At 40.1% G+C, this 144,179-nt stretch overlaps 2 protein-coding genes across 10 annotated transcripts; one reads left to right on the top strand and one right to left on the bottom strand.

The window, feature by feature from the left end:
- Positions 6,716-19,206, bottom strand: DBR1 (debranching RNA lariats 1). The gene is made up of 8 exons (XM_005675520.3): positions 18,869-19,206; positions 17,897-18,021; positions 15,523-15,603; positions 13,420-13,505; positions 12,106-12,330; positions 8,477-8,557; positions 8,078-8,223; positions 6,716-7,606 (listed from the first exon to the last, which is right to left on the bottom strand). Exons 1-8 carry the CDS (start codon positions 19,063-19,065, stop codon positions 6,913-6,915), a joined length of 1,635 nt encoding a protein of 544 aa, XP_005675577.2. The 5' UTR covers positions 19,066-19,206; the 3' UTR covers positions 6,716-6,912.
- Positions 33,285-139,531, top strand: ARMC8 (armadillo repeat containing 8). Of its 9 annotated transcripts, XM_018049950.1 has the most exons (23): positions 33,287-34,172; positions 61,210-61,286; positions 73,990-74,061; positions 75,390-75,532; positions 75,637-75,734; positions 78,995-79,087; positions 82,658-82,738; positions 85,344-85,419; positions 85,516-85,606; positions 87,222-87,282; positions 89,678-89,878; positions 92,991-93,086; positions 112,074-112,156; positions 112,468-112,549; positions 117,180-117,266; positions 119,508-119,600; positions 121,910-122,059; positions 123,466-123,561; positions 127,305-127,456; positions 131,576-131,648; positions 131,839-131,947; positions 132,974-133,067; positions 136,964-139,515. In XM_018049950.1, the coding sequence occupies exons 1-23, from the start codon at positions 34,128-34,130 to the stop codon at positions 136,995-136,997; spliced, it is 2,187 nt and encodes a 728-aa protein (XP_017905439.1). In that variant the 5' UTR covers positions 33,287-34,127; the 3' UTR covers positions 136,998-139,515. The 9 variants fall into 9 exon arrangements, 8 of the variants coding, with proteins under 8 accessions (XP_017905450.1, XP_017905439.1, XP_017905442.1 ...); XM_018049961.1 differs by lacking the exon at positions 89,678-89,878 and having other exon boundaries at positions 33,285-34,172; XM_018049953.1 differs by lacking the exon at positions 61,210-61,286.

Genomic DNA, 144,179 nt, shown 5'->3' with positions numbered 1-144,179 from the left:
GGGATAAATTAAGAGTATAGGATTAACAGTTACACATGACTATATGTAAAATAAATAACAAGGATTTACTGTATAGTACAGGAAACTATATTCAGGAAACTATAACCTACAATGGAAAATAATCTGAAAATATATATATATATACAAATCACTTTGCTATACACCTGAAACTAACACAATATTGTAAATCAACTACATTTCAATTTAAAAAAAAAAGTTTTGACTTTTGAGACATGTAAATGTTTTACAAATTCAAACCTAAAAGAGAAACAAGAAAGCAAGGGAGTGAAATTTTCCTTCTCATACAGAAAATATACACTGCTCTCTACACTGATTTTTTTTAACTTAATCTAACCTAAAATTTACTCTGTATCAGTTCATGAATCTCCTTTTTTTCAGTGTACAATTCAATTGTTTTTATATTCACAGTATATTCACAGAGTTGTGTAACTGTTACCATAATCTAATTTTAGAACACTTCTGTCACCCCAGAAAGAAATCATATATCCATTAGCAGTTATTCCTCATTATTACAGACTCCATTCCCCAAGTACTGCTGCTGCTGCTAAGTCACTTCAGTCATGTCCGACCCTGTGTGACCCCATAGACGGCAGCCACCAGGCTCCCCCATCCCTGGGATTCTCCAGGCAAGAACACTGGAGTGGGTTGCCATTTCCTTGTCCAATGCATGAAAGTGAAAGTGAAGTCGCTCAGTCATGTCTGACTCTTAGCAACCGCATGGACCGCAGCCTACCAGACTCCTCCTTCCATGGGATTTTCCAGGCAAGAGTACTGGAGTGGGATGCCGTTGCCTTCTCTGCCCCAAGTACTAGGCAACCAATAATCTACTTTCTGTTTCTACGGATTTGTCTATTGAGGGCATCTCATATAAATGGAAATCAATTAACAAACAATTCTCTTTGTATCTGGTTTCTTTCATTTATCACAATGTTTTCAAGTTTCACCCATGTTGTAACATATGTCAGTACTTCATTCCTCTTTATTGGTGAATAATATTCCATTGTGTCAATGTGTACTTTCTGTATTCATTCATCAGTTGATGGACATTTGGGTGATCTCTACTTCTGGCTATCATGAATAATGTTGCTATAAACATTTGTGTACATGTTTTTGTATTCCACATTTTTTGTACTACTCTCTCAAACTTTTATTAGTGAAACAGATTTTTTAAACTTTTTATTTTACATTGAAGAATAGTTGATTAACAATGTTGTGTTAGTTTCAGGTGTACAGCAAACTGATTCAGTTATACATATACATGTATCTACTTTTCAAATTCTCTTCCCATTTAGGTTGTTATATAATATGGAGCAGAGTCCCCTGTGCTATACAGTAGATCTTTGTTGGTTATTTATTTTAAATACAACAGTGTGTATATGTCAGTCTCAGGCTTCCCTGGTAGATCAGTGGTAAAAAACTCGCCTGCCAATGCAGGAGATGTGGGTTTGATCCCTGCATCAGCAAGATCCTCTGGAGAAGGAAATGGCAACCTGCTCCAGTATTCTTGCTGTGAAAACTTTATGGACAGAGGAGCCTGGTGGGATACAGTTCAAGGAGTCACAATGAGTCGGACACAACTTTAGTGACTAAGCACACACAGAATGACATGTCAATCTCAAACTCCCTAATTACTATCCCCTCCCTCCAACCATAAATTCATTCTCTAAGTCTGTGAGTCTGTTTCTGTTTTGTAAATAAGTTCATTTATATCATTATTTTACCTTTTCTATATAAGCGATGCAATATTTCTCTTTGGCTTATTTCACTTAGTGGGGCTTCCCTGTAGCTCAGCTGGTAAACAATCCACTTGCAATTCAGGAGACCCTGGTTAGATTCCTGGGTAGGGAAGATCCTCTGGAGAAGGGATAGGCTACCTACTCCAGTATTCTTGGGCTTCCCTGGTGGCTCAGTTGGTAAAGAATCTGCCTGCAGTGCAGAAGGCCTGGTTTCGATCCCTGGGTTGGGAAGATCTCCTGGAGAAGGGAACAACCTACTCCAGTATTCTGGCCTGGAGAATTCCATGGATGAACGTGACTGAGCAACTTTCACTTTTCACTTCATTCAGTATGCCAGTCTCTAAGTCCATCCATGTTGGTGCAAATGGCATTATTTCATTCCTTTTAATGGCTGAGTAATACTTTACTGTATGTGTACCACATTGATTCTTTACCATCTGAGCCACCAGGGAAGCCTCTGTATCTATTATATAGATGCAAAAATCCTCAACAAAATACTAGCAAACCGAATCCAACAACACATTAAAAGGATCATACACCATGATGAAGTGAGATTCATCCCCAGGGATGCAAAGATTTTTCAGTATTTGCAAATCAGTGTGTAATACAGTATATCAACAAGTTGAAGAATAAAAACCATATGATCATCTCAATAGAGTCACATTCTTTTTTAAACCTGTGTATTACTCCATTGGGTATTTGTTCAATCAGTCCTCTCCTGGTGAACATTTAGACTGTTTCCAATAGTTTGTTATTACAAATAATGCTACAATGAATACTCCTGTGCTTATGCTTCCTTTTATTTTGAAGACAGAATGGCAACCCACTCAAGTATTCTTGTCTGGGAAGCCCATGGACAAAGGAGCATGGTGGGTTACAGTTCACGGGGTCACAGAGTCAGACACAACTTAGCGACTGAACTACATCTTTAGGCTGACCTATCCTACAAGTGTAATTACTGGGTCTATAGAGAGTTCTTTGTACTTTGCAAAGATGAGCCCTTTATCTGTGCTATGAGCTGTAAATATGTTCTTCCATTCTTGTCATTTACCATTGTTTATGGTGTTTTGTTTGCCATGAGAAAGGTGTCTATTTTTGTATATAGTCACATCTGTCAGTCTTTGTTTCTGGATTCAGAGTTACAAAGGTTTTCCTCAGTTCCAGACTTTAAGAAATTGTACCCATGTTTTCATCTGATATTTTTATGGTTTGATTCTTTACATTTCTCTCTCATATTTTGGGATTGAATTTTGCTATATTAAAAAAAAAATGTTTCTTTCCAAGTGGATATCCAGAGATCCAATCTTACTTATTTAAAATGTCATCTTTTTCCTCACTGATTTGAGATGCCACTTGAATAATATATTAAACTCTTATATATGTTTGGGCCTATTTCTTGTCTTTCTGTTCCACTGGCCTGTCCATTAAGGGAATAGCACCATGTTGTTTAATTAATATAGAGGCTTTATGGTATGTTTTAATAACTGATGTGGGCAGGATAGGTCCATTACTCTTTGAGGGGTGGGATTTTGCTATTTTAACTTATTTATCCATATGCACTTTAAATTCAACTTGTCTAGCTCCACAAAAGCCAACAAAAAAGCATGTATTGATTTCTAACTAATGCTAAATTTATGTATTGAGAATTGTCATCTTTATAGTATTATCTATCCAAGAATAAGAGATGGTTTTGTATTCAAGTCAACTTTTGCATTTTGGGGGTACATTTTAAGTGTTTCATTGTAGGCTTTGCACATTTCTCATTAAGTGTTTCTTTTTATTGTTTTGCTTATACCATGCCACTCATTAGTAATTTCGTATGTGAAAACCGTTGATTTGCATGTTAATTTTATCTTATTACTTTGCTGTACTGCTTTATTTACATATTACTTTAGTGATGTTGATATATTTAGTTTTGATATTCTGATGTTTTGCTATTCCATGGAAAGTCAGGTCATCCATATAAAGATGTTTCCGCCTTTGCAATTCTGATTCCCCTCATTGTTCTATCTGTTTTGCTCTTTTCACAAATATTATAATGTAATGGAGATAGTAGGTATCTTATTCCTTGATTTTGTTACTTTCCTTTGATGGGAATGCTTATAGTATTTCCTTGTTAAACAAGATGCTAGATTTTACTTTTTAAAAAATCAGTGTTCACCTTTGTCAAAGGCCTTTTCATCATCCATGATCATATTTGTCCTTAGATCTCAATATTATTGTGTAAATCTGTGAACAGACTTCCTAATATTGAACCATCTTTGTATCAGTCATGCTGTATCTTAAAAATGTGCTATAGATTCTGTTTATTAATATTTTATTTAGGACTTTACTTAGGATTCGATATTCATATGTAAGATTGGTTTGTAGTATTTTTGTGCAATCTTTGTCAGATTTAGGTATCAATGTTATATTAGCTTCATGAAAAGAAACTGAATTTTCTTTCATTTTCTATATTTTGGAACATTTTACATAATGTTAGGGATTTCCCAATCTTTAAAAGATTTGGTAGTTTCTCCTGAAACCATATAACAAGTAGTCCCTTGATAACTCTATTCCTTCTCCAGAAATTATTCACTTTCTGCCTTTACTAGGATTTCAGTAAATTCTATTTTCCTACAAAATTAATCATTTACTTATCAAATTCACTTGTACCAAGCTGTGTAGAGTAATCCTATTAGTTTGAGTATCCTGTTTCAGTGGCCATTTCTCCCTTTTATTTATTCTTTTGGTATGTGTGCTTACTCTTTCTTGATTGGGTAAACTAGGGATTATCTTTTTTTTTTCTTGAGAAAGAGCACTTATCAACTCTATTATTTATTTTACATCTAATTACTTTCTGCTTTAAACTTTATTAAAAATTTCTGAAAAAGAATAATTGTCAGTTTATGGAAATTCAATTAAATCAGTGATGGGGAAAATCCATAGTTTTTAAATATTTTATGTGATAATTAAAATCAGTGAATTATTCAACTCAAAAAAGAAAGTAAACAAGAAGATGGAAAGCAATAAAGATAAAACCCCCAAAGTCTAAGACATTTTTCAAGTCAGATGTTAACAAGACGGAAGCCAAATGCCAGCACATTCTCCTAGATTAGCTCCTGAATTTCAACTGCTGTGGGAGGATGGGATCCTGGAACAGCCTTTGGGTTCCATGAGTTCTGACCCAAGGGCTGGGTGACGATATCCTCTAACCAGAACAGAATGCGGCTTCTCCACATGGATCTTTATACACTCTTTAATATTAGTAACCTGTTATGTAGCATGAGAGGCAGCACTGATGCAACTTGATCCCTACTAATAACTTTTGTCTTTTTAAATGTGGTGTTAGATCATACATTTTTCAATTTTTTAAATTCAAGTAGTTGATTTACAATGTCATGTTAGTTTCAGGTATACAACACAGTGATTCAGTTTTGCATATATATATGTTTCCCTTGTGGTTCAGCTGGTAAAGAATCTGTCTGCAATGCAGGAGACCTGGGTTTGATCCCTGGGTTGGGAAGATCCCCTGGAGAAGGGCAAAGCTATCAACTCCAGTATTCTGGCCTGGAGAATTCCATGGACTGTAGAGTCCATGGGGTCACAAAGAGTCGGACACAACTGAGTGATTTTCATTTCACTTCATGTATGTACATACATATACATATATATTCTATTTAAAATTCCTTTATAGGTTATTACAAAAATGTTTTCTCAATAATTTTATTTTTGGCTGTGAGATCTTTGTTGGGCCGGCTTTTTTCTCTAGTTGTGGAGAGTGGGAGCTACTCTATAGTTACAGTGCAAGGGCTTCTCAGTGTGGTGGCTTCTCTTGTTGCAGAGCATGGGCTCTAGGACACACAGGCTTCAGTAGTTGCGGCTCCCAGGCTCTAAAGCATAAGCTCAATAGTTGTAGCACATGAGCTTAGTTACATTAAAATTAAAGTTAAATATAATATGTAAATGTCAACAGGTTTAATCTCAACAAATAAGTATACGATTTTATGTTTGCCAATGTTGAATACTTACTTCCTGAAATCTTATCTACCCTCTTCATTTTCAATTATATTTGAGACATTAATGGGGAAACAGTGGAAGACTTTATTTTGGGGGGCTCCAAAATCACTGCAGATGGTGACTGCAGCCATGAAATTAAAAGACGCTTACTCCTTGGAAGAAAAGTTATTACCAACCTAGACAGCATATTAAAAAGCAGAGACATTACTTTGCTAACAAAAGTCCATCTAGTCAAAGCTATGGTTTTTCCAGTAGTCATGTATGGATGTGAGAGTTGGACTATAAAGAAAGCTGAGTGCCAATGAATTGATGCTTTTGAAGTGTGGTGTTGGAGAAGACTCTTGAGAGTCCCTTGGACTACAAGAAGATCCAACCAGTCCATCCTTAAGCAAATCGGTCCTGAGTGTTCATTGGGAAGGACTGATGTTGAAGCTGAAACTCCAATACTTTGGCCACCTGATGTGAAGAACTGACTCACTGGAAAAGACCCTGATGCTGGGAAAGACGGAAAGCAGAAAGAGAAAGGGATGACAGAGAATGAGATGGTTGGATGGCATCATCGACTTAATGGACATGAGTTTGAGTAAACTCCGGGAGTTGGTGATGGAGAAGGAGGCCTGGCGTGCTGCAGTTCATGGGGTCGCAAACAGTCAGACACGACTGAGTGACTGAACTGAACTGAAGAGCTGACCAGAGAAAATATTTATAACAAATGAAAAGAGAGCACATATAAATATAGATACAATAATGACAACTCTGTAAAAAAATATATAAATATGCCATATTTTATACACCAAAATACTTATAGTGGTAGTAACTCTCTGAAGGCAAGAATCCTTGTCTTACTCATCCTTGTAGTGCCATCTTATAGAACAGTACCTGGTACAAAGTATGTGTTCAGTAAGTGCTTGCTCAAAAAAAATTAAAGTGAATAAGTTCTCAGAAAAAGGGGTACTCAATCAAGTAAATATATGAAATTTTAATATCTTTTTCATCTGAAATATACAAAGTTCTAAAGATAAAGTCTATACCTAACTAAAATCGTCTTATGTAACTTCATTATTACAAACAAGTCTGGAGTCAAAGATCCAATTCTAAAAATATAGTCTTAAAAATCATGTATCTACACATATAATACTAAGACGAGTAAACTGTCTCAGGCTGTATCATTATCGTCCACTGCGGCATAGATGGCTTGATTCCTTCTCTTGATTTTCTTTCTTTGTTCAGGTTCATGTTCATCACTCAGCCTCTTCAATGGCACCGTGGTTAAGTCCTTTCCATCCCCCACCTCCACAGGGTCACCAGAATTCCCCTCCTTGCACACTGGGGAACCTGAAGTATCGTCAGAAGATACAGTCATGGAACTTGGCAAGATCCTGATGTCAGAGAAGCTTGCAGAAAAGTCAGAAGCTTGATCAGAAGACGGTTCTACAGACGGTGTATTCACGTCACTGTGTGCACTTACAATACTATCATCATACTCCTCTTCTTCATCTAACATGATCTCATCTGGATTAATAGAGGACAGGGCAGATGTGTCTGTGTTATATTCACTAGGGTCTTCTCCAGAGTCATTACCCTCCACGTCATCCAGCCCTTCATAGTCACCACACAAGTGCTGGTCTTCCTTGGCCTTCTGAAGCCTGACATTAATGTCTGTGATGCCAAGTTGGGCACAAAATTCAGTCGTCTGAGGATTGATCCTATGAACCAACTGCATCTGTGTCTGCGGCTTGCTAGGGTCATAACAAGCAGCTGTTATACTAAAGTTATTTGGAACTTTGAGGTCATGATTCAATCTCTCCAGTACTTCGTTAATAGCTTCTTTTGTCGCACTGTAATCCCATCTAAAAAGTCCAAAACAATAGCTTTTTACATTTTATCGACCTCAGCAATAAATAATGAGATCTAACTATGGACTGCAGGTGAAATAATTAAAAAATTAACCACATTTCAAAATTAATAAAATTATAGTTAACTTAGCAAAGGGCCATTTTTGAAATTAAAACAATTTTTAGAAAAAGCTGACCTTAACTCATGCCCTAAAACAAGTACAAATTATTTTAATGTGCAAACCAAATCTCCACCATCTTACAGTTTGATCCACTTATACACTTATTAGAGCTGGTGCTCAGCAGTCCATTTTCTTGGATTTCTTAGATGGAAAACATGCAGTTTTCATACCAGTCGGTAAACTCTGAATTGTTCTGATAGTCATTGAACAATAACTCCTTGGATTAAAAAATTATAACAAGGTGGAGGGGACAAAAACTGTGCATACATTGGAGACAGCAAATCCTAAATAAGGCCAGACCTACCTTGTATGCAGGCCATTATTCTCAGGCATATTCCACAGGCGCTCAGTCACATTAATAAGATCATCAGTAGCCCTGAGAACAGTGAGCCATTCAGCATCATATTCCAAGGAATCAGGAGCACTGGGGTCATGTTCTACTTCTATTACCTACAGGAAGAAATTGGTAATTTTAAGAAATACATATCTATTCTTATATTCTAGGAATGTCAATATAACCATACAGTTTAGGAATTTAATTTAGTAGTGTAAAAACATTAACGTAACTTAAACATTCCCAGAGAAATCTCAGAATATATAAATTACAAAAAGCAACAATAAATTCTGAAAGAATAGTTAGTAATTTTTTTTTAATCATTGGAAGAGCAAACTACATGGCAAAGTTATTTCATTTTCTCTTTACCTGAAGAAAGTCTCTGTGTGGTAAGCACTTGTCCAAGGCTAGAAATTTGGTTGCTTTGGTTGACTGTCCTTTATCCATGGTCTAGAAAATATGAACCATGATTTAATAAAGAATGTTAAAACATCACCTCAGGTGGGTGGGGTGGGGAGGGAGAGGTCATATGTATACCTATGGCTGATTCATGTTCATTATGGCAGAAACCAACACAACATTGTAAAGCAATTATCCTCCAATTAAAAAATTTTTTTAAAAATCATCTCAGGCAAGTCATACATTGAATAGGATAGAAATAATCTTATTACCCATACCTCTAAGTTGTGTGCTAAAGGAACAACTGTTACTTTTCCAAAACAAGTTAGCTCTATTTCTACTTGTACAATGGTAAGCAAGGCACTTAAATTCTCTGGGTTTCAATTTCTTTACAAGAGGACTTCCCTGGTGGTCCAGTGGTTAAGAGTCTGCCTGTCAGTGCCGGGGACACAGATTTGATTCCTGGTCCAGGAAGATCCCAGATGCCACAGAGCAGCTAAGCCGGGGTGCTACAATTACTGAGCCCACACACTGCAACTAAAGCTGTGCACCGCAATTAGAGAAGTCCAGGCAAAGCAACAAGGAGAAGGCAATGGCACCCCACTCCAGCACTCTTGCCTGGAAAATCCCATGGACGGAGGAGCCTGGTAGGCTGCAGTCCATGGGGTCGCTAGGAGTCAGACATGACTGAGTGACTTCACTTTCACTTTTCATTTTCCTGCATTGGAGAAGGAAATGGCAACCCACTCCAGTGTTCTTGCCTGGAGAATCCCAGGGACGGGGGAGCCTGGTGGGCTGCTATCTCTGGGGTCGCACAGAGTCGGTCACGACTGAAGCGATTTAGCAGCAGCAGCAGCAGGCAAAGCAACGAAGACCCAGCACAGCCAAAAGGAAAAAAAGTCCTTATAGTAGTCACAGCAGAAAGTAATGGTGGTAATGATAATGTTAAAGCAAATAATACACACAAACCAAAGCATATAACACAAAGGTTAAAGACCAGACAAGAGATGAGTTTAAAAGTAAATTGGCAGAGCTAAAACCATAAAACTTGTAGAATAGGAAAAAATTTTTCTTGCCCTGGGTTAGGCAAAGATTCTTAGATATAACACCAAAGTGGATATTCACCAATAAAAATGAAAGAAATAGTGACACACGCTACAAGAATGATCCTCAAAGCAAGTAAAAGAGAGAAATCAGAAACCAAAGACTATTTATTTTATGATTCCACTTATATGAAATGTTCAGAAAAGGTAAATCCACAGAGATAAAAAGCAGTGGTTGGCTGGGGCTGAGGGCAGGAACACAGATTGACATGAAAGAGGCATAAAGGATCTTTTGGGGTGATGGAAATGTTCTAAAATTGGATTATATATGATGTTTGCACAACTCTGGAAATTTACTAAGAATCACTGAATTCTACACTTAAAACAGGTGAATTTTTTGATATGGAAATAAAAATCCAATAAAGCTCTTTTTAAAAAGTGAACTGGCAGAAAGCAACATCGGGGATCACAAAGATGAAAGTCACACTGGAAGAAGTAAAAAGTGACTCACTAAGAACAGCAGTGAAGCAAGCTCTTGGACGCCCTGCTGAGAGTTTTGATTCCGTGGTGGGAGGCACAGAGACTACCGGCAGATCGGGAAGCAGGGCGGTTCTAAGGAAAGGTGATCTCTGGTGTTGGTTAAAGAGCTCAAACAGAAGACTGGTGAAGTCAGAGATGCCAAGAAAAAGGGGATCAAACATAGCTTTAATTCAGAGACCCAAGCTCCTGAGGTTGATACCAGAAGACTGAGTTGGGCAGGTGGGGGCGGGGGTGGAGTATCAAGTCAGGTACTTCAGTAACAGTCCAAGAAAGTCACAAGCCCAGAAGAGATTAACAGCGATGCGGGGCAGGTGACTGACAGAAACAGAAGACTTGGAGGTGAGGATAATCACGCTGGCAACAGCCCAAAGGAAAACGAAAGAGGTCACCTCGCCTCCTTCCCCCAGTGAAGCTGGAGTGTGAGAATCAGAGAGGGCCCACAGGCATGTTTTCAAACAGAACCTTCCAGACTGTGTTTGAGGAGCATCACTGAAGTACACCTCTACCACTGAAGAGGATTTGGTCCAGTAAGTTCAAGAAGTGCTGCACACCCCCATCCCTGATCCTGGAGAAAGGTGATGCCCATTAGGACATTAAAGACTCTCAGGTTGACTTCCCAGGTGGTCCAGTGGTTAAAAAATCCACCTTCCAATGCAGGGGACACAGGGGTTAGGGTTAGGGCAATAAGCTCCCACATGCATGGGGCAACTAAGCCCACGCTGCAACTACTGAGCCTGAGAGCACGCTCTGGGGCCCATGCACCATAGCTAGAGAGATGCCCAAGTGCCACGCACAATCCCACATGTTGCAACTAAGACCCAGTGCAGCCACAGAAATAACAAAGATGCTCAGAAATTCTAGAGAAGCTTCTGACAAGGTATCTCTGTTAACCCAGCATTTTCTAAACATTTTCCCTAGGGAATACTTTATGGGAAAGTCAGAATTAAGTCAGAACTGGAGGTGAAAGGAAGAACCATGTATTTCCATAATAGCCTAGCAACAGCACCCCACTCCAGTACTCTTGCCTAGAAAATCCCATGGACGGAGGAGCCTGGTGGGCTGCAGTCCATGGGGTCGCTAGGAGTCAGACACAACTGAGCGACTTCACTTTCACTTTTCACTTTCATGCCTTGGAGAAGGAAATGGCAACCCACTCCAGTGCTCTTGCCTAGAGAATCCCAGGGACAGGGGAGCCTGGTGGGCTGCCGTCTATGGGGTCGCACAGGGTCGGACACAACTGAAGTGACTTAGCAGCAACAAAGTCTATATTATCTACCTGCCATTAAGCACAATCAGCTATGCAGCTACTCAAGGAGCACTCCGGGAGTTTTCCTCCCTCTGTCGCTAAATCCTGATGATTACGCTTCCAAAATCTCTCTGGAGTCTGCTTCGTTCTGTGTTCCCTCTTTGCCATAGGTTAGAACCTCATCTTTTACTTACATAGCCCCCTCTGTCTCCCACTTTACATTACTCCAACCCACACACAAAACTGTTGCCAAACTGATCCTTCTGAAATGAAACTCTGATGTCATTATCTCCCAACTTTCCCAAACTCCAGAGCATGGCTGGAAGGCAGCTATGATCTTTCTCCAGCTTTCTCTCTCCCTGTGCCTCAGCCCCAGAGACCAACTACGCTTCCCCAAAGACGCCACACTCTCAGACTTACAGCCTGTGCACACACTGGCCCCTTGGCCTATATTACCCTGATAACCTGCTTCTTCCTGGCAACATCAATTCCTTTAGAAAACCTCCTCTATCCCTTCATCTCTCTGTCCACATCCCCATCTCACCATGGCCTGGTTTAGGTGTTCCCACAGTACACTAGCACTTTTGTCACAGACTTACTACACTATTCAATAATTGACTGCTTGTCCCTTCTCCCGATTGGATGCTGAGTTACTCACAAAAGGAAACTTATCTTTGATTTCTTTCGCTAACTTCCCAACTGTGCCCATGGTGCCCACAGATGTTCAGTAAGCGTTTATTAAATCAAAGAATAAACATTTTGGTTCCTACCTGGTGCTGCATCAAGGCTGCAAACTTTACGTGGAGGTGGGCGGAAAACCAGTAAGTAGGTTTTAAGTGCTCTAAAAGCTCGGAGGCAGCGGGACTTCCTAGTGTGTTATTTTCCACTTCTTGTCGGAAAAAAGATTTAGTCTTAAGAAGTTGCTTCTTGTTTCCATAATGATAGATACTTCTTGGCCAATCATGAGATAAGAATATGTCCATAGGCTGCTTCAGCTTTAACAGAAAAAGAAAAGAAAGCAAGCTATTAAAAAGAGATTAAACAAAAGGAATTCCCTGCCTTCCTTCGGCTACCACACCACTTACCCACGGAGTTCTCTAGATTTCAGTGTAATTCATCCTAGGGACACTTTGTTTAATGAAGTTACAGAAATACTGAGCTATTCACTCATTAAAGCAAAGAGAAATAACTTTCTCTCTACCTCATAAATGATCCTTATTTTCTATGGCAAAGCAGCTCAGTAGAGACACACTTTGATTAGACTGCCAGGCTCAGTTCAGCCTGGCAGACTCTACCACTGAACAGTGCGGGAAGTCTCCGGCAGGTGACTTTACCTAACTGAGCCTTGGCCTCTCACCCTTAGTGTGACAAAGTTGAGTAATATCTATCTCACAGAATCTGAGTGACATTTATATGAACTGTCACAGATGAAAATTGCTAGCCCAGTTAAGCACTGAAAAGTGAAAGTGAAAATCGCTCAGTCATGTCCAACTCTGTGACCCCATGGGCTACACATTCCATGGAATTCTCCAGGCCAGAATACTGGAGTGGGTAGCCTTTCCCTTCTCCAGGGGATCCTCCCAACCCAGGTCTCCCGAATTGCAGGCAGATTCTTTACCAGCTGAGCCACAGGGGAAGCCCAGGCACTGAATGGGATCACAAACAAAAACCTAGTTTCACCCACTCTCCACTTAAGCCAGTGTTTCAATATCACCTTCATGATTTTCCCATATCCTCTATTATCACTATTATTTTCTATTTAATATCACTATTTAAAATAAACAAGTAATACTTTCTGTAAACTATCACTTTTTTCCAATATGTATTCTTTAGCTTTACCTTAAGAAATAGTAGCTGAAATCATGGATCAAATATTTTATTATTAATCACTAAAATAAATGTATAGCCATTAAAAATTTATAAATGTTCATCTGGAAACCTCCTAAAACCAACTCAAGATCCAAATTTTAGAAATATAGAATTAAGCTCTTCTTAGAAGTAGTAGACTAAACTGATCAAAATACATTCTGGTACACAATTTCTTTACATTTTTTCAAGTCTGCCATAGTATAGTTTTTACATACCTGTTTTAATTTGTAGACTTCAATATTTCTCACATGATATATACTCCTTATTGTAGCTGCATTATAAGGGGGGCACTCAAAATGACCTTAAAGAAGAGAAGTTGTATTCAACTCCTTTAAATACTGAAAATATAAATACATACATATACTTCTCCAAAACTGACGTTTGTCAATACTTTTGGTTCTTAAAAATTTTATTTGAAAAACCCTGCTCTCAAAATGCTGGTATTTTCTAATAAGTAATTACAAAGTATAAATCTAAATGACTAGAGGGGCTTCTGATTTTTAAAATTAAATTATATTTAATTTTGGAATACACTGCTTATTCACATAGTGTAAGATTTGAAAGACACCATCTGAAAGGTATAAGGGAAGGCGAAAGAGTGAGGGAAGGATGGATGGGGAATTTGGCATATGGCATGTGGGATCTTAGTTCCCTGACCAGGGATTAAACCTAAGCCCCCTGCAGTGGAAGCTTGGAGTCTTAACTACTGGATCGCCAAATAAGTCCCTATATTCATGATATACTTAACCAGTTCCCATCTTTTGCTATTACAAAGAAGACTGAAATAAATAAATTTGTTTATATCATTTTGTACTTGTGGACTATATCTGTAGATAAATTCCTAGAAGTAGAATTCCTTAGTCAAAATACTTGTATAATTTCCACAGATATTACCAATTATCCTCCAAAGAGTGGTTTCTATTTGCATCTACACCTGCTACATATGAGGTGGCCTATTTTTGTAGACCTGTTCCAACAGTTTACAACAAGGAGCAGGGCAGCAAGGAACAGACTTGAATTTAACAGTTATACTGAGGATAACTGCCAATTTAATTCATGAAAGTTTAAAATCAATGGGAATCCAAGCTATTTCTTTAAAATCAAGGTATGATTCATTCAGATTCAGTGTGGTATACTTATACAATGGAATACTATTCACAAGTTAAAATGAATACAGTTATATGTATCAACATGGATTTCAAAAACATATAAACAAACGTGGCAGAAAAATATATGTAAAATGATACACTTATAATGAAGTTTAAAGCATTCTATATAATACAATGTTTAAAGCTATTAACTGATATGGTAATGACATAAAATAGTCAAGTGAATGATAAAAAACAAATTCAGAATAGTGACTGCCTGGTGAAGTAAGAAAGGAAAAAAAGGGAGAGATGGGATTGAGGACAGACAAACAATGAATTTTGATTGTATCTGCACTTTTATCAAAACTAAAAATGGCAAAATACCAAATAAAACTAAATGGTGGATACACAGAAGATACATTCTAATGTTCTGTATGTTTTCATATGTATATAATATTTTATAAATTTAACAAATCTATTCATAGAAGACGGAGAAGGCAATGGCAACCCACTCCAGTACTCTTGCCTGGAAAATCCCATGGGCGGAGGAGCCTGGTAGGCTGCAGTCCACGGGGTCGCTAAGAGTCGGACACGACTGAGCGACTTCACTTTCACTTTTCACTTTCATACATTAGAGAAGGAAATGGAAACCCACTCCAGTGTTCTTGCCTGGAGAATCCCAGGGATGGGGGAGCCTGGTGGGCTGCCATCTATGGAGTCGCACAGAGTCGGACACAACTGAAGCGACTTAGCAGCAGATTCATAGAAGAAATTCAATGAAAAAGTCAAACTATATACTCTGTTTAAGTTACTCTGTGGCATATAAGTTCTAAAGTTTAAAAACAATTCTCAGGGGACCACCCTAGCGGTCCAGTGGTTAAGAATCCACCTTCCAAAGCAGGAGACATAGGTTTGATCCCTGGTTGGGGAACTAAGACCTCACAGCCATGAGGACACTAAGCCGACAAGCCACAACTAGAGAAGCCCCCACAATGAAACTAGAGACATCCTCCCACCACAACAAAGACTAGCGCAGCCAAAAATAAAATTAAAACTTTAAAATAATACTAAAAATAAATAGGAAGAAATTAAAACAATTTTCAGAATAACAATACCCATTTTGCTGTACACCTGAAATTAATGTAACAATGTAAGTCAAGTATACCTCAATTTTTTAAAAAAGAATATAACATCTTTTGTTGTGTTTTTTTTAAAAAAGGATAATATTACCTTTTCGATAGTCATGAGATTTAAAGATACCAGAGATTCCACCAATCCTTACTCCTCGGTATTTTACTACTCCTGCCAAACCTGAAAAATTACACAATTAAATAAAATTACTGTAGGAAAAAGCAATCTCATTGCTAACTTAACAGTTTAGAAGTCAAGAATACCACTCAGTCCTAAAATTATGTGAAAATTAAGTATCATGATGAGGTTACCCTTTTGCATAGAAATATGCCAACAATATATAAGGTGGTGCTCGCTTCGGCAGCACATATACTAAAAATGGAACGATACAGAGAAGATTAGCATGGCCCCTGCACAAGGATGACACACAATTCGTGAAGCGTTCCATATTTTTAATGGAGTATTACTCAGCCATTAAAAAGAATACATTTGAATCAGTTTTAATGAGGTGGATGAAACTGGAGCTGATTATAGAGAGTGAAGTAAGCCAGAAAGAAAGACACCAATACAGTATATTAACACATATATATGGAATTTAGAAAGATGGCAATGATGACCCCGTATGCGAGACAGCAAAAGAGACACAAATGTAAAGAACAGACTTTTGGACTCTGTGGGAGAGGTAGAGGGTGGGATGATTTGGGAGAATGGCATTGAAACATGTATACTATCATGTAAGAAATGAATCGCTAGTCTAGGTTCGATACAGGATACAGGATGCTTGGGGCTGGTGCACTGGGATGACCCAGAGAGATGATATGGGGAGGGTGTTGGGAGGGGGGTTCAGGGTTGGGAATTCATGTACACCTGTGGCAGATTCATGTCAATGGAGGGCAAAACCAATACAGTATTGTAAAAAAATAAAATTTAAAAATATATATATATATAAGGTAGACTAGGGAGAGGGGACTAGAAGCAAATCAGGCAAGAGACTGAGCGGAGAGGGAGGAACAAATGAGACAGGATGTGTGAAGAGGGAAATTGTTTTGTTGTGTAGTCACTCCAGGACTCTTGCCTGGAAAATCCCATGGACGGAGGAGCCTGGTAGGCTGCAGTCCACGGGGTCTCGAAGAGTCGGACATTACTGAGCAACTTCACTTTCATGCATTGGAGAAGGAAATGGCAATCCACTCCAGTATTGTTGCCTGGAGAATTCCAGGGACAGAGCAGCCCGGTGGGCTGCCATCTATGGAATCGCACAGAGTCGGACACAACTGAAGCAACTTAGCAGCAGCAGCAGTCATTAAGCCCTGTTCAACTGTTTTGTGACCCCATGGACTGTGTAGACTTCCAGGCTCCTCTGTCCATATGATTTTCCAGGCAAGAATACTGGAGTGGGTTGTCATCTCCTTCTCCAAGGGGTCTTTCCTACCCAGGGATCAAATTCGTGTCTCCTGCATTGGCAGGCAGATTCTTTACCACTGAGTCACCTGGGAAGCTTGGTACCTAATGGAATATGGGGAGAGGGTGGGGGAAATAGGGAAAAATGTTCTATGATGGATTTATATGTTATAAACCTGAAACAAATTACAGGGAACACACAGGATAAAAGAAGTGCTAAACAACACGAGGGAATCCAGTCAGCTAAACCTAGAAAGCAGGAAAGTCTTACTGCCAGATAAATTCCCCATTTTCTTCAACAAATAAATAGCATGGGGCAGCCGGGGGGGGGGGGGGGGGTAACGGGGGGGGGCGGCGGAAAGTGACAAGGGACAGTTATGAGATTTCAGAATCATGACAATCAAATAAAATGCACAGACCTTGTTTGGATCCTATGTGAATAAGTCAGCTGTAAAACAGACTTCTTTGTGATAATCAGGGAAATATGAACATAAACTAGGTAACAGATAATAATAGATAATTGGTAAAATCCTGGTACTGTAGTAGTGGTATTTTTAAGTCTTCATCACTTAAAAATATGTGCTAAAGTATTTACAGGTGAAATAATCTGATGGCTAAGATTTGCTTTAAAATACTACAATCACCTCCTCCCACAAAAGAGTTTAGTGGGGAGTGGGTTAAAAGAAGGAACACAGTATGATAATCGTTGTTAAAGTGGTTAATAGGTACAGAGATTCACTATACTATTCTCTATTTTATGAATGTTTAATAATTTCCATTATTAAAAGTTTATTTCTTTAATAAGAGGAATAGGCAAAAATAAAAAGAATGCAAATAGTGTGGAAGCTCTTTGCAGTTACATTAAGTATTGCTTAAAGCACTAAATGATGCATGGGCATATTCTCAAGATTGCCTACTTATGTGAATTATTTTAGTTAAATTTTCATAATTAACTACTTAAATCAAGAGAGTCCCCAAACACCACACATCTCAAGATGCTAATCAACTGATATACAAATCCTGGCAGGCTCTTCCATGCCATCAGACCAAGAAATTAACCATAAACACATACCTAAATAATAAATGTTTGGTGCTACCCAGCCACCGTAGGGTAACTCTTGCAAATGATTTGAGGCTTCATGGTTTCCCCCAATGAAAATCGTGAGAACTGGGGCCTTTTTCTCCCCAGAGTAATACCTAGAACATAAGGTTAAAAGTTGTCAACTGGTATTGCAGAAAAGAGACACAGAGAAAAGCAAGTGGGCACGCCTATACAATTAGTCACAGCAGAAAAGCAAAATGATCTCAAGGAAAAAAATCTGAGCTCATCATAAAAACTTTAAAAGCTCTTTCTAAACGAATTCGCCATCCTTTTCCTTAAGAATGAAGAGCTGCCACTTTGGGTTTCAAGCCAAAGTATGTTCAGTGAGGTCAAAAACTTTTGTCGGTTCACTGTTAAAACCTTAGTTTCTAGAATGAGGACTGCGCTGTGCGTGCTGTGTTTAGTCCTCAGTCGTGTCCGACTCTTTGTGACCCCATGGACTGTAGCCCGCCAGGATCCTCTGTCCACGGAATTCTCCAGGCAATAAAGGAGTGAACTGCCATGTCCTCCTCCAAGAGATCTTCCCAACCCAGAGATCGAACCCAGGTCTCCTGCATTGCGAGCGGATTCTTTACCGTCTGAGCCATCGGACAAGCCCTGAACGAGGACTAGCACACAGCAAGGATCCAATAAAAACTCTTGGATCATTAAATGAACAAGTCTCAGAGTCTTATCAAGCAGTGAGGTAGAAGAACCTGTCAGTTTCTTTCTCCAGGTGTCCCTCTCAGGCTAAGATCCCTTTCGAAACAAATAAAACAGAAGAATGGAAAGAAGAAAAGTGACATTTACTAAGCGCCAGTTCATAGATACACAGCGTGAACAAAGGCGAGAAACGAGAACTAAGAGAGACAGCTGGTCAGTGGTAGGCAGACGGGCTTGGAACCCAGCCCCCACCGCTGGCTGCCCCACACCTCGTACCGCGGGCAGGGCCGCGTCCCTCACCTGTAGAAGGTTTGCATGTGGCGGTACTTGGGCGGCACGGCCATGCAGCGCAGGTCGGCCTCGTTGCGCACTGCCTGGAAGTCGCCGCAGCAGAGCAGAATGTCTATCCGCCCCGGGCCACGCCGCTCCGCCAGCGCCAGCGTCTCATAGATCTTGTCCAGCTCGCCGTGGCAGCAGCCGGCCACAGCCAAGCGCATCCTGCCGGTCCGTAAAGGGGAGCGCTGCCCGCCACCCCTTAACCAGAACCAGCCCAGGACAGACAGCGAAGACCAGAGTGAGATCAGCAGCCGGCCGCCTTTCCTGACATGCCGCCTCCTGCAATTGACTCTCCAGTAATATAATTCACTTCCGGTTTTCAAATCTCGCGAGAAAGGGACCGGACGGGCAAGATCCACTCAGGGATTCCAGGGAACTTTCAAATAGACTCGGATTTTGCTTGTCTCGGCGGGTTTTTGAGTCCAAACAGATTGACAGATGCTAGAAATTAAAACCAGAATAGTAAAATAAACATTCCCGAAAATAGTGTAGTTTGATAATATGAAACCAAACTTAGGGTGTACCCCTCACGGCAAAGATAATTGCCTGAAAATGTTTAGAAATTAAAAGGTTTCTAAAAGACACTACAAAATAAAAACAAATTTAAAATAAAACTTAAAAACCCACTGACGATTTTGAAATTATCTCTTCGAAGAGTTTCTAAAATTATCAGGTTTTTGGTTTGTTTTTTTTTTAAAGGGTTCCGGGGACTCTTCATTTTCCTACCAGTTGTTTGCATAACTAGACAGCAAACTCAATGAAAGCGAAGAATGTCTCGAAAACATCCAGGAGGGAAAAGGACCAGACTGACAACTGATGAATTAGTGGCCAAGGCAGAAACAGGTAAACAAATAAAACCCTTATGGCAAATTTAATCAAGAAAAGAATCGAACTTCCTGAGATCAAACCCGGGTTTTCTTGCATTGCCAGGCGGATTCTTTACCGTCTGAGCCACCAGGGAAGCCCAAGAATACTGGAGTGGGTAGCCTATCCCTTTTCCAGGGGATCTTCCCAAGGCAGAGACAAGTAAACAAATAAAGCCCTTATGACAAATTTAATCAAGAAATTAATCTAATCGAACTTCTCTGGTGATCCAGTAGTTAAGACTCTATTCTAACCTCTAACATGATGCATCAGCTTTACTTGTTTTTAAATTTCATAGAAATGTCAGTGTATATTATGTATTCTTTTAAGTCTGGCTTCTTTCACTTAGTATCTGTGAAATTCGTTCATGAATCTTATATAACCGAGCAGGAGGACACTATGGGGTCTTCCTAGGGCAGAGGACCACACCACCACCCCACCACCCCCAACCCCCATAATGTCCTCCACCCACACCTTGTTTGTAGAGAGGCTAGCCTCCTAGGTCTACCCCAAAATCCAAAGAATAAATTTAATTAAAGTGAGAAAATGTGGAAGCAAAGGGAAGCAATCAAACAAGACAAAATAATAATTGTTTAGCTGTTAAACAAAGTCAAGGACCTTTAGTTCCCCAAGAACTATTATAGATACTATCTTGAGCCATATCCTTTGAACTGTTTTACAGATACTGAAACCCTGGGTGGAAGAAGTTAACTGTATGCTGTCCACTAGCACAGAGACCTCAGGCTGGTTGGAACCAGAAGGTTGATGATATGTCTCTTGATTGCTTCACCACCAACCAGTCAGAATGTCCACGAGCTAATCATGCACCCCACAACCCTTTCCCTCATCCTGTCTTTAAAAATCTTTCCCTGAAAGCCATCAGGGAGTTCAGATTTTTTGAGCACTAGCTATCTGGACTCCCAGCTTGGTGTCCTGCAATAATTGCTGCTCTTTCCTTCATCACAACCAATAGATTTGGCTTGACTAGAAATGGGCAAGCAGACCCAAGTTTGGTTTGGTATCATCTTTACTATGGATAGATATAGCCGTAGTATGCTGTTTCATATTGCTGTGTAGCATTCCATTGTGTGAACATACCACAGCTCATGGATCTGTTTTTCTGTTGAAGGACATTTGGATTGTTTCTAACTTGGGCTGTTATGAATAAAGCCACCATGCACAGTTTTGTAAAATCTTTTGGTGGACATAGCACTTTTTCTCCTTGGATTATGGCCAGGAATGGAATCTCTGGGTAATGTGGCAGATATATATTAGTCCCTCAGTTGTGTCCGACTCTTTGTGACACCATGGACTGTAGCCGACCAGGAGAATTCTCCAGTCAAGAATACTGATTCTGTTAGAGTAAAGACAATATCTAGACAGAGGTACTCATTTTGTTTAGTCACTAAGTCATGTCCATTCTTTTGTGACTCAGTGGACTGTAGCCCACCAGGCTTCTCTGTTGATGGCATTTCCCAGGCAAGAACTGGAGTGGGTTGTCATTTCCTTCTCCAGGGGATCTTCCTGGCTCAAGGATTGAACCTGTGTCCCCTGCTTGGCAGGTATATTCTTTGCCTCTGAGCCACCAGGGAAGCCGATACTCAGTGATGAGCAAGACGAAAAAAGAAACCACATGTGAACTATGGAAGCATGCTAAAAAAAAAAAAAAAAAAGCCTAATCTAGGGTAAAGCTGAGCAGATATTAATTAAAAACTTTGTAGATACAATCAGACCTTTCTCCTCTAAATCAAGCCTGCTTGTTGAAGTGGTTGATTCCAAGGCAGGGAAAGTACAACATGAGCCTATATCATCTTGTGCCATAAAACAAAGGTGTGCTCCTTGAAAATATGTGAGTTATTTTCAAATATCTTTTGATATTAATTTCTAACATAATTCCACAGTGATAAGAGAACAGACTCTAGGATTTCAATACCTTTAAACCATGAAATTTTTGCACCTTGTTTTATGTCCCTGGATATGTCCCCTATTTTATAGTCTATGGGAACTTGAATAGAATTTGTATCCTACTGTTGTATGAAAATTGTATTTTCACCTAATTGTGCTTTTTAGGCCTACTGTATCCTTCTACTTTTCTTTATATTCATTCTATTAGTTTTTAAGAGTTTGATAGTGAAATTCTGACTAAAAGTCTTAATTTATCTACTTAAAAAATAATTGTAATATATAGTGGAACTGTATGTAACTCTGTTCTGTATTTTCCAAGTCTCCTATAAATGTGTTATCATACTTTCATAATTTAAAAAATAAAGAGACAAATAGAAAATGAAAACAGGAAGTATTCAAAGAATCTGAAACACCAAAATGTCGTTGACTGAAGGTTTTCTTACAAGCCAAATCTGAAACAATTTCAACAACAGAATGCATAATTGTAGTAACAGACATTAGCCTGTTGAATAAAGTAAGAATACACTATTTCATCCTGGCAGAAGTAAGTGAATAAACAAGTAAGTAGGAAAAGAGAGCTCACATTTACATAAGCATGCTGATTGATAAGTATAGAAGGAAAGTTGGAGTTAAAAATTACCATTTACCATCATCATCATCACTGTTTCAAGTAAGAATTTTCAGTTCAGTTCAGTTCAGTTCAGTTCAGTCGCTCAGTCGTATCCGACTCTTTGCGACCCCATGAATCACAGCACGCCAGGCCTCCCTGTCCATCACCAACTCCCGGAGTTCACTCAGACTCACGTCCATCGAGTCAGTGATGCCATCCAGCCATCTCATCCTCGGTCGTCCCCTTCTCCTCCTGCCCCCAGTCCCTCCCAGCATCAGAGTCTTTTCCAATGAGTCAACTTTTCTCATGAGGTGGCCAAAGTACTGGAGTTTCAGCTTTAGCATCATTCCTTCCAAAGAAATCCCAGGGCTGATCTCCTTCAGAATGGACTGGTTGGATCTCCTTGCAGTCCAAGGGATTCTCAAGAGTCTTTTCCAACACCACAGTTCAAAAGCATCAATTCTTTGGCGCTCAGCTTTCTTCACAGTCCAACTCTCACATGAATGTTAAAACAACTGGGAAAAACTCTGAAGAGTAATAGGATATTTATAGGGCTTCCCTGGTAACTCAGTGGTAAAGAATCCACCTGCAATCCAGGATACACAGGAGACCTGGGTTCAATGCCTAGGTTGGGAAGATCCCCTGGAGGAGGACATGGCAACCCACTCCAGTATTCTTGCCTGGAGGATTCCATGGACAGAGGAGCCTGGGGCGCTACCATCCATGAGGTCGCAAAGAGTCAGACACGACTGAAGTGACTGCACACACACGCACATACTCACACACAAAGGATACTTATACAGTCTCAACACAGCTATTATTTGAAGCTATTTATATGATCTCAATTATTGGAGAAGGAAATGAAACCCACTCATTTATTCTTGGCTGGAGAATTCCATTGACAGAGAAGCCTGACAGGTTGCAATCCATGGGGTCACAAAGAATCAGACAGGACTGAGCACGACTTTCACTTCACTTACATGATCTCAAAGTAGCTTTCCAAAAGATACCTTTTTTTTTCTTTTAAACAAAGAGACAAATAGGGATTTTGCACTAGAGAAAACTTGCAAACACCACTTAATAGAGTGATCAAAGTTAATCTCACTAGGAATGGACAAATCCACATCATGTGCCTCCTGAGATGACTTATGTTATTTCTGTGGTATTCCTGAAAAAAATGCATAACCTGAATCTAATCTTGAAAGAAAGGAGATAAATTGAAATTGACAAAAAATATTAAACTACCTGGCCTGTCTTTTATTTTTAATATGATTGTTGTGAAATACAAGGACAGACTGAGAAAGATTAAAAACTAAAGGATACTGAAGATTTGTGAGAACTGAATGCTATGTGCTGCTATAAAAATGCATTATTAGGATAATTGCAAAATCTGAATAAAATCGGTAAATTAGATAGCACTGTATCAGTGTTAATTTCCTGCTCTTGATCATTTTACTATGGGTACATAAAGGATTCCCTTGTTTTTAGAAAACACACACTGAAATATTTAGAAATATATGTATCTGCCCATTCATGTGTTGCAGGGGCTAGAAGCTAAGAAACTACATTTCTTACAGTCCCTTGCCAGCTGAAGTCTGGATTAGGTTTTGCAAATGAGAAACATTTGTGTAAAGTTAGAAAGTAGAAAAGTAAAAACCATTTCTTTTCTCTTCTGGCTCTGGCAACAGTTGTGGCAGCTCAGCACCCTGAGCTCATTTAGTGATGGTAAACTTCTTGCTGTTCCTGATCTGGAGTAAACTATTCCCTCCCTGTTAACCCAATAATTTTGTAATCCTTTTGCTTAAAATCCCTAAAATGGGTTCTGTATTCTTGTATGCTATACCAGCCTAGCTATCATTCAAGTAAAAGGCAACAAGCAAGATATTTTCAGCCATGAAAGGCCTCCAAGGAGACAATACCCATGAGCCCCTCTTGAAAAAATATGACTTGACAATGAAATCCAGCCAAATAAGAGTTGAATAAAAACAAATGACGCAGGAAAGAACTGCATTTAAAAGATGGATGATTTAGAACAGAGTGAGGGAATCGGAAATGCTATGGTAGGGGTAGGGCACTTAATGAATATAGGGTGGTTCGGCAAGACTATATTGATAGGGTGAAATTGAGCTTCATGAAATAAGGGAATGAGCTCTGGAGCTATCTGGGCAATGAGTCTTCTAGTCAGTTTATAAATAAAATGTTATACATCAAGATAAAACATCCATCCCTGCTATCTGTATCTTGTAATTGAACTAGGTGGGTGTTGCACCTACTACACCTGATGGCAGTACGCTAACTGCAAGAAACAAGTGAGCAAGTCTGCGGTGGGAAAACTAGAGAGGCAAGCATCACATAGATATATTAATAAAAAGAGTTCTGTGGCGGCTCTAGGCTCTGCATTTTTAACCTGTCAGACATTCCATCAGACTTCCTGATTTCATCAGACTTTTTTATTTAAAGCTAGCAATATCTCCTGTTTATAGGTTTGATGACTTCCAGATTCCATTCCCGTCTTGTAAATGGTGAAGATTGGATTTACTTTGCCTAACTTGTCACCTTTACATCTCCATTTTCAAACTCATTTGCCTACTATGGTCATTATTGCTTGGGGTGGGGGTGTAGGTGTCTTTTCGTTTCAGTTCAGTCACTTAGTCATGTCCGACTCTTTGCAACCCCATGAACCTCAGTACACCAGGCCTCCCTGTCCACCACCAACTCCCAGAGTCCACCCAAACCCATGTCCATTGTGTTGGTGATGCCATCCAACCATCTCATCCTCTGTCGTCCCCTTCTCCTCCTGCCCTCAATCTTTCTCAGCATCAGGGTCTTTTCAAATGAGTCAGCTCTTCGCATCAGGTGGCCAAAGTATTGGAGTTTCAGCTTCAACATTAGTCCTTCCAATGAACACCCAGGACTAATCTCCTTTAGGATGGACTGGTTGGATCTCCTTGCAGTCCAAGGGACTCTCAAGAGTCTTCTCCAACACCACAGTTCAAAAGCATTCATTCTTCTGTGCTCAGCTTTCTTGACAGTCCAACTCTCACATCCATACATGACCACAGGAAAAACCATAGCCTTGACTAGACAGACCTTTGTTGGCAAAGTAATGTCTCTGCTTTTAATATGCTGTTTAGGTTGGTCATAACTTTCCTTCCAAGGAGCAAGTGTCTTTTAATTTCATGGCTGCAATCACCAACCCAGTGATTTTGGAGCCCAGAAAAATAAAGTCAGCCACTGTGTCCCCATCTTTTTGCCATGAAGTGATGGGACTGGATGCCATGATCTTAGTTTTCTGAATGTTGAGCTTTAAGTCAACTTTTTCACTCTCCTCTTTCACTTTCATCAAGAGGCTCTTTAGTTCTTCTTCACTTTCTGCCATAAGGGTGGTGTCATCTGCATATCTGAGGTTATTGATATTTCTCCCAGCAATCTTGATTCCAGCTTGTGCTTCCTCCAGCCCAGCGTTTCTCATGATGTATTCTGCATAGAAGTTAAATAAGCAGGGTGACAATATACAGCCTTGACATACTCCTTTTCCTATTTGGAACCAGTCTGTTGTTCCATGTCCAGTTCTAACTGTTACTTCCTGACCTGTATACAGGTTTCTCAAGAAGCAGGTCAGGCAGTCTGGTATTCCCATCTCTTTCAGAATTATCCACAGTTTATTGTGATCCACACAGTCAAAGGCTTTGGCATAGTCAATAAAGCAGAAATAGATGTTTTTCTGGAACTCTCTTGCTTCTTCCATGATCCATCGGATGTTGGCAATTTGATCTCTGGTTCCTCTGCCTTTTCTAAAACCAGCTTGAACATCTGGAAGTTCACGGTTCACGTATTGCTGAAGCCTGGCTTGGAGAATTTTGAGCATTACTTTACTAGCATGTGAGATGAGTGCAATTGTGCAATAGTTTGAGCATTCTTTGGCATTGCCTTTCTTTGGGATTGGAATGAAAACTGACCTTTTCCAGTCCTGTGGCCACTGCTGAGTTTTCCAAATGTGCTGGCATATTGAGTGCAGCACTTTCACAGCATCATCCTTTAGGATTTGAAATAGCTCAACTGGAATTCCATCACCTCCACTAGCTTTGTTCGTAGTGATACTTCCTAAGGCCCACTTGACTTCACATTCCAGGATGTCTGGCTCTAGGTAAGTGATCACACCATCATGATTATCTGGGTCATGAAGATCTTTTTTGTATAGTTCTGTGTATTCTTGCCACCTCTTCTTAATATCTTCTGCTTCTGTTAAGTCCATACCATTTCTGTCCTTTATTGAGCCCATCTTTGCATGAAATGTTCCCTTGGTATCTCTAATTTTCTTGAAGAGATCTCTAGTATTTCCCATTCTGTTGTTTTCCTCTATTTCTTTGCATTGATCTCTGAGGAAGGCTTTCTTATCTCTCCTTGCTATTTTTTGGAACTCTGCATTCAAATGGGTATATCGTTCCTTTTCTCCTTTGTTTTTCGCTTCTCTTCTTCTCACAGCTATTTGTAAGGCCTCCTCACACAGCCATTTTGCTTTTTTGCATTTCTTTTTCTTCGGGATGGTCTTGCTCCCTGTCTCCTGTACAATGTCACGAACCTCCGTCCATAGTTCATCAGGCACTCTATCAGATCTAGTCCCTTAAATCTATTTCTCACTTCCACTGTGTAGTCATAAGGGATTTGATTTAGGTCATACCTGAATGGTCTAATAGTTTTCCCCACTTTCTTAAATTTAAGTCTGAATTTGGAGTCCCCAGTAATCCAGAAGATGGTAAGCCATCTGAAGCCCTGTTGGTTTTATAGTGTCTCTTTTCCTATAAATAATTGAGGTCCTCATCCTACCATTGATCTTGGAAGATCTGTCAGTGTTTCCACAGCTAAATGCAGAGAAGTGGTGTCTTAATTGTTTCATTAGACAAATATTTATGGAAAAGCCAAGCTCTGTGTGGAGCAGCACCCAGAGCTTTGCCTGGTCTGTTTCTGTTGACCCTTTAGGTCAGAGCTTGGGAGCCACCTCTACCAGAAGGACTTCTTATGACTTTAGTCCTGATGAGGTTTCCTCGTAGACCCTCTCTTAGCCCCACACCCTTTCACTAGTCATCCTACATTCTACATTCTAATGACTTGTCTTTCTTCTTCCCCACCCCCCCCACCCACCCCAGACAGTGCCACAAGTGTGATATTAGTTCCGTAAGATTGAACTCATGTCCCCTGCAGTGGAAAGTGGAAGCAGAGTCCTAACCACTAGACCGCCAGGGAAGTTCCTCTCTTTCCCCTTTTGAAAGCTCTGGGATAACAGGGAATATGCTTCTCTTGTTAATTGTATTACCACCCCTGACCACAGTTCCTGACACATAGTAGGTACCTAGTAAGTACATTTTGTTGATTGAATTAATTTCCAGGATCCTTGGTCTTCTGATTATTATTCTCTAAATGAGTTCTTTTCTCATTATTAAAGAAAAAACAGTTGCTTAACCCACAGTGACTCCGTTTTTACACTTAAATTCTTCACTCTGCGTTTCCTAAGAACAAAGATATTTTCTTCATAACAGTACAGTTATCAAAATCAGTACATTAACAATGATACCTCATCCACAGAATTTGTTCCCACTTAGCCAGTGTCCCAGTTTATGTGCTATGTAGCAAGAGAGGAATTTTATTTTTTCAGGATTCAATCCTAGAACACAAATTACGTTTAGTAAGTGTCATGTCACTTTAGTTTCCTTTAACCTATAACAGTTTTTCAGCTTTTCTTGTCTTTCCTGACAGTTTTGAAGCATATAGATGTGTTATTTTATTGTATGTCCCTCAAGGTTTGTCTGATGTTGGCAGGAATATCACAGAACTGATGTTATATCCCTTTCAGTGAATAATACCATGGGATGTCTATTTATCCCACTAGTGGTATTATTAATTATAATCACTATAATAAAGTGGTATCTATCAAGTTTGAAAGTGAAGTTGCTCAGTCGTGTCCGACTCTTTGCAACCCCACGGACGGTAGCCTACCAGGCTCCTCAGTCCATGGAACTTTCCAGGCAAGAGTACTGGAGTAGGTTGCCATCTCCCTCTCCAGGGGATCTTCCCAACCCAGCGATCGAGCCCAGGTCTCCCGCACTGCAGGCAGACGCTTTACCATCTGAGCCACCAGGGAAGCCCATCCATCAGGTTTACCTAATATCATTAGGAACTTGTGGGGAGGTTCTGTTTTTCATCATATTTCTCCCAATTAGTCTGAGCATTCATTGTTGATTCTTGCCTCAATTATAACTCCTATGGTTGTCAAAAGAGTGGTTTTCAAATTCATCATTTCTTCTATATTTGTAAGTTGAAATTCAGCCATAGCAGTTACCTAGTTATAAAAAGTGCATTTTGTGGACTTCCCTGATTGTCCGGTGGCTAAGACTGCGCTCCCAGTGCAGGGGGCCTGCGTTCAATCTGTGGCTAGGGCACAAGATCCCACAGGCCAGACCTAAAAGATTCCACATGCCACAACTAAGACCCGGCACAACCAAATACATAAAAAACAAAAAGTGTACTTTCTTTTTTTTTCTACTGTTGTTTCTATTAAGAGACTTTTTGAATATCGTACTAATTCTGCTTTATGTGTATACATACCTTACATCCTCCAAGCACCTGAATTATGGATGCATTATTTCTCATTGCAAAGCTCTTGTAGATTTTCTTTAATTGGTTGCTTCCTTAACTGCTCTGTAATCCCATGTGGGAGAGTCCTATTGGGTCCCAGAGGACTATGTATTAGAGAGCAAAGTATTGAACCTCTCAGAGACTCACTCTTTTTCCTGTCTGCTTGAAGGCAGGAGCCACATCTTTATTCACTTTGAATCCCTAGGGCAATGTGTGCAAAGTAAACCCACAGTTAGTGTCCGTTGAACCAAACTATATCTCCTCTGTACCACTGTTAGTCCATTTTTTTCTTTTTAATTGATTTAAGAAAGAGCTTCTATTTTAAAATCTTTTAAAGGGTCCTCTAAATTCCTTTTGGGATCATTCCTTTTTTGTTTAGTCGCTAAGTCATGTCCAACTCTTGCAGCCCATTGACTGTAGCCTGCCAGGCTCCTCTGTCCATGGGATTCTCCAGGTAAGAATACCGGAGTCGGTTGCCATTTCCTTCTCCAGGGGATCTTCCCAACCCAGGAATTGAACCCAGGTCTCCTGGATTGCAGGCAGATTCTTTACCAGCTGAGCTATGAGGAAAGCTCTTTCTACACCGTAAGCTTTCCTTATTTTTCTTTTTCTTTCACATTGGTTTGCTTCTACTTTCAAAAGTATGGTTTTGTTTCTCTACCCTGGCAATTCCCTTTAGACGTTTATAAATACTTTTCAGATTTCTTTCCTGCTGTGCTGTTCTTAGTTACTCAGTCATGTCCAACTCTTTCTGACCCCGTGGACTGTAGCCCACCAAGTTTCTCTGTCCCTGGGGGATTCTCCAGGCAAGAATACTGGAGTGCATTGCCATGCCCTCCTCCAGGGTATCTTCCCAACCCAAAATCAAACCACATTGCAAGCAGATTCTTTACCATCTGAGTCACCCGGGAAACCCAAGAATACTGGAGTGGGTAGCCTATCCCTTCTCCAGGGGAACTTCCTGACCCAGGAATTGAACCAGGGTTTCCTGCATTGCAGGAGGATGCTTTACCAGTTGAGCCTCCCTTATTTTCTGTTGTGTATTCCTACTTTTTCTTTATTAAACTCATACTTTGTTGTGATTTTTTTGATAAATTAATACTGCTCTGAGAAAGGGAAGGATGGGGTGAAATTTCATTCCTGTTTGTTGAAGAGTCTGTGTTTTGTTGTTGCTGTTCCATGGATGCTGAAACAAATTTTTTAAATTACCCCTCAATTTCTACTCATTATTTAGGTTTGAAGGATGTACTTAAAATTCAGTTCAGCTCAGTTCAATTGCTTAGTCATGTCTGACTATGACCCCGCAGACTGCAGCATGCCAGGCTTCCCTGTCCATCACCAATTCCCAGAGCTTACTCAAACTCATGTCCATTGAGTCGGTGATGCCATCCAACCATCTCATCCTCTGTCATCTCCTTCTCCTCTCGCTGAAGATTATTTATTAGCAAAATTTGGACTAGAAATGGGATGCCTGATCCCAGAGCTTAGGGCTTTGCTAATCAATACTTTCTTCCTGTAAAACAGCAGTGTCATATTCTGGAAATAAAACAAAAAAGCCTGGATGCTTTGATTTTAGCCACAGCTGTAATGAGGGTTCTATTGCAAGTTTAGATGCATGCTATCTAAATGCATGCATGCTCAGTTGCTTCAGTCATGTCCAACTCTTTGTGACTATAGCCTACTAGCCTCCTCTGTCCGTGGGATTCTCCAGGCAAGAATACTGGAGTGGGTTGTCAGGCCCTCCTCCAGAGGAACTTCCTGATCAAACCTATAACTCCTTCATCTCCTGCACTGCAGGTGGATTCTTTATGGCTGACCCACCAGGGAGATGTTCTCTGCATTCTACCCCAAATGTAAGCCTGCACATTCTGCTTTTCTACATCAGGTTAGGGAAGCCCTTTCTGTTCTCTGCAGAAGTACAATCCAGGAGGGTAGAGAATTAAAAGCTGTGGGAAACCCTCAACCAATACAGGATGGGAGTGGTGAATTAATGCTCCAACCTCACAATGGCTATCCAGGATTGGGGGCATGCTGTGTGTTTCTCAGGGGTCCTTAAGGAATAAGCAGAGACTTCAACAATGGACCCTTATACCGACTTTTTCTTCTTTCTTGTCTCACTCTTGCTGATCCATCAATTCTGTTCCACGGAAACACTTTCTAAATAAACTAGCTGCACCCAAATCATTGTCCCCAAGATCTACCTTTGGGAGTGCCCAAACTAAGCCACCTGGAGGAGGAGGGCATGGCAACCCACTCCAGTTTTCTTGCCTGGAGAATTCCATGGACAGAGGAACCTGGTGGCTACAGTCCATGGGTTCACAAAGAGTTGGATATAATATGAATGCAAACTAAGCCAACAATTCATTCAACAAACATTTACTAAATGACTTTGTTGTTGTTTAATCACTCAGTCGTGCCTGACTCTTTTGCCACCCCACGGGCTATAGCCCACCAGGCTCCTCTGTCCACAGGATTTCCCAGCATAGAATACTAGAGTGGGTTGCCATTCTCATCCCCAGGATATCTTCCCAACCCAGGAATCCAACCCACGTCTCTTGCATTACAGGCAGATTATTTACCACTGAGCCACCAGGGAAGCCACTAAATGACTAGTCTATGATAAAATTCCTAGTGCCTGCTCTGAAGTGTATAACGGGGAGACTGAAAAGTAGAACATTACCTCAAAGTTACAGTCTGTTGTTGGAGATGCTATGTTAGAGGCAAGAACAGGATTATGCATCAGGACATGGGGTAGTTTATTTGGAAAGTGTTTCCACAGAACAGAATTGATGGGTCAGCAAGAGTGAGACAAGAAGGAAGACAGAGTCAGTATAATTAACATATGAGCTAATTAATGAAATGTGAATCAAATATACAGCAACAGCTGTATACCATGCAAATGACAACTAAAATTTGAGTTGATACCTTTGTATGCTCTGTATAGGGCTTCCCAGGTGTTGCTAGTGGTAAAGAACCTGCCTGCCAATGCAGGAGGTGCAGGAGACACTGGTTGAATCCCTGGGTCGGGAAGATCTCCTGCGGGAGGACATGGCAACCCATTCCAGTATTATTGCCTGGAGAATCCTGTGGACAGAGGAGCCTGGTGGCTTACAGTCCATAGGGTCGCAAACAGTCGGACACAACTGAAGTAGCTTAGTAGGCATGCTCTGTACAAGGGCTATGCTCTGCTCTTTTGTGGTTTGTAGTGGTATATGATATGATCCTAGGTGATACATGGATGGACATTTAAACATTTTTGTAGTTATTATGTTAATGTGTTCAGTTCAGTTCAGTCGCTCAGTCGTGCCCGACTCTTTGCGACCCCGTGAATCGCAGCATGCCAGGCCTCCCTGTCCATCACCATCTCCCGGAGTTCACTCAGACTCATGTCCATCAAGTCTGTGATGCCATCCAGCCATCTCATCCTCGGTCGTCCCCTTCTCCTCCTGCCCCCAATCCTTCCCAGCATGTTAATGTGTACTAGACTAAAAATATACTTGACTTTTCAGAGCTTTATGGTTTAGGATGAGGCTGAAATTAATGAGTTGAAATGGGTTTTAAAGAAAAACATTGAGGGAATAATACCTGGGTGCAGATTGGCAAACATTGTGTGGGTGGTATGCAGGGTAATGAAATTTGGGGAATAGTGTTGCTGTAGGAAGAAAACCTAAAATGAAATCCCTGCTTTCTAGAAGATCAACAGTGAGAGAACACTGGCCCACAAGCAAGAATTCACCACAATAAATTTGGAAACCAAACACAGGGAGAAGATAGGAAAACAGTGAGGAGCAAAGTGAAATCTACGCTAGAGCTACCACCTCCATCGGAAGGCTATTAGCCTAGCCCAGGGGAGAGGTAATATCAGCCTGCATTAGGGAGTGTCTTCAGCAATGGCATCAGTTCAGTTCAGTTCAGTCGCTCAGTCGTGTCCGACTCTTTGCGACCCCATGAATCTCAGCACGCCAGGCCTCCCTGTCCATCACCATCTCCCGGAGTTCACTCAGACTCACATCCATCGAGTCGGTGATGCCATCCAGCCATCTCATCCTCTGTCGTCCCCTTTTCCTCCTGCCCCTAATCCCTCCCAGCATCAGAGTCTTTTCCAGTGAGTCAACTCTTCGCATGAGGTGGCCAATGGCATGAGGACGAGTAATATATAATAGGTTCATTGCAATCATCCTATGAAAACCTCGCTGGTTGCGAACAGCATGAAGTTGAAACCTGTTCAGCCAAATCCAGAGCAGCTTTGTTCACATATATACACAACCACCCAAAGGAATGAGAGAGCTGAACTCGTCAGTCAGAAATTAGAATTAGAAGCATATTTTTATTTAGCTTCAACGATCAGAGCAGTAGTGTGAATTAATCAGATTCTTGCCCCCATTTTTTTTCTACTTGACTCAGCGGCTCGAGAAACGCTAACACATATACAGCGCTTTCTATGTCTCAGGCATGTTATAAGAGCTTTACATTTTCCATCCTTCTAACCCTTTATTTGACACAGGAGGAAACTGAAGCATAGGAGATGCCCAGGTAATGCAGCTCTGTGAAACAGCAAGGATTAAACTCAGGCGTTCTGGCTCTAGAGTATCTATTCTTTACATTAGAATAAAAGAGTCGGATAATGCTGAAACAGCATCGGATCGTGAAACACTCTTACTGGTGGCAAAACACTTGGCTCTGGGATCACAGTTTCTCCTTCTGTAAGACGGAGATAATAACGACGCTAGGAGTTTGGTGCAAAGAAGGAGTGAGATAATGAATGCGAAAGCGAACTTCAAATTATGTAGGTGAGTCCACACACCAGTCTTTTGGAATAATAAGAACGGGAACTCAAGAAATTGTAACGAATCAGTCTAAGAAGCTTGTAGCGAGACTCCGCCCCTGACGCTCCTCCCTCCGCGAGCCGCAGGTGGGGCCGGCAGATCGTCTTTGCGCATGCGGGAACTGCTGCCCGCTCCCACCTCTAACCCAGGCTGAGAGTAGCTGCCGTTTCTGAGAGGACGATTCGTAAGGAGGCCCCTGGCGCGGTTTCCCATTGCTCGTCCCTCTGCGGGCTTTGGCCATAGTTCAGCAGTGTCTAGAGGGTGGTCTGTTCTCGTCTACCTGCCTGACTTTCTGGAGAGGTACCTGTGGTTGGCCCAGTAGTCGGCTGTCGAAAGTGCCGGCCCCCGCGCCGGCGCCGGCTGCAGCCGGGTGGGAAGGCTCAAGATGGCGTGCCTGTTGGAGACCCCAATCCGCATGAGCGTCCTCTCGGTGAGTGACCCGCCGCAGCCGCTCGCTTGCCTGCGCGGGAGCTCGGGCCCAGCCCGCTCCATTCACCACCACCGCCGTCTGCCTTCTTGGGCACCACCCCTTGGGGTGGCCTCTGGCTCAGCTCTGGGCCGGGGAGTGAGAGAGGGTGGTGGCGGGCGGGATAGACTGGATCCCAGCCGAGCCCGAGACGTCTCCAACTGCCGGAGCGCTCACCGGTGCCGGTTCTCAGGACGGCGTCCGGCGGGCGGGCTGGTTGGGCATACGGGCAGCTGGCCCAGCGGCGCGGCTTGGGCTTTGCCAGTTTCACCGAGCCCTCCTCTTAGCGATGCCGGTTCCCCGGGGCCGAGCACTCTGCTCCGTGAGGCGCCGGGCTTGCCGCTGAGCTGGGGATGAGTGCCCACTTAGCCACCCCTCCCCCCGGCCGCTGTGGCAAAAAGAGATAGAGGGTCCTTGGCCCCCACAGACTTGGGGCTACCACGCCAGATCTGTGTGGCTTCTATCGCTTCCCAGCACCCGGTCACGGGCTGGAGCTGCTTGCTTCTTGGCAACGGGTATTTCATATCAGTTGCAACGTCTCCTAGTGTGTGTAGTTATTTAAGCTCCCTTTCTCCGCTCTGCTGTGGAGGTCTCAGCCCTGCGAGTCTGAAGGAACTGTGCTTGGCATTCCTCTTTCCTTCAAGGGGAGTCAAACGTTAAAAAAAAAAAAAAAAAAAAGGAATGTATTGACATGCCAGAAAGCAAACCTAGTTTGCTTGTTGAAGTTTAAAAATAAAGCCAGGACGCGACTTTCACCGTTTACTGTGTTGCTCTTGAGAGAACCAGGACCAGGGGTGAAAGTTACTAAAAGGTACCTTAGAAGGGTTTTGCAACAAATGAAAGCTGTGCAACTGAGAAAAGTCAGTTTACCAGAGGCCCATTTGTTGTAGTTGGAAACCAGCCGGCAAAGACTGGTTGACCATCTTTTAGACTTGTCGTGGAAGTCAGTCCGATGTTGAGAGGGTGGCTCGATTGTAGGTGACTTGTCAGGTTCGGTGAGTCTGTGGCTTCAACTGGTTTCTTTTCTCTTCCGTGACTTCTCCCACAAACACACTCACCTATCTTAGCAGTTAGCACTTAGCACATTTGCAACAATTCGCGTTTAGAGCATTGTTGCAGTTGCAGAATTGTGGTATATTCCACCTTGATAATCTTTTTGGAGGGAGGGGAGCCTGATCTATTTTAGTAATCCTTTTTTAAAATTTTTAAACTGTGACTGGGGAAATAATATTCACCTAAGCATTGAATTTAGATTCAGTTACCACACCTCTGACTGACACCTAGGAACATTTTATGGGAGAACAGGCCAATGACTTTTCCATCATTATGCTGTTGTTTTTAAGTCGCTTTTCTCAATTCCCTTTAATTATTCTCGTTTATCCTTAACTTCGCTTGAAGCGTCTTTATTTTTGTTCATTGTCAACTCGTATAGGGTACAGTTGATTTTTTTTTTTGTTTTCACTCCCTTAGTAATATTTCCTATTAAACTTTGTGCAAAAACTTCTTGAAGAGTGTTCTGTACTTCTAGTGGGGATTTGCTTTAGCCCCAGTCTCATTGGGCCTTTCTTCCCCTCCACCTCCAACCACCTGTTTTTTTTTTTTTTTTAAGGTTTTCAGAGTCTCAGTGTCTGGTCTTTCAGTTCATCAGTTCTGGAGCCTTGGGAAATCAGAGCTTTGGATAAATGATTTAAACTGTCAAGCCTTATTGATTATAATAATTTCAACTGAAGCCTGGATCTTTCAAAGTTCTACCCAGGGCACCACTTTTTGAAATACAAAATGCAGATGGAACAGGAATTAATAATCAAAAATTATCTTGAAAATAATTGACCCCTTTAATAGGCTACTTATTTTGTACCAGCTGTGTACAACACTCTTTAACGTATGCTTTAACGTATGCTTTAACGTATGCACGATTGAGCTCAGCATACCCTCAGGGAACTCACTGGTCTGAATGACTCCATAGCTTGTTTTCACTTTTTTTTTTTTAAATTTTAAAATCTTTAATTCTTACAGGCGTTCCCAAACATCAACCCGCCTCCCACCTCCCTCCCCATTACATCTCTGTGGGTCATCCCCATGCACCAGCCCCAAGCATGCTGTATCCTGCGTCAGACATAGACTGGCGATTCAATTCTTACATGATAGTATACATGTTAGAATGCCATTCTCCCAAAACATCCCACCCTCTCCCTCTGAGTCCAAAAGTCCGTTATACACATCTGTGTGAATGACTCCATAGCTTGAAAAACATAATTCACACCAGGGGCAGATCAAATGGTTTAGAGAATTTCCATTCAAGGCCCTTTATATCTTCTCTCTGGTGGCTCAAATGGTAAAGAAATCTACCTGCAATGCGTGAGACCCGGGTTCAATCCCTGGGTTGGAAAGATCCCCTGGAGGAGGGAATGGCAACCCACTGCAATATTCTTGCCTGGAGAATTCCATAGACAGAGGAGCCTGGGGTCACAAAGAGTCAGACATAACTGAGCGACTAACCACAACCTCTCTGAGAGATTTCATACATTCTAAAACGTTAACTGTAGTCGAGTCACACATCTGCATGGTAAGCCTTGACTGTTCTCCATCTGGTCTCATGTCTTCAGTTGTGTGGGTGTTAGCCATCACTTCCAACAAAGCACATTCCTTCTTCTAAGAGAACTTGGTCCTGACTTCCCTTTTCTGTTAATGGTACTGTCTTTCATGGATCACCCACCATTAAACCACTTGAATCATCTTTGACTCTTAGCTCTTTCATGCCCCTGGAACTAATCAGTCCTTAAGTTCTTTTGGCTCTTCATTCTCAGTGTTTCTCACATCTGTCTGTTCCTATGACCGTCTGCTTTTTCAGGACCTTATCATTTTATGCCTGCATCACCACAGTTCCTTGCAGTTTATTTTACTGCCTCTAATAGTTTTTACTGCCCCTAGTAGTCCAGTTCTCCACACTAATTTTCCTATACAGCACACAGGACACACGGTTTCCTTGTTTCAATTCTTCACTGGATTCCTGTTGATGAAAGAATGCATTCCTATTCAGCTTTGGATGTAAGATTCTTTACCCTCTGCACGAACCTCTTATCCTATATAAACTGGCTTTCTCAAGTTAGAGTGATCTCGGATTCTTACAAACCCCAGTAGCCCTTGTCTGCCTGCTCATTTGCACACATGAATTCTAGCTTCATATGTAACATATTTTGAGCTTCTGTCATTTGCCAAGCATGGCATTGGGTTTGAGAATACAGCGGTGAACTGCACAGATTGTCTCTGCCTTCTTGGAGATTAGTCTAGTGGGGGAAAGAGATGTCACAGATTAAAATGTCACAGAGGTCTTTGTGAACGATGATTAGTGTTACGAATGAAAAATGTAGGATGCTGTACCAGCATGTAATAGAGGAATGTGTTCAAATATAGAGGTCAGTGAGCTAGGAAAGGTTTCCCTGAAGAAGTGACAATGAGCTAATAGTTCAAGGACAAGTAAGAACTAACTAGAAAAACAAGAGCATTCCAGGCAAGCTGGAATCCAGCTGAAATCAAGATTGAAATCAAGCTGGAATCAAGATTGCCAGGAGAAATATCAATAACCTCAGATACGTAGATGACATCATCTCCCTGATAGCTCAGTTGGTAAAGAATCTGCCTGCAATGCAGGAGACCCCGGTTCAATTCCCGGTGGGTTGGGAAGATCTGCTGGAGAAGGGATAGGCTACCCACTCCAGTATCCTTGGGCTTCCTTTGTGGCTCAGCTGGTAAAAAATCCACCTGCAATGCTGGAGACCTGGGTTCGATCCCTGGGTTGGGAAGATCCCCTGGAGAAGGGAAAGAGTACCCACTCCAGTATTCTGGCCTGGAGAATACCATAGGCTGTATAGTCCATGGAGTCATAAAATGTCAGACACAACTGAGTGAGTTTCATTTTATGGCAGAAAGCACAGAAGAGCTAGAGTGTCTTGATGAAAGTGAAAGAGGAGAGTGAAAAAGTTGGCTTAAAACTCAACATTCAAAAAACTAAGATCATGGCATCTGGTCCCACCACTTCATGACAAATAGATGGGGAAACAGTGGAAACGGTGACAAATTTTATTTTCTTGGGCTCCAAAATCACTGCAGATGGTGACTGCAGCCATGAAATTAAAAGACACTTTTTTCTTGGAAGAAAAGCTATGACCAACCGAGACAGCATATTAAAAAGCACAGACATTACTTTGCCAACAAAGGTCATCTAGTCAAAGCTATGGTTTTTCCAGTAGTCATGTATGGGTGTGCGAGTTGGACTATAAAGAAAGCTGAGTGCCGAAGAATTGATGCTTTTGAACTGTGGTGTTGGAGAAACTCTTGAGAGTCCCTTGGACAACAAGGAGATCAAACCAGTCGACCCTAAAGGAAATGAGTCCTGAATATTCATTGGAAGGACTGATGCTGAAGCTGAAACTCCAGTACTTTGGCCACGTGATGCAAATAACTGACCCATTAGAAAAGACCCTGATGCTCAGAAAGAGTGAAGGCAGGAAGAGAAGAGGGTGACAGAGGATGAGATGGTTGGATGGCATCACCCACTCGGTGGACATGAGTTTGAGTAAGCTCCAGGAGTTGGTGATGGACAGGGAGGCCTGGTGTGCTGCAGTCCACAGGGTTGTAAAAAGTCGGACATGACTAAGCAACTGAACTGAACTGATTCCAGGCAAAGGAAACTTGTGTTGCAGAGGCCCTGAGGCTTTTAGTAATTATTCTGTTTTCTCTTCTTAGAGAGTAAAGTAATTCAGAGGTAAATGCTGGACCTTTCCTTCTTTTTAATCTAGCTACTCTTTATAGAGCTTCCCTGGTGTCTCAGACGGTGAAGAATCTGACGGCAGTGCCGGACACCCAGGTTCGATCCCTGGGTAGGGAAGATACCCTGGAGGAGGGCATGGCTCTCCAGTATTCTTGCCTGGAGAACCTGGACAGAGGAACCTGGCGGGCTACAGTCAATGTGGTGGGAGAGTTGGACACAACTGAGCCACTAACACACTTTCAGTCTTTATAACACTGTGTTTTTTGTATGCTAGATTCTCAATAAATATTTGATTGAGCTGTGTATTTGGAGGAATTGGAGGAAATCTCCAGGTGTCTTTCTTGGTCATAGCCATGATCACCCTATCCGTCTTTGGTTTGCATTTAGCATTACAACATCACTGTTTTCAACACATTTATACATTTTCCCAAACTTTGGGGTGATTTTACATTGATTGCATTTTTTTTTAAGTTTTTATTTTGAGATAGCTATGGATTCACAGGAAGTTGTGAAGGTAGTACAAAGAAATTGTTATGTATACTATGCCCAGTTCCCCCTTTTGGTCATGTTTTATTTAACTGTTGTATAATATCAAAACCACATAACTTATTGGTATAAATATGTATGTACCTATCATATCACATGTGTATATTTGTGTAACAACACAGTCAAGATCTCCCTCATGCTACTTTTTTACAGTCACACCTGGCATCTCTAACCCTGGGCAACAATTATTAATCTCTTCTCCATTTCTATGATTTTGTCATTTTGAGATTCGTGATTTTGTGATTTTGACCTTTTGAGATTGGCTTTTGTCATTCAGGGTAATGCCCTGGAGATCCATCTAAGCTGTTGTAGATGTGTCAATAGCTTCTTCCTTTTAATTGCTGAGTAGTATCCCATGATACAGAGAAGGCAATGGCACCCTACTCCAGGACTCTTGCCTGGAAAATCCCATGATGGAGGAGCTTGGTAGGCTGCAGTCCACAGGGTCGCAAAGAGTCGGACACTGCTGAGCGACTTCACTTTCACTTTTCACTCTCATGCATTGGAGAAGGAAATGGCAACCCACTCCAGTATTCTTGCCTGGAGAATCCCAGGGACGGGGGAGCCTGGTGGGCTGCCGTCTATGGGGTCGCACAGAGTCAGACATGACTGAAGCGACTTAGCAACAGCAGCAGCAGCAGCATCCCATGATATGGAGTTATAATATGGATGTCTGAAAGATAGTTTGCTTAACTGTTTTCCTATTAGAAATTTCAGTTGTTTGTAGTTTTTGGCTGTTAAAGCCTGCTATGAACAAACAGGTACAGGCTTTTCTGTGGACATAACTTTTTGTATCTCTGAGATAAATGCCCAGTAGTGCAATTTTAGGTTCTGTGATCAATGTATGTTTAGTTCTTAAAGAAACTGACAAACTTTTCCAGAGTGACTGTACTATTTTACATTCCCACCAGTAATATAGGAAAGATATGGTTTCTTTATCATTAGCTTTTATTTTAGCTGTTCTGATAGACGTATAGTGATATCTCATCATGGTCTTAATATACATTTCCGTAACAGTAATGTCAAAATGTTTTCATTACTTGCCATTCATATTTTATTGAAATATGAATAAAATATTTTAGTGAAGTATTTTTTCATGTCCTTTTGCCCACTTTCTAATTGGACTGTTTGGTTTTTGACTGTAAGGTTTTGAAAGTTCTTTTTATATTCTAGATATGAGTCCTTGGTCAGATAGGTACTTCAAAAATATTTTCTCCCAGTGTGTAGCTTGTCTTTTCATCCTCTTAAACATAGTTTAGAAAATGAACTTTTATCTCAATTTCACACCAGAATTTAATTAAAAATGGATCATAGATTTAATTGTAAAATATAAAACTTCTAGAATAAAGAGAAAATTTCCAGAACCTTGGGTTTGGTAACAAATTCTTAGATATAACATCAAAAGCATGATCCGTTTTTTTTTAAATTGATAACTGGACTTAAAATGAAAATTTATGCTTTTTGAAAGACCCTGTCAAGAGGATGATTACACTTTGGTCACTTTGTAGTGGTTTGAGAGATAAAATGATAAAATACCTTTGAATCATACTGCAGGCTGCAGAGACAGCTAAGGCCTTCCTTACATTCTTTTTCCAGTGCCATTATGCCTATTTGACAAGCAGCTATTTGAACGGTGTAGGATATTCCAAGTCTGGATATTCCTTGATTTTGTTCTGTTCTTGACGATTATAAACATTTGTTGGTCTTAAAGTGCATAGTGATTTACTTTCTTACATGGACAACTGACAAGAGTTTTAAAAAGTTGTTCTTTTCTGTGAAGATCTTCGCTGGTGGCTCAGACGGTAAAGCGTCTGCCTATGATGTGGGAGACTTGGATTCAATCCCTGGGTCGGGAAGATCTCCTGGAGAAGGAAATGGCAACCCACTCCAGTATTCTTACCTGGAAAATCCCATGGACGGAGGAACCTGATTAGGCTGCAGTCCATGGGGTCGCAAAGAGTCGGACACGACTGAGCGACTTCACTCACATCCTATAAGTATGAATTTGGTCTCTCTTGGTTTTTAGTAGTAAATGCAAAGTAAAATCTCACAAGTGCATTTTAAAGTTTTCTCTTTGTTTACAAAACACCAGTGAACACAAGGTATGTTAGGAGTTGGTGCTAAAAGAAAATCAGTATAAACTTCCTAATCTTTAATGGGAATGTGTGACGAACAGAAGATGCTCATTGCATGTTTCTGGACATCTTGCTATCTTTTTAAGGAAAGATTGCCACCTGAATTCAGACATCAAATGGTCAAGAAGTCATTTATGCTTTACCAAGAATTAGGAAGGGTCTTCCAGTTTCACTTGGAGATCTACTCTTATTTCCTCCCATTCTCATCAAGAATTTTTAAAGTAGTGCCAAGAGCCAGGAATTTCAGTTACTTTGATTTTTAGTTTTTTGATTTTGACAGTTGTTTTGCAGTGCTGTGTATCGTGTTGGCTTCTAAGTAAAGGTATGGAATTATTGACAAAGGAGAATTTCTGTTATTTTCTGGAGATTGGAGAACAGCTACCCTCACTGAGCAATAGTGCTGTGATCCTTAGGACTGTTTAGATAGGAATGAAAAGTATTCCAAATAAGAGCTGTTTTGCAGAAACAGCTCCCACTTGTCACTTCGGTAAAAGAAAACTGTTTTGATCTCATTTCATAAACTCAGAAGAATAAAGAATTATCTGCATTCTCTGGTATAGTCATAAAGTTATTGCAGGAGGGGAATGATGAGACAGAGTTGTGCTTTCTATTAAAAATGAAAAGTTCAGATTCCAGTCTGTAGAATCTATTAACATTTGGAAGTCTTTACCACGTGCAAAATGATTACAGAATACACGATTCTTTTGTTTCAGGAAGAATTTATTAAGCTCTCAATAAGTTGTAAGACATGACTGATTGAATAAGGGGAATGAAGAAAAGGAAAGAGTCATAATCATGATCAAGTATGACTGGCAAGATTTTTAGCTTTATATCTAGGTGGTATCCTCTACCGAGATGGTGAGGATTAGAAGCAGAACATGTTAGAGGAAAGTGAAACTCTCTCAGTCTGGTCCGACTCTTTGTGACCCCATAGACTATACAGTCCATGGAATTCTCCAGGCCAGAATACTGGAGTAGATTGTTCCCTTCTCCAGGGAATCTTCCCAACCCAGAGATCAAACCAGGTCTCCCACATTGCAGGCAAATTCTTTGCCAGCTGAGTCACCAGGGAAGCCCAAGAATACTGGAGTGAGTAGCCTATCCCTTTTCCAGCGGATCCTCCCAACCCAGGAAATCGAACCAGGGTCTCCTGCATTGTAGGCAGATTCATTACCAGCTGAGCCACCAGGGAAGCCTGTGTTAGAGGAATAAGGAAGAAAAATGAGTTTTATTTTGGACATGCTGCATGAAGTGTTTTCTGGAAATTCATTTAGAGGCGTCCAATAGGCAGTTGGATATTCTGGAGCGTTTTCCACAGCACCAAGCAGTTTTCTCCAGTCCTCTGTGGATATCAGCTGGGTGCCCTACAGTTTAGCCCAATTCTGATACTGTTTACTTGGAAATAGTATCAGATTCCACAGGTTAAGTCCTGCAAGACTGTCCCTGCTTCAGACAGCAGTTCCAAGTCCACATTGTTCTCCTGTCCTCTGACTGACCAGATATAAATCAAGGGATTGTACTACTCCCTTCTTGGATTCAGTTATTTGTCAGAATGGTTCACAAAACTCAGCAAAACATTTACTTATGTTTACCAGTTTATTATAAAGGATAGATGAATAGCCAGGTGAAGAGGTACATAGGTCAAGATCTAGAAAGGTCTCAAGTTCAGAAACTTCTGTCCCTGTGGAACTGGGGTGCAAAATCTTCCTGGCCTGTGGATCCATTCACCTACCTGGAAACTCATCACATTTTATTCAGGAATGTATATAGAGCTTTAATCTCCAGCCTCCCTCTCTTCCATTTTCCAGAGGTTGGTGGCTGGGACTGAAAGTTCCAGCCCTCTAATCACTTGGTATTTGTGGTAACCAGTCCCAACTTGAGGCTATCTAGGGCCCCAGCCTGATCATTGGTTAGCATAAGCTCTTGAAAAGTATTCCTTATGAATAAGTAAAGATACTCATATAATGCAGGAAAATTTTCAAGAGTTTCAGGAGCTTTTTGCCAGGAACTGGAAGAAAGAATGGATTGGATATACTAGGCTGACCAAAAAGTTCACTCAGGAATGGAAAATCTGAATGAGCTTTTTGGCTAACCCATTATTTATTAAACTGCAGATATAAAGGTCTAATGGGCTTTCCAGGTGGCACGTTGGTAAAGAATCTGCCTGCCAGTGCAGGCGATGCAGGAGACACGGGTTTGATCCCTGGGTTGAAAAGATTCCCTGGAGAAGAACGTGGCAACAAAGTCCAGTATTCTTTCTGGGAAAATCTCGTGGACAGATGAGCTTGTCAGGCTACAGCTCATGGGGTCATGAAGAGTTGGACATGATTGAGTGATTGAGCATACATAGGAGTCTAATGCTTAAACCTGGGGAGATGATTATTATTGGGAATCATCAGTACATTGATCTGTTGATCTTAGCCTTTTCAGTTTAAGAGGCTCAACACCATCTTCCCCAGAAAAACATGCATCTGCCTAAAGAATCACATAATTTCAAGAGGCTCATTAATTCCCTGAAACCCACACATAAATCTTGAGTTAACAGTTCCTATTCTTTATTCATTCCAGTCAGTCAGAAAAACATATCACAAAATTTAAAACTCATTTAAAATAATTTTAGAATGGTAACAAATTATAACACAAGGTTTTAAAAGTCATGTAAGGTACCATGTGGGAGACTTCGCTCTGAAGAACTATAATCTTTTTCCCAGAATATACCAGTGATCTTCCCCAAAGTGTACTGTATCTACAGAAAGGACTTTGTTGTAGCAGATGGTATAGCAGACCTGGGAGACAGAGCTAGGTGAGAAATTTCAGTAGGACAAAGTAACATCTGGACACAGGCAAAGTGGAATAGATTGAAATTACAAGTGGCCCATGATATTGGCATAATAGTCACAGACCTCAGTGTGGATGATGGTCAGGCAGATCCTGAGTGGTACTATGATCAAAAAGTTAACGCACCAGTTGCTGGAAGAGACAGACTGAGTATGGGTCAAGCACCATGGATAGCTCCGGGGCAAGGGTATTTACTGCCTCTAAAACTCTGAAACAAATAAAGCCTTTTTTTTCCCCCTTCTTTTTTGAATAAGGAGGCAGGTAGCCTATCTGGACTGTGTCACCTCTGAGGTGTACCATGAAAGATGGTACCTTGGATTTCTAAGTCATTACATGACTGCAGTTTTGAAGAATAATTCAAACTATTATTATGGTCAAGGACAATATCACATCCATGTCTGAGTAGCCTCACTCTGTTATGTCAGGATTGAGAAGTAGGCATTTCAGTGCACCCTAGTGGATTTCCTGGGCTATGTTAACATTTTAGAAGGCATCTAAATAAACCTTTGCCAACCCAGAGGATATCTCAGTCTCTGTAAAACTCCTCACAACCTTTGTCACTCCAATGAGAAGGTTCTTGCTCCCTTGGACTTCCAGATTCTCCTGTTTGGAACCATAAATCCTTACATGATTCATGTATTCTATATAGAGAGATCTCTTCTTGGCCCTCAGTCTTCAGACATTTTTGTCTACATTGAAGAGTAAATGAATACAATTTAATAGTGAGAAGGAGTCTTAAAAATCATCTAGACTCAAATATATAAAGAAAGCTGAGTGCTGAAGAATTGATGCTTTTGAACTGTGGTGTTGGAGAAGACTCTTGAGAGTCCCTTGGACTGCATAGAGATCCAACCAGTTCATCCTAAGGAAATCAGTCCTGAATATTCATTGGAAGGACTGATGCTGAAGCTGAAACTCCAGTACTTTGGCCACCTGATGCAAAGAACTGACTCACTAGAAAAGACCCTGATGCTGGGAAAGATTGAAGGTGGGAGGAGAAGGAGACAACAGAGGATGAGATGGTTGGGTGGCATCACAGACTCAATGCACATGAGTTTGAGTAAGCTCTAGGAGTTGGTGATAGATAGGGAAGCCTGGTGTGCTGCAGTCCATGGGGTCACAGAGTCGGACACGACTGAGCAACTGAACTGAACTGAGACTCAAATAGCTGTTTGTGATTTGTACCGTACTTTAAAAAGATAAACATTGCAGTGTGCATATTAAATTGCTTCCAGTTCTTCAGACCACCTAAGCATACTTAAAACATTTTTATACTATATGCAAGAGCTGTAATAATATTTTATAATATTAGAAACTCACTACAGAAAAAGTAGAGGCTTTTTCTTCATATTTCTTTTAAACTGTCCTCGATCTTTCTGTTGTGAAAAAAGTCCTCTTTGTGTGAGTAAAATTATGGAGTCTTGGTGTGAAAGAAGCTTGCAGACAGTCTTTAGTTTGTCCTAGTCACTTTCTTATTGGGAAAACTGAAAACCAGAGAGGTTGACCTGTCCACTGTCAGGCAATGGCACCCCACTCCAGTACTCTTGCCTGGAAAGTCCCATGGATGGAGGAGCCTGGTGGGCTGCAGTCCATGGGGTCGCGAAGAGTCAGACAGGACTGAGCAACTTCCCTTTCACTTTTCACTTTCATGCACTGGAGAAGGAAATGGCAACCCACTCCAGTGTTCTTGCCTGGAGAATCCCAGGGACAGGGGAGCCTGGTGGGCTGCCATCTATGGGGTCGCACAGAGTCGGACACGACTGTCAGGTTTCCAAACACGTAATTAGAAAAGTATTTTGTGTGCACTACCTTACATTTTAGTATTTTATTTTCAGACTTTCTGTGAGTACTGACTTATTTGCTACTTATTTTCAGTCTTAATCATTTACTAAGAGGTCAGGCTGCCTCTTATCCAAGTAGGTTAAGTTAACGATTACATATTTAAGTATTTTCATGATTGCGTTTATGAGATTGAAACAGATTATATTCTAGGAATTTTGGCTGTCATACGTATGTTATATTCTATGCAGATGGGATCTGGCCAGACTCAAGTGCCAGTTTATAGACTTTGGAAGTTGCTAGAGACTGCAGAAAAGAAGGCCTTTGGTGAATTTTGGGAGGGAGGATGCTTCAAACCTCTAGAATCACCAAAGAATGAAATCCATGATTTTTTAAAAAGTAAAGATAAAAGTAGTTTAAAAAATACTATGTGATAGGTCTGCAAAAATTGAATGTGAATCTGATGGAGTTCTAATCAGGCTAAAAGTTTACTAGAATACAGAAAAGTAAAAGAAAAACCAAATATCTACGAAATTTTGAGTTTGCTTAGGCATTTTCTTCTAATTTTTCCTCCTTTTGGAAGCAGGTGGGAATTTTTTAATACGCAGGAGGGTATGATAGCTGGAAAAGCTCAGTCTTTATTGATTGGAGCTGAAACTCCAATACTTTGGCCACCTGATTCGAAGAACTGACTCATTTGAAAAGATCCTGATGCTGGGAAAGATTGAAGAGGGGAGAAGGGGACAACAGAGGATGAAATGGCTGGATGGCATCATCGACTCGATGGACATGAGTTTGAGTAAACTCTGGGAGTTGGTGAAAGACAGGGAGGCCTGGTGTGCTGCAGTCCATGGGGTCGCAAAGAGTTGTACACGACTGAGCGACTGAACTGAACTGAACTGTTGATATTATCCTTTTTTGTATCATTCCAGAGGGAGGTAGATTTTATCCCGTCAATATTAGGGAAAAAAATTCTCCAGCAGATAGTTTTCTTTAATGGTGAAATTAACTCTATGGCAGAGAAATATAGTCTCACTAGAACTCTTCAAGTAGCATTGAGGCAGTATTTAGGATATTGTGACTTTATTGTCACCAGAACACAGTTAGAACATGGGGAAGGGGCGACGTATGATTTGACAGTAAAGCACAGTTGAGTAAAATTTCAAAGTGTCAGATTTCTGATATTCTGGGTTGTGACAGCCCGAATCTCTTTAGTGACAATATACAAACACATCAGGGACTTCCCTGGTGGTGCTAGTGGTAAAGAACCCACTTGCCAGTGCAGGAGACCTAAGAGACACTGGTTCGATCCCTGGGTCAAGAAGATCCCCCGAAAGAGGACATGGCAACCCACTCCAGGATTCTTCCCTGGAGAATCCCATGGACAGACGAGCCTGGCCGGCTACAGTCCATAGGGTCGCAAAGAGTCGGACAAGAGTGAAGGGACTTAGCACACATGATTGCACAAACACGTCAAGTGTTCTTGGACTTTAAAATGAGTAATTGTGAATCTGTGACTGATCTAAGCTGTGTACAGTTATTTGGGAGTTCAGAAAATTGGGAAGCATTTGTTTGGACTGAGAGTTTTGGAGACATCAGAAAATCAAATCTTGGTTTTGAATTGGGATGGAGAAGACGTTCTGAAGCTCACAGTTGACTGGAATTTTAAGAGCTGTTTCATTTAGTGGTTCTCAACTCTACCAGACTCCACAACCTGTTCTTAAAACATATTTGTGAAAGTGAAGTCGCTCAGTCGTGTCCGACTCTTAGCGACCCCATGGACTGCAGCCTACCAGGCTCCTCTGTCCCTGGGATTTTCCAGGCAAGAACACTGGAGTGGTTTGCCATTTCCTTCTCCAATGTATGAAAATGAAAAGTGAAAGTGAAGTCGCTCAGTCATGTCCAACTCTTAGCGACCCGATGGATGGTAGCCTACCAGGCTTCTCCATCCATGGGATTCTCCAGGCAAAAGTACTGGAGTGGGGTACCATTGGCTTCTTTAGAAGCACCTCTTTGGCTCTCCTGAAGTGAAATTCACTGGTAACTGTTCTTACATGTAAATTTTTAAGGGTTGGCATGATGCCTCAGCTGTGTTAAGGGAGAAAGAGTAGGAAACTATGCCATTTAAGTGAGTAAATACTCAGGTACTGGAGAGAAGTAATAAAGTAGTGCTGTGCTGTTCTCAGTCATGTCTGACTCTTTGTGACCCCATGGACTGTAGCTCACCAGTCTCCTCTGTCCATGGGATTCTCCAGGCAAGAATACTGGAGTGGGTTGCCATGTCCTCCTTCGGGGGATCTTCCCGACCCAGGGATTGAACCCAGGTCTCCCGCATTGCAGGTGGATTCTTTACTGTCTGAACCACCAGGGAAGCCCAAGAACACTGGAGTGGGTAGCCTATCCCTTCTCTAGAATTTCCTGACCTGGGAATCTAGCTGGGGTCTCCTGCATTGCAGGTGGATTCTTTACGAGCTGAGCTACCCAGGAAGCCGAATAAAGAGGTGATATATTTGCAAGTAAGGTTAGTTTAGCTATAAATATGACTGTTGTAGGACAGATTGATATAGGTATGATGTGATGGTTACTTAAATATAATAAGTGATATTGATTTTGATGTGACTTTCTGAAACAAAAGGTACTTTTGGTAAAGTACCTAACAAGACAGAGTTCAAGTCCAACCTCTTCTGTATTCTTTTGGGAATTGCATTTTTGGAAAATGTTATAATAAAATGATGCTGAACATATATTGTGCTTGTATGTAAAATGGAGTTAGAGTCTAGGCTCAGGATATTAAAATAAAGTTTATTTTGCTGCATGACTCTATAATGGAAAGTCTTTTGGAATGTGGGCCTATTGTCCACTCACAGGACATGTAGCATTCTTGGTCCTTGCCCACTAGATATTAGTAGCATCTACTGTCGTTTTGACAGTCCCAAAACACTTCCATAAATTTACAGAACGTATTTTAGGCAGTAGTGCTGTCCGTGTTGAGAACCACTGAGATGCTGAGGATATGGGGTTCTCTGGTGATGTGTGTGTATGCCTCCCTCTTTCTCCTCTGCACTCCTCCCTTCCCCCAGCTTATGCAGTGTATAGTATAAGGAGATGGAAATAAAATGTGCTGTTAAACACTTCCCCCATAGCATGTATAGCCCTCTAATATCCGGCATCATTTATTTATTATATTTATTGCTTTTTATCATGCTCTCCTTGCTGAAATGTCAATTCTGCAAAGGTGGGCTTTTTTTTGTCATTGCCTAGGCTGTGTAGTTGTTTAACTGTTGACTGAATTTAAGAGTACAACTTAGGCTTTTCTTTTGTAGTCCCGAGTGTATACTGTAATCATGGTAGTACTAAATTGCGTTTCTCAAACACACCACGTTGCTTCAGAACTCTTTTGCATGTGCTGTGCTCTCTACCTCGAGTCCTTGTCTTTTTTGCTTTCGTTTTCACCTAACAATAATATTAGTCTTTCAGATTAATCATCCTGCTGCTTAGATACCATCTCCCATTCCACCTCGAACTTCTGTATTTCAGTTAATTATATCTTCAACTTTCTTTTTATTTTGTGTTCATTTTTATGGTTATACTTATCCTCTGGTAGAAATAACAACTGTAACTTACTTACCTGTTTCCTTTCTGTGTTGAATGCCTTGAGGGTAAGGGACTGTATCTAATCTCTGTTACCAGCACCTAGTAAATTAAAGATACTCACATGTTGAATTTCAGCATGAAATAGGTTTTAAGTGAATCTTTGTAGAGCTCAGACATTCTATTTTTGGGGTTGTGTTCCTTTCATCTCTCCCCTAAACCAGGGTTTTCCCTGACAATGCTGAATGATCAACATTATGAATAATTTATCTTGAAGTTCCTAGTAGTTTTTGGAATAATTGACATATTAAAGTTTGATTGGCAATAACCAGTTTAAAATTCATTTCTTAGGGGTCAGAATTCCCCATTGAGAGTTAGAATATTTTAGTTTCTAAAGAACACATGAATTAAATGAGAAAATAGATATGAAAATGCTTTGTAAACTATAACTTGCTAAACAAGTGTCAGGTATTATAAAAATATTTGTATTCTGTCTACCTTTTCTTTCTGGGTTGGTTGTGTGGGAACAAGAACACTAGGAAGATTACTCCTTGGAACTTCCCCAGTGGTTAAGACTCTGCACTGCACTGCAGCGCGTGTGGGTTTGATTTCTGTTTGGGGAACTAAGATCCTGCATGCTGTGCACCATGGCCAAAAAAAAAAAAAAGATTACTCCTTGACCTATGTGATCAAATATTTTCTGAGTCTGTTGTTATACCTGCACTTATAATGAAAGTTAGTAATAAAAAGTGCACTAATGATTGCTTTTAATGATTCTTTTCTACATTTTTAAGTTTTTAAAAAATCTCAAGTAATGAAAGATTAGAGTTTTAAGTTCAGCGCTCAAATGCATATTTATTTCTCGCTAAGTGCTTAGTTTGCTCTAAGAATAAGGCCGTCATCAGGTGAAGACAGGTATCTGTCTGAATGTGCTGTGCTTGGTCACTCAGTCGTGTCTCACTTTTTGAGAGCCCATGGATTGTAGCCTGCCAGGCTCCTCTGTCCATGGGGATTCTCCAGGCAAGAAGACTGAAGTGGGTTACCATGCCCTCCTGCAGGGGATTTTCCCAACCCAGAAATTGAATCCAGGTCTCCCACTTTGCAGGCAGATTCTTTACCATCTGAGCCACCAGGGAAGCTGATCTGTCTGAATAAGCTTTAACCATTAATATGAATATCAATACCCGAGAAGAGCATTTGTTACACTTTAAAAAGATATATTTTTTAATTCAAAAATATAATTTTCCTGAAATCAGTATTTGTATGGATCATTTACAGGGGTTTTTCCTGTAATACCTGCAAATGTATTATCTCATTTGCTCCATACTCTGAACTATGTGGTGACATCACCATTTTATGCTTGAAGACAGCAGTCTCAAAATTTTGTTTTTGCCCTGAGTCATGAAGTAGTAGAACTAGGTTTCAAACCCATCTTCTAATGCCAGATCATGTTTTCTTTTCTACCACTCAATGCCTGAATATGGTAGAAATAAAGAACATACTATTTTAATGAAATATACATAGAGCAAGATTTTAATGAAATGAAATTGATAACTTTCTAATTAACACTTAAATTCTCACTGTTCATTGTCTAATAAACCCATTGTTTCATTTCAGGTTTTAAAACTTCAGTTGAACACATTTACTTCTAATCTTTGAGTTAAATCCCATTCAAGTGTAGGACTTAGTAGTTTAGTATTCAAGACCTTTCCCAAAGAAATTTTTTTTCCCCCTAAAGTTAGGGTTTTATTCACCCCAGCCATGGGTAGTTTATTCAGAAGGGCAAGTAGAGAATGTTCTAGTGGGCCTTTTCAGCATGTCTGACCAGTTTTCTGAGCTATCATTAAGATTTTCCTCTTTTGTGCTACTAAAGAGGAGTAAAAGGTAGGGGGAGCATATAGCCTGGTTTGTCTCCAAAACTCTTCATTTATGTGTGTTATCTGTGACAAGTGTTAATAGTGCTGTCTTTCAGTCCTAAAATTATCCTGGTGTGGATGGTAAATTTGAAGGTCTATTCATTGTCTATTCATTTATTGTTATGTAACAAAATACCCCAAAACTTATCTGCTTAAAACATTTGTTATCTCAGTTTCTGTAGGTCAGGATTCAGATGTGGCTTAGCTGGTGCCTCTGCCCCAGAGTTCCTTGTGAGGCTGCAGTCAGGGTGTCAACAGGAGCACCTCTTCTCACCTGAAGACTGAATTGAGGGGGCATGCACTTCCAAGCTCACTCACAGGGTTTTTGGCAGGATTTAGTTCCACATGGGCTGTGGAACTGAGGGCCTCAGTTCCTTGCTGGCTCTTGGCCAGGTGCTCCCCTTAGTTCCATGCCATGTGGACCTCTCCATGGGGCAGCTTGCAACAAGGCAGCTGGCTTTTGACAGAGGGAGGGACAGACAGACACAGACATGGACACACAGAGAGGGAGAGCTCTGCAATGACATTATATCACTTGCGCTGCTTTCTTACTAGAATCAAGTCACTATGACCAGTCTTCACTCAAGGGGAGACATCACACAGGACTTGAATTTGAGAAGGTGGGATCACTGGGGCTATCTCGGAGACTGCCTATCACCTAATAAAAGGGAAATTGCTTCCACATAGTAGTTCTCCACAGTGGAATACAACTTATTTGTTTCTGTCTTCCTTCAAAAAGAAATTTGCTTCAAGTGTCTCATCTTTCTTTAATGTTTAGTACCTGTTCATACATATATACATTCAGCTCTACTTAGAATTAACACTAATTCACAGATTTGGCATATATAAACTTTCCACTTGAAGGGATCTGTATACATATTCACATAATCTGGTGGGGTGCTATTAAGCATAGAAATGGAACAGATTTTTAATACATTTGCGGTGGCTTCTGGAGCTTTGAATGGGTAAAAGGAGTTTAGAGCTAGGTTTTGAGGGCTTACTAGGTCATTTGTTTGAAGCCTTGTGCCAAAAGGCAGAGGTCATAGTGTGACCCTGGCTAGCATTGCTCTCCTTCATGGGCACAGACTGTACCCTGAGCTTCAGCTGGCTCCTTGGCACCTCTGCTCTCTTGGTGGGGAGGATGGAGCATCACTGTGTATAATCCCTTCCAGCTCCTGAAAGCTATAACTACAGTTGAAAGGGTATTGGTGTTTTGAAGTGAGGATGAAGCCACTTTTTGAAAGGACAGATCATCAGAAACTCTCCTGGCCTTTTGGCCTCTATGGGCAGGAGGGAGGAGGAACTCTAGTGCTTTTCATATTTCAGAAGTAAATAAGTGCCCAGATGAAACTGTCCCTCACCAAAATCCATGCTGTTGTTGGCAAGAATGAAAGAGCCCCCAAGTTCTCTTCACCCCGCCTAACCCAGTATCACAGCCTCACTCATCCTTCCCTCCAGGTTGTCAAGATTAAACTCTTATTCTCTGTTTACATTAACCTCCACAAGAAGCCCAGGACTCTAGGGTCCTTCCTCTTGCCCGTGTATCTCTGTCCATTTACTTTTCTAGCCAGATTCCTTGCCTCTCTCCTTCTTTCATGGGATTTCCCTTATCCTCAGCCTCTTCTCCAAACATTTCCCTCATCTTTCTGTTTAGATTGAAACTGAACTTTTCACTTGTTGACATCCCTTTCCTCAGTTTTCTCCTGCAGTCTTCTCAGCTGGTGGCTCTTTTCCTTCCCATGTCCCTCATACCTCTAGGAGGTACAGGAGAGAATTGTTCTCATGGATCTTTTCAGACCCCTCTCTTCCCTTTTTCTGAACGTTCAGCTCTGCATCTCATCAGACTCTACCTTGTAGTCATCGATAGATCCCCCGGCTTCCCGGGTGGCACAGTGCTAAAGAATCCTCCTGCCCATGTAGGAGACACAGGAGATGTGGGTTTCATCCCTGGGTTGGGAAGATCCGTTGGAGAAGGGAATGGTTACCCCCTCCAGTATTCTTGCCTAGAAAATTCCATGGACAGAGGAGGCTGGTGGGCTACAGGCCATGGGGTTGCAAAGAGTCAGACACAGCTGAGTGACTGAATATGAGCATAGATCTTCTGGATCATTCCCCCTCCTTTCTTTTAAGATTTGAGCTCCTAGCTCGTGTAATTTATGCAAATTCCACTACCTGTATAGACAATTTTTCTAAAATTCTAGACTTGTCCAGTGATCATATCCTCTGTCCTGCTTTGAGGTATTTGTCCTCATGGTTTTTTCCTAGACCTTGACCTTCATGTAATAACTAAATCCCTTCACTAACTAAAATCCCTTCATAATCTCAATTTTTCACATCCTGGCCACCACCTTCTGTCCTCCCTAACCATTCCTCCTACTACCCGAACACCTGCAGCCCTTCTTCAATTCCCTTGTTACCTGCATTCTAGTAATTCTACCACTCTTTCACTGGTCTTCAGTAGGCCTGCCATCATCACAACCTGGCATATATACTCTCAACTCAGCCGACCTCTTCCTCTGGCTTTATCATCCTTGCCTGGTGAAATTCCAGCTCTGGTTAAACCCAGCTCTCTTATTCATGCCTACTTCTGTATATTTAAATGTAGTTGGAGAAAAACACAGCCATGCTGACTGGTCTCACTTTAAATTCATAATCATGAGCCTCAGGAAGGTTAAGTGCTGCCTGGCAGCGCTGATATATTTTCTGGCCCATACAGTGTCTTATTCTCGTCTTTTTCTTCACCCACCCTCACATCCATCCCCACCATTTTAACTTTAAAAAAGTAGAGATAATTGGAGAGAATGTCCACAAGCTTTCACCACCATATCCACCTGATTAATTGCCTCTGGCTATTGTACTTTCCATGCTCTACTTGGTCAGTAAATCCACTTTCTTCTCAATTATTCATGAACATTGTTCCAGAAGTTCTTCCCGTACCGCAATGCAGCATGTTTTTCTTTATATGAAAACAATTCCCTCAATAAATAAATATGCTTTAATTTATTCCATCTTAAAAAAAAAAAACCAACTTCTTACTTCACCTCTCTCTCTAACTACTTCTCTCTTCTCTTTCCTTTACAGTGAAACTCCTTGAAAGAGTTGTCTGTATTTACTTTCTCTAATTCCTCTTTACCCATTCTCTCAACCCTCCCCAAGCAAGCTTTGGCCCCACCACTCGCACATACTGTTGTTGTCAAGATCACTGATGATCTCCACGTTCCTGAATCCAACTTTTGTTATTGTTGTTCAGTTGCCCAGTCGTGTCTGACTCTTTGCTACCCCAAGGACTGCAGCATGCCAGGTCTCCCTGTCCCTCACCATTTCCTAAAGTTTGCCCAAGTTCATGTCCATTGCATCAGTGATGCCATCCAGCCATCTCATCCTCTGATGCCCTCTTCTTCTTCTGCCATCAGTCTTTCCCAGGGTCAGGGACTTTTCCAGTGAGTCAGCTGTTTGCATCAGGTGACCAGAATACTGGAGCTTCAGCTCCAGCATCAGTCCTTCCAATGAGTACTCAGGGTTGATTTCCCTTAAGATTGACCTGGTTTGATCTCCTTCTTGTCCAGGGGACTCTCAGGAGTCTTCTCTAGCACCAGAGTTTGAATTCATCAATTCTTTGGCGCTCTGCCTTCTTCACAGTCCAGTTCTCACAACCGTGTGTGACCACTGGGAAGACCATAGCCTTGATTATATGGGCCTTTGTCAGCAGAGTAATGTCTCTTTTTCAATACACTGTCTGGGTTTGTCATAACTTTCCTGCTGAGAAGCAATCATCTCTAATTTCATGGCTGCAGTCACGATTTGCAGTGATTTTAGAGCCCAAAAGAGGAAATCTGTCACTGCTTTCTACCTTTTCCCCTTCTTTTTGCCATGAAGTAATGGGGCCAGATGCCATGATCTTAGTTTTTTTAATATTTGGTTTTAAGCAGACTCTTTCACTCTCCTCCTTCACCCTCATCAAGAGGCTCTTTAGTTCCTCTTCGCCTTCTGCCATTTAGAGTTGTATTATCTGCATATCTGAGGTTATTGATGTTTCTCCCACGTATCTCGATTCCAGCTGGTAACTCATCCAGCCTGGCATATCTCATGATGTATTCAGCATATAGGTTAAATAAACAGGATGACAGTGGACAGCCTTGTTGTACTCCTTTCTCAGTCCTGAACCAGTCAGTTGTTGTGTTCAGAGTTCTAACTGTTGCTTCTTGATGCACTTACAGGTTTCTCAGGAGACAGGTAAGGTGGTCTGGTATTCCCATCTCTTTAAGAGCTTTCTGAAGTTGTTATCATCGACACAGTCAAAGGCTTTAGCATCATTGATGAAACAAGTAGATGGTTTTCTGGAATTCCCTAGCTTTCTCTGTGATCCAGTGAATGTTGGCAATTGATCTCTGGTTCCTCTTCCTATTTTAAACCCAGTTTGGGCATCTGGAAGTTCTTGGTTCACATAGTGCTGAAGCCTAGGATGCAGGATTTTCAGCATGACCTTACTGGCATGGGAGATGAGTGCAATTGCTTGATGGTTAGCACATTCTTTAGGGCTACTCTTCTTGGGAATTTGGGTGATGATTGACCTTTTCCAGTCCTGTGACCACTGTTGGGTCTTCCAGATTCGCTGACATATTGAGTGCAGCGCTTTGATAACATCATCCTGTAGGGTTTTGAATAGCTCCATTGGAATTCCATCACATCCACTAGCTTTATTAACAGCAGTGCTTCCGAAGGCCCATTTGACTTCACACTCCTGGATGTCTGGCTCTGGGTGACTAACCACACCATCATAGTTATCTGGCTCAGTAAGATTTTTTTTTGTACAGTTCTGTGTATTCTTACCATCTCTTCTTGATCTCGTCAGCGTCTACTAGATCTCTACTGTTTCTGTCCTTTATTGTGCCCATCTCTGGGCAAGGTGTTCCCTTGATATCTCCAGTTTTCCTGCAGAGACCTCTAGTCTCCCCGTTTCCGTTGTTTCCCTCTGTTTTTATGCGCTGTTCGTTGAAGAAGGCCTTCTTGTCTCTCCTTGCTGTTCTTTGGAACTCTGCGTTTAGTTGGGTGTACCTTTCCCTTCCTCCCTTGCTCTTTGCTTCTCCTCCTCCTTCAGCTATCTGTAAGGCCTCCTCAGATGACCACTTTGCCTTGCCTTTCTTTTTTCTTTGGGATGGTTTTGCTGGCTGCCTCCTGTACAGTGTTATGGACCTCCATCCACAGTTCTTCAGGCACCCTGTTTACTCTCATCCCTTGAGTCTACTTGTCTCCTCCACTGCATATTCATAGGGGACTTGATTTAAGTTGTATCTGACTGGCCTAGTGCTTTCCCCCACTCTCCTTAGTTTAAGCCTGAGTCTTGCTATGAGAAGCTGATGATCTGAGCCACAGTCAGCTCATCAACCCAACATTTAGGTCTTAGTTATTATCTTGTGCTACACATCCATAGCATTTGGCATAGTTGATTACTCCCTTCTTAAAACATTACCTTATCTGGCTTCTTAGGCTTCTTCCCATCCCACTGGCTGCTTGTTCAGGTGCTTCAGAGTTCAGTCTTCGGGCTCTGCTTTATCCTAAGTGAATTTATCCTGTTTATACTGCTCCTGTTTATACTCATCTCCCTAATTTGTATCTCCCACTCAATAGGTCTCTCCTAACCTCTCGACATATATTCACCTGTAACTTGACATTCTCACTTGGAAGGCTAATAAAATTTTCAGTTCTAACAAAAACTGAACTTTGATCTTCTCACTCAGAGTTGCATCTCCCACAGTCTTCCCCATCTCAGTAACTGGCAGCTCAGTCTTTCTGGATGCTCAGGCAGAAACTTTAAGTATTATCCTTAGCTCCTCTATTCTTTCACATCCCTCATCTATTCCAACAGCATATCCAATTTGATAGTCATTTCAACTTTAACATTTATCTGGAATCTGAGTGACTCTTACTACCTCCAAAACTCTTGCCCTAGTCCAGGCTTCCTTCATCTCTCTGAAAGAATAGCACTTCTGGTTACTGAAATAGCCTCCTACCTAGTCTCCCTGCTTTGTTCCCTAGCCCAGTCCACATATTTGTCCGTTTCTATAGTTGCAACTAGAGCAGTCCTTTTAAAGCAAGTCAGTTCATGTCTAATGGCTTCCCAAATCATACTATAAAAATAAAAATTCTTACAATGACCAACCAGATTCTAGACCAATGTTGTCCAGTGGAAAAATAATGCAAGCCACATACATAATTTTAAATTTTCTAGCAACCATGCTGTAAAAATAAAAAGAAAACAGATGAAGTTAATTTAAATGTTAAATCTAATTTAAACCTATATACAGAATATTATTTGAACATACAGTTAATGTAGGAAATTGTTAATGAAATTGTTTTACTTTTTTATATCAAGTCTTCAAAAATCTGGTATGTATTGTACACAATTTTGATGCCAAAGTTTGGTTGGAAATACTTGATTTGTATTTTGCTTGGAAATACTTGATTGGTATTTAGGTTTCATGAAATACAGTTGAAAGTAGATTTACATACCCAAGTATTTCTAAACAGTCTTAAAAGTTTTCTAATAATTGAATCTAGCATTGGTTTTTAAATATTTAATTTTAATTAATTAAAATTTAAAAATTTTAAATTCAACTTCTAGCCACATTTCAAATGTCCAATAGCCATATGAGGCCAGCGGCTATCATATTGGACACCGCAGCTCTTTACCATCTGGCCCCTCTTCTCTGAACTCATCTCCTACTGTTTTCTCCTTTGCTCATTCTGCCCCAGCTGTCACAGCCTCCTGTTCTTTGATCCCCTCAGACGCTTCCCATTTCAGAGCCTTTGCATTTGTTGTTCTCTTTGCTTAACAAGCTTGGCTCCAAGATAGCTGCATGACTTACTCCTTGACCTTTTTCACCTCTTTTCTCAAGTGTCAGTTTTTCTCTGAGCACCTATTTAGTATCTGTACCAATCGCCTTCTCTCTCAAAGTCTTTTATTTTCAGGCTGCCTTTTTTAAAAAAATATTTATTTATATTTATTTATTTGACTGTGCAGAGTCTTAGTTGTGGCATGTGGGATCTAGTTCCCCAATCAGGGATCAAACTCAGGGTCCCAGCATTGAGACAGCTCAAGAGTCTTAGCCACTGGACCACCAGGGGAGTCCCTCCAGGCTGCCTTTTGAAAGACAAGAGAAGAGGGCTGAAAGTGGAGAGATGGCTTGATCGACAAAGGAAAGCAGTGAAATAGGAGAAATGTCCCATACAAACAACTAAATGAATATGTTAAGCGGAAGCATAGAGTAAAATCGCTTTGGACAGCCGACTAGATCCTCTAGCTTGCTACTATGTAGGCAACTCACAGGTTCCATTTTTGTACATAGGACTGGCCCCTTTATAGGTGTAAGTTCTGTACAGTTCTGCCTTAGCTTCCTCTTGCATCTCTTTGGCACCTAGCATAGAGCTTTGACCCAAAGGCAGTGTAGCGTTTCCCTTATTGGCTACATATTGATTAACCTTCTGTGCTTTCTAGTCTGCAGTTCCCTCTCTACCATCTACCCTTCGTTTTCAGTGCCGGCAACTGGAATCCTTGCTGATGGTATTTGTGTGTTGGCTTCACTTGCTTTATGGCTGTGGTTGTGACCCTGATTCTTTCCTTATCTATTCTTGTGCACTGTTACTCATCTTCTAAAACCAACTCCTCTAAGAAGTCTTCACTGATTCTCCCAGTTTATTAATACTCTCCTAAGTGCTTACCTTTATTTGTGTATACTTCTGTTTTATATTCTAATAGGGAATATAAACATGTAAACATAGTTACAATAGAAGATGAATTCTTGAGGGAGAGACCATGCCTTACTTTTTTTTTTAACTTTAATGCTTTCCTCTGTACCTTGCATATCTTATTAATAGATAGGCAGTGTTTATTAAATGAATGTACAGAGAATTAGTACAGAGAAGTAGACTTGTTGTTAATGGGAGAAATTTGTTATTTAAAATAAAGGTTTTAAACCCAAGTACGTTTTTAAAAACCATATTGAGAGGCAAGAGATATAGAGCTGTGGAGACAAACAGTAAAATCAAAGATCAGTCCTTACAAAGCAGGGAATACAGACTTAGCATTATTGGAAAGTCAGGAAAGCACATGTGCTCAGATGAAGTGAGAAGACATATCTGTATTATGGGAGTGCTGTTTTCAGTTGTATCCTGGATTTTGCTCTTGGGTATATTATTTTGAGGAAACCAGACCCGTTAGCAAGTGCTTTATGTTACCTGTCAGGCATAAGAATTTTCATCAGTGTGTCTTATTGCTGCCAGTTTGTTCTTTATAAATGGAGTATGTATTAAAAATAGGTGTTTGCATTGCCTACAAGGATATTTTTGTTGCAAACCCATAATATGAAAATACACTTTGATTTTTAGCTTAATTATATTGCCTGAAATTTTTCCCATAGTTATTTTCAGAGACTCAGAATTTTAAGCTGACTCTGTGTCTTGGCAGTTAACTCTTTTCTGATCAGGGATTCTGGATGAACTGGAAAAGTATTTCTTCCTCTCTATAAAAACTTATTGCTAATGGTTAATAGTATATGAGCAGCACATTCCAGCAGGCATCAGAAAGAAACAGCAAGGGATAAAAGTTCTTTCTCTCTGGTTCTTAAACATATGTTCTTTGTTTTAAATGATGTTAAGCATTGAAAATTAAATATAAAAATAAATATACCCCCCAAATAAGTATTACAGGAAATAACATAATAGAGCAAACCCCAAAATACAAATAAAAGGAGGTAAGTGTCTCCCTTGTTCTTCATATTCTAATTCCTCCCTCTTCTGGTCAGCTTTAGCCAATTCAGACTGGGTAACTCATTTGGACCTGATAAATCACCCTAATTTTTAATTTTGTTTTTCCTCACAGAAAGTGTGACAACAACTCCTTTATATTAGTTTTTATTTTTTACTTACGTCTGCTTCTTAGCAGTAGAGCTCCTCTGTGTCTCTCTGAGGGTCTTCCTCTTGCACCGAGACTACCCTTCATAAACTGTTCATGAAGTCCTTTCCCATTTTTCCTTGCTGAGATCAGATTTTCCCTCCCTTTAGTGGATATAAACAGAAATAGCATTCCTATCTTTTTTCATATGTAGGTGACATCCAGCACTTAGTTAAGAAACTTAGCTTGCTTCTTAATACTTAGGCCCAGTTCTGTTAGCAAAGCTTGCAGTGCTCACTACAAAGGTTCCTCTGTCTAGTTATGTTAGTAAGAACTGGGTATCTCTTTCTTGCTCATCTTAATTTTTGTCTTGTCACAAGATTTTCTCAGATTGATTTAATATGATAAGTATATATAAAAATGTGAATGCTTCTGCTTTAAGTTAGATTATATAGCTATTTGATGTTATAGGTGATACTGTGAATTTGTGATTTGCATGGCTTCAGATGTCATAATTTTTCCCCCCACTTTCTAGGAAGTAACAGCTAGCAGTCGCCACTATGTTGACAGGCTATTTGACCCTGATCCCCAGAAAGTTCTACAAGGTGTCATGTAAGTAGTATGTATTTAAGAGTCTATCAAAAAATCTTGTTTGTTTTATGTTTGAATCTGATAAGTATTATAATTCTGAAAATATAGGGTTATAACTTTTCTGTTTTGGAAAGACCCCTTGACATTCATGACTTTAATATGATACTGAAAAGAATTGTCTGTTGGGTAGTTAACTGACATGGTTAGCTTCATTTTTTTGTAGAATATTTGCTTTACATTTTAAAAAATGTTTAGTTTGGAGAAGGCTTTTGTTACTTTAATATCCAGCAAAAGCAAGAGAGTAGAATTGGTGATCTTTTATCATTTGAAAAGGCTGGGAGAATAGGTCATTGGGGTTAGAGGTGGTTTTGTTTTGTTTTTGGTTAACTCATTGACGGTCTCTAAAGTTTGGATTTCCTAGTGATGTTTTAAATATCAGGATTTAGAAAGCTGTGTTAGAAAATTTAAATAAACTCTTGATAACCTTAATGTTCTTCTTTTCTCCAGAATTGCCTCATGTTTAATGAGAGGAAACATTTTTAAGCAATATATCTGAGGTGATTATACTTAAAAAATAATTAAGTGGTACAAGTGCAGTAAGATTGCAAATGATTGAAAGAATTCTCGCTCCTAAGAGCAGGTTTTTATGCTCTTATCACACCACTTCTAAGAAAGAAAAAAGTGAAAATGAAAGTCACTCAGTTGTGTCTGACTCTTTGCGACCCCAAGGACTATATAGTCCATGGAATTCTCCAGGCCAGAATACTGAAGTGGGTAGCCTTTTCCTTCTCCAGAGATTCTTCCCAACCCAGGGATCAAACCTAGGTCTCTCGCATTGAAGGTCTAGCCTAAGACAACTCACTGGGTTGGGAAACACAGAGCATCCATAGGAGTGAGCTGTGTCCTGGGGAAGGAGGATCCCAAAAATATCAGAATGAGATACATTTGAGATAGCAGTGAGGCACTCATTTGTCCCTTTCTTCTTCTTGCGCTGTTAGTGTGATCAGCAAAATAGCATCTTTAGCTTAACTCTTGCTCAACCTTGGCACGACTAGGATGCTTTGTTTATGGAAGTTTCTACTGACTGTTAATTCTTATTCAATGCTCACCCCCCACTTTCCAAAAAAGGCTGTATATAAGGGATGTCTTGGGGAAAGTGGTTTATTTCTAAAGTAGAGGCAAGATAAGCAAGGCTGCTTAACTATTCAAACTGAGCTAGAAGGAAAAGTGAAGAGGAGCTGAATGGAGACCCATGTGGGATACTTGACACCTTCTTTTCATGTCTTCTCAGTTTACAGAGACAGGAGATGGTATTTCTTGTTTTCTCATTATGTTAACTTTGCCTTTATCTTCTTAACTAGGCTGGGAGACTTAATAATGATTTAATCAACCCCTGTAAGTCTAGTTTGATTAATACCAGGGCAAGTGGTATTAAATCCATCTGTTAAATCAGTTTGGTTGTAGCTGCACACACAAATTTCAAATCCTGCAAGATGATGCTGTGAAAGTGCTGCACTCAAAATGCCAGCAAATTTGGAAAACTCAGCAGTGGCCACAGGACTGGAAAAGGTCAGTTTTCATTCCAATCCCAAAGAAAGGCAATGCCAAAGAATGCTCAAACTACCACATAATTGCACTCATCTCACATGCTAGTAAAGTAATGCTCAAAATTCTCCAAGCCAGGCTTCAGCAATATGTGAACCGTGAACGTCCAGATGTTCAAGCTGGTTTTAGAAAAGGCAGAGGAACCAGAGATCAAATTGCCAACATCTGCTGGATCATGGAAAAACATCTATTTCTGCTTTATTGACTATGCCAAAGCCCAAGCCTTTGACTGTGTGGATCACAATAAACTGTGGAAAATTCTGAAAGAGATGGGAATACCAGACCACCTAACCTGCCTCTTGAGAAACCTATATGCAGGTCAGGAAGCAACAGTTAGAACTGGACATGGAACAACTGGTTCCATGGTTTCAAATAGGAAAAGGAGTATATCAAGGCTGTATATTGTCACGCTGCTTATTTAACTTACATGCAGAGTACATCATGAGAAATGCTGGACTGGAAGAAACACAAGCTAGAATCAAGATTGCTGGGAGAAATATCAATAACCTCAGATACGCAGATGACACCACCCTTATGGCAGAAAGTGAAGAGGAACTAAAAAGCCTCCTGATGAAAGTGAAAGTGGAGAGTGAAAAAGTTGGCTTAAAGCTCAACATTCAGAAAACGAAGATCATGGCGTCCCGTCCCATCACTTCATGGGAAATAGATGGGGAAACAGTGGAAACAGTGTCATACTTTATTTTTGGGGCTCCAAAATCACTGTAGATGGTGATTGCAGCCATGAAATTAAAAGACGCTTATTCCTTGGAAGGAAAGTTATGACCAACCTAGATAGCATATTCAAAAGCAGAGACATTACTTTGCTGACTAAGGTCCGTCTAGTCAAGGCTATGGTTTTTCCTGTGGTCATGTATGGATGTGAGAATTGGACTGTGAAGAAGGCTGAGCACCGAAGAATTGATGCTTTTGAACTGTGGTGTTGGAGAAGACTTTTGAGAGTCCCTTGGACTGCAAGGAGATCCAACCAGTCCATTCTGAAGGAGATCAGCCCTGGGTGTTCTTTGGAAGGAATGATGCTAAAGCTGAAACTCCAGTACTTTGGCCACCTCATGCGAAGAGTTGACTCATTGGAAAAGACTCTGATGCTGGGAGCGATTGGGGGCAGGAGGAGAAGGGGACAACAGAGGATGAGATGGCTGGATGGCATCACTGACTCGATGGACGTGAGTCTGAGTGAATTCTGGGAGTTGGTGATGGACAGGGAGGCCTGGTGTACTGTGGCTCATGGGGTCGCAGAGTCGGACACGACTGAGCGACTGAACTGAACTGAACACACACAAATTAGTTGAAGGGATAGGTCAAATTAACATGCTTTCTTAGACAAGCAGACACTCCCCCCATACAAAGCCAATTGATAATCCTAGATATCACTTAAGATTCCTCAATAAACAGTTCAGTTGGAAATGTCAAACTCATTAAGTGTTCAGTAAATGATAGAAGATGTTATTGTTGTTGTTTTTATTATTTCTGCTACTATGGTTGTTTAGGAGAAAAGGTAAATTTCTCAGTTAAGGATTCGTCATGAAAGACTTGTATCTTGAGTTGTATCCGATATATGTAGCTAATTCAAGTGTTAATTGTCACTGTTAGAAATTTCTCATTTACCCAAAAATACCGTAGCTTCTTGAAAGGTGATAAAATATCAAATAAAGCATAAAAAACACTGGGAAGAGTGTATTATTACAAACCAACTAACATATAGTTTGATAAACTTAGTGCCTCTTAAGAAATTGTCAAGTCTTAGGCACTTGACTGTCAGCTAAGATGGTAAGAAAGGTTTTGGGGAAGGAATGGATAGTGGAGTGAAAAGAATATGGGCTTTCAAGCTGGACAACTGTAAGTTAAATACCTGCCTCTGATATTTCCTAGTAGAGTCCTTTCCTAGTGTAATGCTTGGGCAAGGTATCTCATTTCCTTGAGCCTCAACTTTATCATCTGTAAAGGGAGGGTAATACTGCCCATCTTGCCAAGTTGTTAAGGATTGAGTCAGAAATATAAAATTCAGTACCTGGTATGTTGTGGATACCCACAAATTGGCACTTCAGTGGTTAGTAGTTATCAGCCCTAATTTAAAACAACTTCAAAAGTAAGATGATTCTTTTCAAAGAAGAGAAAGAAAAATTTAAAAAAAAATCAAAGAGATAAAACAATTCCCACTGAAAGAAGAGGGAGAGGAGCTAGAATTTTTGATTCAGATAAGAAAATGTGAGTGATAACATTTTCCAGTAAACATGATTGCTTCCTATAGTTTTAAAATCTATTTTTAGCTTGAAATGGACAAATCAACCCAAGTCCTTTCACTTTATGGCCTTCTAGAGGTGTGTGTAGTACGATTTGATAAAGCTTTCTTTACCCCAGAGAGAAAAAGTTATGTTTTCTGACTTAATTCTTGCCTGAACTTTGTTACTGCCTGAAAATTAATTGTGCATAGTCAAGAGAATGAAAAGTGAATCACATTTTTAACATTTTATTCATTTGTAAGCAACCTTATCTAATATAAGAATAATACAGTATTGATAGACAAAAAGAGGGAACCAAAATGATGTTTAGGAATAGAGAGTTGACCAGTTCTTTTTTTTTAATACACAATACACAGCCACTGTTGAGTCATTCATACAGAGACTATTACTTGACCAAAATAAGCAGGTAGAAGGGAGATGGCCACAGATCGTAAACAACCAAAGGTAGATTTCTAATTTTAGAGAAGGAAAAGAACAGAGGCTGAAGTAATCTGCTTTGAATCTAAAATATCCAATGAGAAAGACATAAAAGAATTGACTAGCTTTAGCTATAAGAGTTCTATCATTTTTCTGGCAATATTTATCTGATTTTTCGCTAGTGGGAAAAACAAAATTGAAGAAATTAAAGATGAATTATAACTTTTCATCATGACCAGTAGCTAATTTACTCATTTGAGTTAGAGCCATAGTCCTACCTGTAAACGGAGGGAACTTTGTAGATAACCTGTGTTGTGAAGGACCATTTTATCTAGTTAGTGATGATTGAGGATTTATCGTAGAACAACTTTTTTGTTGTTAATAGTGCAGTATTTAGCATATATTTGAATGGTCCTAGTATATTAAAGATTGAGAGCACTGAATCTTAACCACTAGACCACCGACGACGGTATATTAAAGCTTTGAAAACAGAATTAGATCCTGAAAAGCAAGGTTTCAAATGCATAACTGAGTAGTTGTGGAATAAGATAGGAGTCAGAGAGAACAGGGGGTCACCTGTGTAGGCCATAAATGTATAGCCTTTGCAACTACAACAGAGAGTAGGTACATCAGATAAGCTACATTGTATTGCAGATTTTGAGCTTCATCTAGTGTGGTGATCTGTGTGTGACTTAAAACAGTTACAGATATTTTTGGTGGAGTTACTCTGGTGTTAGCTCAACCATGTTAAATCTCATAGTTGCAGTTGTTGAAATATTTTTGTAGATCTTAGGTCAAAGCTGCTTAAACATTGTGCTTTTTGACATACCTAAGTTAGAGCACCTGAATCTTTTTACACTAGTGATTCTCCATGAAAAAAATAGGTATCCCTGTGTGGCCTTATGTTGATGATATTCCCTATGTTGAAAGGCAAAAGATAGTATAAGCAAATGTGGCTAGCTTTATAGTTTCAAAGTTGAATCAGAGTAGAGAACTAGATAACTAGATAATCAAACTCTTTCTGATAAACTAAGGCAGGCAGTTGTGGATACTGTAGAATTGCGTGGGTTTCACCAAGTATCTATTTTTAAAAAGTGTCTTCTGAAGTGTCTTAATGTACTGAAATCATTTGGTAATGATTTTTCCATACGTCATTTTCTGGTTTCAGGGAAATAGATACCTCTGGTTTCAGTAGAATATAGACACTTTCCATTTTCTTGCATGAGCTAAAAATACGAGCTGCCATAAAAATGAAGACTCTGGTTTTTAGAAATTTCAAGTTAAAGGATAAGTTTTAGGATAATTCAAAAGAAATATCCTGTTAGTTAATCTTAACAGTTAAAAGTTAACTTTTAAAGGTAAACAGGTACAGGTAAACACAAGTGAAGATGCCCTTAATACCAAATGAAATGGAGAGATTCCTGAGAGTTACTTGTTTAAAACTTTGTATCCTGAGACAGTTTAGTCTGGTTAAAAGAGTAGCAAGATTTTCCAGACATTATGAGAACAAATTGACATAGTTTTGTGTTCAGATATTTAAGCTGTTTATATACATATGTTATCTTAACTTTGAACATAAAAAATAGTGGAATATATGTACGCATATGTGTATATATATCTTTTCATATTTATAAGCCACTTAACTGTATGCTTGCATATTCATAATGTTCTAACACATTTTTTATGTTCTTTGGCATGATTACATATATTAAAAAGTTTATTAATGTTCTGTAAAAATATTTTGGCATTTATTAGTGCAGTTATTACATTGCACTTCTCATCTTTGGAGAATGTAAGGTGATTTGTGACCATATATTGACAAGACAGAGTTAAACACAGCTCCTAATTTCTGAACTAGTGTTTATACAAATCAAAAATGTAGCTGATACTCCTTACATTCCAAAAATATACACCTCAGAGTAATTTGTTTATAAGAATGAATTAAATTACTGTCAGTTCTTAATTTTCTTCAGTTTATACATACAGTAGCTGCGTAATAAATACCTTGACTTGAAGTTCACTATAAGTCTCAATTGTGTGCTGAATCAAAGCCTTATATTAAAAAAACTTTAGTTTGAATAATAGATCATCATTATCTAATCTTTTAAAAATTGACAGTTTACATATGGTAATGGTGATTCTAATTGGAATATGAAGACTCTCATTCCTTAACCATGTTGATTATTAGAATGCTTATTGTACTTGGATATTTGGATGTTACATTCTCCAGACAGAACATCATAGCAATTATTCTTACAGGGTCAGAACAGTGAGTATGTTTGTAATTTTCCAAGTCCAAATAATTTTTTTAACGTGTTTACCCCATTACCTTATTGTAGCTACCCACAAATACGTATTTTTTTCTTTATGTCTTGTAAAAAGTTAGTTTTCATAAATTGGTCAGACTTTATACTGAGATTGTAGTTTTCCATATCTACTGTACTTTTTGGCTGTTTCACACTAATTAGATCAAGAATGAATGTACATATTCCAAATAAGAGCTACTTTCAGGTAAGTGAAAAGTCATACTGGTTCAGAATGAAAATGACATAATTGATCTTTAATTTTTGGCTTTAGCCGTCAATGATTTTAAAGATAATTTTCTATTTTTAGATGCTAATTAGGTTTTCAGTTAAAATTTATGCTATTTTAACTTTTTAGGAATAAATATGCTCATACTTGATTGACTTAGACTTTGTTTTTCCAACGGGTCTAGATTCCAATTATTATTATTATTATTTTGCTTTTTCTACTATTTTAATGGCAACATGTGGTTTTACTTTCTTGGTTCTGATCACAAATCATAATACTCTGGTTTACATGTATGCTATAGTAGGCATTATATATGTTTCTTTCATATTCAAGATCTTTTTCTCTACCACACTAAAATTATTCACCGAAAGAGCAAAGAAAGGAATTTGAAAGATTAGCCTCCATGTAAAAGTGGCCACAATTGAGTCTACTTATTAGTGGGCAAATTTAAGATTTTAGCTAGATGTTAGCTGAAAATGTTCCCTGACAAATGCATTTCTATAACATCTTAATATTGGCTCCTTTTCTCCCATCCTCAAAGAGTAGACTGTCCCCAAGGCTTACATTTTAGCTTTTCTATCTGGATATTCTTATCTTCAAAGATAATTCAATATGTATAAAGTCAAGATAGATCCTTGTCTTGCTAAGAGAATTATTCTGCAAGCTTTCTGTGTTCCCTGCACCCAGGCACCCAGACCTGAAGTAGTCATTTAAGACATGTCATATGTCACTTTCTCTCTGCTTATAACATCATCTTGTTAACTGCTTCCATAAAATGTCCTCTCTATTAATGATTCCTGTGGCTGCTACTTAGTCAGTCTCATATAACCAGATACCTGGGTGGAGTAATTTCTGTAACAAGCATTGAGTGCCAGGCAGGTGCTAGGTAGGCTTTGTGCATTGTGCCTGTAGTCACTGCTCTGGGGAATGTCTAATGCAGGAACCAGATAGCTAAAGAGTTAGTTCACTACAGTCTGATTAGTGAATGCTGTGATAGTGATAAGCACAGGGGGTCTTGGGGCCACAAAGGAAGGGCATCAGCCATTTAGTTGCCACTCTTGACTCCAGAGTTATTGTATTCCAATCTGTTCCACATTCAGCTTATCCTCCTTTGTCATTGCTTCCTTCATGTCCTTTTTCTGAGCAAGAACATGATTTCTCTTTAATTCATCTCCCTTTCGTTTGTCTCTTCTCCCTGTCACTTTTCTAACTTTGTTCCAGGCTTAATGTTCCCACCTTAAAGGGAATCTCCTTTTCAGTGCTGGTCCTAGTACTGCCCCAGAAATATGCCATATTCCATTTCCAATATGATCCCTTTTGCCCTCCTCATCCGCTTACCTAAATCCTAGCCATTTCCTAGGCTAGTTCATCTTAGTTCCTACCATTGCCTAAAAACCTGTTAAGCTTGTCTTATCTCCTTTTCTCAACCCTCTAAGCACACTGTTTATAAAACGTCACTGCCTTAGTGATTAGTTGTTAGTGTTACTTTTGTCTCCTCAAGAAGATTGTAAACTCTTCAGGTCAGGCATCTCATTATGTGATGCTTTTGTATCCTTCATAGAGCCTTGCACAGTGCTGAGCCAAAAAAAAAAAAATCATTGAATTTCAGTAGTGTATAAGCAGGACATTCCCCTCCTGCCATCAGTATTAAAGAGTAGTGGACATGAGATTATATTTTTTTGATCTACTAGGAAAAGGATGTTTTTGACTAAAAGATAGGCTTTTATTTTATATAAATTGAAAGACAGGAGAAAAAAGAAATACATTTACTGAATTCTTTTATCTTTTCAGTCAATTTGTTCTGAATGCCTGATATGCTGGAGATGATGGAAAAAACACTTGGCATAAAAGACATGGGTTGATGGCTCTGTTATTATTATGGGGCTCTGAGAAGTGCCCCAAACCTGAGTCTTAGCTTCCTCATCTGTAAAATCAGGTTAATATTACTTAAGGTTGTGATGATTAAATAATAGGTATGGAATGCTTTGTAAACTTCAAAGCAATGTATAAGTTTTGCATAGTTTTGTTGTGCTCCCATCTTTATAATTGTGTTTCTAGTTTACAAAAATATGGATTTCTATATGGTATGTTTTGTGATCCATTAATAGTAACTTCTGATATTTCCAGATCATACTGGTTTCTTGCCCCTGAAGAGGAAAAAAGTAATGAGTGTGCTATGATAAAGAGCACTAGAAAGGATACCTACCTAGACCTGGGAGTTGTCAGGGCATGCTTCCTGGAGGATGACACTGACATATAAGCTCAGACCTGAAAGATGAGTAAAGTTAGCCAAGGAATGATATAAGGGAGGGGATGATAAGGAAATGAGAGAGAGCGAATAGCTACACTCTGGAAACTGAAAGAAGCTTCATTTGGCCGGCTCTGAAATTGAATCTGTCACTGTACTTAGGTCTGCTAAAAATGAGTATATGTGTTGATTATTGTCTCTTGCAGTTTTTAACTCTTTCATAGAAATGATCTTCTGCTATCCTTTTATATTAACAACTAAATAGAATTTATTTGCAGGGTGTTAACATCTCTTCTTTAGTATAGATAATATTTTACTTGTTAGAGCCAGAGCAAGAATTGTTTTCTTTAGACATTGGTCCATTTAATTATTCTTAAATTTGTTTATTCGTTTTTTGGCTATACTGAGTCTTCGTTGTTGCACTTGGGCTTTCCCTAATTGTGGCGAACGGAGACTGCTCTTCATTGCAGTGCGTGGGCTTCTCATTGCAGTGGCTTCTGTTGTTGCTGACCACAGGCTCTAGGTGCAGAGGCTTCAGTAGTTGCAGCATGCAGGCTCAGTAGTTGTGGCACATGGGCTTGGTTGCCCCATGGCATGTGGGATCTTCCCAGACCAGGCATCGAACCCGTGTCTGCTGTATTGGCTGGCAGAGTCTCAACCACTGGACCACCACAGAAGCCCCATTGGTACCTTTTATTAATTGTGTTCTCTTTAGTCTGCAGTTACTTTATAACTACCAGCTGCCTCCGTCATGTCCATTTTTCAAACTAGTAAGGAAATTGGAAAATTGGTTTTGGAGTTTTGTTTGCTTTTGTCTGTAAAAACATTTACTCTGGCATGGTTTCAGAGTATTGAAACCATTGGGTTGTATTTATAAGATTAGGGTCACTCATTTCTGCTCAGTTTAGGAAGAATGGGGAGAAATCTGGGAAAATGTTAGAATTAGAAATTCCATAATAGAAAGCCTCTAGAATGGCACCTGGCAAAAATAAACTTTCAGTAAGCTCCCGGATGCATGAGTGTGCTGCGTTAGTATAGGCAGAACACATTAAGAGAAGAGAAGAAGAAGGAAAATGACAGACTGCTAGGTTAGAGTCTATAAGCCGACAGTTGGGAAGTCAGTCTCTAAGAAAACAGCAGGCATCTATAAGGAGGCAGGAGCCTAGATGTACAGTCTCTCATTAACTGTGTTTTGCTCAGTGAAGCTTCGATATCACATGAATTTTAAAATCATATATCGGAGCTTGGTTAAAACCATAGTAAGCTTCATTCAATTTAGTCCTCATGAGGAAACAAATGAACAAAACACTCCTGCTTATCCGCTATAAATCATATGGAAGATCTGAGGGATATTCTAGAGAGAGAGAGAGAGAGAGAGAGAGAGAGAGAGAGAGAGAGAGAGAGAGAAGGCCCTCAAGCACTGAGCTAAAGGAAGAACCCTAACAAGTACAGTGTTTGGCTCAAGACTGGTGAAAATGCTATTCTTATGGGGAGGATCAGCTTTCAGCAGACCACCACATCATAGCAGCACTTTCCTGTAATAATCAAAAAAGATAATTAAGGAGAGGGGTATTATTGTTACCAGGGTTTTTAATGCTGATGAAATTGGTTGGTGTTGGAAACACAAGCTGACAATAACATGAAGTCATTGATTTTAATAACTCCCTCTCCACCTCCACCCCGCATCCCTTCCCCCTGGTTTTCTATCCTGTTTTTCTATAAGATCATAGTTTGCCAATTATAGGACTTTTTTAGGAGTATAACTTCAATGGTTGACAAAAAATTTCTATGTTGTAGAGCTCTGCCACCTAAGAGAAGTTAGGAGAGATGCTCAGCAAGTAACTAGGGGAATGTATTTTGGCATATGAAAGAAAGATAACATAATGTTTCAATATGTTAGTGCTTAAGCATGAACATGTTAGAAAACTTAATGAGGTATGAAAGCAAGAGCTGAAACTGTGGGCTGATATTGGTATGGTATTGATGACCCCATCTACCATGAGTGCCACTTATTTGATTTTCCAAAATGAAGTAACCTTTAATAAAAAGTATAATCTCCCTTTTATTTACAAAGCAGGTACAATACTGAAAAATACAGTTTTCTTGAAGATTGTGCAAAAACTGCTTTCTGTTTTAAAACTATGGCCAGAAATTTTCAGACATCTTCATAAACATCTGAAATGTCCCTGGGAGGCTCTGATGCCTTCTTCCACAAGAAGAAGAAGGTTTGAGAACCATAGTGTTTTTATATTAAGATAGCACTACTGACCAATTACCTTAAGTTTTTTTTTTTTATTAAACATTTTATTAGTACTGGGCTTGCTGCTGCTGCTGCTAAGTCGCTTCAGTCGTGTCCGACTCTGTGCGACCCAATGGACAGCAGCCCACCAGGCTCCTCCATCCATAGGATTCTCTAGGCAAGAATACTGGAGTGGGTTGCCATTTCCTTCTCCAAGTACTGGGCTTATTTTGAGCTATTTATTTTTTCTCTGCCTGTCCTTTGAGAACAACCATGTGTTTGTGAACCAGCTGGTCATTGATAGAGATACTCTTATTGTGGAAAAGAGTTTCACTCCCAGAGAAATGGAGATCTGAGTGTAGCAAGAGTAAAAAATACTGGTGAATAAATGGGAAATATAAAAGATATTTTCTGGGACTTCCCTGGTGGTCCAGTGGCTAAGACTCCCTGCTCCCAATGCAGGGGGGCTGCGGTTCAATACCTGTTCAGGGAACCTGATCTCACATGCCACAACTAAGACCTGGTGCAGCCAAATAAGTAAATATCTTTAAATTTTAAATAAAAGATGTTTTTGTATTTTTTAATCTCCTGAAAAGTGACTGTTTAAGCAAAAATTGTACAATATAGAAAATTCCCTGGCTTCCCAGTGGTTAGGACTCTGTACTTTCACTGCAGGGGTCCAATCCCTGGTGGGGAAACTAAAATCCCACAAACCTCATGATGCAGCCCCCCCCCCAAAATAGTGCAATATATCATGTTGTTCTAACTAGTTTAAAGATGTATAACAGCAGGTCAAAGAATGAGTGGGAAGATGGAAGTATGTTTGCAAGACTCTTACAGTTCACATGAAGTAGGACACTATACCTTGAAGACTGTGATAAGTTAAAAGGTACATATTGTAAACTGTAAATCTACCACTACAAAACAACAAAACAAAACCCAAAGAAGTACAGCTAGTTAGACAATAAAGGAGATAAAATGGAATCACAGAAATATTCGGTCCAAGGAAGTCAGAAAAAGAGGAAAGTAAAGTCATGGTCCCTGAAACAAGGTCAGGTCTATTCCTTGGGCTGGCTGCTTTTACTGCCTGCTCCCAGAGCTATGCATGAGAAGATGGCCTGCATTTCTTATTATTCAGAGGATCAGTGGTCTTTTTTTGAAGAACTCGGCTTTCTTTGTATTGAAAGTCTTTTGCTGATTCTCAGGCTGTCTCTCACTCCCCCTCCACTGCTGCCCTCCTGTTTCATAGCCCCTGGTTGCATAGCCCTGTCTCTGTCCCGTCTCTTTAGCACTCCAAGCGGAGAAGTGTCAGGGTTTTACTTTGTCACTTAACATCCGTACTTGACAATCCAAGATGCTGTAAAATAAAGATAAATTAGTATCTCAACACATCTTACCCTTTTTTCTTTTCCTTGAATTTAGAGACATGAAAAATGCTGTAATTGGGAACAACAAGCAGAAAGCCAACCTCATTGTTTTAGGAGCTGTTCCAAGGTAAGTTTGCTACCATCCCCTTTTCTGCTGTTCATATGAAGTTTCAGATGTGTTCTCATTCTCAGTCATAAGACCCTTCTTTTTTCTGTATTGTCTGTCCTACTTTTTTTTTTTTAATAAATGCTTTGAAGTATATGAAGCATCTCTTTTAAAAAATTAAGATACCAAGGAATGAAATATATGAATACTTTTTAGAGGTTTGGGAAGATCATTGACCCTGCCATAAAAGGACACGTTGGGTAAATAAGCAATGTACACCATCCTGATTCTTCCCGGTCTCCTCAGAGCTCTGGCAACTTTTATATGATGGGATAATAATTTTTTAGGATTCTCAAAACCTTTTTTGAAATTTAAAAAAAAATTTATTTTTTGACCCTGCTTTTTAGAATTTGCTGGCTTTTAAATTAACATAGAAAGTTTCATGTCTTCTGATGAAGCTATTAAGCTTCTTTTTGGCAGACAGTGACAATTGTTTAACTGCTTCTTTGCCTTTGCTACCCAGAATTAAGTTTTATGTGCAGTTACAAATTTTTCATTCAGAATTTTTAAATGTCTTGCTTTTCTCCTTTTTTCTTTCCTGTCTTTTAATGTAGGATTGTTTAATGGTTTTGTTGTTTTTATTATAATCAACCATTGGTAACTGTAAAGCTGTCAGCAGCCTTTCTTAGGGGACTAGTGCTCAGTATATATAAATATGCTTTACGGAGCATGAAGGATGTACCTTAGAACATAAAGGAGATAGTCATATGTTATAGACAATTGGAATTTGGGGAGTAGTTTTTTGACAGGCTAGCCTAGAATAGAATAGGATCTTTTGATGCCCCAAATAGGAGAATTAGAGAAAGAAGAGAACTTCCCTTGTTTGAAGAGCTGCACAAGGACTCTGAGTATTCCCTCTAGGCTAGATGTCTGTGATCTCTGAACTGTGGTAGTGGATATTCAGGGTCCTTAAGATCCACCGGCACTTGGCTTTGGGAATCTTCATATCTTGAAGTGTCAGATAATGTGGACTGTCGTGCTGGCTGTTTCCACAGGACATCGCTTGTGGACAACTCTCAGATTTTGAAGTTCTGATACACTAAGATTGTATGATAATTCTGTTGTTCACAAAGAAGAAAATCTTTTTTGGTTCTCCCCGCTGCCGATATTCCTTTATTAAATTAACAGCTTATATAAAGATATGACCATTTCCTAGCAGCCTGTAAACTCACCTACCATATTTTCAGTGTGTGGGATGTATTGGTAGCCTTTTCTGTAACATTACTTTTAGCTAATGTTTACTTTTAAGTTTTTTAGTCTCTTCTGTTTATCAAGTTCTTTCTTTTTAGATTATTGTACTTGCTTCAGCAAGAAACCTCAAGCACAGAATTGAAAACTGAATGTGCAGTGGTATTGGGAAGTCTTGCTATGGGTACTGAAAACAATGTTAAGTCTCTACTAGATTGCCATATTATCCCTGCCTTACTGCAAGGTATGTAAGGAAGTCATTTTTATACAGGTAAAAAGTAGAATCAGTTTGCAGCGTTTTAAATATAAGTTGAAAGCATGAGTCTCAAATCTGTTTTCTCTTAACAGGACTACTGTCCCCAGACCTGAAGTTCATTGAAGCTTGCCTCCGATGCCTGCGCACCATCTTCACCAGTCCCGTCACTCCAGAGGAACTACTGTATACAGTGAGTTTTAGGTGTTTTTCAATCATCAAGTTACATTTTTACTAACAGCATACTTCTGATTTACTTAGCTTAGCATCTCATAACTGATCTTAGCTGTGATAACTATGTTATAGAAAAGTCTCAAGAAATATTTGAATTGCTAATTTGCAAATATCAAATGTTCTAGGCTTTGTAAAGCGGTGAAAGATAGCCCTAGACCTTGAGAAATTTATAAGCTGGGGTTTTTTGTTGTTTTTTGTTTTGTAAAGACCTTTCTTAATTTCTTAAAAGGAAACACATTTAATGTACTCACTATAGGTTAAATCTGGTAGAGGAGGCTTTATAGAGAAGGTAGAATTTGACCTGATCTTGAATAATGGATAAGATTTCAAGAAGTGTAGAGAAAAGAAGCTGTTCTAGGGCACATCTTTGAAAAAGAGAATATGCAGGACAGTGGACAGAATAGTTTAATGCAGGAAGGGAATCATTGTTCATTTCAGCTGAAAAGGTGAACCAGAAGCACTTGTTAGAGGCTTACTTACCAGGCTAGGATCAGAGAATACATGTGAGAGAATCTAAAGATCTTCAGAGTCATTCATTGGTTTTCAGAAACTTCAGGGATTATTAGAGTGTATTTTTATCTGTTGCTTATCTGGGGCTTTCTTAATAAAATTATCAAGGCTAGTATTTTTTAAACTCTCTTATCCACAATTCACAGTAGGATTGTATTTTCCACAGCCACACTATGTGTGGGGGGTGGGAGGTGGGGGCGCAGAGTGGTGGTGGGAATATCTTGAGATAGTCTTCACAAAACAATTACATAAATGTGGTGCCTTCTGACTTCTGTTTTATTCTTTTTCATTTTAAAAAATGCTGGTTGTGATTCTCTGAGCTGAGATGCAGAATCATAGTTTCAAAGTGGACACAGTATGTATTGGAGATCTTGTCCAGGGTCATGTTTTACAAATACTTCAAAAATATAAGTAGTCAAGAGGCACAGGCAAAGCAGGCAGGGAGAGGGACATGTCATGTGCCTCCAGAGTTTGTTTTTCCTATATTAGACACTTGCTCCTCTGGCCTGTAATGATGCCTAAGGTCTGTAAATGAGGCTTGTGGGTCATCTCACACAGCAGGGAGCTAAATTATGAAGCATCTTGATTTTCTACCTCAAGGATTTGTGTAACATTCTTTGGGGAACCATGGCTCATAAATCCATAGACCATTTACCACAATGGTTCTCAAACTTGAGCAGGGACCAAAATTACCTGGAGAGCGTATTAAACACAGAATCCTGGACCCTACCTCCAGAGTTTCTAATTCAGTCAGTGTGGGATGGGGCCTGAGAATATGCATTTCTAACAAGTTTGCCAATAACTGGTAAACTTTAGTATCTGGTAAACCAGATGCTACTGGTCCATGAGAACTGGTCCACTCTCTGAGAACCACTGGTTTACTGTAAGCATTTCTAAATTGAGGAAGCATTCTCACAGCATTCTATATAGAACTCTCCATCTGAGTATCAGTCTGTTTACTTAAGGATTTCCGATTGTCATTTTTACAAAGAAATTAAGCCAATCACTCATCTTCTTTACCCTAGAAGTTTTTTCCCAACCCTCAGCCCAGTAATGGGGAAGGAATTGACCCTGGTCAACTTATTCAGCTCCTTCCTTCTCTCTCTCTAAATTGATTTCATGATCTACTAATGGATTGTGGTGCATAATTTGGAGAATGCTGCTATATATACCAACTTAGCTTCTTTTTGCAAGAAAAATTAAGACACAGGGACTTAAGGGACTTTCATAGGATACCTAAATTATGAAACAATTTTATGCCTCAGAGACCGTGGAGACTCTAAAAAATGCTGGGTGGGATAATGACAGAGAGTAGTATTTCAGTGTAACTAACTGACATCTGTGGGTAGGATTGTATAGAGACCAGCTGCCATAGCAACTCAGGCACTAAACTAAGGAGCACAGAATCCTGTTGAAGAGGGCAGAATGTCTAGTTTGAAATTGTTTATAAGATGAATGACTTTGGGGGAAATTATGTAACTGTACTTTGCCTTGTTTAATCAACCAGAAACTGCAGATATGTAACACAGCAGCTTGCAGTATCTTAGTTCCCTGGCCAGGGATTGAACGTTGGGCCCACAGTAGTGAACACCCTGAGTCATAACCACTGGACTGCCAGGAAATTCCCTCATTTTGTGTTTAAACTGCTTATGACAACACAGGGTTATAACAAGCAAGGGGAAAAGATTCTATTTGTAGGCATCTTCTATAAAAATAGCCTACTATTTTCCTACTTAGCTTTTATGTATCTTGGGCATTAGGGAAACCCCAAACCTTGTTTATCCCAACAGTGATATTCTTTAAGTTTCCTTCCTTGCCCTCTGTTGTCTTTTGTCAAAGTGTGGTCTGTGGACCAGCAACATCAACCATTAGTTGGGAGTTTGATAGAATGCCAAATCATAAGTCGTACTTCAGACCTACAGAATCAGTCTATACATACAGAGTATCCCCTGAGAACATACATGCAATGCGCGTTCGTATCTGAAGAGCATTGCTGTAGGACTTATGACAGCACTGACTAGGACACTCGAGCTAAGTCTCCTTTTCCATCTGTGGTTTGGGCCAGATATCCTCTCAGTGTTTAAATAATGAAAGAGGAGATTTTTTGAGAGCCCTGAGGCAGATTGGGTGGATTCTTCTTTCTTCTGTACCATCATGTATGCTGTGAAGTGTCAGTAGTAGGCAGAGAGTGGGCTGTAAGTGAGAAGCTGCTTTTATATAAACTGTCTTGTCTTGTGAAGACTGAAATTAGCTCACTACAGTTATTAGAAATGTTAATCTGTTACTGATACTTACCAAAACATCTCAGACTTCAAAATTGTGAACTTTTATTTTAATACAGTAATTCCTCCTTATAAGCTATGTAGTAAGTATTTATCTTATTAATTATGTCACATTTTGGTTTTGGAGTAGATTATGTCAAGTAAATGATCTTGTTTTATTGTGGGGATGTTTATGGGAGAGAAATTGAGAATTTCCTGTTCTTGTATTTTATTATCAAGCATGAAAATTGAAGCCCCTTTCCTTGTCCTTTGCCTAAACAGTTTTGATTACATGTTGCTTTTGTGTTGCTGTGTTCCTTAAACAGACTTGATTTACTGTCATTAAGATAAGAGGCTTACATGCGTACCTGTCCTTGGAAATCAGTGTTAAAGACACTCACGGAGTCTGAGTTCCCTGTTGCTCTGCTCTTCTTCCCTTTCACTCCAGGATGCCACGGTGATACCGCACCTCATGGCGCTGCTTAGCAGGTCCCGCTACACCCAGGAGTATATCTGTCAGATCTTCTCACACTGCTGTAAAGTAAGAACCAGGATAATGTTCTCTATAATATAAACACTTGTATGCCCTCAGGAGATGTGCCTTCTTGGTATGTCCTCCTGGAGCTAATCTGTACACATATAAGCAGACCTATGTATGTATATAATTTCTCCTCTTTTTTTTTGACATAAATAGTAACAGACCATACATACTGTTCTGTACCTTGCATTTTTTACTTAGCATTTTGAGGGATATTCCATATCAGTACATAAGGAGCTTCCTCTTTCTTTTTTAAAAAAACAGATGAATAGTATTTTATTGTATAGATGTACAATAATTTATTCACCTTTTTTTCTACCATTGGGCATTTAGCTTGTTTCCAGTCTTGTGCAGTCAGTGCTGCAGCAAATACCCTGTATGCAAGACATTTTTATAATTTACAAGCACCCTCATGCCACTAACAGAACTCAGCTTTCTTTTAGACTGATAAGTAGCATTTGCTAGCTCTGTTCAGGATTATCCATCAGTTTAGGTAGTTAAATATAACTAAACTTCAGGAAACATTGTAGCATATATAAACCCATGTAGCAGTGACAATAGTAATAGACTAAAATCCAATATTGATTTCCCTACTGATACACCAACAACATGTGTCTTTGAAAACAACTGATCTGATGATCTCTGTATTATCACTAATTATAAATTTTTTTTTAATTTTGTATTGTTTACATACAAGCCGGAAGTAAAATTTGTAATAGCATTTTAAGACTGATCTACAAATTTGCATATACTAGTATCAATATGAAATAAATTTGCATACTTTGGACAGGGGAGATAAAGAGGTTTCTAAAACATTTGTGTTCTGAGCTTTAAAGTTATCATTAAAGTTTTGAAATTCTCTCCTTGATTTATTAAGAAGCAAAAGAAAGGTGGTAATAATATTGATTGAAATCCTAACTTCTAAGTTGTTGTCACTTCCTAAGCAGTTATTCAGATTTTGAGAGCAATTATTTGGTGTTTAGTTTAGGAACATGAGGGCTTATGTACTTCCTACCCTGAGGAGACTGCTTCACTAACTCCAGGTTCATGCAGGTTGATTTGGAGAGATTCAAGAGAGACTTAATAAGAAGAGAACAATAGTTCCTCGTCTTTAGTTGGCTCAGCCACTAATTCCTTCATTGTAGTTGTTTTTACACAATCCTGTCTACAACCACAGAGAGAAGGAAGAGGTTCTTTTGTAACATATTTACTGCAATTTGGACAAAGAATGTGAGGAATTAAAAGGTACAATATCTTGTAAATGATGGAGAATGGTATGTACAGAGAATTGCTTTGTGTTTCACCATAATTTCTAAACATAACTCCAAGACTGAAAACAATCTAAATGTCTAACTATATGTGAATATATGTAGTATTTATATCGGGCCTCCCTGGTGGCTCAGTGGTAAAGAATCCACCTGCCAATGTAGGCATCACAGGTTCAATCTCTGGGTTGAGAAGGTCCCCTGGAGAAGGAAATGGCAACCATTCCAGTTTTCTTGCCTGGGAAATCCCATAGACAGAGGAGTCTGGCAGGCTACAGTCCATGGAGTTACAAAAGAGTCAGACACAACTTAGCAACTATACAACAAGTATTTACATATAGTATTTTTTATATGTATAAATATATAGTATTAGTTCGCCATTTGTGTTAAAATAGAGGAAAGAATATATTTGGGTATTTGTTTGTATATATGTAAAATGTCTTGAAGAGTATAAAATAATCTATTAGTATTAGGTCACCTGAAAGCAGGAACAGCTTGGCTGAATACAATGGGAGAGCAGTGAAGTACAGGGAGTAAAAGCAGCCCCCTGCCCACTTGGCTGTTCTGTTGAACATTACCTGTATATAAGTCAGCATGTTAAAATTTGTAAGCCAAGGCTAACTGAGGCTTATCTTCATAATTTATTCTAGTTATGTTTTATTAATAGATAAGAAAAAAATGGATCAAATTCTTAGAAGACCCTTCTTTTCCTTGGCTTCCCCATCATAGTCTCCACCACTACCCTTGTAATGAATAAGCCAGAGACCATGTTTCAAATGAGTCAATTCAAATAGAGAGCATTTAGAGCAGGGCCCCACATGTAGCAGGTACCCAATAAGGAGTACCTATAATTGTAACTGCAGATGCATGAGTGAGAATGAGGTAGGAAAAGAATATACTTCAAGCCTGTGCGCTGGGAATGTCAGTATTTTCAGTAATTATAAAAGCAAGTTTGTACTGTTCTGAGTGGATATATGCTGATAAATAATATCAAGAAGTTGTACTCTGGGAATTTGTCCTCATACCCTAAGGATCTGCACTGAGATGCCGCTTTACTAATATTCAACGAAACATTGTTTATAATAGTGTGACATTAGAAACTACTTAAAATATGTAATGGGGGTTTGCATGAGTAAACTGTGGAATATTATGTAGTGATTAGAAGTTAGAAAATGTATAGGATCAATTAAACTTCAGTTTTTTAAATGTGTGGAAATTAAGAGAGAAATTGCTGTGTTTTTTTTTTAAAGTACTCTTAATAATAGATAAAATATTTAGGAGCCTATAAAATAGAATATGGCTCTTTTACTACTTGGAGGTAAGAAAATGCTAATCTTTCCAGTTCAAATGATGGATATTTTGGTCTAAGAAGGAATGAGCATCTGTAAGATCGTTATTAGCTAAACAGTGAATTGGAGAAGCGGGTTGAGAGCTCTTTTTCTACACTAGGAACTGGTTTCTTCTGTTGAATCCAGACAGATAGCCTACTTTTTGATGCTATACCTTTATCTCCTAAATAATGATAAACATGAAATACCATCCTTGTCTTGGCTTTAATTGACTTTTCATTATTTGAGTGGATGGGTGGGATATAAAAGAAATCAGTTAAGTACTGGGAAAATCGAAACCTTGCATTAACCTTTAGCCACTTTGAAGATCTTCGGTAAATTGATTAGTAGAAAACAGGTATTTTATTCTTCAGGTAAAGAATAAAATACCTGAATGTTCCTATTTCTTCGCCTACTAACTCTAAGAAGTAGTAATTTTAAAAGAAATGAGAGAGAAAGAGAACTAAAACATGTTTACTTCCCAGTTACAGAGTGTTGTTTCCCACCATCCACTGCTCAGACCTCCCTGACGTGTTGAGGTAGCTTGGGCTCTGGTCTAGTTTCTCTTGCAGCTGATTAGTTTTAGACTTCCTGTGACTAAGTCATCAGTCTTAAGTTGTAAGAATGACTACACTGTCTCCTTGGGCATAGGGGATAAGGGTGTACAAGTGAAATGCAAAATTTGGAGTGCTTCTATTGCTGTGATGATGAGGGCCAATATCAGAATATTCTGTGCCCCCTTCCTTATTCTGGGGAGGTAAGGGGCCAGCGATCCGTTCTAGAGAACTGAGATGAGAGGTAAACTGTGACAGCCCTTTGCAGGACTGAAAACAGTGTCTACCCTGCTCTTTGGGAATGGGTTTATACAAATGTAGAACTGAAAATTCTACATTGCAATGAATGTGGTTTTCTGCTTTTAAGTAAATGCATTATTGGAATGAATTATTACTCTTCTTAATATATTTTCTCTTTTCTTATAGGGTCCAGATCATCAAACAATTTTATTTAACCATGGTGCAGTTCAGAATATTGCTCACCTACTAACCTCAGTATCTTACAAAGTAAGATGTTAAAAATTATGGCCTGATTTTTATATTTTATTTTTGGTTTTTAGAGTCTTGGTCGGGAAAGACTGTTGTTTCTTTGATAGATATTGTGATCAAGAATTGTATTTTATCAGTATAATGTTGTGAGGCATTGTTTTTCCTATAGAATGCTTTTAAAAACAATCTACCTTGCTTTTCCTTTTTATTTTTTTTCTTTTTTTAGGATATGGTTGTGGTATAAATTGCGATTTGATTTTTACTTGTGATCATTGGTAGTCTCTTTTGGTATGGTGTCAGTGCCAAAGTTGCATGTACCTTGAAGTATGTAGGAGCAGGGGCTCGCTTGCTAGATCAGGAAAGACTTTGGATTGACTTCCTATTTGAAATCTTTATTTAACCACAGTTGACTCAAATTTCCAGCATGGTGTTAGCAGTTTAATTGCTAAGTCATGTCCAACTCTTGCGACCCTATGGGCTGTAGCCTGCCAGGCTCCTCTATCTGTGGGATTTCCCAGGCAGGCATACCGAAGTGGGTTGCTGTTTCCTTCTCCAAAACTTACAGCATATACCTACATATACATCAACATTTAAAATGTGTTCTATTTTGTATTTTGAGTTAAAAAAATCAAGGGTTTTCAGATGTGTTAATTTAATTTCTTTACTATCTTTTATATACAGGTAAGCAGTATCATGATATTCTATCAGGCATTTAGTTAAAACTTCGATCATTTCAGTATTGTCCCACTGGTAAGTTGTAGCAAATATTGGGACATTGTCTTTCTTATGTCACATTAGAACTAAGTATGGTAGGAATTTCTTTTAGAGCAGAGAAGCAGTCATTCTTGTCTTCTATCCATTTATGCTGATCCTAGTCTGCTGTTGTGGTCCTTAGCTTTATTGCAGGTATGGCCTGCTAATATGTATGTTTTCCGTACCCCAGACATCGAAAGTTATTAATAGATCTTGGTGAAGATCTCACAAAGATAGGAATGGGGACTGGAACCAGCTTGAAACTAGCTAGAGGCTAGGGGAAGAAGTATATGCTAGAACTGCTTCCTCTGCTTTGCACAGAGCATTGTAGGCTGAGACCAGTCAGCACTTGCACGTCAACAAACAGTTGCTAGGGTCGTGATCTACTGCTCTTCTTTTCCATCCTCTAGCTTCATTAATTCCTCTAGTTCTTCCTCCATTTCTTTCTTTTTTCCACACTAGACTTCCTTATCTACTATGACAAGTTACAGGTTGTAGAAGGAAAAAGGTTTTGATAACTACTCTCGCCAAGGTTTGCTCCACTGACAAAGTGTCATGAACATATTCTAGGTTCCACCTGTGGGCTTGTGCTTGTGCTGCAGAGCATCACCCAAATGAGGGACAGGGCTTCCTCACATCCCAGCTACCTATGCTGCCACTCTTGGGCTCCACAGAAGAACCTTACTCAGACTTAGAAGTAAAGATTAGGTCATTTGGTGAAAACTGAACAGAAAGAATGAAAACTAACAACTTAATAAACTATGTTGTATATGGTCAAGAATTTGAGCCTTGGTGTCATCCCAGACCAATTACCTAGTTTTGAGGTATAGTAGCATAATTTATGGAGAAGGAAATGGCAACCCACTCCAGTACTCTTGCCTGGAAAATCCCATGGATGGAGGAGCTTCGTGGGCTGCAGTCCATGGGGTGGCTAAGAGTCGGACCCGACTGAGCGACTTCACTTTCACTTTTCACTTTCATGCCTTGGAGAAGGAAATGGCAACCCACTCCAGTGTTCTTGCCTGGAGAATCCTAGGGACAGGGGAGCCTGGTGGGCTGCCGTCTGTGGGGTCACACAGAGTCGGACGCGACTGAAGCGACTTAGCAGCAGCAGCAGCAGCAGCATAATTCATACAGGCTTCCCTGATGGCTCAGTGGTAAAGAGACCACCTGCTAATGCAGAAGATACAAGTTTGATCCCTGAGTTGGGAAGATCCCCTGGAGAAGGAAATGGCAATCCATTCCAGTATTCTTATCTGGGAAAACCCATGGACAGAGGAGCCTATCAGGCTACTGTCCGTGGGGTCGCAAAGAGTCGGACACGACTTAGCAACCAAACAAAAACAACAAAACACAATTCATAAGTATTTCTGAAGTTGAATTAGTCCTTTTTTGAACTTTTTTATAACTTTCTTTCCTGTTCTCTTCCCCCACTCCCCATGCCATACACAACTATAAGAGTACTTTTTTTGGTCTTCTCTTCAGTTCTCTGGTTTGCAATTTGGGAAGAAGAAATGTCTCACTTGAAAAGCAATTAGTTATTATTGTTATTAAGTTCCCTTTGCCTTATCAACATTGTATTTTTTACAGCATTCTTTTAAATATGATTGGAATTTATCTAGTTCAGTTTTAGTTGCTACTTCTTTCCTGTTCTTTCTTTTCCATTATTTCAAAATTAATTTTAACTTTTTATAATTAATTTTAATTTACTGTACTCTTCAGATATACAAGTCTTATTTTTATTCCCTCAGACCCTTCCTTTAGTACTCTAAGCAGGTTTAAATAGTTATTTCTTCAGAAGAGTTTAGAATCATAGAGATTAAAATTCATATTTGCAAAATTAAAATAAATGCTTTGTTTATTTTTATAGGTTCGAATGCAAGCACTGAAATGCTTCTCAGTTTTAGCTTTTGAAAACCCCCAGGTATCGATGACCCTGGTAAATGGTAGGCTGGAACTTTCAGTGGCACCTACATGATTTAATTTATGAACTTTGTAGATTTAAAAAATTCCTTACTCCTTGTTACTTGTTTTATTTCTAGTTTTGGTTGATGGAGAGTTGTTACCACAGATTTTTGTGAAGATGTTACAGAGGGATAAGCCCATTGAGATGCAGCTGACATCGGCAAAATGGTAAAGTGAAGATGGTGTGGGAGAAAGACACAGCTTTACCTGTCTGCTGTGGGGAGAGAGACAGCACTTTACCTGTCTGCTGTGGACGGCCTAGTCAGCTCACTCTCAGTCCCCATCTTGTCTGGGGATTTTGAAGTCTGACAGTCATGGGATTGTCATCTTCTTAAGTGGTTGTGAGTTTTGTACTCAGTTTGCATGCAGGACAAGAACTCTCCTAACATCTAAGACTGCCTACAGAAAACTACTTCAGTGCATTCCCTTCTCCTTGTATTTCAGTTAAAATAATACAGAATTGGATCAGATTTAACCAACACAGATTATGCTAAGTATTGTCAGGAGAATATAAAGAAACAGAGTTAGTTGAAGTTGATAACCAAGGGGTGATTTCAGAGAATGGGACTTCTTCCTCTTTAGAAAAACAAAACAAAGATTCCTCATAGAGACCATTTATAAAATAGTTATTTAAAGTTTTTGTTAGCACAGTTCCTGGCTTTTGTAAGCAGTCAATACATGTTAATTCTGTAATTATCAATTCATTACCAGATAGAGTTAATACCTGTTATGTAGGGTTCTGTGCTAAGTGAATGGTTTAGTTACAATATTTAAGAAGCCGTGACTCTAATATTTTGGCCCAGATGAGGAATTTTCAGTGAATCATCCTTGCATCATGAATTTTCTGTTTTCTATTTATTTATGTGATTTGTATTTTTTGTTCATCTGCTTTTCGTCTTCAAAGCAGCATTTGCCTTTTTGTTAGTAAGGTAATGGTCTCATGGAACTGGCTTCAAAAAACAATGCAGTAACAAATCTTAAGATAATGATAACAATAATAAAGAATTTAACTACTACAATATAAGTATGGAATTTTACTGATTTGTTTAAAGCTTTCCCTCAAAGCCATAACATGGGGTATTTTATTTTATTTTTTGCCCTCCTGAAAAGGAATCTAATTCAAAATGGAAATTCATTAATTTAAGTGCTTAATGTTCAGTGCTTGCTTAGAGAGGAGAAAGTAATTTTGTTCTTATTCAAAGTCAGATATAATTGTGAAGGTAAATTGTTTTTCAAAAGAAACAAATCATTAATTCTCAAAGCCACTACTGTTAACATCTGACTAGTTAGTTAATATCTTAGGGATAGCTGTAAGTATTATAAGTTAGATACTTCTTCTGTGATAATTCTACTGTTATTAGATTTGAAACATCCCAATTTAACCTCATTTAAACTTAGATACTTTGTTGAATTTATATTTTACTTAAAATTTTTTTACTTTTTGTTATGGAAAATTTCAAACATAAAAAGTATAGAGAAAAGTATAAAGGACTCAAGTGTTCCCAACACCTTGCTTTAATATTTATCCACTCATTTGGCCATTTAATTTTGAAACAACTTTGTAGGTATTTAAAAAATATCTGGCTTACTGTCTGCATATATCAGGTAGTTTTGTTTAATTAACAGAATCTCAGGTAAGAAAGTGTTAAAACCTTCTCCCTCATGATAAGTAAGAGTAGGTGTCTTTTTTCTCCTCTATAGTATCTTAAAAGCAAGTAGAGTTGTTGTTTTTTTTTAATTTTAAAATACTAGCAAAAACTTACTTTCTGCCATCTTATTCCAGTTTAACTTACATGTGTAGAGCTGGAGCAATTCGGACAGATGACAACTGTATTGTATTAAAGGTGAGCTAATTAATTCTTTCTAAAAACGTGAAAATTACCCAGCTATTTAAGCGTTGACTATAAATATTAATATTCCTTTTTCCTTTTACATATTTATCACTATGGCATTTGAACGCAGCAAGAAACATTATGCTCTTCTGCGGGATGACTTGTAGTTTTTAAAAATTGGTTTTAGATGTGATTTGAAAGTTAAATCTTTGCATGTCAAACTTTTTCACTTTTATGGTATTTAGAAGGATGTAAATACTATAAAAATATGTAAGATTCAAGTTAAATAGAAAATATATTTTAATACTTGATTTTCATTGTTTTCAACACAGTTTTGTAGGCAAGCAGTTTGGTAACTCTTCAGATGAAGACTTAATTTCACCCTCATGCCAGACAATAAAAAGGTGTAATGAGAAAGAATAAGGAAAAAACACTTGAAAGCAATCATCATTATTGTGGTGTGTCAGATGCAACTAGAACTCTGAAAAGCCCAGATGAAAGACTAGCCCTAAAAGTCCTAAGACCTGGATTCTGGTTTTAGCACTTCCACCAGTGACTCGGTTGGTAGCCTTGGGCACATCCCTTACTCTTTTGGTGCCTCAGATTCCTAATTATGCAAATGAGAGCAATAATTCCTGCTCATCTATCCCACAGGGTTATTGAGAATAATAATAATATATTAAATGCATTAAACTTCTTCTTAACTCTAAAGAACAGAATAGCTGTAAATAGTGTGTCATTTTGTCAGTGTGAAATCTCTCATTATCTGTGTTCAAAATGAACCCAAGGATAAAAGACCGTTAAGAAGATTAATGTTTCCTTTAGTTTTGGTGAAGCAGACAGTTGATATAATGAGATCTGAGGACCCCTAAGTAGGTAGCGCTGCATAGAGCACTGAGGGCTTCCGCATCCTTACTTAACTGCTCTATCCCTACTTTTCTTTCTCATGGATAAACTTGTTTAATAGTATCTTCTTTGGATAGTAGTTGTGAGCATTAAATTCAATAATCCATGAATTTATGGTATTGATAAATGTTGGTAACTATTCAAAGGAAAATAAGAATAAGGCTTTCTTCTTGGAAGCCTAGGGTTGTATCTTAAAGATGGAACCAGCCTGATAAGAGATCAGTAGTGAACAATGAAGTACTGAACTCTGTGGTAAAGCTATGATAGGAACTTAGAACAAAACATAGTTGACTGTGGTTGTAGAGGAAAGCTTCATATAATTCTGAAGTTTCAGTTTCTATATCCATATCAACCTTTAAAGTTAATTCTTCAGCCTTAGAAATATAAACAAGGGATATTTTTAATGAGAACCTAATGTATGGACAGGGAGGCCTGGCGTGCTGTGATTCATGGGGTCGCAAAGAGGCGGACACGACTGAGCGACTGAACTGAACTGAGTGTAGGGCTTCCCACGTAGCTCAGTCAGTAAAGCATCTGCCTGCAATGTGGGAGACCTGGGTTCAATTCCTGCATCAGGAAGTTCCCCTGGAGAAGGAAATGGCAACCTACTCCAGTATTCTTGCCTGGAGAATCCCATGGACAGAGGAGCCTGGCAGGCTACAGTTGATGGGATTGCCAAAGTTGGACATGACGTAGCGCTGTCTTTATCTTTAAGGTAGGTTAATTACCAAGCCAAGATTTTCAAAGGACCTCAGAAGTAAAACTGATATCACAGTCATTCCAGGGAGTTCTTTGGAGAACCAAGGAATTGTGATTGGTGCAGTTCACTTGGATTAGAGGAGAACTGGTAGAATCTGAGCAATGGGAAGATCACTGAATTTTTAAAGCTGTATTTTGTTTTTGTAATCTCTAAACAAAAAATTGAAAGTCATCCCAGCCATAACACACTCATTAAGGAAAAAATTCTGGAGTAGGAAATGGCAACCCATTCCAGTATTCTTGCCCAGAAAATTCCATGAAGAGAGGAGCCTGGCAGACTGCAGTCCATGGGGTCACAAAGAGTCGGACACGACTGAGCAGCTGAGCACAAGGAAAAGATAGTGTGCTTTTTCTAAGGCAAAATTTTTCCTAATTAAACTGCTGAATTATTTTAGGTAAATAAATACATTGACAGGGCAAAAGCATCAGCAGTGATACATTAGGGATTCTTGAATGTCTTTTGTAAGGTCGTATGATAAAGCTTCAGTCTCATCAATCACAAAAGCCTAAAGTGCTTTGAATATATGTGAGTTTAGTGTGCCAGTATAAATGATTAATGCGCACTGAATTTTGTTTTTACATTCCAAAAAAAATCCTTTTATTCTCTGAAAGTCTTTATTGAAATATTTGATTACCAACATGACTCCCAGTAAAAACCATTGGGTCGATTTAGTTACTATATGATCTCCATCATGCTTTTCCCTTTACCAAAAAAGCAAATAATTAATTTCACTCCTTCCAGACATTGCCTTGTTTGGTTCGAATGTGCAGTAAGGAGAGGTTACTAGAGGAGAGAGTTGAAGGAGCTGAGACACTCGCCTATCTGATTGAACCAGATGTTGAGCTGCAGAGAATTGCTAGCATTACTGATCACCTCATTGCCATGCTTGCTGATTACTTCAAGTATCCCAGCTCTGTGAGTGCCATCACTGATATTAAAAGGGTATGTTCTCTTTTCCTTTTCAGCAGCTCAAGAGAGGGATTTAAAAAAAGATTTTCTTACTGTTCACTACTTTGAACCACTTGATAAATTACAGTTCAAAGCCCTTTTAAGTAAAGAAATCTTTTACTTTCGGTAACAAACATGATGTTGCTTTATGAGTTTTTGAATTCAGTCTGTTAAGTTTTTTAATAAGGAGGTAATCAAGAAATTTCATCCCTGATTCCCACCTAACCCCAAAATAGCAGGGTCTCTAAGCTAGGGTTATTGACATTATATCAACATCCTCTAATCCTTTTCAGGGTTCCAGAATCATCTCTGTTGCTATATTCTCATTCTTTAGAGCAAAGATAATCTTCTGTTCCAGGAGGCTGAGTGGCTTTATTTTACTCTCTGCCATTGTTTTTTCCTATCTTTTCTTCTAATTTTTGCCATCTCCTCTTTCTTTTCTGCAGTTTCATACTGTGTTTCGGGCCTGGTAGTTGACAGTAAAGCACCACCTAACCTCTAGTTTGAAAGCATCAAGGACCAAACTGTGCTAACTTTTTCTCAAACTATCAGTTCCTTAGAATGGTAGATATTCTTTTTGGCTTTGTTTTTCTCAACCTGTTTGTCATACGCACTTCTCTAAGCATGAGAGAGAAACATTCTGTTAGAGAAAGTTTATTTAAGGAGGTCACAGTAGAGAGAGCATTGCCTCTTAAATGGTAACCAGTACTGTTTCACATATGTGACTATGTTTTTAATGCTGCTGGTCCCAGTGGTAAATTTTAAAAACTATTCTTTTGACCTCTCCCCTGCCCTTGGGTTCCAAAAAACTTCATCTGGTAGGCAACTGTTCTTTTGGCATTTAACACTAAAAATAAAACAAACTGTTAAGGGTATACCTTTCTCTGTCTCAGAAAGGGCCTAGAATAACTTTCATTGATATTTGTATTAATGTACTCTGCCCTTTATATATTAAAGTTTTGTGCCTACCCTTCCTTCAGTATAGCTCAGGTGATAAAGAATTCACCTGCAATGCAGGAGACCCCAGTTTGATTCCTGGGTCAGGAAGATCCGCTGGAAAAGGGATAGGCTACCCACTCCAGTATTCTTGGGCTTCCCTCATGGCTCAGCTGGTAAAGAATCCACCTGCAATATGGCAGACCTGGGTTTGATCCCTGGGTTGGGATGATCCCCTGGAGAAGGAAAAGGCTACCCACTCCAGTATTCTGGCTTGGAGAATTCTATGGACTGTATAACCCATGGGGTCACAAAGAATTGGACACGACTGAGTTACTTTCACTTTCATTTCCTTCAATAGTATTGTTTTTCTAGTAGAAGTGATAGGTTGTATTGAACCATCTTGCCTTGTCTGTTTTCCCTCTGACTACTTGCTCAAACTAACACAGTACTTCCCAGTACAAAGATATATGAGCAAGTCCTAACTATAGCCTCATGAACCCCTTTAGTTGACCATCCCAGCAAGGCAAATAGAACACTTTGATGGATATGAGAATGAAGAAACAGTTATAAGAACTTCTAGCCTATATATATGCAAAACATTTAACTGGTATATAGATTATCCCTTCTCCTAGGGTTTTTCCATCACAGTAAAACTGGGATAATAATGACTTTTAAAAATCTCCTAAACTTGAATATTAGTTTGTTTTGTCATCTTTATTTTTGATGCAGTGGTTTCTGACATAGAAGTGTGGATACTAGACCGAAAAGGGACTTTTTGCATGTTAATAATGTGTGATTTTCACAATACTTTGCTTAAGTCCAAGTTAGTATTCTACTGAGTTATGACTGGAAAGTAGTTAAGACATAAGAACACATATTTTAGAACTTACACATCAAAATGAATATTGTGTATTGGGATTCCTCCCATAAACCATCTGTGCCTGCTTTGATCAAGATATTTTTGGAGCTACACTTAAGAATTGCCTTTAGAACCACCCCATCTGAGTTTCAGTTTTTTTTTACTCTGGAGTTTTTGTTGTTGTTACTCTAAATGACATTACCCAGCTGGGTTTCTCCAACTTCACACACCAGTGACAGTTAAAACTCTCTTAGTTGATGAAAATATGTTATTATCAAGGTTTTCTTGCTAGTATGCCATTCAGTTCTTTAGGAATTTTCAAAAGAGGGTTTCAGAATATTATGAACAACACCTACATCTTTGCATAAGGGTGAAGTTTTCCAACTTTTTTGGAAAAAGTTGCCGTCATTTGGATGAGTAAGTTATATCTCTTAGTTGTGAAATTATTTATTGATATGCCTTATAAATTTACTAGTTTGTATTTAATCACTGAAAGTGTCCTAAGAACATACTTCTTTTATCTTTTTGGTAGTTTGGTGATAAATCAGGTATTTGGAAGAACTGATAACTGAGAAAGCCAGTTATGCATGTGAAAGACAGCATTAATTATTTCATACCAGTAATTTTAATAAATTTATCCCAAAAAAGTCTCCTGAAAACAACTCTCAGATAGCTGTAATAGACAGATAGTAATGATTACTGTTTTCTGTTGTTTATTAAGTATTTTTACAAAGATTTTCCTGCTTCTAAAAAGCTTTTTAAATGCTGAAATTTGGCTAGTACTATTTGGGAAAACCTTCTCAAAGATTCAGCAGCACTCAAGTTATCAGCTGTATTCTAGGGCTGGAAAGGCCTGAGTATGCCATGTTTGTGAGAGTGTTTCAAAGAGCTGTTGGGGAATTCCCTGGTGGTCCAGTGGTTAGAACTCCACGCTTCCATTGCTGGGGGCACAGATTCAATCTCTGGCTGGGGAACTAAGATTCCACATGCCATGGCCAAAAAAAACCAACTGGTGCAAGCAAGCATCGGTGCCACTAAAGAAACACTGAATTTTTAGGGCTCAAAGATCACAAAGGTTTTTCATATACCAGTGTTAATCACATTTTAGACAGAAGCAAACTGCAAGAATTCCGGGTCTTCCTGACACAGACCCAGCAAGGTCTTAGTCATATGTGAGCCAAACCCCAAAATAACCAGCACTAATATGTTAGTAGCTGTTAAGCATTCTTTTTTTCTTCAACTCTATTTGTTTTATTGAAAATTTAATTTGTGGACTGGGTTGGAACACATCTTTTTTTCCTCCTGTAGCTTGATCATGACTTAAAGCATGCTCATGAACTTCGCCAGGCTGCATTCAAGCTCTATGCCTCTCTCGGAGCAAACGATGAAGACATCCGGAAGAAGGTGAGTCTGGGAGAGGGGCGTCCCCCAGTCCTGACAGCCAGCAGGCAGGGAGTGACGTCAACCTGAAAGTCGTGGTGAAGAGCACTAACAGTGACTGTTTGAATATAATAAAACAGAGTGACTAAAGGCATAATTGAAGAATGAATGGGACCCGGATTTGGGGGGTTGTTTTTTTTTTTTTAGAACATAGAGTGGCATGGCCGTGCTGGAATGACAAATAACCGGCGTGCTTTTTTGTGTCATTAATATGGATTATTATGTTGCACATTTTTGCATGTGTTCTGATAAAAATCAATTCTAGCACTGTGAAGCTTCAGATACCTTGAAAGACCTAACACTAGAATTGTAAATGTTATTTATGGAAATCCTTTCCAATGCCATTGAGAAATTCATATCTCTATTGTATATTGTTCTTTGATATGTGGCTTAGTTATGTTTATTTTTTTTGCTACTGTGCAAGTTTGATGTGAATAAAATCTTTATGGAATAATGATTTTATGTTTAGTGAGTGGTCATCTGAATTTTCCAGCTCCCAAAAAATGTATCACTGGTATAGCACCTTATGTTATTGCAGTCTAGTCCAACACTGAGCTCATGTTCTTCATGAGAATAGTTCTAAGCAGGGAGTCAAGTATTGTAAGCTCTGATCTGGCTCTCTCCCGCAGACCAAAAGGCTGGAGCTTACTACACACAAAAATGTATAATCTAATAAATTATACACAAGACTTTAGGAACATCAATAAATTAATTCATATGTTCTGTCCTGATGAACCATAGCAGAAAGCAAAATGTGGCAGTTTACTAAATCTTCCCATCCTGTATTGGTATTTTAAGGAGCCCTGAGAGAGAAATCGCAAGTGTTGGGACTTTAACATGATTTAGAGAGGTACTTTGGGCTTGTAGAGAGAGAAGTATGGGATTAACTGTAGGTTTATTAAAATAAATTGGACCACAGTTGGAGAAAATTGAAATTAATAGCAGTAAGATTAAATATGTAAGTAACTTTGGTTTAAAATCTGTGCAGAAAACACAACTAAGCTGAATGTTTTCCATGTACCTAAATTTAGTTCAGTTAACAAGATGTTTTTGACTTGATATGTTTTAGTAAATATCTATAAAAATCCTTTTCAACACCTCTAAGCTTTAATTTGTAAACTGTTACTTCAAGGCAGACATACTAGTGATACGATATTCACTCTGTCTAAGCATGATTTATGGATATTGATGTTCATATGTTTCATTCAGTTTAGGAACATGGTATATTGCCAAGGGGAGAGGATTTTATGGCAATTCATATAGATGAAACATTTTAAAAATTGACGTGGACTGTGTAACTTAAATACATAATGATTTGTTTGGGGATGGTTTAGTAGAGCCCAATGGAAAGAAAAGTATTTTACCCATTCTTTTAGCTCAAGAAGGCCATGCCATGGACTGAAAGGGAGGTAGATAGATGGACCGTAATGAGGGGGAAATAGGATGTCCATTTGTACTTCTTTGTACTTTTTTGTTAATAAACTATTGTTTTGGAATTAATGACTTTAATTTGTGATATCGTGTTCTAGAAATACAACATAACAGTCTGGTGATTAGTAGTCTAAACTTGTATTTATAATGTGTATAATTTCCTGGTAAGGCTAAATCCTGATAATTTCTGTAGAAAGATGACAAATAAAGAATAAGTTATAATTATTATAGTTTTTTTTGTGTGTGCTGAAGAAAAGATACTGTGGTATGCTGATGTAATGGGGATTCTATAGAGTTTTTAGGAAGATATTGAATTTCTGTGGAATCAAGTGAATAATTTACAGTTCATAGCAACTACTGAAGAGAGAAATTGTAAACTGAAAAATATAAAATAATTTTGTGATAAAATCTGCATGAAAACAGTTCCTAGTGGAGAATTCTTATTTTCAGTGTAAAAAATGATAAATGATAACTCTTCCTTTGAATGCATTTATTTCTATTCTATTTTTTGTTGAAATAATTATTTGGATAGATTTTTATTTAGTTTCTCTATGAAATATTTATTTACTTTTTACACTTATGCCTTAATGAACTTTGATTGTATCTCATTTTTTGGTGTAGATTCTTGAAGTACAATGTTTATTATTGTTTTATTTTTTAATGCAATTTTCGTACATGCCAAGATGGAATTTTAGTTTACTGAGTTAATGAGTGGGTAATAATCTCTGAAAGAGATTTCAAGGACTGTAGACCCATTTCCACCCCCTCCTTTTCCCTCACCCCAAACAAAAGCAACAAAAAGGCTTTATGTTTGCTCCAGGATACAAATAAGAGATGTTCAATTGGTCTGCCCTTTAAATTGAAGATAGGAATGTGATTCAATAAATATAGGAAGTAACATATATCCCATTGCCTTTTTATGACCAGTTAAGGAAATGAGGCAGAATGAAGAACAGAGAACTAGAGACAGTGAGAGGTATACACAGAAGTAAAAGAGAAAGATACAGGCCTCCTTTCTTCATGGAATTATGGCTGCCTCTATCTTACTGCTTCTAAAGACTTCTTAAGGCCTGCTGTGATTTCATTTCTTGATACCTCTCTCTGGGCCACACAAAATTAAGCTGAAGACTGATTATGACCTATAGGTCAGAGATGTACCAGTCCTGCTTTGAAGCAGTGTTGGTGTGTTCCCATTAAAAGTAACTAACTGTGTAACAGTCCCAGAACCTCATAAGCACTCAATATTGTTAAATGAATATATATATAGAGAGAAATATAGAAATGAAAATGCAGAAATCATATGCAGAGTGACATTTCCTTTAATACTTCTGGATCTTTCGGTATCCTGTGCAGAACAAAGTTGGTATCCTTATTCCTAGCTTGGCATCCTTTATCACTCCGTGGCATACCTACAAATTTCCTGATTTCCTGTGGTGTCCTGTCAGTGAAAGAGGGTGGAAAGAGTCCTGCTGTGAAAGTGGAAAACATTACCATTAGCTGTGACGTGAAGAGGGAGAAGAAGCCCAAGAAAAGATGAAGGACCACTCAGCTTGACAACAGAGGTGGCCTGGCCATATTAAACTTAGATAATTCACAATTTTGAAAGCAAGGGCAGAGTAGGAGTTGAGAGCTCGGTAAAAGAAGGGTCCAGAGCACAATAGCAGTGCCTGCACTGACAACTGTGCCAGGTAAAAATTAGGTAAGATGCCAGATAGTCTTTGCCATGGGGAAAGTCTAGTTTCTAATGATAACCTTTACCACATAGTAACGCTGACTAAGAAGTATAAGTTCAGTTAATGGGATGGTAACAAAGAAGTTAGAAAACTAACAAATTATTTCAAGTACTGGTATCCCAATCAAAACCCCAGTCATGCAGAAGCAGCAGTGGCAAATAGTCCTGTAATTGTGAAGTCCATTGTTTTATAACAAAGAACTGCTTTTTTGAAGACCGTCTCTTGACTGGTATCTATTGATCATCAATTAGGTTGGAAATTTAAAAGGATTGTCTCTCTTACTTTCTTCAAGGAGGTTATAGAATTTATCAGAAATAGCTAGGAAGTGTAAATTGAGGAAAATTAGGAATATATTAAATATGAATAAATTAAAATGTAAGGAAATTAATAAACTTAACTAGATGTTATTTTTGTTTTTGATTAAAATAAAACATGTTACAAATGTTAATGTAATACTTATTGTAGCCTTTGCTCCTTTGAGATATCAGACTAATGGAGCCTTTCAGAAAGCTTTCCTCTTGGATTTTGAGTACTTTTATTTTAGCTGGAGATCCCCTTTAAGGAACTAGACTGTAAGCCCCACGAGGGCAGGGATTTTTTAAAATATTTTGTTCCTCACTGTATTCCCAGCATCTACAATACTGTTGAGTGCATAGTTGACATGTAACTAGTATTTGAAGAATAAATGGATGAATGGGAAGAAAAAAAACAAGCAGATAATCGAACCATATTGCAAAATTGGATTGTTAAGCACTGTTAATTGTATTATAAATGGACCTCTCTGCATTAAGAACTTTCATAACTTTACTAGCAATTCTACAGATATGTGGAGAGAGGAGATTTAAAATAGAGAAAACCTACATCTGATCATATAGACAGGGGTTTCACTATACTTAGCATAGAGGGGATATAGGAATTCTCTATTTTCAAGAGACAGACAATTCCAAGGGCATGTCTTCTACTTACTTTGATACAGATCAAAGAGAACATGTTTTATGATATGGTACTTGTTTAGTTTTGAAATAATTTTTTACCATTTCTCAGTTTTTTCCTTTCTAAGTGTGTGATTTTTAAAGATGTATAGCACTCACAAATGTGAATCTGCACAATTTTTCCCCTAGGGATAGAAGTGATTTGGTTTATAGAAATTAGCCCAACTCTTAGAAATCAACCTATTCTGTAAAGTGATATACAACTGGATGAAATAATTCCCAATTAATGAATGTCAGATTTTTATGAAAATCAATTAATGAGGGTCAGTAATTTAATTCTACATAGATTGATTGAACTTCCTACATTGTATAAATAATGTTAGATGGGTGGAGAGAGGGGGGAAAACAGCAGGTGTGATAGAGAAGTCAAGACACAGCCTTAATATTCAGAATTTATAATAAAACCTTAGTAAGTCAGAGAAAAGTAAGGAAATCCCAGTAAGAATTTGCAAGGGGCTCAAAGAATTACTTGGAACCAATTAAAGTGGACATGGTGATATCAGTGGACCTATCCTTGAATCAGCTTGGAAATGAATAATTTAATATTTTGATGTTTTCCAAATGCCCGTTCTATCTTCAGGAATCAAAAACATGAAATCTTAAGTTTCTGTTCTTTGTTAAGGGGAAAAGGACTAGTCACAGTGGTTTTTACATAACACATGTGAAGAAGGTAGCCAAGAGTGAGATATATTTTCTTTTTAAACTGAACAATCTTTTTTCTTGGACAGTGTTTTTGAGAAGTATAGGCAGAGAAAAATGAGGAAAGGAAAGCAAAAAGAAGATTGAGACTTTGTCTTACACCCTCTTTTTCCTAGCAGAGGAAGTTTTATCTTCAGGGACATTTTAGTTTGAGATACAATGTATTTGAAATATCTAGCATGGTGTGTGTAGGTGCTCAATCAATGGAAGCATTTGTTAGAATACCTTCCATGAATAATTTAATTGGAAGATTAAAGATAAATATATTTTTAAGTGTATTAGGAAAAAAAATTGAATGATATTGGGGCATAAATAAGAAGGTTAGTGAAGACGCCTTTTGTGCTATAAATTTCCAAGACTACTAGTTATTTGTTTAGTAAAAAGAATATTTATAATTCAGAAACATAGGTCTTTCCTTAGTTTATCTTTAATTAATAAGTTGTCTTCCTACTCTTATATTTTAAACTATATTTAAAATACTCATTTTCAAAACTTTTTTGTTGCTATATCATGCCCTCTGAAGCACAAAAACACTTTTGTTTTTCTTGGAATGAAATAGAATTTACAATCTAAATCAATAATTGGTTAAAAGCATAGGTAGTAGATGTCTTGAGCAAAGTAAGGAGGCCAAATTCTATCTAACTTTATCTAAGTATTAATTATTACTGTCTATGATTGCCATAGATGTCATTTCTCCAAAGAATCATCATTCTTCTGAAACCATATCCCAAATGCACATGTTCAAATTTTGAACAAATGTAAATCTTCTGTGTTTTTGAAGTTACATGATTTTAAAGTACATTTGTAAATTTAGGCCAGCTTTTCTTACTATCTTTTTAATATCTCAGAAATTTAATAAGTGCTTCACTTTGATCTTTTTAAATCATTTGTTGTAGCTTTATTTTATTTTATTATTGGTCTTCTGTGTAACAGTATAATTGTACCATGAATTTATATTTTTAAATATTTTGTGAAGTTCATTAATTCTAAATGGTTATCTAAAAGGTATACTGTCAAAATTATGTATTTGTCTCTGCCATGAAATCAGGCAGATGCAGAGAATTCTTTCTAAGCCTTAGTCTACATGTTGAAACAAATGTCTTGAACATTTTGAAGGTTTTCGACGGTACCACAGAAATAGCACCCTTCAGGACTTGGTTCTGCTACTGAATAACAACAAATCATTCAGAATTCAGAATTACTTGATTTAATCTGTGGTTAAATTGTTAGTTATCATCTGAAAGCTAATCTGCTAAAGAATTTTAAATGAACTCTGCAGCATTGATTCATGATGGTAAGTATTTTTAAAGAGTTCACCATGACAGGACCAGGTTTTGCCACTTGCCCACAGTATTAAGACCCTTGGCCTTCAACATACTGAAAGAAACAAACCTGGGAGCGATAATGCTATATACAGAATAGAGGTATTTATACAATAATGAACTTATAGTTTAGAGTTTCATTAAATGGAGACATAAAATTGAGAGTTATACTGTTTTTGTGGTATTGTAGTGGCATAAATCATTGAATTAAAGTTCTTGTTCTTTTTTTCAATAAGAAGTACAAACTGGTTGTTTCATTAGTTGTTTATAATATAATTAAGACAGATGTCTAATAAACCAAGAAATTGGCTAAAATATGGTATATATTAAAGACCATATTATATTATGGTCTGTGTAGAGCTAAAATTAGTGATTTGGTTGGACTTTCAAGAATGTTCTATCTAGAAATGAATCAGTTGTTTGGGATGATGAAATATTTGTGGAGAAGTAGACCTTGAGAAGATTGAGTTTGTGATGAAGAACCAGAATCAGCGCTACACACTTCCCTGTACTGATGCTAGCACAGGAGTTGGCAAACTGTATCCTGTGGGTACTTGTCACCTGTGTAATAATTCTGTAGCCTCTGAGCTAAAAATGGTTTTTGCATTTTTAAATGGTTGGAAGAAGAAAACCAAAAGAAGAGTAATATTTCCTGACATGAAAAGTAAATTAAATTCTAATTTGTGTCCATAAAGTTTTTCTTCCTCTGTATCTTTTTTCAGCTTTTTTGAGGTATAATTGATGAAATATCTATCGAATTTGATTGGAATATAGCCATGTTGACTTGTTTATGCATTGCCTGTGGCTATTTTACACAATCACATGGCCCAGAAAGCCTAAAAGTTTACTGTTTGGCCCTTTGCAGAAAAACTTTTCCTGCGCTGTGCTAAAACTGCATAGCTAAATAGAAACACCCATAAACCAGTTTGATGAAAAACTGTATTTCTCATTTGTCTCTTCATACTGGACTGTAGAAAGAAATGGGGCCCTACCAAAACCAGAGGGGAGGCAGGGGGGACTTGGAGATCAGTTGTCTGACTTCCTGAAAGAGAGGCAGTGTCAAGTGTTGACAGTATGACATTGCCACTGGCTGCTGTCCTACGTGCTGTTTCCCTTGTTTGAGTGATTTTGGCATGTGGCAGATAGCAGACAAATTGGATGGTAGTTACAGCTTTTGGTTATGGTAGGAAACCTTAGATTCTGTGTATTGATTAGCAGAGTTGTCAGAATAAGATTTCTCACCTTGTCAAAGAGAAAAATTAAGATCCATCCAGTTCCATTATTAAGTAAATATCTGTTTAGCCTTTACTACATATGAAGCATTGTGTTAGGTGTTGTTGTTCAGTCACCTAGTCGTGTCTGACTCTGTGACACCATAGACTGTAGCACGGTGGTATGGGGCATGTAAAAATCATGTAATTCAGATATTAACATCAAGAGATAATCTGTTGGGAAACCATACTTAGCAGAATTAACGTTTATTGAGCACTTACTGTGTGCTGGGCACTGTGCTGATAAAGGTGCATTAGCACATTATCTCCCTTAAACCTTACACAGCCTTGTAAGGTCAGCTGTTACAGATCAGGAAACAAGTGGTTTGACCAAGACCATCCAGCCAATAAGTGGTAGCCCCTAAATTGTGTTCCAGTCTCTCTCACTCCAAAGCCATTGCTGTTAACCACTTTATTACTTTACTCATCTAAAGTTAAATGCCCACTAGAGCCAAATCATGAAATGGCAAGAAATTTCACTGGGAGATATGTGATAGTCTGAAAAAAAAGTGCTATGAATTCAGAAAACTTGATCATCTGTATTAAGTGGTTGCAAAGTATAAGATTCAGGAAATGTGTGTTTTCTCTCACATAGTTTTTGGTACAGAGTGAATAATGAGATGCATTAATCACATCCATTTATTCATGTGGCATTTATGATATACTTCATCCTGTATTCCCAAGAATAAAGCACTAGACTCATATGTAGCTTGTGGTAGCCTACAACTTAAAGCAGTTAAGGAATGAGACACTAGATTGCTGTGTAGTAATTCTAGCGCCTCATGTGTGTGTAAAAATCTCATCTACATTGAAAGCCACTTTTGCTGTGATCCACCTAGATATGATTAAAATAAGACTGTAGTTGAAGTCCATTTATATATTATTAAGAAGTTTACTTAAAAACATTCTCATCTTTTCCTTCTAAGATATTAAGAAATAAAATATCTCCATATCTGTTTTCCTTCTGCATCCATTGAAGCTGTTAGTTTCTAAGGCCACTATCTTGATATGACTACACTGTAAATTAATATTCTGGAAAGGAAGCATCCAGAGTTAATGATGTCATCTCAGAATTTTATTTTGTAGACAGCTTTCTTATGGAATAGATTTGAACTTGAGGCAGCATTTTGAAATCTTTTAGTAGTTATCTCTTATCAAGCTATAATGTTCATAACTAGAATGTAAGCTCCATAAACACAGTACTTGATAGATAACTATGCTTGTATTTATTGAGTAAATTGTGTATGTCTGGACATCAGAAGTCAGGCAGCCAACCTGTAGGATATTTAAGACTGTTGCGTGCACAGCTTTGTGCTGAGGAGCAGGGGCTGAGCGAGCCATTGTGTTGCATGGTTCTTAGAGCAGCACATCATTCAAACCCCTGAAAACCAGTAGGAGATGGAGGGGAAGTTTCTAGTTCTGTTGTTTGAATAGTCACTTATAATGGTTTTGTCTATGTGCTAAAACAAAAGTGTAACTCAGCAGCTGTTTAGGTTTTGTTCTGCCATAAAGCTAGTGGTTGAACTTTTAAAATTGAACTCTTATGTGTAGAGAAATATGTTTTTGACTGAGGAAGTGTTGATCAGTTTTTAGATGTTACAAGTATTCCTCACATGCTGTATTTATATTTTTGGTTTCAAGAGGACAGTTTGGGCCAAGAGAGTTCTCCTATTTTTTTCTCTACAGTGTAGAAAAGTTTAGAACTTTTGAGTGTTTCTTTTAAACACTTACCGTAAATGAAGTTTCACAGCTGTTAAGAATCCGCCTGCAATGCAGGAGACCCTGGTTCAATTGCTGGGTCAGGAAGATTCACCAGAGAAGGGATAGGTTATCCATTCCAGTATTCTTGGGCTTCACTGGTGGCTCAGACGGTAAGGAATCTGCCTGCAGTATGGGAGACCTGGGTTCAGTCCCTGGGTTGGGAAGATCCCTTGGAAAAGGGAACAGCTACCCACTCCAGTATTCTTGCCCAGAGAATTCCATGGACATTGGAGCCTTGTGGTCTACAATCTGTGGGGTCACAAAGAGTCGGACATGACTGAGCTACTTTCATTTTAAGAAGATAAAAAGGTCCAGAGGTAGAAATTACAAAATGCCACTTAAAGAGGCTTAAAAGCAAGAATGAAATACAGAAGGCCCACCCTAAGAAACCCCTCCTCTTTGTCCTCCACTCCTAAAGCAGTGATACTGCTCCCAGGCTTGGACCTGCAGGAGAGCTTAGATGTTAATTTAGTTCAGTGCCTTCAAGAGAAAGGACCAAAAGGAGGCCCTGCAGATCAACTCTTATGATGTTTGGTTTTCAGTTTCTCTGGCTGAGAGGACGTATGCTATTTCCCCCAACCCCCTGTCTCCCAAGATTGTGGGGTTAGAGAAGTTTGGTATAAATGTGGAAATGAGCCATGGAAGACTAAGAGAAGGGAAGAAATGCCTTGTAAAATGTTTACTGAGACTCCAGGATATAATGTTTTGATCAGTAATCTGTCTTTAGAGAAACTGTGTATATTTTAGAGGAAAAAAAAAAGTCTCTGGTAAAAAATTACCCTTTCTTCTTTAAATATTTGCTAGAGGAAAATGTCGGAGAAGGCAATGGCAACCCACTCCAGTACTCTTGCCTGGAAAATCCCATGGATGGAGGAGCCTGGTAGGCTGTGGTCCATGGGGTCGTTAAGAGTCTGACACGACTGAGCGACTTCCCTTTCACTTTTCACTTTCACGCATTAGAGAAGGAAATGGCAACCCACTCCAGTGTTCTTGCCTGGAGCATCCCAGGGACGGTGGAGCCTGGTGGGCTGCCATCTGTGGGGTCACACAGAGTCGGACACGACTGGAGCGACTTAGCAGCAGCAGCAGAGGAAAATGTCAGGAAATCTTGTATGGGACAGTGGCAAAAATATGACAGAATAGGCTGTAGTTGGGGAAAACCTGCAGGTCTCATCCAGAGCACGTAGGGCTTGCAGCCTACGAACAGTAGAATATTGGTCTGTTTAGTTGGTATCTGCTGAAGCTGGGTCCTGATTCTAGCATGGAGAGCAGATTATAAGGGAATTGAATTTCTCAGTCAGTGGAACTCACTCTTCTGGTTTCTTCACAGTGTTTCTGGTTTTCTTCTCAACTTTTCTTCATTGACTTGCAACCTCTCTGACCTTTGGCATTTATACTCCCAGCCCAGGCTGAATGATTTGTCATTTTTCTTTCATGTAGGTGTTGTGAATTGGACCTTTTCTGTTATCTTTGTCTATCTTATTAACAATGCCCTCTCTTGCCTTGTATAGTATATACTAATCTTCATTGGCCTAGGATGTCAGTAGGTAATCTGTAGTTCCTACAACCCTAAAGACTTTTAAGTTCTCTTCATTCCTAATTTTCAAACTCAGGCCTCAACCTCATAACTGAGGCTAAGCAAATATCTCATCCTTAAGCACAGTGAGCAGAAGGGACCTCAAACTAGAAGCCGGAAAAATCGGGTGGAGTTGACTTGTCAGCTCTGCCCCAAATTTGCCTAGAGAACCTGAATCAGTGACTTAATCTTTCTGAACTTCGAAGACCTCATTGTCGATAAAGAAATTTATTTCTAAGACCTCTGTAGATTTTAAAACCTTTACAGAGTTAATTTCCAAAACCTGTGTATATTTGAACATTATTCAAGTAAAAATTAACAGCCATAAGTTCATTTAGTTCTTTCAGAAAGTTGTGTCTGCTGCCGTTAATGCCATGGGAGTGCAGTAAGAGGGTCGGGTTTCCAGCTGAACCTGTTTAAGAGCTAGCATTGCAGCTGCCTACTGTTGGGGGATTTTGTTTGTTTTGCTTTGTTTTAAAAAAGGAGTAATGGCATGAAGATGTACTCAGGAGTTATAAATATTAAGTGCTCGAGCATTTCCATGATATGCATGGCAGCATATCCTTTAGTTAAGTATTCTGTGGCAGAATCAGTATGCTCACATCCTAAAACCTAGGACAAGTTTGATTTTCTACTTGTAGGAATAGATCCCTCTCCAGTCCGCTGCAAATGCTACTCAGTCTACCAGATCAGCTGGCTGTACTTACCTCACTCCAGTGTTTACTTTGTTATCTCTTAACCCCTTTTCATCCTCCCAGCCTTTACCTCATTTCCAAAGCCAGTCGACTGCACTGTCATCTGATCTTGTGTTCACAGGGCTCATCTTTTAAAAAGATAACTTAGATGAGGGGCTGGACCTTATGTAAATGGCCCCCAGTAGGAAGGCCCAAGTGTGCGCCCTGAGACCGACACTTGTGAGACTGAAGTGTTGACATAACAGGTTCAGGGCTCTTGTAGATCCTTTTCCCTTGCCAGACCTACTTTTTCTCCCTGACCTCCTTGTGCTACAGTCTGCTTGACTGCTTAGTCCTTGCTGCCTTAACGAGACTTTCTGGATTTGATACTTTATCATCTTAGATGGCAGTGTCTTCTGACTTAAAAGTTTGATTCCAAGTCTTCGCTCTTTCTGGACAGTTCTGTTTTGTTATCCTCTGTTGGAACTCTTTCTAGGAACCTTTCACAGAAGCCCATTTGGAATTAACTTGTGTTTATCTGGCCATTGTGCACATTAGCATAAATAACTGAGCCCACCTGCTTTGAATTGTCTAAGAAGTTTGGTGACGCTGCTAAGAATCTGCCTGGTTTCCATTTCCACATCTTCATCTGATTTCATCAAGTTCAAAGTCCACTCTGAAGTTTGTAGTACTTGGCAAATGCTTCGTCCTGGGTCTTGCTGGAAGAGTAGCTGTGTCTTGTTTTCTTTTTAGCTCTCTGACCCTTCAGTTCTTCAGTTTTCTGAGAAAGAGGTGGTTTATGACTTGGCCACAGCTAAGTTATAGATCCACTAGAGCTCATGGAGGGCTGGGGAATTCCCTTTTAAGCCAAGGCCATGTGGGGTTGCAACGAGTCTGACGACTGAGCGACTTTCACTTTCACCTTTAACTTGGTAATATTCCCTTGTATGCCATGCACCTCTGCCTTAGGATAACCTGGGTTCTACATTTTCCCCCTGACCCTCTAGGCTGACCCCTTCTCTCCCCCAGGCCATAGGGATCTCCTGTCCCAAAACAGGGGTCTCACATGCTATTCCAGTAGATCTTCATCTGCCCCTACGAGAGCTCCAGTGTCAGAGACAAAAAGCTTACCAAAAGCACATAGTGATGAAGACACCAGCAGAGGGTACATAGCACCTAGCCCACTGACCTCAAATGTGGTCAGTTTAGGGTACAGCATTTTTTATATGCTTTAATTCTATAGTTAAATGTACAAACCAGTCCCCTTGAAGAGCAGGGAAAGAGAGATGACTCCACTCTGAGGATTCAGTCCATTACTAATATTCCTCCTGGCCAGATGCAATGTCTGTGTATCTCTCTCTTAGAACAGATTCAACAAGCTATGCCACAGGGCATATTTGCTGAGCTATGGTGAGGAATCTCCAAGAACCACGAGGTGGAACAACTTCAGACCCCACTTAGCATTGCTCTTATACCTGGAAAGACCTAAAGATCCTTTGCAGGGACTAGGACTGGCTGTCCATCATTATCAACTCTACAGCACAGTACTAGGGTCGTTGAAAGACACCTTGGAGAATGTGTTTTGTTGTATTTGGCTTTCCAGCCCCACATCTGAGAAGCTATCCAGTGCTCTGTTAGACCTTTCCTGTGGGCCAGAGAGCTACTATGGCAGTGGCCACTGCCAGCTCCTTCCCAGGTGACCTGAAAATTGTTCCTCTGGATTTGATTCCACACTTTTTCCTATCTCCAAGAAGCAACAGTTAGACCCAGGCATGGAACAACAGACTGGTTCCAAATTGGGAAAGGAGTACGTCAAGGCTGTATATTGTCACCCTGCTTATTTAACTTATATGCAGAGTACATCATGAGAAATGTCAGGCTGGATAAAGCCCAAGCTGGAATCAAGATTGCTGGGAGAAATATCAATAACCTCAAATACACAGATGACACTTACGGCAGAAAGTGAAGAAGAGCTAAAGAGCCTCTTGATGAAAGTGAAAGAGGAGAGTGAAAAAGCCGGCTTAAAACTCAACATTCAGAAAGCTAAGATCATGGCATCCGGTCCCATCACTTCATGGCAAATAGATGGGGAAGCAATGGAAACAGTGATAGACTCTATTTTCTTGGACTCCAAAATCACTGCAGATGGTGACTGCAGCCATGAAATTAAAAGATACTTACTCTTTGGAAGGAAAGTTATGACCAACCTAGATAGCATTTTAAAAAGTAGAGACATTACTTTGGCAACAAAGATCCGTCTAGTGAAAGTTATGGTTTTTCCAGTAGTCATGTATGGATGTGAGAGTTGGACTATAAAGAAAGCTGAGTGCTAAAGAATTGTTGCTTTTGAATTGTGGTGTTGAAGACCCTTGAGAGTCCCTTGGACAGCAAGGAGATCCAACCAGTCGATCCTAAAGAAATGAGTCCTGAATATTCATTGGAAGGACTGATGCTGAAGTTGAAACTGCAATACTTTGGCCACCTGATGCAAAGAACTGACTCACTGGAAAAGACCCTGATGCTGGGAAAGATTGAGGGTGGGAGGAGAAGAAGATGACAGAGGTTGAGATGGTTGTATGGCATCACTGACTCCATGGACGTGTGTTTAAGCAAGCTCCGGGAGTTGGTGATGGACAGGGAAGCCTGTTGTGCGCAGTCCATGGGGTTGCAGAGTCGGACACGACTGAGCAACTGAACTGAACTGAATCACATTTTAATCCTCATTTTGGTTAGTGTATTCACTACAGTGCTCCTTTTATTCCTGCGTAGATGTCTCAGTATGCTCAAGGCTACAGTTGCAGTTAGATCCTGTTGCTCATCCATGTAGCCTCTCAGGGCACTCTGGGGTTTGAAACCTAGATTCATTCGCATTCTGACTTTGCATCATTTTTACCGACTTGCTCCCCTACTGATACCTTAATGGAAAAGGTAGATCAGACACTTAAATAGTGTGCTTTCTGGAACCCTAGCAGGGTTCCGCTATGATGAATTTAGTTACAAATCTGGGCCTCCTACTGCAGACATGTTGATAGACTATGACCAATAGTCTGAAGGGAATATACTTCCAGATAGTTCTGCTACTTGATATCCTAAATGAGGAGCGAGGTTTTCCATCTGCCTTATAGCTCCCCTCTATCCCCGAAGTGTTAGCCACCACAGCCCCCAGAAAACTTGAAAGAAAGTTTAAAGCCCCACTCCGTATTTCAGTGACTGACCACTAGCACAGTTCTCCAGTGTTCCCTGGTCTGAGCCAGAACATCTTCTTCTCGAATTACTGTCTACTCCCAGTTGATAATAGAACTCTTGTTCTTGAGAATAGGCGTTTTTCCTACTTACCTTTTGCACTTGTTTCACTCTGTTTGCCTTAGCCCCATGACTTGTGTCATTCCTAAAGTGCTCTTACTGACATAGATTCAAGTGCCATAGCACTCATTAAAGAGTGGATTGCGCTTGCTTATTCAACACTGTAAGTTTATTGGGAACAAGGGTTCTCTCTCCTCCATCACTGTATCTTCAAGTTTTAAAACCATGCCTAGCACTCAGGGAGCACACAGATATTTGCTGAATAGATAAATGCGGGCATGTAAATAGGAGCTGTGTCCTGTTTGCCCTTCCTTGCCTGCTCCCTGATTTTGTCCCCCTGTCCTGCACTATCTCCATTCTCTTCTAACCAACCTGGCTCCCCATGTCATTTCTGAACATCATGGCAGTTTTTCCCAGACAGACTTACACAATTTTTATTTCCCTGACTGCAAAGAATTGGAGTTAAAATAATTATTGCTGTATCCCCTTGTTTTCCTGAAGGCCCAGAGAGGTCAAGCGAGTTGCTCAGACGCAGGAATGGATCTGTATGTCTACATGATTGCTACACCTGTCCTGTGCCTTGGCAGATTTCCATCTTTGCTGGGATGCAGCCAGTAAATATTGTCCAGGAGCCTTTTACACATCTGTATTTACTGTGCCCAGGTTTCTTAAGCAGCAGAGCCAGTCTAATAGTATTTCTCAGGTCTGGGAGCGTAATCAGGTGTCCCTGCCCCTGCGCCTTCCCCAGCCCGCAACACTTTATTTTCTGGTAATGTGACTACACTCAATACAGGGAACTGTTTCTCCCAAGTTATCCCTTCTTATTCTTAAGTAGGAATTACTTCCCAAGTCATGGAGAAGGAGCTTTCAGACTTCTGCATCTAGCTATTCAGTGCCCAGATTTTTGCCCCAACTTTTAATTTCCTTCCCGTGCCAAAGGCCCATGGCACGTCTTGTCTTTTTTAAAAAAAGCCTTGTCTTTTTCAAGAACAATGGCTAGTGCTTGATTGAAGGAACCTGTCAGTCAAGCAGTCTTTGACAGTTGCTGTAGCATGGAAGATTAGATAACTTGGGAAAGGCTGTAATCCCAAAGAAATAGTAATAAGGTCCTAAAACAAGTTTATTGGAGTGAGATCAGTAAGAGAATGAATAAAAGGTGTAGAGTGCAAAATCACTTGATTGGGAGTTCAGGAAGAGATGAAATCAGAATTAACAAATGTAGCGCCTGGGTGATGGGGAGAATAATAACACCTTTAACAGAGTGACAGACAGACAGACATGGAGAAAGAGCACATTTAGGAGGGAAGATAAACTCAGTGTGGGACATAAGGGGTTAGACTTCATGGAAATTAAGTTTGGATTGAGCAGGCAGTTAGGAATATGAAGCTAGAGTTCAGGAAAAAGAAGTATCCATATCGAGCTGATTTCGAAGTCACAGCCTTTTCATTTATGTAGAGTGAGGATGAACAGAGCTTTGGGATGCATGTCCATTTAAGGAAGGGAAAGGGTGAAAAGTCTAAAGTTTGGGCACTTATGTCTTTTAAATAGAAGTGGGAATGGAAGGGGGTGGGGGGAGACGGAGGAAGGGGACTCAGTGGGGTAGAGCAGAGTAAAGATTCAAGAAAAGGAGTGGAGAAGCAAGAAGGGCTTTGAGCTGGAAGTACCCAGCCTCAACAGGAGTGAAGAAAAGTATGGAGACATGTTAATGAGAAGAGGGAAGTTGAGGCAGCTTGTGTCCCAGAAAGAAAGCAGTGTCCTTGGAGAATGAGATGAACACAGAGGGACTGAGGGTGTAGGGAGATAAGAAGCACTAGAAGGAGGAGGTAAACATCATGAGAAAAATGGTGTCTCCTGCAGCAGAGTGCGAGGCCCATGGGCCCACAGTGAGCAGGGTGGCGTGCCCTGGGACCAGGCAGGCAGGGTTGGTGGTTTTTCTGTTCTAATATCAGCAGGGTTATTTATTTTTTTTTTTTAATTGGAGGAAAATTGCTTTACAGTGTTGTTGGTTTCTGCCGATACAACAGCAAGAATCAGCCATTAAGTATCCATAAGTCGCCTCCCTCCTGAGCCTCTCTCTCCTCCCCGCTTTCCGCCCCTCTCAGTCATCACAGAGTGCCAGGCTGGGGTCCCTGTGCCATGCAGCAGCTTCCCACTAGCAATCTGTTTTACACATAATAGAGTGGATATGTCAGTGTTACTTTTTCCATTCGTCCCACCCACTCCTTTCCTTGCTATGTACGCAAGCCTGTTCTCTACATCTGCGTCTCCATTGCTTCCCTGCAGATAGTTTTCATCAGTACCATTTTTCTAGATTCCATATTTATGTGTTAATACACAGTATTTGTTTTTGTCTTTCTGATTTACTTCACTCTGTGTAACAGGCTCTAGGCTCATCCACCTCACTACCACTGACTCAAATTTGTTCCGTTTTATGGCCGAGTAATATTCCATTGTGTATATGTAGCATATCTTCTTTATCCATTCATCTTTCTGTGAACATCTAGGTTGCTTCTGTGTCCTGGCTATTGTAAATAGGCAGCATTTGGGGATCTGAAGCAGAACTGAGTGGTGGGAGGACAGTGGAAAGGAGTCTACTATGTGGAGTATCTGAGCGTGACATCCAGGTCAAAGAAGATATATGAGGGTTAGGGTGATCAGTAGGCAGTGAGAAGGGCGGCATTCAGGGGCTGGAGATGACAGTGAGGACAGAGGCGGATGTGCACAAAGGTAAGGCTGAGATGAGGTTTGGTCTAGGGTGAGAGAAATAGATCAACATGTGTTTTCATTGGTCACTTTGGAACCTGCAAATCATTACTCTTTTTTTCTTTTTTAAAATGAGCATTCCTCCTGCCCTATGACTGCAGTGTGGTTGCCTGTCCTTAATAGTTGATGGTCTTTCTCCTAGGCACCGTTCATTTCAATTCTGTTTTCTTCTCTTCCCGTTTGGCTTGACCATCCTGAGATTTCCCATCCTCTCCTGTTCTGAGGTCAGGCTTCTAACGCCTCTCATTTTAGTCTAGGTCAGTGACCCTCAACCTTGCTGCACACTAGACTCTAACTAAGGAGCTTTCTAAAAACATATGGGTGCCTGGTCCCAGCGCAGAGAATGTGATTTAATTGGCCTGGGAATTTATTAAACTCCACAGGTGATCTTTGCACATGTTTCCCCAGCCGGGTGTTCTCCCGGGTGAAAGTAATGACTCCAGTTGTGTTGCCCGCACTGGGAGCTACCTGACAAGCTCAGACCCGCCCCTTCTCTGACCATGGCAGCATTACAAGTGTGGCTGCGCATGAGGGCTCCAGAGTCTGATGCCTGGATTCCTATCTCAGCTCTGTGATGCTAGGCAAACTCTCAGTTATCTAGACTCCTCAATTTCCTAATGTGCTGATGGGGAATAATAATGCCTACAAAAGGCTTAATTCTCAGAATGTAACATACTTATTAGCACAATGCCTGCCACATAGAAGTGCTCAACAAATAGTAGTTGTTTTTGTTAATATTTGTGTTATGATTACATTAGCTCTTTTTCTACTATGCTGTTTTTTCATAGGACCACACAAATTAATTTCTTCCACATACTATTTTGTGCCTCTACATTGGAAAATCATAGGCTGTCTTTTTTCTAAATTTAAAAAATAATAAAGCTTCATGACTGTAATGATTACAAGTAGCAGGACTTAATGCTACAATGAAAGTTGGTAAAGATTACTTTTCTAAATATTTATCTTAGTTTCAGTTTGCTTGGTAAGAGAGTGACCACAGGATGGCTCTGTCAGAAACCCACAGATTTTTTAAGGACTGAGTGTGGACCATGATTTTTCAAAAAATTCACTCTGGCAGGAAGCTGCCCAGTGGTAGTTCAGTTATATCTTGCTTTTTCTCAAAACTATTTATGCAACACCACCACACTATTTATCACATGTAATTATTGTTTTAAGTGTCTTTAAAAATAAAGAAAACATAATTTGCCCTTTACGCCTACGATTCCGCCTGGCAGTTCCTTGGTGGGGTAGTCACACCTTTCTGATCAGCTGTCTGCCCCCACTGCAAAGTGATTGTTCCAGAGGCTAAAACTCTTGCTAAAAACAACATTAAACGTAAAATGGACATTAACATACTTGCATTTACAAGCGGTGAAGTTTGTCATCTTCGTGTTGTTATTTATGCAGCATTAACCTTTTTCTCCAGATCATTGAGACTGAAAATATGATGGACCGAATTGTGACTGGCTTGTCTGAGTCTAGTGTCAAGGTGCGGTTAGCTGCCGTCAGGTATGAGCTTTAAATGGCCTGAATAAAAATCCTTTGCCATGTGTTTAACCTTTTTCCTTTCCGGACCTTCACCGAGTAAGCACAGAATCCAAATGTTACTTGACCGTATTCTCAGGTGAATTCGTACAGTGTGTAACACTATTTAACAGAGAAGCTAGCTTGAAAAGCCCATGAAGTCCTGAAGTAGTTGAATTAACGATGTGTGTAGATAAACTTGAAATGTATATTAGTAATTGTGCAATGCCCAGCAGTGTGTTTTAAAAGGAAAAGTTTTGGCTTCTTGTGAAGCTAATTTTGATTATTCTTTGTAGATGTTTGCACAGTTTATCTAGATCTGTGCAGCAGCTTCGAACCAGTTTCCAGGATCATGCTGTGTGGAAACCTTTAATGAAGGTAAGAAGAAAACATCAAGTCCACACCTATTCCCGCAGACCCATTGTGGGCAAGGTAGCTGACAGCTCTCCCTGATCTAAGAGTGTGTCTGATTTTTATGTTAAAGCATTGTGAACATTTATCTCCTCAGATCTGATGTTCTAAGCCTCTTTAGAACACGCAGACTGTGTTTCTGAGGTCAGCATCTCATGTATGACAAGGGAAGTACACACCTGGCTTTCTTTCATTAAATAAAACTTCAGTTACTTTTTAGACTTATATCCAGAGTCATCTTTGTGATTTTTATTTATTAAAAAAGAAAGGAATCAGCCATTTACAGATATAACCTGTTCTTAGTCTTTTGGCACTCCCTTAATATTTTTTAAAAGTTGTTACTTCCTGCCTCTCCACTCCAGAAAGACTTCTTTGTTAAGACCTAAAGGTCTTTCCTTTGAGGGTACACACACACAAAAAAGGGTGGTTTAGGTCAAAGAATTATCTGAATTGAGATTTAGAATATGCATCAGATTTCTGCTAATAATGTTATCCCTCATACATTACAGAACCGCAAGTCACTGTGGTCTCACCATCTTTTTTCTTTTCTTTTTTTTAAGCAACTGTATACTTTGCATTTGATCTGCACATTTTTTTGTCTAAGTTTTTGGCTTTTTGTTTTGCTTTTTAGTACCTACTGTGAAAGCCTCCAGGCACAGTAAGTCTACCAAAAATTTGTACTACAGAGCTCTTTCCCTCAGCTTAAAGCCTCGGTAATAGTAGAGGCTTCTGTGTGGTAGAGTTAGTCAGAATAGTTGGGGGAGGCTTCTGTCAGATTCTAAAGTGACTTGGAAGGCAGGAGGATTACCTAGAGAGGAACAGCCTGAAGAGCAGAAACATTACGTGTGGTGTGTGAAGGAGGACTGAGCACGCCTTCAGGACTGCAGTGGAGGGTGCATGGTGGGCACCGGGTGGAAGGTGGGCACCAACTGGAAGGGTTGGGCCAGTGCCTTCCCCAGGAAAGGGAGTTTACTGTTGCCACTCTTCCTTGTTCTTAGATTGTACCTTTTTTGTAGCAGCTTCATCTTAGTTTATTGATTCTGTCCATTCAAGATTTTTTTAAAGTGCTCTCCTATTTCCCAAAATAACTTCCAGATATTTTCTCTGGAGCCATTTTCTAATTACTCAGCTCAGTACCCCTCTATCATATGAATCAGAAGTGGTTTCTGACTAGTTCTGCCTGGGCACAAGTTGGGTGAGCAGTCTAAAAGGATTTGTGCACTTGGGTACATGTGGGTATAATTACCATCAAACTATTACTATTTTTGCACATTTAAAGTATAGTATTAAAAGCCTGAAAGTAAATGAGTGATTTATTTCAGGTACTTTTAGGTTTTTCTTAGTTCAGAGATTGCTTGCATGTCTATTGATTCTTTTCCCCCTTTTTCTTGTCTGTGTTTTTAAATGTTGATTAGCAAACTGTGTTTTTAAATGTTGATTAGCATGTGAAACCAGGTTAAAAGCCCAGGGCCCCAGGGAATACGTCGGGCTGCCTCACTTTTCTGAGTCTAAAAATGGGATGACAACCTAGGGCTTTTGGTGACAGAGTGTGCAGCTCTAAAGCACATGTTCCAGCTTTCTTGCGTGTTTAGCTTGGGTTTTGTGAGTGCATTGCTATTTACCCCATGAAATCACGTGTACAACACTCTGCTTTGTAACTGGACTTGTATTATCACTTTTTTCTGTTACCACCCATTTCATGTTAGCTGCATTGTTAGTCAGCTTATAATTAAATTAACCGTGAATCATTTTAGCGGCCTGTGAAGTGGTAACTAGTCCATTTTGTGGTCTTTTGACACAGTTTTTATAATTTGCATCATTGGCTAATTAGTTGATATTTAAAATTCTTTGACGATTTCTCTGTGGTTTCATGTTTGATTTCTTTCTGAGTATTTGTTAAGGAACAGTTCAGTATGTTTTCCTTGCTGTTGGAGTTCTCTGATGGTGTGTCTGCTTTCATCATTGGTTTTGATTTCCTGTCTCATCCTGTTGTCTGCTTAGTCATCGTCAACCCAGACCCCCCTCCCCCTGCCGCCCCTGAGCCTGTAGTTTACCCATCCTTCTCTCCCCCTACCCCCCCACCCCCTCCCCCCCCCCCCCCCCCCCACCCCCCACCCCCCCCCCCACCCCCCCCACCCCGCTTGCTCTGGTCATAGTTGTGCTGTGGTCCACAGCGTGTGTGCCCTGAGTCGGGTTTGTGCTTTGTCTTCATGTCTCATTAAATGGTGTTTTCCCCCCATAGCAGTAAGTTCAATTGGTGTATCACTATGCAGTTACAGGAGAAGGCAACCCACTCCAGTACTCTTGCCTGGAAAATCCCATGGATGGAGGAACCTGGGTGGCTGCAGTCCATGGGGTCGCACAGAGTTGGATACGACTGAAGTAACTTAGCAAACTATAGAAGAGTAGGCATTCAGTTTTAACTAAAACTTTCATTTGTGGATTATTATTTTGGTGAAATTCTATTTGGTCAGTGTTGGATGTCAGCTTCTAAATTTCATGTGTTATATCTGATACTGTACTGAGTAAATGCTCTCAAGAATTTCTTGAATTTTTCTAGCATGTCTTCTGTTTTATCATTTAGTGGTATCTAATTTGAGAATAAAACCTGGTAAAAGCACATGAATATCTGTAAAACAAATAATATATTTTTAAAATGAATCATAAAAGTAAAGCAACTTTGTGAAACAAGTAGTAACTATTTATTACTGGTTCTTTTTTTAAAAACTACACATTTTGAGAGTTTTTTTTTTTCTTAACAAGACACAGAATGTCCCTTCCTCCCAAAATACACTACCCTGAATTCATATTGTAAATTCCTGAACACATAGACCAGAAACAAAGCAACTTAAAGCCTTGATTGGCATTCACTTATTTCAATGATTCTAAGTAGTATAATTTTGGAAAATCATTATTTCTCTTAATTCATAAGCATTCTTTGAGTGCCCACTTTGTGCAGTGCCACTTAGGCCTGGATAAATTAAACTATAGATATTATAGATTATTCTTTCAAAAAGCTTTAGTTTGTAAGTAGGAAAGAAGATTGGCAGGGCTGCACAAAGAATTTGAATAGTGGACAGTAATATGGGCCCTAAGGGAGCTCACAGACAATAGCAGTGAACTCAGGAATATAGAATGACTTCTTTTTGGAAGGGCTTCAGGAAGGCTTCTGGAAGAAGATGACTTTAAAGCATGGATAGAGATGTAGGAAGGACATGGCAAGGGAAAGGAAGGGTGAACAGAGTCTTAGAGTAGATTATGGCAAACACACAGAGATTGGCCAGCCATAGTGTATGAGATTTGATCTTTATCACCCAGCTAACAATTCACAGGAGACTTAAAACACAGTATTTTGGGAGAATTGCTTTGATTTTGTAATTCTTGTTTGTTCTTAACATGGGAACTTCAGACTTGATTTAGCTGAAGAAAGCAGATAATCATTTAACTCTCTGAATTTTTTCTTTTTTTTAATGATCCATTTCCATTTTGTGTAATTAGAACTCCTAGGATTCCTTTTGGGGTCGTAAGCCTGATCCTGGTCTGATTCCAAGTGCAAAGGATTTCTTTGAAGTGGATATGGCATATAACTGGTGGTGCTTATGAAGCCTTCTCTCTTTGAATCTAGAAGGAAGGGGTTCTGATAATAACTAACGGCAATTAACCTTTGTCATCAGGCTGTGTTGTCTTCTCTAAGTTCAGCAGGAGTCCATGATGGTTTGCTGTATAACTTGTATGAGTCTGATATTGTGCCTGATAGCAATTATGGCAAGGAGTTACCTTTTTTAAAACCTTATTTTTATGTAGCCATTACTGTGTGATAGTATCTGCTCTAAAATCTTTTTATATATTAATTTTCATACAAATCCCTGAAGCAGACTCTGTTATTATCCTCATTTTACAGGCAAGAAATTCATGAACTTATTAAGTAGTTGAACTGAAATTTGCATTCAGGCATTCTGCATTCTTATTTCCATGCTATGCCACTTCCCTTATTCAGCAGATGACATTTAATCTTAAATATTCCCATCAAGGAAGTATTGTGAAGTCTCAGAGAGGTTAAGAAATGTGCTTAAGTTCACATGTCTAATAAGTGGAGGAGTGACAGTTGGAACCAGGACTATGTGATTCCAGTCCTGAGAACCAATTCTTCACCTTGCTCTTCCTATGTCGTAGTTTGATCCATCCACATTCCTGTTCAGACGGGTCCTTCCAGAAGCAATGGAAAGGCTCGGGCCCTCAGGGAGTTCTGTGGTTTCATAAATGCCTGATGTGGTGGAATCAATTGGGTTAACTTGCCTCAGAGCAGTTCTCTGGTCTTCAGACTTTTTGCATAGAGCACCCCATCCCTGACTCATGTCTGTCTCCTTTTCCATGTAGCAATGAGCTGTAGTTGTCCAGCAAGACAGACCTGAGGGCCTTAGTCAGTCATAATGACAGCACTAGGTGAAGTCTCACTCAGTGTCAGGTGGATCTTTCCTCTCTCTCCAAGATGAGAAATCAGATTAAAAGATAAATTGTTTTTGTTCTCATTTGTTCTGATGATCTCACCTGCACGATTGCAAACTGTTAATAGTATCCTTTTTTTTTAATTCCATAGGTTTTACAAAATGCACCAGATGAAATCCTAGTAGTAGCATCGTCCATGCTGTGTAATCTCCTTCTTGAATTTTCTCCAAGCAAAGAGGTTAGTGTTGATTTTCTCTTCCTAGATGACTTCTGCCCAGTCTAGAGCTTAGTTAAATAATTTTCACTGTAGTTGACGTTAAAATTTGAGGCTTGGGATTTAACACTACTTCTGAATTGTTTGGATGTTGGGGGTTGGGGGGCATTAAATTAATTTTAAAATATAGTTGTCATTCGCTGTTATCCCTTCTCTGCCTGGCATATGCAGTTTTTTTTAAAGATATTATAGCTTATAGTCAATCTGAACTGTCTAAAATTGTAAATATAGAAAATAATTACACAAGTAATAGACTGTTTTCAAATTATATTTACTAAAGAATAAATTAAGACCCAATTTTGTAAACCAAGATTACATGGCATTGCATGGAGATAACTGCTGGCACTGAAAAGTAATTTTGTTTTTTAAGCTTTATTTTGAAAAGTAACCTTTTTAATGTTAATGGTACTTATTTAGGGAGGGTTTACATTTGGGATTTTTTTCCCCCTTATATGCATTTTATAAATTGTTTTTATGATAGAGAAAATGGAAATAAACTTTAATAAAGGGAAGAGGTTACCTGATAGAATTAGTTTTACAGTGTTAAAATATCTCCGGTCTGCCTAGTCATGAGCTAGGTTTGGATATTAAGTGCATTTAGTGTCCCATTTTGGTGAAGTTCTTTTCTACACTGTAATACTTCAGGCTTTCGACTGGTATTTAGGAAGACATTAGTAATGAAGTGGTGGTTCAGAGACTGTCATTCAGCAATCGGAAATCTTGGGACAAAGTGGGAGAGACTGGTAGTTGTTCTGAAAGAAGGGGAGGCAGGATAGGACACCAGAGCGCCTGTCTCTGCTGAGGATGATGTGGTTGCAGTCAGTGTGACACTTTTAATCATCCTGAACAGCTACCTTCAGAATATTTAGGGTGTAGCTAGAAAGGAAGGTAGGTGGGCTCTGGTGTAGAGTCATTAACGTGATTAATTTTTTAGTATTAAAAGTAAACTGGATTCCTAACTGGAAGGGAAGGAAATGGTATAAGCATTTATTGGGCTAGTTGACGCAATTGGAATATGGACTAGTTTCAATAAAAGTGCTGTTTTACTCTCAGTTTTTCTGAATTTGGTAACTGTTCTATGGTTATCTAAGAGAATATCCTTGTTCTTAGGAAATACTCATTGAGGTATTCAGGGTAAAGTGGCATGATGTTTTCATTCTACTTTTAAATGGTTCAGAAAAAGGATAAATAATGTGAATATGGGTGTGTAGAATGCGAGACATAATGATAAATATGGCAGCATGTTAAAAATTGGTGAGTGTGGGAAAGAATATATGGAAGTTCCTTAAATTGGTCTTTCTGCCTTATAAGTTTAAACTTATTTTAAAATAAAAAGTTTTTTTTAACTGTACAGCTTGTACTAGTAAAGTGTATTTTTCTTCAAAAATGTCATCTTGAAAGGCACTGACCTTTGTCTTGGTATGCAAGTCTGAATTGCTTAAGACATTTCTAGAACCCAGTTCAAAAATAGACCTTTCAAGCATTCGTTGGTGATGGTAAATCAGTCCTCTAAGGTTTGAATTTTTTAGAAACTATCAAAACCTATTTTCAGCCAAATATCATAAATAAAGCAAGTCGTCAGACTAACACATGCTATTTTAGGTATAAAATGTATCACATTTAATACCTAAAATATTTGACTGAATATTGATACCTATACTTGACTATAAAAGTACAAGACTATTTTGCTTGTATAACTGATAGGTAGTCCTGAAAGTAATTCCAAAAGCTGAATTCTGCAGCACATTGATGAGTAAGATTAACAGTTGGGAAGGAAGTTAGTTCTGTTCTGAACCAGCCGTGTCGCGTCATAGTCAGTTTGTGCAGAGCACTGGGACACATGCTGCAACAGAGCAGGGAGTGGCTGTCTCAGAGGAGGGCGGGGAGAGAGTGGAACTAGGTGACAGGTCAGGAGGGCAAGAGGGAGCGCACACAGAAGTAGGGTGTCTCCTGAGTCTTTCAGGACTAGGGAACAGGGAGACGACAGGCTTTACTTTGGCTTTCGGATCTGTGAGAGTCATTGTCCCTACACTTACCCCTCTCAAGGTGATTTTTGTAGCCACCTCACTCCCTGCCTTGTGAAGGTTGCTTGGAATTGGTAAGAGGAGGAAAGAAGTCGTAGGCAGAGTGCCAGGCTGTGTATATTATATACACTTCATTTACAAACCTGACTTTAAAACTGTTTTTTCTCCTTTCCAATCACAGCCAATTTTAGAATCAGGAGCTGTAGAGCTACTTTGTGGACTAACCCAAAGTGAAAATCCTGCTTTACGAGTGAATGGAATTTGGGCTTTAATGGTATGTTTCACAAAGAGGAGAAAGCAGTTACTGAAGTTAAAACTAAAGAATGTTTTATTTGAAATGTCTGAAATTTTCTTTTTTAAAAATCTTAACTCTTTTGGCTCAGTTTTCTAAAGACTTAAGACCTAAAAGATTTCATTCACCTTTCAGATTTGAATATAAGCAAGTTTCTTGGCCACTGTGTTCCTTGGTTCTCCTATTTATTAAGAAAAGGAGAATTTGGGGGGAAAAGTTTTCCTCATCATGAACTCATTGATATCTGTGTAGAGCTACGTACTTTACAGGGTGGTTTTGTGTCTCCTTTAAAACGTCTTTGTGAAGTAAGCTAGAGTATACGTATTTTACAGATGAGAAAACTAAGCAGAGTGGTTGAACAGCTTGCGCAAGGTAAGAGAGTTAGGGTGTACATGCTCAATCATTTCTTAGCAGTTTCTAGTGAATAACTTGTAATCATCTGAATTCTAAAACGTTTAACTATGAAGTCAGAAAACCATTTTTCCTTAAAATTTTTTCAAATCTATTGAAATTGAAAATAAAGCATAATTCTACATGAATTTTTTAAACATAATTATAGCAGTTATAATTCAATCCAGTATGCCAGAAACTAACCTAAGAGTTTATATTTGCTATCTGTAATTTTTATTTTACATTATATTGGTATAGATCCACCTTACAATTGAGAAATAAAATTTAGAGGGTAAATGAATCATCTTAGGCCTCACAGCTAATACATGCTAGAAACAGGTTCTGGGCCTGTCCCCGGCCCATGTTCATCCTCTGGTACTGTGCTGTGTCTGCTGTCTTTTCACCCAAATTTTGGGATGGAAATAATTGTCTTTCAGGAAAGCACTGAGTGTATCAGATTCAGTTCTTTTTCTTCTTAACCTAACAGCTTTTGGACTTCTCTTTCTTGAAACTCCCAGGAATTTTTTCCCCCCTCACTTTGTACTCAGCCTCCTTATCAAGCTTTTTATCAGGAGACATTCCCCCAAGTTTCATTTCCCGGTTTCCACTTCGTCTTTACACTATAGTTTCAGGGACTTCATCTGCTCTTATGGTTTCAGCTCCCCTCACAGAAGAGATTGCTTTGGAATATACATATCCAGATAGAATTGTTCCCTGTTTCCCAGGTTGTCACTTCAATGGCTAATGGGACTTCATTTGAGGGCTCTCTGACAAGTACAGTTTTAATTCTGAAAACTAAACTTACCCCACTCTTCAAATTCATATTAACTGTCTTACTCTCATCAGTCTCCTTATTACCAGTTGTTACGTTCTCATTCACAGAATATAAAACCTTGGAATTCTCTTTGGCCTGGGTTTCTTGACACCTAACCCAGTACTCTTTTTGCTCTGACATGTTGCCTGTATTTGGAATTTCATCTTTCATATGTCTTAGATCCTTAATTTCAAAAAGTTCCTGGAGGGCAATAACCACATACTATATTAAGTCTCTAGTTTACAAGAGATTTTTAAACCAGAAGTTGATTTATGAATTATTTGGAATTTGCCCTTTTTTTTTTTTCCTTCAGACTTGTTGTTATAGCTTCAGGTTAAGCTAGGGTAATCTATAATATGTCCAGAAAGGAGAAAAAGGAGCAAAATAGCTCCTGGCCATCTGGGGCTGCTGGTCTTGGGTACATCTCCACCCCCAAGAACCTCCTGCATGGTATGGCCAACCATATCAGCAGTAACAGAGATCTGTGAATGCAGTAGGTGGTTTATGCCAGTAAAGTTAACAAAACCCGCTGTTTATTTTCACGCATGATAGAGGAGTAGCTTTAAGTCTTTCTCAAAGTACTTGTCACAGTATAGTCGTTAGCAGTCGTTTTGTTATTGAAGTACACAGACAGCAACTTGATAGCCAGAAGGGTATTCTCAAAAATAATAACCAAGCTCATAGATACAGAGAACAGATTGGTGGTTCCAGAGGTGGGGTGGGGGTGGGAGAAATGGGTGAACTGTTTTGTTTTTACAGTTTAAATAAATTGAACTAAATAAATGAAATTTTAAAAATTATAATAGTAGATTTTGTATTTATTTGAGAAATCTTAAGACATGAAAATGCAATGTCAGAAAGTGGTCGTATTTCTCATTGAGGAGTATGTATAGGAGTGACAGTTAACTTTTCTCTTGACAGACAGAATTATAGGTGATAAACAAGAATTAGAAAAATAATGTGACTTATCCTTAAGGATTTTCTGCAGATTCTGTTTATACTTTGAAAATTATCAGAATTACTATTAAAATATAATTTAATAAAGTAAATGTAGATGTGATTCTTGAAACTTCTTTAATCCTTCCAGAATATGGCATTTCAGGCTGAACAAAAAATAAAAGCAGATATTTTACGAAGCTTGAGTACTGAACAGCTCTTCCGGTTATTATCAGATTCAGATTTGAATGTGCTGATGAAGACATTGGGACTTCTTAGAAACCTACTCTCTACTCGCCCTGTAAGTAAAACCACCCCAGTTTCCAAATTAACTAGCCTGGCATATATATTACAGAGCACTGCCCTGCCTCTCTGCTCCCATCAACATCTGCCCAGAACTTATGATCGAAGGCGTGCCCCTTGTCAGAGAAGCCAGGAGCTAATATTTAGACCTGTCACCTTCCTAGGCGTCCTGGAGCTGCTTCACCATGTGGCCTCCACTCCTGCACTGCCTGTCCTGTCTCCCCTTCTTGGTCCTACGTGCTAGAGGCAGGGAGCCTGCCTCTGTTGCTTTATTCTGACTTGGTTTGCCAGCCAGAATGGGTTTTCTCATCTGCCTAAATCACTTCTCTCTGGGGCCTGAGCTTCTGTCCCTTGAGAGACTCCTCAGTGCCATCTCCTTGCCCACATGGACTGGACTGACCTCTAGAGGTGTCAGCCTGGAGAGCAGTGGGCATATGTCAGAGCAGGAGAGGCTGAGCCTTGTTGTGAGGTCTTTCTTGCTGTTCTCTAATGTTCCCTAAGCAGCAGGGTCAGTGGCCTTCAGGCAAATAAAGAAACATGGGTGGTTCCCTTCTGCGTACATCACTTGTGTTCAGAGTCCTTTCTGTACATTTGTGCCCCAAAAGAGCATTAGTAAATCTACACCATATTTTCCAGGTCCCCGGCTTCTCCTCCTCCCCCATCCATTTTTTAGCTTCCTTTCTATTTAGTATCTTTGGCCTCAAGAATCCTCAGTGATTGCAGTTCTATATTGTTAGGCCAAGTCTCTGCTATCTTCCTCTTGAAGTCATCAACAGCAAAAAGTTGAAAGCAAAATATAGCTTCACAACATAATACAGGCACACCTTGGAGATGCTGCTAGTTTTGGTTTCCAGACCACTGCAATAAAACAAGTCACAAGAACTTTTTTGATTTTCCAGTGCATATAAAGGTTACATTTACACTGCACTATAGTCTGTTAAGCATGTAAAAAGCATTATGTCTTAAGAGGAAAATGTATTTTTAATATGGTCTAATTTAAAAATAATGCTGTTGGAAAAATGGCACCGATAGACTTGCTCTACACAGTTACCACAAACCTTCAATTTTTTTTTTATTAAAAAAAAAAAAACCAACCACAATATATCAGCAGCACGCAATAAACTGACTTGAATTTGAGCAAACTGGGAGATAGTGGAGGACAGAGAAGCCTGGAATGCTGCAGTCCATGAGGTTGCAAAGAGTTGGAAACAACTTAATGACTAAACAGCAACAGCATACTTGTAAACATGGTTCTGTGGCCTCTGGTCCTGTACTCATGGTGTTCTCTTTGAAGCAATTGTGTACTGCACTGCATTGTTTAACTTTTGGAAGCCTTCTGTGCTTTCCTATTGTCTTTTTCTTTGTTCTCCAGATGATAATTGTGGATTTCCTATTGTTTTGCAGCACATAGATAAAATAATGAGTACTCATGGAAAGCAAATTATGCAAGCTGTCACCCTTATTTTGGAAGGGGAGCATAACATTGAAGTCAAAGAGCAGGTATGTGTTCCCTTTTTTTTTTTGGAGGAATATCTTTTGAGTGTGAGTACCAAGAGGAATGATAGTTAGGAACCTCCTGAGTCACTCTGTTGCAAAAGACGGTGCTGAGTTCAGAAGTGCTATAGACACAGGAAGGGTCTGAAGGAAAAGGCCCTCTACCATCCCTGAAACTCTTTTCAAGAATTCTTCCTCCTGGAATGGAAGAAGACACGAGCAGAGTCTGTAGTTTTACCCTCTGTGTCATGCACTATATATACTCTGTCACTATGGGGATGGACACCTCTGACCATCTTAGAGTGAATCCTTTTCCCAGGGTTCACATTTCTAGCCCTCCTTATCACTATGATCTGAACCAAATTCCTGCAACTTCCTGATGAAAAACCCCTTATGCTGAAGACATCTTTTATTTCCTTACTCTCATACATCCCTCTTCCTTATTTCTATCCCATACCCCTTCTTTCTGTTGTGTTTCAATAGGGCAAGTTTAGGATAGACATAAAAGTACAGAGGCTGAATTTCAATAAGGATGTTCATTAGGGAACAGGTTGGGAATTACTTTTCTTCTCTAGTTCCTGGGGTTTATTACAAGATTTTTAACATAGTATATATGACATTTTGTCATAAAGGAAAAAGTCACCTGCACACATATTTTTAACACAAGATCTGAGATAATGGTAATGTTCAACTTTCTGACTTAAATGTTGGCTCTATGGGTGTGTTCATTTCACAGTTCATTGAGCTGTACACTTACATGTATGGAAGAAACTTGCCCAAGATCATCTGTGGAGAGTTGGACCCAAAGTCTAACTGCAGGGCCCACTTCCTTACCCTCTGTGTTCCTGAGTTAAAGCAGTTCATCAGGCTTCAGAAGAGCAGTCCAGGAGACAAGAGTAGTAGGACTTGGGAGCTTTGTTGGAATTTGTGAGCAAAGAAGGTGATAGATTTGACAAAGTGATTTTAGACAAACATTTTAGGTGATTCTTATTGAAATTCAGTAGTGAACAACTATGTTTTATGATGAACAAAATTTGAACACAGAAAAACTATGATCTTGTAGGCATCACTGAAGTTAGGGTAAATGAGATTCATTTCCAGAACACAGTAAAGAAGACACAGTGGTCAAAATAAACTATTCTACATGGAGAGCATAGAAATTTGTCTGTAAAGACAGCTCACATAGAATTCCACTAACTTGAAAAGCGAAGCAAGGTAGAAAGGTGAGGCAAGATTCGGATAGGGGCAAAAGAAAAGACCAACAACAATAAGGTGTTTTGGTAGAATCCAGTGATACCCGCTCACACAGGTTTGGGTAATGGGAAGTGTGGGTGACTATGGGGAGGCTTAAACTGCCTGCTTTTTAGGTAGAAGTTTAATTCTTCTCAAAAGAATCAAAGATAATTCTCTTTTTCTATTTTATTGAGGTATATGAATATACAATAAGGTACATATATTTAAAGCATACAGTGTGGTAAGTTGACATATGTATATGGCATGAAACAATCACTGTGATCAAAATAGTGAACACATCTATCTGTCCTTAAAACAGGAACACAAGAAGTGTTCCGTTCTAACCACTCCTATTAAGCATCATCCTAAAACTGCATTATCCATTTCAGGGGTTTAGCACACTGTTTCTACAAAGGGCAAGGTAAATATTTTAAGTTGGCAGGCTATACAATCTCTGTAGCAGCTTCTTAACTGCGATGTTGTAACCTGAAATCAGGTATAAACAATATGTAAGCAAGTAGATGTGGCTGTCTTCCAGTAAAACTTGATTTACCAAAACAGGTATTGGGTTGGGTTGGATTCAGCCTACAGGCCATAATTTGCCAATTATTACTCTGTATCATTGATTTCCAGTTGTTCACATGAAAGCGTGTGTGTGTGTGTTGCTTTTCTCTCTGCTCCCTAGCTCATGTGTTAAATTGGCTTGGCCCAAGAACTAAATTAGTCTCTTTTAAGATTTGATTTCTTGTCTCCATCAGAATACTCAGTAGGAGTGTGTGGACTTGAGAGCAGAACTGTAGCTCACTATGCCATGCTGGACAAGCCTGAGGATGCGTGGGTGTATTCTAACCTGCAAGAAGGGGAATCACTTGCCTATCTTGCTGGCCTAGTCTATTCTGAGGGTTGTTTCCTGAAATCCTCCCTTCTATCCCTTGTCCTAGTAGGTAAGAGAGAGGTAGTTCTTCTCTAGGTGAATCTGAATTCTTGCCCATAGTTAGAGTCCAATCCTGTTTTTCCTCTTTGCTGTCTCCTCAGTCCTGAAAAATTCAAGGGTGTTGTGCCTGTCAACACTTCTGACAGGCTCACCATGTACCAGGTCACTGAATCTGACTTCTTCCTCAGGTCATCTCTCTCCCACTTGTGGGTCATATCAGGGTCTCCTCATATGATCTAAGCACCCTGGAATAATAGTCCCCCCATGCCTTGGATCATAAATGGTCCATTTTCTGTTTCCTGGGTCCTAGGGACAACCTCAGTACTCACTCCTTAACAATCTATACACTGTGGTGTTGTTAACCCAGGAAAAATATACCCTTTAAGATATTTGGGGGTCTGGGCCATAGGAAGAAAACATCCTCCTCAATTAGCTATAACCTGTAAGTTTAACTAACTAAAGTCTAGCAAAGAAAAAGGTTAAAATTGGAGAAAATATATTTGAATTCAAATCCCATGCCCACCTCTAGTCGCTTTTCTTTGAGTGATTCCTTACTGTGCTCGTGGACTTGGTGTCACTTCCTCCAAGAAACCCTTCCCTGGCCCTTCCCTGCCCTTGTGTTATCACACAGATGGACTTGGTGCTTTCTCAGTTCTGTTTTCACCTCAGTTGCACCACAGTGAAATGTAACTGTGTGTTTGCCTTTGGAGTTAGGGAGTATGTCCTGTTCCTATCTCAGCCTGTTGCTCAGTAGAATGGGCAGAGTTCAGGCACATTACAGGTGCTCGGCCAGTATTTGTGGAATAGCTGGGGCTGGCACTGGCTCACTATCCCTGCCACAGGCTCTTCACCTTTACCTTAATCCCTGCCACCTGCTGGTCTGGCTGGGAGGATGTAACAGCTAACAAGAGTAGGCTCTTTTTCCAGTACCAGGGTGGGCACTGTCCTCAAGAGTGCCAGCTGGCACAGGCTCCCTCCACCCTCCACATGAGGCCAGCCTGCAGCAGCTCCTGCACACATTTTGCTTCCCTCTCTGTTCCCTCTGGTAGGGTTCCAAAAGGTCAAGAGGTCCTCATCTCATGAGGCTAATGGACAGGGTCAGGTCTTTATCTAGAAGGTCATGGGCTTGGAAACAAGTAGCATCTAGGAGGAGGGGTAAGGGGGAGTTATAACACCTACGAAGCTTCTACTCAAGAGACTACCACTTTGAAGAAACCTTATGGGTTAGTAGTAAGATTGCCTCTTAAAAATGAAATTTTCAAGAAAATAATAATAAATTACATTTACCCTTTGGTTTTTGTGATAACATGGCCATGGCTGCCTTTGCCTGGCAGTGATGGCTTACACCCAGAAAGAAGCCTCTGAAGCATTTGGGTTCTTGTCTACCTAAGGCAGACTTTCCTTAGGTGTGGTTACTTTTTTGGGCAGCGACGTTAGGGGATAAGAAATCAAGGCATTCAGAGGGGAACATGTGAGAATCGGGAACATGTACTGCAGGTGGGAAATTGCCCAGGTTCTTGAAGGAGCTTGAGTCTGGGGACTTCAGAACTTTCCTGACCTCCCGCCCTTTGTTCTTTTCCAGACACTGTGCATCTTAGCCAACATAGCAGATGGGACAACAGCAAAAGAACTTATTATGACCAATGATGACATCCTGCAGAAAATCAAGTATTATATGGTAGGCCTTTGTGCCTTGCATGACTCCACTAGCTGCACATTAGAAGGCGAGGACAGGTAGTGCTGCTAGCTCAAAACAAATTGTGCAGAAATTAAAGAATAGACTCCTCTGTAACCAATTCCAGATATCCTCTTCCATCCTGAAAACTGAAACAACACTAATCCCTTGAGGCTTGTACCACTGGGCAGTGTTCCCACTCGTCACCCCATTTTTCACCCTGTCATCTGATTGCACCCTTCTTACGCAGTGAAGAACTTGGGCCCTTGGCCTTCTCTCAGCGCCCCTAATCCTGTCTTCCCTCTAAAAGCTTCAGTCCTGTGCAGATGAACCCTCTAGTCTCTGGTACCTCTGGCTCTTACTCTTTGACCAGTTTGCTTTCAATCATAATCTGCTACCTACCTGTAGACACCTCAGCTATGTACTGCCAAAGCCTTACCCGGGATCTTGTCATCACCAGAAACTGCCCCTTGCCAAAATCTGGACGTTAGACATGCTTCCTCTCTTCATTCTGTCAGTGTCTCCTAGGGAAACCCTAACTGTGGATGAGCCTGTCTTCTCTTTGCCTGCATGGCAGAGTTAACAACTATAGAGGCGCAAAGCCAGACAGACTGGTTTCTTGTTAAATGCACACCTGCGTGTGCACTCAGCACTGCTCAGTGTCCCCCTCTGCTTCTCCAGCGTGCTGGCACCTCCATTCTCCACAAGAATAGGCTCTTACCTTCTCATTCTTTAGACCTCACCTTCTCTTTTCCTCATCACTCCTAGGGGTGACCTCACCTTTTCTTTTATGAAGGGAATAGAAGCCAGAGTCCTTCATTGGTTGCCTATTACACCCTGAATAAAATCCATCTTCCCCCCACCTTTTGCTGCCCGTGAAGCCCTGCATGACCTGGCTCATCTGTGCCCCCAGCTCCTTTCTTTCTCCTCATACCTGTGTTCACACTAGTGAACAAAGGTTCACTTTTTGTTCTTCAGAGAGGCCATGCATGTTCTTTCCTGCCTTGGGACCATCACACATGCCTGCCCCTCTGCCTGGAGCACTCTTCTCTCCATTCCTTCATGGGGTTCCTTCTCACCTGTTGGATCTTAGCTCAGCTGACACTTCCTCCTGCACTCTTGTCTGCGCAGGTTATCCTTTGTTACTGCATCCTATTCCCTTCGGAGCACTTAGCTCAATTATCACCCCTTATAGTTGTTGGTTAGTGAACCTAGTGAGCATAAGCTTCACGAGGGCAAGGATTATGTCAGTTCTGTGTACAGTTGTATATCTGTCACCTCGTACAGTGCCTAGCCTTTAAGTATATGCTTGGTAAGTATTTGATGAATAGAAAAGTACAACTTCAACCAGGAACTCCACTACCTTTCCAAAACCAAATCTATGTAGGATCACCATAATCTGTTAAAGGTTTCTCTGGACTTCCCACGCCCATCGAGGACACCTGTCTCTCTGCTGCTGTTCAGAGCCAGACTTCTCAAGAGCATCTTCTGAATGTGCTCCCTCCTTCCTCACCTCTAAATTCACTACCTAGCCCACTTCATCTGGCCTCCACCCCCATTGTTCAACTCAAACTGTTCTGGTTAATGTCACCATTGACTCCATGATGCCAAGTCCAAAGGTTAGTTTTCTTTCCTCATCTTACCTCATTCACAGCAGATTTCAACTCAGCTGGCTGTTTCCTCCTCCTGGAAACATCCTTTTCCCCTGGCTTTCATGACATTATGCCTCCCTTCTTAGCCCTGGACCCTCTTCTCTTCTCTTCCTCATATGGTCCTGAGATTGATGGTTCAATGCCTCTGTTGCATAGCGGAGGGAGCTTGCAAAGACTGTTGTTTGGCCCCTTTCCTCATGAGATTCTGATTTATTAGTTCTGGGGTATAGCCTGGGCATCAGTGTTTTTTTAACCAACTTCCAGGTGGTTCTTTTGTTTAACCAGAGTGGAGAACCATTGGTTTAGGGAACCTCATCCACTCCCATGGCTTTGACTGTCACCTCTGTTCTTTGGTTTCTGGGCTCCGGTTCAGTAGTCAGTTCTGATAAATTAGTCATTATAGTTTTTACACTGTCATTATAGTATTATAGTCATTATAGTATTTACATTGATAGCAAGCAATGGCCTTCAAAAGCCTTGACAAGAAGCTACTCCGATGGTGTCTACAGTTTTACAAATGCTGGTTGTTTTCTTCATGAGGGGAGCAAGATCCAAGGGCCACATGGAGGGTACACCTCCAGCCTAGACCTCTCAGAGCTCCGGACTCACATGTCCTCCTGTCTCCTCCGCATCTCCATGTGAAGCTTCTTGACATTGATGCTTAAAAATCAGTTCTTAAGTATCTTCCCTAAACCTAAATTTCCCTCTCCTGACCTTTTCTGTCTCAGTATAGTGGCTCTGCCATCTACCCTGTTGCACACCTCTAGGAGTCAATCTTGATTTCTCCAGCTCCTTCACCTCATTAATCCAGTTTGTCAGTAGGTCCTGTTAGCCTTCCCCAAGACCGGTCTGTATGCTGTTGACTTTTTTCTGTCACCATAACCCTCACCCTAGTTCAGGCCACACCCTCTTGTGCCCTGTTGACCATGATAACCTCCTAGACACCTCTACACTGTCATTCCAATCCCTTCAGCCTGGATGATCTTCTAAAAATGTGAATCAGATGTTGTCCCTCCACTACTTAAATCCTTCAGGGCTTCCTGTCGACTCAGTGAAATCCATCCTTCCTCTGGCCTGCAGGGGCCCACAGTTAGCCATGCCTGCTTCTCCACATTTTACTCGGCTTTTCCTTCTCAATATGCATAGCTTTACAATTTCTTCTTACCGCAAACCCTTTCAGGAGCTTTTCCTTCTTCTTGGTGCCTCTTGATTTTTGTATACCTGGCATCTTCCTATTTGTTATTCTTCCTCTGCATAAGTATTGCCTCCTTTAAAGAGATCTTTTCTGTACGTTTCACTTAAAATTAGTGAAAACTTCACCCTTCAGTTTTCTCTATCAAGCAGTTTGTTTTCTCAAAAAAAATTCATTGAGTGAATGCTGGATGTAAATACTTACATGTTGCAATATAAATAAGTTTGTTTATTCAACAAATACTCATTCATGGCCTGATGCTGGGAGTAGATGGTGCATTTTATTCTGTTTTGTCTTAGTGGAGCCCAAACTGGACAGCTCTGTAAAAGCCTTGGCAGGTAGGAGGGAAAAAGAATCACCAGCCATAGAATTCTAAGGAAGGAAACCATGTCCTTTGTCTCTGCTTAGTTTAGATACAGTTTTACGTGGCAAGAAGAGTCCATCCCGGCCTTCAAGAAACTGTTGAGCATATATTGTGTCATTGTATTTCCCAGATATGCATGAGTTATTTAAGTGTACTGAGAACTTTTTTTTTTTAATTGACCAATTGAAAAATCATCTGTATGAACTTCCCTGGCGGTCCAGTGGTTAGGACTCCATGCGTCCACTGCAGGGTACAGATTTGACCTCCAGTCAGGAACTAACATCCCACATACCACATGGTGCAGCCAAAAAATCATCTGTAAAGATGTTTAGGGTCCTCTTTCATTTAAGAAAAAGCACTCTATATGGATAAATAATAACTTAAGCAAAAATGGTTGTACTTTCAGTACATTATTAAGAGAAATCAATGAGAGTGTGTTTTAGAAGAATAAGGAGACTCCTTAAGAATAGTAGAGACTCAGTCAAGTTTTTTATGCTGTTCCTAAAGAAACAGGAGCAATTTGTATCAGATATTCAGTAGCCAAAGAGATAAATATTAAGTGCACATCCATCCAGTTTATTGGCCCTGAACGCTTCCTGATGTAGACAGAGAATAGTCAAAAGCATAGACTTGTCCTAGGCCAGTGTTCCTGTGTGTATGGGTTGAGTTTTGCAGACTGCACCTGTGGCCCTTGAGGTGTTTTGTTTGGCCAGCCAGAGGGTCTCTAAAATTTGAGTGTGGAATCCTGGCAAGCCTGCCTCCCCGGTGTACCAGATTTCCCACCACTCTTTGTTGTCTTTAGCCCAACCTGTTCACTCATTAGCACTAACTTTGTACCCCTCAAGACATTTGGATTTGAGGCCCCTGCTTCAGACTCTTAAGCTATTGGAATTGTCTGTGTTATGTTACAAAAAATTACCTCAAATGAGAGTATCCTTTTTTTTTTTTTTTCTGTTTCTGCATCAAATAGGGTCATTCACATGTCAAATTGCAGCTTGCCGCTATGTTTTGTATATCAAACCTCGTATGGAATGACGAGGAAGGTAAGAGATTGGTGAGATTTGTTCTGAAAAAAATTATGGAGAAGAAGGTGTCAAACAGGAATGGCATCAGCTGCCTCAAAATCCTGGGTAGAGGCACTACTCATTGGGCCCCAAGCACCCAACAAAGTCTCCTAGGTATGAATGAGAATCTGCTGGCCTAGCTAACATGTTGTCCCCACCTTGGAGTCAGCACTGTTCCAGAGTACTGAGCGTGGGGATTGGAGGAGACCCTAGAGAAGCCCTTGCCCTTGAGAGAGCTGAGAAGGAGGATGGTGAGATGCACTTGAAGAAGATGAAAGGTGAGGGTGGGCGGGAGGGTTGACCTTTCACTGTGTGCATGGGGAGCACATAGAAGGACCACAGGCAGGTAAGCTTAATGGAGAAGAGGGTGGTTGGTGAAAAGGGAGAGCTACACCGTGCCTGGGGAGGCGATGTGTGTGAGCAGGCCTCTATAGCGCTCCACCTTGACTGCATTAGAATCACCAATTAAATCAGAATCTCACAAGTGGTTTTTTAAATTCCCCATGTGATTCCAATGAACAGCCAAGGTAGTGAGGAGCTCAGTGGGCCTCAGTGTTGGATTGGCTGCATGAGCATCACCTGAGGGACTTTGTAAAATGCAGATTTCTGGGCACCACCCCTGGAGATTCTGGTTCACTGAGTCTCAAGGAGGTCAGTGCATGAGTGAGTCACTCTGGGCTCCTCAGTGAGGAGGAGAGAATCTGGAGGAATTGCACTTTGCAGTCGGTCCAGAACAAAGCAGAAAGAGGAGGAGCTGGGTTCAGTGTGCCGGCCAAGAGACCACATGCCGGCCCAGGTGCCAGGGAGACAAGCTGCCCTCAAGAAGATCCTAATCTAGTTGGAAGACAGGACAAAGCAGTGTGGAATTAGAGGTGCCATGGTCTGAGAGGCAGCAGGAAGTGCTGGGAAATCAGAGAAGAGTGGGAGGGAATAGAGGGGTTGGGAAAAGGGACTGGTTTGGAGTAGAAAGAGCCTGGCCAAGTCTGTCCAGAAAAAAATGATGAAGATGAGGCCTGATGACAGGGCCTTGTGCCCAGCTGAAGACTCTGGCCTTGACCCTGTGGTCTGTGGAGAAACTGATCAAGCAGCAGAACCGAGGGAGCAGGGTCCAAGAGGCCAAGAAACCAGTTAGAACACTGTTGGAGAATCCCGGCACAAGGAGATTGGGTTACACTGGGGGGAGCCAGTTTTGGGGGGATGGAGGGGGCAAGAACACGGATAAGGCTCCAGACTGTTGGCTGCACATTAAAGAGAGCAATGGCCTGGGTAATATTCCCAGTAACCTGCTAGCTTTCATCTCTCAGGCTCACAAGAACGCCAGGATAAATTACGAGACATGGGCATCGTAGATATTCTACACAAACTGAGTCAGTCACCAGATTCAAATCTTTGTGACAAGTGAGTATCAAAGTTAAAGGTCTTTGCTTTGGGGTATGTTGAATTCTTTGATGAAAGAGTTTAAATTGCTTAGTAAGCCACAGGGTCAAACTCTGAGTCTGTTAGATCCTTGGCTTCCCTTTTCAGTAATCTATGAGCCAGCTGTGTGACATCTGAGTAAGAGATAAACCAATAATTGGCAGATTATTAAAGATTTTCATCTCACTGTGAATGAATGTGAGCCTGAACCACCATAATGGGAATCTGGAAAGGATCCTGAGGCCATTCCCTTTCAGTCTCTTGATCTTTAGAATAGAAAAGCATGTGGCCTTTTGGAGAGCAGAAATGAGGGCCAATTACAAAAGCATTAATTAGCTCAGAACCTCACTAAGTGCCTGCCTTGTGCCAGCCCAGCCTGGCTGCTGGGGCTGTAGCTGTGACCAGTAGGGAGTCCCTGTCCTTAGTGAGCTCACCATTTACTAGAGGAGGAGAGAGTCACAGTCTGAGACCCCTCTAACCTCTAGATAGCCAAGAATGTTTTTCCTGGCTGTGAACACTTAAAATACAGCCTCCACGTTCCAGCTCACTTTCATCCTGCAGACTCTTGAGCAGGTCTCAGAGTGCTCCGTGGTCTGGCCCTGCCTTCCTCATATCCCCATGCCCCCATGCCTACTCTGTGCTGCAGCCACACCTGCCCTCTTACAGGATCACACCTTTATGTGTTTACACATTCTGTTCCACCAGATTTTCCATCCCAGGCTTCTCTCCTCTGACTTACCATTCATTCAACAAGTACTTTTTTTTTTTTTTAATACTGACCTCTGCCAAGCATTGCTTTAGGCATCAAAGATATAAGGGTGAATAAAATTGATGAAGTCCTTGCCCTCGTGGATGTTCTAATACAGAAGACAGACAATAAGCAAATGAATATGTAATGTGATCACAGATAATGAGAGGTACTGAAGGTATAACCAAGATGAGGGGATGGAAAGTAAGAAAGTTTCTTGTATAAATTAGTCAGTAAAAGCTTCTCTGAGGATGTGACATTTGATCTAAGACCTCGGTGAAATGAGAGGGTCTGCCCAGCATGATTAGAATAGTATTCCAGACAGAAGGGACAGGGGGTCAAGGTCCTGAGGCAGGAATGAGCTTGAGCATTCAAGAAACAGAAAGAAGACCAGTGGACTAGGGAAAAATAAGTGGGCGGGAGAGTGAGAAGTAGACGCAGGGAGGCAGTAAGAGCCTTGTAGGCTGTAGCATGAACTTTGGCTTTTATGTAGAGTTTAATAGGAGGTCATTGGAGGGTTTTGAACGGAAGAGATAGTATCTGATATGGTTCTGGTGGCTCTGTGGAGAGTGGTTGGCAGTAGGGCAGGAATGGGAGCAAGGAGGCCAGTCGAGGCTGTTCTAGTTGTGTTAGGTGAGGAGGGAGGGAGGCCGTGGTGGGAGTATTGAGAAGTGGTTGGATTGAAGATTTAATATAAAGGCAGAGCCAACAGATTTGCTCATGGATTCGATGTAGGATATTAAAGAGAGGAAAGGGAAATGCCTCGAGTGTTAGCCTGAGCAGCTGAAGAGAGGTCTACCAAGATGATCATTTGCCAAGATGCCAAAAAGAAGAGAAGAGAAGGATAATCAAGTCTTGGAGAATCAAGAGTTGTCATTTGGTGTGCCAGCTTTTGGATGCTATTAGCCATCCAAGGGACTCAGGAGAGGGGCTGAAGATATGAATTGGGATAGGATATCAACCATGGAGCTGCCTGGAGTCACCTAGGGAGAATAAACAAGAGGAGAGAAGACAGAAGGGCTAAGGACTATGGACTGGGATACCGCACATCCACCCCAGCATTTAGAAGAGAATGATAAAGGTCCAGCAAAAGGTCACAAAGAACAACCACTGGGAGAGGCAGAGACCTGGGCACATAGTGTCCTGAAAGCAAAGATAGAGAACGCTTGGACAGTGACCATCCATCCTTCAAATCAGGTTGTCACCTCTGTGGAAAAGTCTTGCCAGATCCATTCTGCACCCTGGTCCCCAGACTTTGCTAGGGGCCCCTCTGTTCTCCCATAGCACCTAGAGAACACACCACACTGTGCCTTGCTGTCAGCTTGCTTATCTGCTCCAGGGAAGGGAAGAGGCACTTGTTTAAGGACTCCTCGAGTAAGTGGCTAGGCCAGATAGAGCACACAGAGTTGGGCTCTTGCCTCCCTGAAGCTTGGTATCCAGTGGGTTAAGGAAAACAGATCCCCAAGCTGCTGCTCAGATGAGTGTCGCGTCGAAGGCACTAAGCAGGATTTGAGCTCCACCCTGAGAGTGGGAACCTCCGCCTCCACAGCAGCAGTAACGGACTCTGTCAGCCCATCTCTTCTGGCCAAGAGCCAGGCTGTTCCAAGGGTCTTTTCTTGTGTTTGTTCAGAAATTAAAATAGTTCTGCTTAAAACCCTCTCTGGAACGACCTGAAAAGAGACCTCACCAGCATGAAGTGGGGTAGGTTTAAGCTCTGGCCTAATATTACTTAGACCAGTCTAGTATTGTTTCCCAAAACCTGCGTGGTACATATGTTTTCAGCTTTTCTTAGACCCCATGAAAAGAATCAAGGTCCAAGCTACTCTACCTCAGTCCGTTTAAGGAAAGGTGACCTTGCCTTAAAGCCATCCATTGGAAGGACTCCTGAGATAGTAATAGGTAGCAGAAAGATCACAGGGGCACAGTCTCTGAGGTCCAATATAATCAAACATAGCCAAACCCTTAGAAAGATCCACAAGGAGTCTGATTTGGCAGTTTTAAAGAGTAATGCAGAACTTTGATCAAGACCCTCACGTAGACATTCCCACCATGGCACAGTTTATGATCTAACTGCAACATCTCTAAGGTTCTTTCTGTCTTCAAGGCTGTGTGACCTTTTGACTTTCAGACACTTAACAGATGTGGAGTTATTGCCAACTAGACCTCTCCACCCCAGGCTCAGAGGGCCTCGAATTTGTAAAGTTATGGCTAATGAGAGGTAGTCTGTGGCATTATTCAGAAACTGTTTCCTAGGAAAACGACCTCATAGAACCCAACTCGCTCATAACTTGGAACGGTTTTTATGGAGCTTTCTGTTCTAATGGAGTGGACTGCTTGCAACGATCATCTTTATAGAGGCTTAAATAATTGCAGGAGTATCCCTGAGCTGATTCCTTTTAAGACTATAGATTGTATCCATTACTACACCAAAGAAACTGTGCTTGAGTCCAGCTCTTTGCATGCCCTGTCTGCTTTGCTATATAGCTAATAGTAACAGAAAATTTTAGCCTTTTCTTCCCATAACTTAGAAGGGGAAAGAGACCATTGCTAAAACCTGACTTCCACAGTTGCAGCCTTGACCAAGCACATGATGGGAGAGTAAAGGAGGCCTTCTCAGTCCCAGGTCAAAGGAAGGCACTTCTGCAAGGATCGGGACAGGTTAAGACATGGCCTACATTGCACAGTTTCCTCTTCATCTAGCTACCTTCCCCAGTCACCATAACAACCCACATCAGGCATGATGTGAAGGACAGGATAAAATCGTAACCTACCTCCCTCAGGTTTGAGCCATGCGACAGCCTCATCCCATGAGCTCTTGGCCCCTCCCATGCACTTCCTAATCAGCACCTACTCACTCCTGCCTAGGTCAGGTTTGACAAAGGAGAACTATAGAATGTCCATGAGTTGCAGCAGCTGTAAGGACAAGAGCAGGACTACAGGAAGGGGATGTAGCCAGCATGAGTTTGCAGTGTGTGCTGACCACAGATCTCTGTCCCTTATATAGTAGGTGCTCTGCTGGGCTCACCCCAGTTCCCTTGGGGGAACCTATTTTTTTTACTTTCCCAGCTGCCATCTTTGAGCCTTGAATACACTTCTGACATGATGGCTAACAGGAACTCTGTGATTCCAGGGCAAAGACGGCGCTGCAGCAGTACCTGGCGTGATGAGAACACCCCGGGCACCTGCGGGCATCCCACATCCTTGTTAAAGGAAGTACCGGAACTAGCCTCATTTGATTCCTTCTATTTGCACAAGTCACCTTGGACTGCAGGGAGCTGTTTTGCAAAAGCAGTTTGGTAGGCTTAGATCTCAAATTCATCTTGAGAACATTTTTTTGAGGTAGTAATTTCCTCAGAGGACTATTGTGTTTTGTTTTGTTTCTTTCTGAGCTACCTGGACTCTTTATTAGAACAATCAATTATTTTCCTTTGGACCTACAGTTTTTTGCCTATGCTGCAGCCACTTTGTGAGTGAGAATGGATGTGTGTCTGCACACACACAGATGTGTGTGTGTGTGTGTGCGTGTGTGGATGAAGGTCAGGATGAATGAATATGTGTATGTGAGGGATACCTCAAAGTTTTCTTTTCTTATTTTGTGTGAAAATCTCTTTTCTACAGATTTTCCAGGGTTTAAGCATTGCTTGCTGTATAAAAAAAAAAAAATTACTGAATTATATACAGTTTGAATGAAATGTTATTTTAAAAACAAAACAATTGTTAAGTGTTCCATAAAGTTTATGTTGAATTTTGGTCAGATGAATATTTGTAAGTAAAAAAATATATGCATTTCTGAACCTCAACTTACATAGATTTTCTTTATAAAAAAAAAAAAAACACACAAAAAAAAAAAAAAAAAAATTAAAAAGAAAAGGTTGGCTATAGTTGGCCTGAGTAACAGGCATGATATATGGTGCTGTGCAAAATAGTAAGCTAGCATCTTACTGCCGTCAATATCAGCAGGTACAGAGCCTCTTTTCAGACTAATTCAATAAGCTCTCAGGCTTCCAAGTCAGATGGACAGGTTGGAGTGGAGGCGACAAATACAGACATCAAAGGGAAATGTAACTACTGATAGTGGAAACCCAGCCATGACTGGTGGACTATGCTTGGCAGGAACTGGGCACCAAGAGCCTCCCAGCTGCCCTAAACCCTGTCACTGGTGTAGCAGTAGATGGCAGGATTTAGATCCAGTCATGGAAGCTTGTGCTCCAGCTGAAGTAGGTCACCACTTCTTGGAAACAAAGTCCAATCACCTTGTGCTTCCTGAAACAGCATATATCACTGTGAAACTAAAGAATGTCCTACAGACGCATCTATAGGAAGAAGCAGAGAACAGAATAGTTTAGAAAGCTGTTTTTCTCTTGGCTGTACTCAGCAAATTCTATATACTTGTCACTCAGGACTGCTATTCAGTGTGTTTTTGTAAAGTGAGATGGAAATTTTAGTAAATGATATGGCTAACATCTTTTACTGCATGAAGCCCAAAGCACTGAAGTTTGAGACAAGGGAAGGGGGTCCCCTTGGGAGGACCGAAGATGACCGCTTTTTCCAATCAGGACTGCTTTGCCCTTTGGCAGCCCTTAGCTTGGTACCTGCTCCAACTTCTGGGTCAGCTTCAACATGATTACTCCTGACTGTTTGAAGGTACAACCAACCTTCCATTTCCCTTGGCTATAAGAAGTTCAGAGGTACCGTGGCCAGGAAGCAGGGTCTATGCTCAGAAGCTTGCCCTGAGTTTGTGCACCCGATGGGCTCCCAAACCTGCCTGCCATTCCTGATGGAGCTGCCGGTGGTGCAGCCACTCCATCACCAACCTGCTCCTTCCTTGGAAGATTTAAATATGTTTGATTGCAAATGAATGTTTTTAAAATGTATTTAATGCCATTTATTTTTTTCTGTTCTCAACATGACCACCCAAGATTCAAACACAGAGATTTCCAAGTTGTATTTTTTCTTTCAGAACATTACTGATTTTAAAATCTGTCCCAACAGGGACTTGGGTTTTGTGCAACCATCAGAGTGCTAATGTGCAGAAGCCAGTTTAAAGAAAATGGAGTGTTCTGGGGGTAAAAGCCTTATTTAGGCCCACTCACTGACATTTCTAGTACTGAGAAAATATCCTTGGTTGGCATTTGTAACACAAAACACTATAGAGTTGGTATTTTTAAGTACCAGGTAAATATAAATAAACCAATAATGAATTGCTGAGACAATCTTGAACCCAGATAGCGTTAGAAAGCTGAAAGCCCAATGAAATGACACTTTGACACTTAAACTCTGTGGATAAATCTTGCCTGTGGCTATAAACAGATGGTCAGAGGAAAAGTGCTTTATGATAATTAACTTTTCTGAGTTGAATGAAGGAAAATGTATTTATTAAAACAAAGCTGTTGGCTGCTTTATGCAGATGCAGTGTTCTGTCTGCAAGGAAGTGGGGGGAATGGAACGTGGGCTTGTGTCTCCACCCAAGTTCTTAACTAAGCTTCTCGCTCTAATACTGCATTCTGTTTCTCCGTTTGTGCCCTGATTGTAACCCAAAATTTATGAACTAGAAAAGAATGTCCAATTTAATAAGTTGCATTTTTTTTCCTTAAGCACTTTATGCAGAACAATACGTGTTCTTCTGGTAGTGTTTGGATAATATGATTTTAACACATGCTAATAAAAGCCAAGAAAAAAGCATGGCAACTTCTAAAAAGGAGTCTGTTTTCCAAATATCTAGAACAGTAGGAAACATTAGAAGATGATGTGGACTGACTTGCAAAACCCGAGATTCTTGATGATTGAGAGGCTGGGAAGTGACTGCATTTCAGAGATGAGCTAGTGCCCTAGGGTAACTGTGGCTTCCGGGAGCCTCTGCAGCCATCTGAAGCCCCCTTTCCCACTGACAGGTGCCCACTCCAGGGCTCCCCCTCCGTCCTCTCCTCTTCTCTTTCTGTATGCCACTCCCCCGCCAGCGCCCGCTGGACTCAAGCCCGGAGCTTAGCAGATGACCACCTACACAGATGTTCTGCATTTCCAGTGCGCCACCTTCCCCTGCTCCTCCGTGTCTGAAACGTAGGGACATGCCACCTGTCTCTTGGCCTCACTAGAGTCTGAGGGAAAGCCAAGGATGCCTGCCCTAGAGCATGAGGGGAAGATGGTGAGGTGGTTGGTGGGGGAGGTGATTCCCTGGCCACAGGGGGAGCTTGGAGGCAAGGCTTGGGAAAGCAGGGACTGACCACTGATCCTGCTGGAGAGCTGACAGAGAAGTCCCGGGACCTTGCCACCTGGGGTGGGGCTAGTGCTGCCCCGGACCTGCCCCTGGCACTGACCTCCTTGGGTGCTGGGCAGGAGGCATGTGTCCATTCCCAGCCTGAGGAGGGTTTTGGTCTTGACCTGGCTTCAGGGCAAGCTGAGGGAGCCATGCTATGGCCCTCCAAGTGCCTTCCTCCCTCTATCCCTTCAGCACCTGGCCTTGGCCTTGGCTCTGCTGGACAGTCAGCCCCCTGGCTGAGTGGAGGGCCTGAGACAGACAGGCCACCTCCTTGACTTAGTGGGGCTAGGCCTGCCCTCCACCGTGTCGGGTGCTCACACCCAGGAGAAGCCTTAAGGCCTAAAACGGTGCCCACCCCGCAGGCCCGGGGTGTCTACCAAGGAGTTCCCTCCTCTGTTGGTGAGCAGACATTTCCATCACTTTCAGGAGCTTCTCTTCCTCTCTCTCCACCTCACCCTCATTCCTTCTGCCAGGAACCGTCTGGACTCTGAGAAAAGAAGCACCCTTGTAATGGAAGGGGTGTGTCACCACACCTCCTACCCCAGCCGTGTCACCTGTGTCCTCCTGCTTTCCCCATCCCAGCCCTGCCATCCCAGCCACATCCTGGGAAGGCTGCAAGATCATCACAGATACCGACACACACAGGCCAGTCCCTCCACCTGCTCTTCTCTCCCCTGCTTTCAGAGGCCTCGGTCACTCCATTTCTCACCTCACCTCTCTTCAGGGATGGAAGCTTGGCATCCCAGCTTCTGGGGAGACCAGATAGCTGTCAACTGGGTGTACCCCAAGCAACTCATTCAGAGCTAAACAACACCCATGGTGTGGAAGACCAAGTGTGGGGCTCTGGAGCCAGCTCAGAGGTGAGCCCAAACCAAAGAGCTGCCCCATCTTGAGACCACTCACAAAGGTCAGAACAGAGCCCCTTGGTGGCCTCTGTGTCTGGGGGGATCTGCCTTGGCGGAGTCAACTTTCCTGGCAGAGTCTGTCAGGGAGGGCTCCACTGAGTGTTCTCACGGGGCTTGTACTGATGGTGTTGAGTATGATGGGCAGGCAACTTTCCATCCAGAGGTGACCCAAGGTCATGGGAAACACCAAGACTCTACGCATGTACATCACCAGATGGTCAATACTGAAATCAGATTGATTATATTCTTTGCAGCCAAAGATGGAGAAGCTCTATATAGTAAGCAAAAACAAGACCAGGAGCTGACTGTGGCTCAGATCATGAACTCCTTATTGCCAAATGCAGACTTAAGTTGCAAGTAGGGAAAACTGCCAGACCATTCAAGTATGACATAAATCAAATCCCTTACGATTATACAGTGGAAGTGATAAATAGATTCAAGGCATTAGATCTGATAGAGTGCCTAAAGAACTATGGACAGAGGTTCGTGACATTGTACAGGAAGCAGGGATCAAGACCATCCTCAAGAAAAAGAAATGTAAAAAGGCAAAATGGTTGTCTGAGGAGGCCTTACATATAGCTGAGAAGAGACGCTAAAGGCAAAAGAGAAAAGGAAGGATACTCCCATCTGAATGCAGAGTTCCAAAGAATAGCAGGGAGAGAGAAGAAAGCCTTCCTCAGAGATCAATGCAAAGAAATAGAGGAAAACAATCGAATAGGAAAGGCTAGAGAGCTTTCCAAGAAAATTAGAGATACCAAGGGAACATTTCATGTAAAGATGGGCACAATAAAGGACAGAAATGGTATGGACCTAACAGAAGCAGAAGATATTAAGAAGAGGTGGCAAGAATATACAGAACTATATAAAAAAGATCTTCATGACCCAGGTAACTATAATGGTGTGATCACTCACCTAGAGCCAGACATACTGGAATGCGAAGTCAAGTGGGCCTTAGAAAGCATTACTACGAACAAAGCTAGTGGAGGTGATGGAACTTAAGTTGGGCTATTTCAAATCCTAAAAGATGATGCTGTGAAAGTGCTGCACTCAATATACCAGCAAATTTGGGTAACTCAGCAGTGGCCACAGGACTGGAAAAGGTCAGTTTTCATTCCAATCCCAAAGAAAGGCAATGCCAAAGGATGTGCAAACTACTGCACAATTGCACTCATCTCACATGCTAGCAAAGTAATGCTCAAAATTCTCCAAGCCAGGCTTCAACAGCATGTGAACCAAGAACTTCCAGAAGCTCAAGCTGGATTTAGAAAATACAGAGAAACCAGAGATCATATTGCCAACATCCATTGGATCATCAAAAAAGCAAGAGAATTCCAGAAAAACATCTGCTTTACGGATTATGCCAAAACCTTTGACTGTGTGAATCACAGCAAACTGTGGAAAATTCTTCAAGAGATGGGAATACCAGACCACCTTACCTGCCTCCTGAGAAATCTGTATGCAGGTCAAGAAGCAACAGTCAGAACTGGACATGGAACAGCAGACTGGTTCCAAATCGGGAAAGGAGTACATCAAGGCTGTATACTGTCACCCTGCTTATATAAATTGTATGCAGAGTACATCATGTGAAATCCCAGGCTGAATGAAGCACTAGCTGGAATCAAGGTTGCTGAGAGAAATATCAATAACCTCAGATATGCAGATGACACCACCCTTATGGAAGAAAGCAAAGAAGAACTAAAGAACCTCTTGATGAAAGTGAAAGAGGAGAGTGACAAGTTGGTTTAAAGCTCAACGTTCAGAAAACAAAGATCATGGCATCTGGTCCCATCACTTCATGGCAAATAGATGGAGAAACAGTGGAAACAATGGCAAACTTTATTTTGGGGGGGCTCCAAAATCACTGCAGATGGTGACTGCAGCCATGAAATTAAAAGACGCTTGTTGGAAGGAAAGCTATGATCAACCTAGACAGCATATTGTAAAGCAGAGATGTTACTTTACCAACAAAGGTCCATCTAGTCAAAGCTATGGTTTTTCCAGTAGTCATGTATGGATGTGAGAGTTGGATTATAAAGAAAGCTGAGTCCTGAAGAATTGATGCTTTTGAATTCTGGTGTTGGAGAAAACTCTGGAGAGTCTCTTGAACTGCAGTGATATCCAACCAGTCCATCCTAAAGGAAATCAGTCCTGAATATTCATTGGAAGAACTGATGCTGAAGTTGAAACTCCAGTACTTTGGCCACCTGATGGGAAGAACTGACTCACTAGCAAAGACCTTGATGGTAGGAAAGATTGAAGGTGGGAGGAGATGACAGAGGATGAGATGGTTGGATGGCATCACTGACTCAATGGACATGAGTTTGAATAAACCCCAGGAGTTGATGATGGACAATGAGGCCTGGCATGCTGCAGTCCACAGGGTCACAAAGAGTCAGACACGACTGAGCGGCTGAACTGAATTGAACCCAGTGTCACAGGCCTTGATCCCAACCTCTACAGCCTGATTCTTCCTTGTGTCCCTGGCCCCAGCCCTGAAGGGCTCATGCTACAGACTGAAGGACAGAGTAGTGTGCCCATAAAAGACAGTTTGTGGACACAGACTGTCCATTTAGAGAGCTTCTTCAGGTCATAAGCACAAAGCCACCTCATGAGAAAACCAGCCATTTACCTCATGGTGTAGGAGAACACAGCCTTTTCCCAAGTCAGAGAGGAAAGAGTAAGCCCAGGTTCAGTGCATTTACAATAAACCAAAGAACAAACCGGTTAAGAAGGAGTAGCCGGGATGTTGCTACTCACAGGAGTAGTGATAGTTACTGAACACGCCTGTGACCCATGAAGGAACAACTAAACCAGGCAATTGAGTGAAAGCTGGTGCCACCACGAGGAGCTCTCAGGTTTTAAAATTAGTCTTGGTGATTCCCTGGTGGCCCCATGGATTTGGAGCTTTCACTGCTGGGGTTTGATCCCTGGTTGGGGAGCCAAGATCCTACAGGCCCATGGTGCAGCCAAACCAAAAAAAAATTTTTAATAAAATACAATTCAGCTTTAGCCAAAATCAGAAACCCAAGAAATGAGGAGAGGGGGACATTAAGAAAATTAGTTGAACCCTGGTTCCAAATGTAACCCCCAGGCACTGTTTTCTGAACATGTTCTGATTCATGGAGAACCACAGATGGTGAATCAGCTTATTCCAGGACTGCCCGTTGTAACCATGGCCTGAATTA

The sequence above is a fragment of the Capra hircus genome, chromosome 1, assembly GCF_001704415.2.
Source record: "Capra hircus breed San Clemente chromosome 1, ASM170441v1, whole genome shotgun sequence".
Classification (NCBI taxonomy): domain Eukaryota; kingdom Metazoa; phylum Chordata; class Mammalia; order Artiodactyla; family Bovidae; genus Capra; species Capra hircus.
The sequence above is the reverse complement of the archived record's forward strand: the minus strand, read 5'-3'. Positions and strand labels throughout refer to the sequence as shown.

What these genes read in the sequence shown, in the direction of transcription:
- ARMC8 (XM_018049950.1), top strand. Translation starts at nt 34,128, where the DNA reads ATGGCGTGCCTGTTGGAGACCCCAATCCGCATGAGCGTCCTCTCG. An exon ending in GTTTTAGGAGCTGTTCCAAG is followed by an intron (nt 74,062 to 75,389) that starts GTAAGTTTGCTA and finishes CTTTCTTTTTAG; the next exon opens with ATTATTGTACTTGCTTCAGC. An exon ending in TGTGGAAACCTTTAATGAAG is followed by an intron (nt 112,550 to 117,179) that starts GTAAGAAGAAAA and finishes TTAATTCCATAG; the next exon opens with GTTTTACAAAATGCACCAGA.
- DBR1 (XM_005675520.3), bottom strand. Translation starts at nt 19,065, where the DNA reads ATGCGCTTGGCTGTGGCCGGCTGCTGCCACGGCGAGCTGGACAAGATC. An exon ending in ACCAAACATTTATTATTTAG is followed by an intron (nt 15,604 to 17,896) that starts GTATGTGTTTAT and finishes GTAATTTTTCAG; the next exon opens with GTTTGGCAGGAGTAGTAAAA. An exon ending in CAGCCTTGATGCAGCACCAG is followed by an intron (nt 8,558 to 12,105) that starts GTAGGAACCAAA and finishes CATATTTTCTAG; the next exon opens with ACCATGGATAAAGGACAGTC.